At 39.6% G+C, this 144,179-nt stretch overlaps 7 protein-coding genes across 7 annotated transcripts; 1 reads left to right on the plus strand and 6 right to left on the minus strand.

The window, feature by feature from the left end:
• The first annotated feature begins 14,839 nt into the window (after nucleotides 1–14,839).
• wscd2 (WSC domain containing 2) lies at nucleotides 14,840–72,769 on the plus strand. The gene is made up of 11 exons (XM_036527049.1): nucleotides 14,840–15,503; nucleotides 33,965–34,064; nucleotides 44,944–44,996; nucleotides 45,575–46,543; nucleotides 55,230–55,344; nucleotides 57,114–57,298; nucleotides 59,790–59,911; nucleotides 60,950–61,124; nucleotides 63,732–63,896; nucleotides 64,376–64,576; nucleotides 72,100–72,769. The coding sequence occupies exons 4-11, from the start codon at nucleotides 46,174–46,176 to the stop codon at nucleotides 72,450–72,452; spliced, it is 1,686 nt and encodes a 561-aa protein (XP_036382942.1). The 5' UTR covers nucleotides 14,840–15,503; nucleotides 33,965–34,064; nucleotides 44,944–44,996; nucleotides 45,575–46,173; the 3' UTR covers nucleotides 72,453–72,769.
• An 8,425-nt stretch (nucleotides 72,770–81,194) lies between these two features.
• Nucleotides 81,195–82,409, minus strand: LOC118776126 (chemokine-like receptor 1). The gene has a single exon (XM_036526221.1). It carries the CDS (start codon nucleotides 82,407–82,409, stop codon nucleotides 81,405–81,407), a length of 1,005 nt encoding a protein of 334 aa, XP_036382114.1. The 3' UTR covers nucleotides 81,195–81,404.
• A 1,837-nt stretch (nucleotides 82,410–84,246) lies between these two features.
• Nucleotides 84,247–85,922, minus strand: LOC118776955 (chemokine-like receptor 1). Its single transcript, XM_036527612.1, has 2 exons — nucleotides 85,878–85,922; nucleotides 84,247–85,438 (listed from the first exon to the last, which is right to left on the minus strand). The coding sequence occupies exon 2, from the start codon at nucleotides 85,392–85,394 to the stop codon at nucleotides 84,354–84,356; it is 1,041 nt and encodes a 346-aa protein (XP_036383505.1). The 5' UTR covers nucleotides 85,395–85,438; nucleotides 85,878–85,922; the 3' UTR covers nucleotides 84,247–84,353.
• Nucleotides 85,923–88,821: 2,899 nt separating this feature from the next.
• LOC118776127 (chemokine-like receptor 1) lies at nucleotides 88,822–89,775 on the minus strand. The gene is made up of 2 exons (XM_036526223.1): nucleotides 89,290–89,775; nucleotides 88,822–89,229 (listed from the first exon to the last, which is right to left on the minus strand). The coding sequence occupies exons 1-2, from the start codon at nucleotides 89,773–89,775 to the stop codon at nucleotides 88,822–88,824; spliced, it is 894 nt and encodes a 297-aa protein (XP_036382116.1).
• An 8,717-nt stretch (nucleotides 89,776–98,492) lies between these two features.
• On the minus strand, nucleotides 98,493–99,754 carry LOC118776128 (chemokine-like receptor 1). The gene has a single exon (XM_036526224.1). The coding sequence runs from the start codon at nucleotides 99,752–99,754 to the stop codon at nucleotides 98,729–98,731; it is 1,026 nt and encodes a 341-aa protein (XP_036382117.1). The 3' UTR covers nucleotides 98,493–98,728.
• Nucleotides 99,755–103,501: 3,747 nt separating this feature from the next.
• Nucleotides 103,502–104,476, minus strand: LOC118777290 (chemokine-like receptor 1). Its single transcript, XM_036528114.1, has one exon. The coding sequence runs from the start codon at nucleotides 104,451–104,453 to the stop codon at nucleotides 103,539–103,541; it is 915 nt and encodes a 304-aa protein (XP_036384007.1). The 5' UTR covers nucleotides 104,454–104,476; the 3' UTR covers nucleotides 103,502–103,538.
• A 5,487-nt stretch (nucleotides 104,477–109,963) lies between these two features.
• Nucleotides 109,964–110,893, minus strand: LOC118777250 (chemokine-like receptor 1). Its single transcript, XM_036528047.1, has 2 exons — nucleotides 110,317–110,893; nucleotides 109,964–109,997 (listed from the first exon to the last, which is right to left on the minus strand). The coding sequence occupies exons 1-2, from the start codon at nucleotides 110,882–110,884 to the stop codon at nucleotides 109,984–109,986; spliced, it is 582 nt and encodes a 193-aa protein (XP_036383940.1). The 5' UTR covers nucleotides 110,885–110,893; the 3' UTR covers nucleotides 109,964–109,983.
• Nucleotides 110,894–144,179: the final 33,286 nt, after the last annotated feature.

Genomic DNA, 144,179 nt, shown 5'->3' on the forward strand with positions numbered 1-144,179 from the left:
TGAAGGAAATGCTCTCTTGTTTCTGTCCTCTTAAAGACCAGGAAAAACTGACAGTAGTCCAGAGCCTTGCTTTTACCTGTTCCTTCCTTTCAGAAATGATATTAAGTGTCAATCTTCTCTCCTGTTTGTCTTCATGTGAGTGTTTTTGATGCACCACCGGCCACACCCGCCTGGGAGAATATATCCTAGGAGATACACATCAAAGTGAGAGGGAGAGTGTGGTGGGTAAAGTGAAGGCTGTGCCACACATGAGAGTGTGCCCATGGCCCAATATACTGTTTAAGCTTTTAGGATGAAGGCACAGGGTTCTGGGTAAACTTAATGTGAGTTTGTCTGACCCCAAAGACACCAATGAAGTGCTGTAATTTATACAGTGGGCAAAGAGAGGTATTTACTGTTAGGTTGTGTAACTGCTTTGTTGGGGTCTACAAATAAAACCAAGACGACAGCCCATTGCAGGATGTTTTTCTGTAACAGCGAGTACCACATAGGCACAGAGGCAATTCCATTTTAAATGTCTTTGTATGAGCAGGTTAAGATGGAGCCCACAAACCACTAAAGTATTAAGATGTAAGTTATTGAAGTAAGTTGTTTAAATGTGTCTTTGTAGAGCATTTTGGTTGTTGTTGTATTGTTCATTAGCACATAATATTTCAGCGATAAGGCAGAATATTGTGCATTGATTTACATTTGCATTTATTCATTTGGCAGAGGCTTGTATCCAAAATGACTTACAAGTGAGGCAAAGTACAACACAAGCAAATGGCCATGTAAGGAGTGAACAGTATTAGAAGTGCTGCATGACCAGGGTTCCATAGTTGGCCAGCTAGCTGCTAGAGATATGAATGCATTAAACCATTAGATCTTTTTTTTTATAATAGAGGAAAACAAAGTTTAAGACATAAGAAATTGCTTTAGGTGGTAGTGTTTCAGGTGATCAAGTGAATGTGGAAGAGCTGTGTCTTCAGATGTTTCTTGAAGATAGTGAGGGACTCGGCAGAACAGATGAAGTGTGGAAGTTCATCCCACCATCAAGGGACAATGGCGGAGAAAGTTCTGGGTAGTGATTTTGTGCCATGATATGACGGGACCACCAGACGCTGTTTGGTAGTGGAGCGTAGTCATTGGGTGGGAACATAGGCTTGTAGTAGTGCATTCAGGTAGGTAGGTGCATATTATGTCTTCGATATTATATGTGTTTCCTTTAATTAGCAAAGGTTCTGTGCTAACACACCATCAAACATAGCAAGCTCCTCAGCATTTTCCAAGTCGGACTACCATATTGCTACGACAGTAAAAACCAATTTACTGTAATTATGAACATTTAGTTTTTGTTTTAAGAAGGTATAGCTTCAGGATTAACGTGAAAACAAAGTTAAACACAGTTAAACTCTGGCCTGTAGGGGAAATTCATTTCCCATTAAGATATCTGGAGACATCGTGTCTTGTGGGGGGGTATTTCCAACTCATATTATGGACAAATGGCGGTTCAGACATGCTGGAATGACATCTGACAGCGGCAAAGGGAGGTGCTCATTGATATTATCCTGCAGTAGAGGCACAGCAGCCACACTGCTGTGCAGGAGCCAGAGACCAGGCCTGGGGGCATAAATCAGGGGCCATGCACTGTATTCTCAAGAGGGAAATTTTATCTCTGTAGCAGTGAGCTCACCTGCACAGTGGTCAACTTTAGTTCAACCCTCAGACAAGGCTTAGCTTCCCTTGCCCCCCCCCCCCCCCCCCAACCTTTCACTTAAAATTGATTTCAGTTTATGAAAGTGAAATTAAAAGCGTTGATTTTGCCTTTCAACTGATGCTCTCCATAGATGATTATAAAATGTAATATATCCAATATAATATATATCATACATAATTTAATATGCTTAGAAATATGTGCTAGCTTAACAGGAAGAAAAATGGATGGTTAATGTGGCTGAAGGCTTTATGGTTCTTTAAAAATAAGGCTATTGGCAATACCACGAAGGAAAGGAAGGTAGGGAAATTTACTGATATTTTTTGAGGGAGTTAGTCAGTTTGAATGAAACAAGTTTACAGATGGCCTCACATTTAATGAACCAAAGACATGCAGGCCAATGGTTAATGTTACACAATCCCCTCAGTCTGATTAAAACATGCATTAAGAGACAATGGCTCAGTAATTCCCATCTCTCAGTTCTATTGTTGTGAGTTTGGGGGGTGGAGGTGGGGGGGGGGGTGCACAGCTTTCAAATCCGCGGACTCCTGGAATCCATTAGGAAATTGTGCCTCTCAGATCCCGGCTGTAAATAATCCCTGTCAGTCCGAAGGCACTGATAGCCAGGAGTCCCACGCTGAGATATCACCATGAGAGCCGTGTGATGGAATGTTTTCATTAGAGGCAAACAGCACAGATTAAATGAAAACATAACCTCAGAGCTCGGATGTCTGCTTGCCCCACCATTCACCACCTTCCCTCTCATTGTAATAGAACTGTTTATTATCTATTTGAAAAAATCAACCTATGAAATGTGTCTGTGCAAAAGGGAGGACAAGCAATTTGCTGTCTCCACTTATAATTGATTGCTGAGACAATGCACAGCCTACGTATATTGAGTATCAGCCTACGTGTTTCGATGTAAAAATGCACAGAAGCCAGCTGGGCCGTATGTACCAATGAAAGGACAGATCAAGCCACAAAGGCTGTATTTTAAACATCCCGTAGTCAAATTATTTCTTTGTCTTTGGTTTTTCCATTGTCCTCCTATGAGCTTAAACTTAAATGTGACAGATTTTCATTGGCTGTACTCTCATATCATCTCCTTGACATATCACTATGGAAGAATCCTCAATACAACAAATAACACAATGAATGCATATTCTAATAATTTTGATGACATGGAAAATGAATGATTTAATTTTACTATGGCTACACTTACTCCTGCACAGTACTCTAAGGTAGTACATTAGTACATTATGACACAGTATTAAAGACTATGGTCCCCTCCTGACCTATCACAAAGCAGATGAGAGCAAAAGAGATCAGGCAGAGTTATTGGCTCCTCTGCAGAAGGTCTTTAACTTTTGCCCATGTGGCAAGTGTTTGTTTTTTTTTACCTAAGAGATACATAAAATTCTACAACAGTAGTATCAGACATCACCAAACAAAGAGAAACTGTTTACAACAAATTGAAGAAACTTTAAAGGGCAAAATAAACCTTGGCAATCTCTGAACCTATACTGTATAACTGAGATAAAAACACATTGTAGTTCAGTATTACAGGACATAATAAGACACACCGCATGAAATTCAGCACAAAAACCTGCGTACATTATAATGATGAGAGCAGGCCATCCATCATCAGTCTTCATTTTGTAAGATAATTTATAAAAATGCATGACTACATGAATTAATATATGCCACCCACCTGAATATTAATTAATTGAATATTAATTGAATTTCTACCCATTTTTGTTGTTTTTTTTTTCCTGTTTTTTACTGCTTTCTCCCAACTGAATGTATTTACATGAGATAACAGATGGATTGGATGGTTTCTGTAATGAATGCAAAATTCAACAAGTAATTTAAAACAACCATCTTTATTCCAATAGCCCTATTAGATATCATGCAATTTCTGCATAATTTTGCACTGTAGTTAATGAATGGATGATAAACTTGTAATCACTCTCTCCTGGGCACAGACTTTCCTTGGTTTTTTGAGAGGTGGAGGTACAATATCTGCCGTTCCTACTCACAAGTTATCTGGCATTGGGATTACGAAAGTCAAGTGCATATTTGTGTGCATGACTATGTGAAACAACATGGAAATTTCATCCCTGCTCACTGACTCGAAGAGGGGTTATGCACCAAGCACTGTCGGCACAGACAGCTAATTAATTTATGCTTCCTGTGTAGTGCAGATAAAGGCAATCAATATGTATATCCCCCCTTTCGGTTAAAACGATTGAACAGTGCTTATGATTCAACTCTTACTATGCCGGTCGCCATGCAATAAATTATATAACCATCCAGATTAGCTGGCTTCCCTTTGAAATGTTCAACTCTGCTTTGAAATAGCTGAAATTTGGTTTTAAAAAGGTCAATTATGCAATTTGGTCAGATTCTGGTAACAGAAAAGACGGGACCTTACTCTCCTTTTTACTGAAATATTGGAAAAAGTGATTAAAGCATTTTTTTCATTCTGAGTGAATTACATTTCAAAAATATCCTTTGACAATACCAAAAAAAAAAAAACTGAACCACATTTTACAATGGGCTGGTTTATTGAGCCCCAAACTTTTTTTATACATGTTGTAAAGTTCCATTTTCCGTCTTGAGTGCTTGCATAAATTTCATTCATCCACTGTGGAGACCATTTGCACAACTTATTCCCCCTGAATTTTGCTGTGCGTATATTTGCACCACTCACAGTTCCAGTGTCTAAAAACTTTTCCCACTGTATACTACTACACTGCTATTCTCTCAACTTTTTAAAATCATTCTGCATAATTTTGAAATCCATCATGTGCCCAAAACTATACAAATGCCACTATATTGACAAATAATGACAATATTGACAAATAATTCACAAAATGACAATAAGTTAATGCATGTACTATTGCAGTCAGTTTAGCCTAAGGGCTTGTCCACAGCAGGTCTCTAAATTCTGTTTGGATTATAACAAAAAAAATTAAGTATTCTCATGACCTTTCCCTAGTAGAGGAACCCAAATATTTTTCCCTTGGTTAAAATAATCTTCTGGAGGTGCATAACCAGGCACTTTGGTGTGTATGACCAGCTCAGCCTGTGATTATATCTGTAGATGCATAGAGACTTTGCAGGTCTGGTGAGGGGTGAATGTAGAAGGGGGAGACATTGGAGATGGCCGCCTCATCCATCACCCGGACACCTCTAGCCTCTCCCTGTTAGCTTCCCTCTGCAGCGTGACGAGTGATGGAGGCCCTGGACGGAGCAGCTGACGCATCTCTGAAAAGCGAGCACTCTGGAAAAGGGGGCGAGAGGCCGAGGACCTCTGCAGAAACTCCTGTCATCTGGTAACAGGTGCCATCCCACGCCTTCCGACCATGCAGGCAGAGTAATGGAGGCATTCACCAGTGTGGCTGGGGCTCAGAGTCTGACTGCTTCACAGCTGCATTTTGCAGCAAAATGGAGGGAGGGTTAGGGTGCTGGACCTTTTTACCTGAAGTAGTATATGCCTAATCCTGGGTGGTGCAATTTAGTTGTACATTTGACTGAAACACACTAAGCAGAATACATTGTGTAAATCAACTTTTTACATCACAGAGAAGGAGAGGCAATGACAGGGTAGAACCATGGCAACTTCAGCGTTTTGTTTGGAGTCAATATGCTGAAAGGAATGGTGGAATCCCACTGGAGATTCTTCATAGCTGAACTGGGTGTCTGCATCTTAAGTCTAATTGATTCACTTGCCTGTTGTGCTGAAGTATGAAGCTTACAGTGTTTTCTGGAAATCCAAACATTATAGTAAGCTGGAAAAAATAAGAAGTAGGCATTAGGCATTTGTACATTGCATATTAAACCAGGAAGGTTAGGTTGCTGGCCTGTTTAAGGGCAATGGAATTTTATGTTCTAAGAAAAAAAGAAAAAATTCTGCAAGCACACATGGCCTTAACTGTGTGAGCCCTACCCCTTTTTTATTTATTTATTTTTCAAATGTTTGACTACCCTCAGTTCTATGCCATATATTATATTGTTCAGACCTAATTTATTTAATAGAAAATGTCAACAGGAGTCCTGACCATGACATGAGGAATTTGATGTACCCTTTTATATGAGGTAAAGTCATTTTCACTTGTTGAAAGAATGTTTACTTGAATGCCCTTTCAGAACAAAATGTGTCAGCTCAGATAGCATAGATTTTCTGGATTATATACATATTTCACCATGTCAGAGGAACATCTGAATCTTTGTAATTTGAAAAATGTGAATAGAGTTGCGTGGCAGGTGAGAGTATGCTCAGAAAGTTAGATGAAAGTGTTGTTTTTTATTTATTCTTAAAACGCCACAAACATAACTATTTACAAAAATAATCATATCAATCAATAACAATAATACATAACTACATACATTACAAGTGATTGCATTCAAATAGATGGAATAAGTTAGTTCATATTTAAGTAATATTACCAATATAAAAACTGCTATCAACAATTATTGAATTCGGACTTGTGTACATGATCAGCTGAACTGGGAGAGTGCATCTGAATACACTATAGCTATCACTAGGCAGACATTATGTCTTTGTTGTATACAACCCTGTTGTGTTCTGACATCTGACTGAACACCATGTAAAACCCACATTTCTGGGGCATAGCAAGAAAAAAAGAAAGTGTTCCTATGCCCTTAAATGGCCAAGATATTGAATAGAAATGAATTGGGAGTTCTTTTTGAAGTAAATGAGAGAACTGCTGATGGTGAAAAAATATATAGGCACATTTGCACTGTTATTGCAGAGTCATTTTTAAGTTTACCGATGATATACCGTATCTTACACACTGAAAGTGACAAGCCTGTACACAGCAAAATAAATGATAACTTTTCACTGGGAAAAATGATAGTTTCTCAAGGGAGAATGAAATACGTTCATATGGCCACAAGTTGCAGCTTTGGTTGTAGGGGTTAAAGAATCCAGAAGTAGGACAATGATTTAAAAGGCATTAAAACAAATAGATTGATTTGAGGAATGGCCAGCTGGAGAAGTACTCCCTCTGGGCCTCTTTGACTTTGACTAGATCAGTACAAGTGGAAGATTAAAAAAAACCGGTGGGGGTGGCGGGGTTTGAGGCATTGAGAAAATGTGCTCAAGAGACTTTGTTATTTGTAGAGAGTTCTGAGTTCAGTGCATGTGTGAAATTGAAGAGGGTGCTCATGTTCCCAGCATTCATTTCCGGAGGGTCATTTGTGAAGTCATCCTTTTAACCACACATCAGGTGTACTGCTATTACACGCAACTTGAATTACGGTACTTTTTTGTTAAAGAGGACCTGGAGGCAACAGTGGTTTAGAAGCTTTCATGATCCCTTTCCCCACCCATAATTTCATAATTACATTATGACAGAACCGGGTCTCACATGCAAAGGCTGTTTTCTCCAAAAGAGATCTCAAAGCTTTAAGGTGTGTGTAAAAAAGACACTGATGTGTCCAGCACAATAAAGAACACTGTGTTTGAAGACATCTATCACAAAGCAAGTTAACCTCTTCTTTCTTCCCTATACAGTGGGCTTGGGTTAGAGGTATCTGTGGTTCTCTCTCATCACTGTAACAAACAACCTTAAGAAAAATGAAACCATGTTATTTGCCAGGAGTAAAGCTCTTTTTACATTTCCATAGTTGTGGAGTGTCTTAAATGCACATTGCGTGACCACCTCTGAGATTCAGACCAGACGTGTGAGCCTAACATCAGGTGACAAGAACAGCACACTGGTGTTGAGTGACTATGATGCCAATTCTTTTACAAAGTCATACATTGACCCATTTGTATTCAATGAACATGGAGCTGCACTGTGGCTGTTCCATAAGATTTCCCAGGAGGACCATGCTGGAAGGAGAAAAATAAAACTTGATGCTTTGTGAGGACTTCACCCTGAATACAGATGCTGAAATGTATTTTGTGCTTAATGGTGTGCCCCATGATGATCTTTTGTGACAGTGTGTTTCCTGCGCACCTGCAGTCACTGAAATAAATATCTGGTATAATAGCAACAGGACTGCAAAGTTGATGCAGCATTACTTTATTATCCACTACGACACAATAATACTTATAATACACAATAATTTTTGAGAATGGAGCTGGAATTCTGATATACTTATTGGTGGTTATACACATAAGAAAGAAGTGAGATTAACAACATAAAACCAACTCTTAATGGATGTCGATTAAAAATACCCCTCTCCACTAACCTTGGATTTACTGAGTTAATTAACTGAGCTACTACCCCATCTGGGTAGTAAACCATTCAATAGGCTTCCAAACTAACCGATAGACCCATCCCCAAACAAGTTGTGGCCTGGGAGCACAATACAACAGCTGTGGCCATCATAATTGAATTATTGCCTACAAATTGGGTTAGGTTTGAGACACAAAATTGTAGTGCTAATTTCCACTTAAAAATCTGTGGCCCTGCTCAAACTGGAGGGGACAGTGAGGTATGCACTTTGTACATGAAGACTCAAATGAATTAAAGGATGTATTGTTCTTTATCAAATGACCAGTCTGCATATTTTTGTTGATTAAATGACATGTATTTTTATATGCTGCATGAGCTATTCTAAACCTTAGCACGCAGGTGTTGCAACCGGTGCAATAACAAAAACAAAGCCCATTTTTCTTAACCCTGGAAGACCCATGTGATCCTGTTAAATTTCTGTGGAATGTGGAAAGTTTATTTTCCCCTACTGGCCAACAATAAGGTTTTCATTCCTGAACACATTAGCAGTCCTTCCCTCTGAGAAGGAGGAACACAATATCCTGCACATCTGATTCTTGCTACTGATCAGCTTTACTAAGCCCACTTTTTAACCCCCATCAAATGCAGCAATAACAAAAGAGTGCAGGCTAATGAACATCAAACACTGACACTTCTCTCCCACTGACTAACCTCCCAAGTGAAAGGAAACAGCATCAGCCTCGTGAAGGGTGATACTATTTATAAGGGCAAACTGGGTATCAGCAACAGGCGCCCAACAGTACCCTTATCTGGAAAGTCAATGAAAGAGCATTTCTCCCTTATCTGTTAGAATCGCCTTCTAGACCAAAGTGGAGAACAGATGAATAAACAATGGGCAGTTTTCTCCCTGCCTGCTGTGGGCGTGGGTCACTCTCACGCAGGGCTCAGCTGACATAGCTTAAACTCCTGACCCCTCCAAGGGTGGGCCCAGCCTGCGTCCTCGCTGCACCCCCGTGCCCTCCGCCCAGCCCTTTCATGTCCTATCCGCAGACGGCGAGAGGCGTGGGATCAGACGGCTCCGTCTGTGGTGCTGGCCCAGATCAAAGACCCAAGAGGGCAGAGACGGCGAGGCTTGAGGTCTCTGGAGCTGTGCACGTGATGTCCCCAGACTCGCAGGGCTGTCTGCAGGAGGAAGCAGCCTCGATGTGCACAGACTCTGTGTAGCTGTTCATCTGTGCAGCCAAAGAGACACTGTCAAGAAACTTTGGGGAGATAAAAATGCACAGAACTGCTTCTATAGCTTTCTGTTTCTCTTCCTGTCACATTTTGATTTGTAAACCAATTTCCTTGTATTTTATGCTGAATGTGAATTGTCAATGTACATGGCCAGTACTCCTGAAAGAAATAATGCTTGCTCATGGCCATCGGTTGAGAACAGATACACAGACACACTCATTTTTATGTCATCCAGTGGTAGTAAAAGTGGTTCCAAGTGATTAGATAAAAGCATCTGAGCAGTATAAAGGTTAGCGTATCTGTCAACAAACTGCCCTTACATGAGACATGTGAACCAGCACAGCTTAAGAACAGGCAGTATGCAGACGCACTAAACTTTATATTGTTCGTGATAACTTAATTATCTGTGGCCACTATCTTTCCATCCTGACAATATAAAGACCAGATGATCTCTGCCATGCTTGCTCTGAAGTGATGGACATGAACATTTAGGAAGGCTTGCTTTTCCCAAAAAGTAGAATAAAAGAAACTACAGCTCTTATGAGGCAACAGTGAACAGGCAGCCACCTGAGACAATTCAGCACTAATCAGGGCCTGCTTGTTACCTATAAAAGGGAAGAAAACAGGCTGATTAAGGAGGAGCTCTTGAAAAGGGAAAATGAGGTGAGTGTCGCTTTCTGTTGAAGCTAATGCTCAATTGTGCTGTGTGGAAGAAGAACTATATGGAGTATCTATTCTTTTTGAGACATTTCATAGATTTTTTGGCTTTCAACCTGCCTTTATGTGTTTTCCTGCTTGCACCAGGTTTTGCTTTAGTAACAGGGGGCCTTAAAAAGTTCTAGCACAGCTTAAACTCATCTAGGTTTTGATTTTATGTTTTTATGTTCAGTTTCATACCTCACTCCTACCTCACAAACTATTTTTTTTTTTTAATGTGAGACTCCACTAGTTTCCTGTCAGTAGATGTAATCCACCCCTGGCTACACTACAGTCCACAATATTATACACATAGCAAAGACAACATGAGCAATGTGGACATGAGCATGTGGACATGGAGCTATGGGTTGGTTAGTTCAACTTGTGTCTTATGTAGGTTTTTGGAACTGTTTTTTGGATATGTTAGAATTATTCCTGGAGAACAATTCTATTTATAAGGGATAGACAACATGGTTTTACCACAAGGAGGTCATGCTTAATACATTGTCTGAATGGCTTAGGTGAAACTACCAAGTGTGTTGGATCAAATGGATCTTATTATATTACATTATATTATATTATATTATATTATATTATATTATATATCTGGATTTTCAGAAAGCCCTTAAAATATCACATGAATAACCTACTTTCAAGCTGAAATCAGCAGGAATGAATTGAGCTGTGTGAAAGTGGGATCTAAATTGGCTTCAGCACAGAATACAGAGAGTGATGATATGAGGTATTTAATCTGAGTGTGTAGCTATAGGAAGTTTCCAAACGGTGTTGGGACCTCTGCTGTTTCTTATTAATATAAATTACCTTTAAAAGGACGTTAGAAGCAAACTGGTTACATTGTACATGTGGCCAATGCAAAGGGAGATGCAAAACTAGAGTGTGTGCACCATGAAAAAGCCTTGGGTATAATAGCTGACACGAGTCTATATGGATCTGAACCAAGACCATAAAAGGATTCACCGGAAGCTGTGGTCCCCAGGAAAATATATTGATCATAAATTGAAGGAGGATATATTACTGCTGCATAGGGCCTTTGTCAGATCATCTTTGGAGTGCTGTGCCCAGTTTTGGGCAGCACACTGTAAGAAGGACAATTTGGAGAAGAGCAACAAGACTGGTTCCAAGAATTAAACATGTAATTTATGAAGAGAGACTCAATATACGATCATGTTAATCTAGAAAAAAAAGATAATCAGTAGAGATATAACTGCCGAAATTAAAATTTTAAAGAACAGCAGAAGCCATTTAAAATGATTTCTGTTAGCAGGAAGAGACGGCGTCTGTGGAAATTAGCTAAAGTGTATATTGTTTACCCACAGTAAGGAGGTTTTTTTTTTCCTCAGAGTTCATAGAATAGCTTTTTTATGATTTGTGGCATAAGCAGAGAGTATTACAGTAATTTCATTTTCAATAGCATTGGACAGCCACCAACACACATGGCTCACACTTCTTCACCTGACAGGAACCAAAGAACCAAATGTTTATGTACAATTTGATTAGATATTTGTTTCAGTGTGATACTATGCTCCTACAGTACAGGGAAGTAAATCGATTTATGGATAAACCCTCTGTATCTTTATCATTTATGCTACAATACCTGCAGTTTGGTATATCTGGTTTTTACTGCATTAAATCCAATGGGGCAGCCCTGTCTGATTTGGTATCTGCATTGTTGAGGCCGACGTGGTTCTTCTCACAGCCAGCAGCATCGTTCTGCATGATGAGCACATTTCAAAGGCAGGAAATGGGAAGATTGATCGGAGGTGACAGCTCTGGAGCCTCATTGCGGAGAGATACCACCCCCGTCTCCCGCTATGTTCCGTTTGGAATGTGCTTTCTTTCATGTCTCATGTTCAGTGTTGGACCGTCAGCAGATTCCACCAGCCTTCGCTCCTTTTGCACTGTCCAGCACACATCTTTACTGCAGTGCCAACATACATGCCTAGGCTCCCACTGGTCATCACAGAACACTCTCTTCCGAATCAGACACAGTTAGAAATTACTTTTTTCGCTGCAATATGAAACTATAGAAGATGGTTGAGAGATTTTATGTGGTGTATTAATATGCAGTTATGAAGGTTATATTATACTGTATGAGCGAACTGTAAGGGCAACTCTATTTTAAATGGTATGTTAGGAAAATGTACAGTAAATAGTAAATTTTCCTTATCATGCTTCCCCTTGCCTGGTGCACTACATCTGTTAATACTTGAATGCTGAGAACAGCCTTTCATGGTTCAATCATTTCTTGTTGACTCAAAGTACATTTAATTTCCTCAACAACAACAACAACAGACAATTTTGGAATCATTATTAAGCACTGTTTTCCTTCTGATGTTTTGTTCAACAAATGTTTGTGTAGAGATCAGATATTCACATGGATTAAAAAATGAAGTGGTTATGAAGTAGGATCAATATGATCAAAATGCTTTTAATTATGTATTAAATTGAACGCTAAAAATTTTCATATTCATTCTAAATCCCTTGGTTGAGATAAACAAACACACAAACTGGTCTGCTCACAAAAGCAATTATTTGCATATTCATTCAAGCAATGGTGCCTAATTTGTATGGAGAAGCTGTGGTGCTGTTTAGTTGGTATGGTAGACTCAGGGGATGGTTTTAACCCAACCAGTCAGAAACACATTCATATCAGTTTTCCTTCACTGTGACTTCAAAATAGATAAAACAATGATTCTCCCCTTTGTTGTACAAGGTAGCAGTCAGGGGAAAAGAGATGGGTTGAATAAATATTCTCTTCCTCTTTTTGGTATGTCTGTTGATGAAAAATGGCAGTGGTCTTACAGACATTGTTATCTGCTGTGAAATAAAGTAACCCTGCTTCCCCCAACAGTGAATGTTGACCAGGGTGCCTTTGCAAATAAATTCACTGTTAAGAGGTCTGTTTGATTTACATGCATTGCACAGGAAAGCTTTCCAAATGCATGTCATCACCATGTCTCCATGTCATGAAGGGTTTGGCAATCCACTCTGCAGTTAGAAAACCTCTTCCTGTTGGTTAAAGATATAGTGTCCTGATGGTCTTCAGAGGGCAACTACAGTTAGTCAGAGTGGGTCAGGCATTGAAGAACTGCCCATGAGTGGGTTTCTGTGTTCCATCCACAAGCTCATGCTGTGACACATTAGGTAGGCTCACCCAGATGACCTACATCACTTTTTTGTCCCTCTAGCTCAACCTTGGATATATGCTGCTGGACATCTGTTGCTAGGTGATGGTATGAAAGACCCCAAAAGACCATCATCATATGCATAATCATGATAAGGAGAAGACATGCTTCCAGAGAAACTACACCTCTCCTTCACTCCAAGTACTTCAAGTACAGTGAGGTCAGGGGATATTCATGGCTTATTCATTGTTTCAGTTTAAACTACCAACCTGTGGCTATGCCCATTTTCTTGCCACGCTTGTAAACCAAAGCCAATTAAGTCTTTTTTTAACTATGACAAGCGGATCCAGCACTGTGACAGAAAACAAAGGCCAGATGCATCTCCTCTGAAAGCTAAGCAGCTCACACTCTAGGGTAACCACATTTTTGATTTTGCCCCTGCTTCTCATAGCAGGAATGTTTAATACAACAAAAGTCCAATATTCTCTGACAGCAAAAAAAGTACATAAAAGAAAGTTAAACATATGAAAAATATGAATAATATGAAATATGAAAGTTTTCTGTTGAGTTGACATCCGTTGAGAAGAAAATTCCTTGTCACAACTGCCTTACATCAGGGGACAGACAGGACATAAACAGGCTCTTTGTGACTCTGTCATCTGTCTCTGTGCCAGAGAGTTTCAGGCAGCTCCTTGCCACTCACAGTGATGAAAGCAGTCTTATGTGGGGTGAGGTTAGACGATACGTTCCTCTCTGTACAGGAATGCAAGAGGGACACCTGCCCCACTGTGAGAATAACCTCAATGCGGAGGTCAGCGCCAACACACACGAGTAACATTAGACAACATCAGCCACTCAGGGAACTGGCCATCTAGTGTGTCGAGGTAAAGTGAAATGAGACATGAACCTGAGTGCAGATGTTCCTAAATAACACAATATTTCTTTAGGAGACAGCAACCAATAGACTGATCATCTTTGAGCAGAAGGAGGAAGTATTATTCCCCATGGTTAACATTTATAAACACAGGAAAAGGTGCAATATACACATGTATTTACAGTATACGTAGAACTGTGTATACAAAATCCTAATGTATAAACTGAAAGACTACACAGCAAAATAAAGTGTTCATTGAAGTCTGAAAAGTGTATGTCTAGTCCTACTTTCATGCTTGTAGTGTTGGTTGAATTAACACTATTGACTTTGTTGTGTACATTGTTTACTGTCTGTAAACGTCTGGATTAATCATACTGTAAATGTTTTGGGAAAACAGTTTTATATGAGGCAAAGGTTTTTATCTACTGCTTAACAGTGCCAATGTATTTGTATGGGCCAAACAACTGATTGCAATCTACTAAATGTTTTCAAGGTGAAACCTTGCTTGGTAAACTAGTCTGCACTGCATTCAAAAGAGGCTTTCAGGAAGAGGAACAGAGTAAATAACATTCTAAGCAATATATTCAAAAGTTTAATGATTCTGTCATTGAAGCTCACCTGAGTTTTAGATAGGAAGCACAATACATGGATAGTTGCTGATATCATTCTGGGTTGCCATTGAGATAATAATAATGTTAAAAATGTTACCAGTAAAGATGAAGTGAATTTCCAACAGGTATGGATTTTTTTTTCTTGCATGTCATTGATATCAATGCGACACTATCAGAACTCGAGTCAGCGAACATTCTATATGACACGCCTGAAGCGCTGTCTTTGAGTACTGATTAATTACTTAGAACTGAGAGGTAATATCGTTTTGGAAATGCTCTGTCACGGCACCTCTGTTTGTGCGTCTGGCTGATTCTCATGCTGTGTCTCTTTAAATACTGTGGGCAGTGCTGTAGGCCAGCGTGGAGTGCTCAGTTCCATCGTCTCCGTGCTGATTGCGATGTATACTGCGCGCTGCGGGGTTGTCTTTGACATGCGGTCTGGATACTGAGCAAATAGACAGGTCTTTCACTGCTACATATAATGACCTCATTAGATGCGGGATCTGCAGGCTCCAAAGACAACATTCCAGCCCCCTTTTTAAAAACCCAATTCTTCTCTTCTTCCAACGGACCATTCTAGCTTTGTTTTTAAATAAACGTGGGAGCATACTACGCATACAGACTGGCGCGATTCTGCAGCGTACAGGCAGCGTTGTACTGAGCTGGACCGAGAGTACAATCCAGCGGGATTGAGAGGCTCTGTGTCAACCGGCAAGCGCACGAGGAGAGGCACAGTGCCCGCTGTGAGATTGAAAAAGGGAAAATGTAAAATATGTGAGACTTCAAAATGGAAGTAGAGATTACGGAGTGGGGAAGATAGGGAGGGCGACATCCGTGGTGATTTTTTAAGAAAGACCAACATCATAAAGAAAGACTAGACCCGTTTTGGACAGCGTGCCGTTTCGGAGTTGCATCCGCACCAGCTACTTGACCGATTTTGTGTGGCTTCGAGGGAAACGTCTCGGGAGCAGCAGGAATATATAGTTTCAGTTCTTGTTTGTGGTGCGTGTGTGTGGGTTCCGTACGCACGCAAAGGTATGTATTCACGCGAAGATACTTACTTAGCGCGCAAACTGAAGGCGACATAATGTCCCAAATTTAAAACAATTGGCTGGCCACCATGGCAAAGGTAAATTCTACTACAGCTAACAGTACAAGTGCGCTACAGACCTTTTTCGTATATAGGAATGAACCATGAAACTGAAAGCAGTCTAATGGGTTAGGGGCATTGGTTAAGGAGAGCATTCATCTTTGTATTATGTGTGCGAGACCGTACACAACTGCAGTTTACAACAAAATACAACCCTTTTAAAATATAATTATTATCTATTATTGCATGCAATATATTTCACAGAAAAATATAAAGCGTTGTTGATGTAATACTGATTGTATGGATCTTACAAATGTGTCATTACTCAACACGCGGTGCTGAAATAGCTATCTGGAGGTAACTTGAAGCAAGACTACTTTAATTAGTAATGAGTATGTGAAAGCGAAAAACTACCTCTTTATCTCGAATGGCCAATTAGCCGAATACCACGTAACTTATTTCGCAATTTGCTCCTCAGTGCGCTCCGCTACATTATTTGAAAGGTTATCTCCAGACCTTAATTACGTTAGGTGTAGTCCCCTCTTTAAATGGAATTTCTCGTTCCGTTCATTAAAATTCAAGCCGGCATTTAAGAAAATGTCTATACTTGATTATTACAATTCACGTTACCATAATAGCTACAGCCTGTACTGATCGCCAAAAACTTAAGAGTCATTAGCATTAATGTGCTCTTACATGAGACAATTAGAAAATGGAGAGTTCATTTAAAAGCAGGTAGTGTGTAAATGGGATAAACCAGTCATAAACCACTAAATATCCATATATTCCTCTATATTTCTTGATCAGCCCCTGGTGATGTGTAAAAAAGAATTATTAGTTTTATGTTTTTTAATACCCATTTTCTGTTGAAATCAGCATTTTAATTTGGCTTTAAATTCAGTGTAATGCCTCCTGCTGCCAAACAACTGTAGTTACATAACCAAAGAGTTTCAGCATCAAATGAAATTGTGCTTTCAACCGAAGGTGTGATGCATTTTCTGTTCAATCGGGGCTGTTAAAGAGATCTTTTGAGACATATGGAGCAGTACAGTATATTACTAGAACAATAAATACTCTTACAGATGCATGTCAAAAATATGAATGTGTTCTGCAACATGCCTCTGACTCAGCATGTGTTCTTGGAGCTTTCTCTGCCAAAATATTTTTCAAGGAGGTCTTTGAACATCATGTGGGCTTGAGAATGTCAGTTTCTTGAGAGTGTGAATTGAGTATTCTTTAATTAGAACATCACTGTAAATGTACAGCCCGCCTGGTCGCTTGGAGAGTGCTCCTGTAAGCTTAAACAGCAAAAAATGTGCCTACTCGTCATCAGTGTGAATGCTGTTGATAGAATAGGTTGAGATCTGTAGGTGTTTCACCTTCTGGAAGAGATGTAACCTTTTGAAATGATCTAACAGCAAAGATACAGCAAGGTGAGGGTGGATATTGAACTAGAAACTCCACAATCTATGATAAACACAATTGATAAGAGTTTTCTGTGGGTAGCGTTAGCTGAAAGTACATTTGCTGCCTATTGAGTGTATGGCATGTGAATACAGAATTTTTATGAGAACTGGAAGACAGGTCTTGATTCTAACCCAGGGAAATGACACAAACTGTGACTTTATTCACGGACCGCATTATGTGAAAGTGCCTGAATAATGACTATAATGCTGGAGCAGAGGCCTCCTTAATATTGTGTGCAAATCTGAGTACAAACATATCCCATTTTAACTTTATTAATACATTTACCTTGTACATGTTGGCTCAATATGGTGACTTATTTTTCATATTTGATGGACTTTTAAATCTAAATTAGGCTTGATAACTAGATTGTCTTTTCAAAGTGTCTACTACTGTGCTTCACAGTAATAGGGTTTTGGGACATTGCAAAGTCTGTGACTTGAACCAGCTTAGTGACCAAGGAGTGTATCCTGTTCAGATTAACATTCCGTCACGTTAAAGCAGCTGTCAGGTTTCATGAAATTTGCTGAACATATGTGGAAGTTATGGCCATTTAAATTGGTACCTCCGTTATTGTGTTGATTTATGGGTTCATGCCACCCACATATTTTAAATAAGCTACTTTTCACTTTTCACTGTAGGGCATTATGTCCTTACGTTATTTCCTAGTATAATGTGCAAATACAAATTTGGGTTCAATTAACATGCCATAGTAATTTGAGTGTATTACACATTACTTCATATTTCCAGCAGAATACAGAATATTACACTGTTACATTTTCACACAATTATTTTTCCACATGATAAGAGGATATTATCTTAGCTTTATGGCTCTCCCACGTTTAGTTAAAAATTTTACAGACCATTTCAGGGATCATTTGGTAGCATATTTTCAGTGTTGTGATGGCGACCCATGAAGGGTTTAAGATCCATGAATGATCACTTTGGAGTCAGATAGGCAGATTTTAACACCATTACTTCCAAACATGCAACACACGCATCTGCCTTCAACACCCACCACTTGTGACTGGCTGTCCTACAGTGTAGACGTATCTTTTGTCAGTGGCAGTGAAAGAACAACAGTCCATGTGAGAACAATAGATCTGCAACAATCTATGATGCTTGACCCCTAATAATGATTATAGGAATCTCTGTTCTCTGATTGCTGCAGATGGTGACCACTGCATGTGTGGAACCATCATCAGACACAGGGGACAAGGGGATAAATCAGGCTCCTCTTAGGTTAATGACAGGTTTTATGTTTAAGCGTGAGGCCCCCATGGATGGGTTGCATGAATTAGCAGTCACTCACTTTGACAAATTAAATCATTACACAGCTGACTGTCTCACACAATGGCTATTCTGCCACAGACAAAGGCTACACATATCCACAGGCAAGGTGGGCCAGACAGCAGATAGCGAGCAGATAGCATTCAGGGTATTTTGGAGCTGACTGGAGGTGAGTCACACCTCCCCACATCTGAGAGAAGGTCACAAGGTTCATGTGTGTAAAGAGCTGACATGGAAGGTTTGGTTTTGAGGGCAAATTTATTTAAGATTCTGTACTGGTGTGCTGTATTTCAGATGTGATTTATCTTCCAGAACAGATGATTGTCAGATATCAAGAGCTGCTGTAACATCTGAAGCATCTGAAGAGTGATAGTCTACAGTGCCCTCCTTATTTATTCATACCCTTGACTAAATGGGATGATAAACATCCTATAGAGAAAAATGCTCATATGAAATAAGTATTCTGTTTAAAATTGTGTATTTTAATCTTACTAGCAGAGCAAAGGGCAATTCAGATCCCAAAATGGATTTTAGTCCATAAACATGGGGGTTTTATTTTATTCACACTTTAGTAATCTTTGGCGCAAAAACTGACATAACGAATCTTCACCAACAGTCTAATTACTGGAAAATCCATGGAAGGGTATAGAACTATATAGAGGCATCCAAAAGCTTCCTGTGTCTCTGTGATTAAAAGGAGTTAAGACACAGAAGAAGTCATTAGTAGCATTCATTATTAGCATTAGTAGCATTCATTATCATGATTAAACCCAGAGAAATCTCTGAAGATTGCAGGCAAGTGGTCATTGGCCTCTGTAAAGAAAAGCTAAATGTATTACTTCAGTTGTAATGCATATATGTTGTAGTATCCATTATTAAGAAATTTAAGGATGCTGGTGCAGTAGAAGTACTTCCAGGAAGAAGATGCATGGCTTTCTTGCCACCATGGGCAGTGAGGCAAGGGGCAACCGTAAAGACAAATGTAATGGTTGGAGAGCTCTTAGACAAACTGGCAAGTTCAGGTTACAGAGAGTACGGAGAGTGCATGAATGTTGCATTCAGGTTTATGTTTGGGGCCCTCTTTGCATAGAGGGAGTCATGAACTCCCAATATTTACCAGGACATTTTAGCTAAGAACATGGTCCCCTCTGCCAAGAACTCAGCTGCCATGAAACTTTGCTGAACATATTCCTGCATTGCAGTAATGGAAAGAATTCAGCCAAATCTACAAATAAAAGGTTAACTGAGTCCAAAAATGTGATCATCTGATCATCTCAAATCTATAAGTCTCAATCCAGTTGAACATACAGTATGTGGTTCAGTTGATTAGATGTGCACATACTGTGTGTTCACTTGGATTAAGAAGCAAGAAAGCAGTTCACAGACAGAAAGAAATATTGAAGACTAGAGATATTCTGCCAGAGAGAATGGTCAAAAATCTCACTCAGAAATGCTAGAACCCCATAAAACACCACAGGAAGTATCTTGTAAGTACAATATGTGCCAGAAGAGGATTTACAAAATACCAATTACAGGAGTAAATTAATGTAATTAAATGTGACTCATGTGTTTTCTGGAATGAACTTCTATTAACTAATTCTATAAACTTACATTATTTTTGAACAGTATGATCTTGCTCTGTCCAGTGCTACAAAGATTAAAGTCTAGCATAAAAAAATAACCAAAAACAAACTAACTGGTATATACATTCTTTTTATAGCATGTTTTTGTTCCTATATTTAGTCAGGGGTATAACAAAATCTGGAGAGAACTGTATTAAAAGCTGTAAAAAAAGTGTATTAAAAGTTACTTGGCAGAAAAACTGAGGTGCAGCTAGCGGCTGCGATGTAGGTTCAAAAGCCTACATCATTATGCAGTCACTTCAGATTATCATGATTTTTGGTAAGAGCTGTGAGCATTGTTCTTCAGGCTTTCCCTTCACTTAATTGAAAGTGACATAGCAAAAACATGGTGTGCACGGAATTCTTTTGATTTAATGTGCATCACAGCTGCCACAGTAAAAAAGAGTAATTATGGATGGCTGTCTTTATATACCTTATGAGATGTACATCTATATATGTACCTACTATATATATTATATATATATATGTGTATATATATGTAAATGCACACACACACCTACCCACACACATATGGTGTGTGTGGGTGGTAAAGTAATTCATTTTTAATTTTTAACACTATGTCTCCAGACTAAGACTAATTTAAGACAATGAGGCAGCCAGGTGGACTGATCATGGTACGAAGACCAGGCATGTAGCTGGTATAGTGCACACAAGGAGAGCAGGAGACAATGGGGTCTGGCTGCTTTATCTGGTTCAGGTTTGCTTACAGAGGCTGAAAAGTGGATTAGACGTCTGGTGTGAGCAGCATGGAAGAACAGACAGATAGATGATGAAGTGGTTTGGAACAGCTGAAGCCCATGACATGTCAGAGGGAATCTAAAACTGGAGGAAGAGAACAACTCCTACATTTTACTTTTTGACCTGGAAAAAAAAAAAGAAATCAGAAGACTCCTGGAACTTTTGAACTGTTCTAAGAAAACTGCCAGGAGAAATATATGTTATAATGAAGGCAAAATCCTATTTTTATAAAGGCAAAAAATGTTTTGCCTCTCATCAAGACATGGTAAAGGAATCTTTGTTTAAAGTGGGATTTTTTCCATATTTGTTGGTATTTCCTTTTATTTGGGCTTTCTCCAGTGGCAATAATCATTAGGATTGTTTAGTCAATCACAGGGTTTGCTGGCAGAAATGAGCAAACCTTGCTGCATGCACATCTCTGACAGATTTTCAGATTAGACTAGGATTATCTGCAACAGTGGTCTTTTGCAGTGAATAATACTGAAGTAATCGTTCTCTGGACAGGTGGCACTGCAGTGTCAAGAGACTGGAAATGGGCTGGGAGAACAGCGCACATATTGCTGCGACAATTCAACACAGTGTATATGAGCTTGAGAGCAAGTCATTATAGCACTCTGTGTGTTTACAGCTAAGTGATACTTGACATTGGAGTGTGTGAAAGTCATTCCTCTGCTTCTTCTGTGGTATTCTCCAAATGGCTCCATACCAGAGAACTAGGCCCTTTTCATATGTGCCAGGAATAGAAGATGGCTTTTGTTGTCAAGATTATATAAAAAAATAATTACTGCTTTACATAGGGATTGAGGATATCAGAGAAAGGCATATAGAAGTATTATGATGGAACGTTGTGTTTTGTTCCCATTGACACATTATGGGATGTATGTCCAAAACTCTGTGGTATCACAGTTTTTATTTTAGATCACTTTAAAAATATGTGAAGCAATACAGACTCCAAGGTCTTTCCATGATTTGTTGGTAGAGCAAAGTCAACTGTAAATGATGCAACCTTACTGACGATGCAGCTTAAAGAACTGGTTTCATTACTGATGTGCAGAAGAGGCTGTCTATGTGCCATTCTCTGCTACAGTGTTAACTGTAGCCATGATAGTCTGATGAGAAATGTGTGGAATTTTTTTAATGCAGAGTTCTCCATTTCAGATCCATAATTTATATTATGGCATAGGGTAATTCTAATGTAATTCCATGCTCAACAGAAACTCTTATTAAAAGCAATATTTTGTGAAGATTGCAGCCCAATCACAATTTTTTTTTCAGAGACTACCATTATCTTGACTGCACAGCAACATGGGTCAGAAGTTACTATTTGAAGTTATTTCTGTGTATTGTTTTTTCAAGTTATCTATTATCTTTAAAATCCATGATCAATAGCATACATATCACACTTTTGTACTCCAATTTTTTCAGTTTTCCTTAACGCTTCACCTTTGCAAGACTAGGTATGATCAGTTGTTAAATGTTAAGAGTAATGCCCTGTCATGTTAACAGAAATACCTTGACAATGCCCTTTATTGCATTACTTTAATGACAATCAAATCAGTGATGAAGTGTTTTTTATGTCGGTGTCTTTGATGATAAGAAAGCCTTCCGGTGTGCACAGTTTTGCATTGCTGAACAACAATATCTGCCTTTTTATCATAACAACATATAATTCAGTCAAATACATTCCATATTATGGTGCGTCAACACAAAAGCAAATGTTGTCTGCTTTTCAAAAATAGTCATAACCACCTCCCCATGTGCGTAGCTTATTCAGTCGAAAACTTGAAGGCTGCATCCGCACACCAGTCCCTGGGCATAAACCAAATGGGATGTGAATACACAAATATACAGGGAGGCCCAATACAGTAAAGCTATAGTGTGCTCATGTGGTCATTGTACAGTATCCTTGTCAATGCTTTCAAGGCTGTACATTTGTACAAATTCTGTCCCCCTAGATACTAAAAAAGTGGCTCCTGCTTCCATATAGATGCACCCGCTCCTCCTCATTGAGGATTTGAACAAGGGGCCCACCGCTCAGAGTGGCACTCACTCCACTGGAGGGGCTGCGCCCTTGCAATACAAATACAGTAAGTTCCCCACTGTGGAGGCAGACCTTGTGAAGTCTGCGCATACTGACACTGTGGAAGTGGACTGGGGTGGGGGGAGGGGGGGCGGAGCCGAGGACAGCAGCCGGGGGGGGGGGGGGGCGGGCCTGTCGAGCTTAGCCGGTGTGAATTATAAAGCGGTCTGTGCAGTGTCAAGGCTGTCTCTCCGCTTTGTCAGGATCCTGGGCAGCGCTAGCCCATTAGCTGCGTGCTGCTGCCAAGATGATGGATCAGCCAAGAGTGGCTGCTGACGGCAATTGATGACCACAGGAGGCTGTGGGAAAGGCCTAGGTACTGGTACTCTTAAGACCATTATCATGAGCAGGACGGTACTGAGGATAGCCTAATCATTATTATTATCATCACCTGTTGGGGTTGTATTATACTGTATCTTCAATGTCTTAATGGCGATATTATGTAACTGATGAAGATGGTGGTGGGTGTGTCACATTGTTGCTAGAGTGGTAGCTATAATGAAGGCTACGCGTTATGTACTATCATCATGTTCAGAATTGTGGTAATGATGGTGACATTTTAATTATTACTTCAAGTGATGGAGTTGACAGATATAGCTTAGTCTGTGGAAACAACCCTTGCCATTGTACCTTTCTGATCTTTTTAACTGGATATCATATCAAGAAAGGAGTTTTTCCTTGTCTTTTAAAGTAATTCTGATTGGTTTCATGGCAAGCCATGACCCGTAAAATCCAATATACATGGTTGTCGACTTTCCAAAGAATATGTCCGTTAGTCTTTGTGATAATGAGAACAACGCTCCCTAGTACATGTTAGCACACCAGTGGTTTACCCCTGTAATCAGCAAGGACACAAATGATTGGGAAAAAAACCTTCAGGGCTGCTGTGACTCGGTAGTCTTTGTAGCTGTGTCCTCCCACTGGTCCAATATGGTGCCAGAATGCATCTGATCTGCACAGATGTCACAGCTCTCACAGTCCATCTGCACGGGAAGACCAGCCATTGGGTTTGTGGCTGTGTGATTGTGTATGTGTGTGTGTGTGTGTGTGTGTGTGTGTGTGTGTGTGTGCGCGCATGCGTGTCTGAACGAGAAATTTCATGGTCATGAATAGCACGTAATCTGCACAGACCTATCAGCTCAGTGATATAGTTGCAGACAGCATTACGTAGCTGATCTGCATCTATGCATGGCTGTGATTAGGGACACCACTGTAGTCTCCTTCTGCAGCGGCATATGCAGTGAGACTTTGCGTTAGGACTCACAGGCCATGCAGAGTTTAGACAGCGTGACATTGAGCTGTGTGGAGTGAGAGAGGCAGCTAGGCTGAGTAATGTTGCTTCAAAGACTGCCCAAGATAAGGCCATTAATGGAGATTAACTTATCAGTGATGAAGGATTGGTAATCGTTTACTTAGAAAAGCGAGCCTCTTGTGTATATTCCTGGATGGGTGCTCGGAAGGTAAATGGGGAAAACTTCGTCATTGTGATAGGTCAGTCCTTACTTCTGATTGTTGTGGACCGATGGGAGATTTCTAAATCTGCAAAATCACTGCATGGATGGTTCCATTTATTCATGGGAGGGATGTAGTTACCATCAGCACAAAACACCATTTATCTTGAGCTCTGCTGAGCTGTGCAATACAAAGCCCTATTAATATTAAGCATACAACTTCAAGAAGCTCAATGGTTTTCATGGCATTATATTCAATTCCACAAATTAATTCCCGTATTGCTGAAATTAATGCCTTCTTAGACGATAAGCCACAGATCATTTTCAGGGAAAAAAGATAAACAGAGTCCATTTTTAGCCACAATTTGGCTCTGGAGTTCTGTTTCACCTCATAATGCAGTGCACAGATTATACATTTTTGTTCGCCCTGAGGTGATGGCCAGAAAAAAGTGATAGACTACCAGACTGAATGTTTATCCATAAATTGGCATCCACCCTTTCTGAGCTGTCTAGAGTTGCTAGAATTGTTTTTTAACTAAGGGAAGTAAAAACACACAAAAGTAGAATCAGTGTCATGAATAAATCCATTTATTTACAGCACAAGCCCAAGCCTCAAGAAAAGCTGAAAGCTCTCTGACGTTATACAACTTTGTGCTTGAGGGAGATGACACTGATGTCTGAAGGATGTGTTGGAGACCCACATTAAAACGGCTGAGGACAGCTTAGCGTTAGGGCTCAAGGGTTCATTTTTCACGAGGTTCCTCCTGGTCTGGAACTACAAGAGAAACAGACACACTATGAATATGGAGAACAGATGGTTGAGAGCACACCTCAGTTTGTACCTGATAATTCATCGATATTTGTATAGAAATATTGAGTATTATAGTATGGAACTAGCAATCAGATTATTTAAATTGCTGTTGTTTTTAATTACAGTAACAATTTCAATGTTGCTTCTGCCCATCCTGTTTGAGATTCTATTCAGTACTTTTATAGAGACAGAATGCCAGCACGCCAGCCAGAGGGTGTTGCATTGTGATATGAATTTAAATTATTTAAATTAGTAGTGTTTCCCAGCATCAGTGTTTTATGTCCAAGTGAACAGATGAGAAGTTCAAGGCAATGCAGTTTTGCATATTGTACCTCTGCTGCTGCAACTACTACTGCTAATCACAATAGTCATAATAATGACTAGGAACTGCACTTATTATTTTTAGTTGTTTTACAAAATGTTAGTACATGTTAGTATTGCTGGCCCATGTTAAGATGCTCTATGATCTTTACACATCCACTGAGGGCTTGGCATTCATGGAAGTCATGAAATTGATATTCCAGTAGGTTCAGATATTTGAAAATGAAGCCCATGGATATTATTTGATTGAATATACTAAGTGGGGCACCTTGTGTTCAGAAATAATAAGGTACACTGAACCAAACCAAACCAAACCACATCTCTGTGTTAAAATAACATGCATTCTTAACTTTGACAGATAAATAAATGAAAGCATTACTTTTTCCATATAAACATTTTAATCATTTTGATTAGCAGGCAAGGGAAACTGTTCCATCTGTTGTCAGTTGAAGTCATGGCCGAGAAACATATCTGTGGTTTTTATATTAGGATGCGATTCTCCCCTCAAACACATTGTGATTGCGCCTTATATATTCCGCAAAAGAGGAACTATTTACACATACAGTATCAACAAATGATCATTCCTATACTGAATTTACTCAGCCTAAGCAATTACCAACTGAAAGAAAAAACATCTAAATGCTGTCATGCCTATTACCTCCTCCATTTTGTAATAATTATTGTCCTTATTCCTTTCCTTTGTAAGTCAGTCAAGGAACAATCAGTAGTCTGCCTTTCTCTTTGCAAACAATACTTATCTTATTACTTACTTCCGTTGAATCTTATTGGCTCAAGAACGCTCTAGTTTACTCAGAGATGAGAAGTGACAGGATAGCATACACTGCATAAACTACCACAGTGATCAACTTGCTAGTTAGTAAAAAATTACTCAGAATTGGTACAAGGAAAGCTGCCATTTTTTCATGACTCATATGTTGACCTTTATATGGGTTGTTAGTAGTGCTGTTTGCTGACTGCTCTGGGGACCATTTGACAAAAGTAGCAGATTCTTTGTGGCTCCTATTGGAAAATCTCAGACAATCTGAAGCTGAAGCTGTGGACACCAGGTACCTGACAAATGTAAGCGCGAGAGCATAATGCAGAAAAATACAAAGCATTAGGCATGTTCTAATGTAGACATACCAGCAGTGGCAGGGGCCTCTTCTAAGTGGCCTCTTCCAATATCCCCTTTTCTAATTTCCCCTCACTGTTAGCCATTGGGTTATTTTTGTTTCAGCCTGGGCGAGGTGATCCCGGGGATAAGCCCCCTGTGTTTTCACTGGATTGCATAACGAGAGGCAAGAACATCTCTGCCAAACATTTCCTAATTGGGTCGTCTCACCCGAGATGGAGAGTTGTCATATTTCTCTGCACTCTGGGCCTAAGTGAGGTTCCTGGGAAAGGAAGTTACACAGCATGTCATACCATAACAGCAAATGTTCTAATACGGTGTGTATATAGAAACAAATGCTGCTTTGAGGTGCTGCGGTTGACTGGAAATCGCTAAAATAAGGACACGTCTGTTGTTGTTACACAGCGACTCAAAGCTTGGACTTGACTCCTGCCTTAGAAGCATCAAATCATCACGCGGCAAGTGAACTGGGGACCCCAGACTGTAAAAACGTCTCTCCCTCTGACTGTCTCCATATCACATCCATTCAAGCATGTTCTCAAGGCGTGCTCGGTCTCACATGGGCTAGACTGTTGGTCAACTACGCTGGGATTTCTGCCAAGTCATCTTTCATAAGGCCATCTGTGAATATGTGAAAGGCTTCTCAAGAGTGCTTGAAGGATGACTCAGCATCCTTTAATCCCCAGGGAACATTGAGCAGAAATGATCTGTTGCTGCTGCTGAGCCCACGAATAGCCTTCCAGTGAATGAATGAGAACTGAGGTGCATTGCTGACCAGTGCTTTGATGTCAGCATTTTAAGCAATTTGAAGTCGTGAAATCAATTTTTAAATTTATTTTTCATTTTCTTTTTTGGGGAGGTGGGGGGTGCGGGCTTAGGCTGACTGCACACAGCCCTCATATGTGTTTGTAAGCAGAAAGTGGAACTGATTGCTGTCTTACACAATCTAGAAGATGAAACCCAGCTCAACTCTTATTGAGTTCAGCGTTTGATTTAATACTGCATTACTGCACCTTCAATATTATATGCTGGGTGGTGGTCTCTCTTCTGGTGTATCTTTAGTATCCAAAGGTTTACATTGAGAAGGAAACTGCAGTGCATAGGCTATATATTTAATCATTTACATATCATGTTTAAATTAGAAAATATGTAAAGGGAAAAGATTAATACTAATTTTTGTCACACAGAAGTATGAACCTCTCACATGGCTGTTTGCATCTGCCAGTTCAAACCTCAGTTTTGAACGTGAGCAAGATGACTTCCTTCCTCCCTCAGCCCTGCAGAACTAGCGTGAGGGAGCGGGCATCAGCATGATTGCTTTCCGCGTTCATTGAGGCAGACTTATTGAGCCAGGACAAGAGTGCAATGTGCAATTCATATTTTATTCATTGCACAAGCCTGAGATGCAGACTTTTCCAGCTCTGTTAGTCAAAGAACTCTTGACAGGTGTCAAATGGTGTGCGTCCCACTTACACATTACTGAGTTTTTAAAAACCATCTATCTATCTATCTGTCTATCTGTCTATCTATCTATCTATCTATCTATCTATCTATCTATTTATCAGTTGTCCATGTGTCTGTATGTCCATGCAAAACGTCATGATTTTGTTGTATCACTTTTTAAAAAAAAATTTTTTAAAAGCAAATAAGTAGCTCATGAATGGCACTTGATCTGCAAGAAGCTGTTTTTCTGCTTTGGCTGAGCACACAGATAACAGGAAGTAGCTGTGCATTATTCATCTGCCCTGCTGCATTAACAATGGCCTCCTTGAATTTGTGAAACTGAAATGATATCTGGCTGCTTTAGGCGCCTGTCAAGAACATTGGCATGATGAGGAAGCCCATGGTTGAATGAATGTTGAACAAGGCAAGTCAAGCTTGCAGCCCTTTAGAAATTAACAATGGTCTGATGCATCCCGAGCTTGGCCTTGCCATGGACAGAACACATCATATTTCTGTTTCTTTTTAAAATGTACGTTTGGATAGGACTTTGTGTGTAGGGTAGGGATAAGAGGACATCCTTACCTTTGCAGTTTTCTAACGATCAATTACTATATCTAAGTCATAATAAGGTATCTCAAAAGTAGCCTCTGGCAGTCCAAGTGTAAGTGACATAAATATTCTCATGCATTATGAAAATAATTATGAAATATTAAGAAATACTCTTTTTTAATAAAAATTTGAAAAGTTCAAACAAGTTACATAAATCTTAAAGCAATGTATATACTCAAGGACAGATTATTTTTCCTGAAAATGAGTGGTGCCTGTCAAGACATCAGATGTGCTACCTTTGTGCTTGAAGAACAAGGCAAAGGATCATCACTGGTGCAGTTCACTTTTTGGATTTTTGTTTGGAGACATTTGTGAAAGGACAAGGTTACGAGTTTCTTCTCCTTTGCAAAACTTCTTTTTCTACAGTTTTACAGACCTGCAGGCCTGCGGAGGCACAATTACACATCAAAACTTTTCTGTGCAGAGGAAGGTGCCAATTTTACAGGAGATTCTGGTTACCAGGAAGAGCCCTGTCTCTGAAATGTACTTTCTTGTAAGTCAAAACTGTGGGCCATTGCTGCTTAGAAAAAGGAAGCTGGTATATGTAAGATATATGTAAGGTACATGGAGGGTTATTCTGAGTTTAGGGGGAAATTCCTTCATTTCATCGTCAAGGTTTTCCTTTAACACTTCCCTGTATGTCAGTATCTGTTTGCCGGCCCTGCGTCTGACCCTGGTTTATGTTCTCGAGCTCTGCCCTTGAAAATCATCCTCTCGACTCTCACCATCACTCACCACTCAATACCGTGGTGGGGGTAATATGGTACTTTCTTTGTGTCTCACGAGACGTTTTTGCAATTATTCTCTCGAAAGGTGACAAAGCCATGTGGCCCTGTTCAGCCTATTTCATTAAAGAAGGCTCCAGAGAGAAGCGACCGCCTTCATCCTCATCTAACAGATATGTGACAAAAGGAGCATGGGCAGTTAAATTTTTTTCTCAGATTTTCATCTGCCCTATTGAATTATATATGATGAGGTTCAAAACGTTAATGCTGGTAACATGAAGAATGGATCTAATTTGTGTTAACTCAGTTACTATGGTAGTGATTTACCTAGCTGCAGAACAGCATAATTAGCATAAATGTAAGTTATCACTTAATCACCTTAATTAATCATAGCTAATTAGCCACTAACTTCATCAACACATCCAATCCATAATAAATATGTTTTAGTATGCATAAAAACATAAAAATAACATAAAATATAAAATATAAACATAAAATAATTAACACCTAAATAACTTTTTGGCATTTTTATATATGTGCAACATTTCATGTGCAGTCCGGTGCATCTGTTCTGAGCAACTGGAAAAAGAAAGAGACAGGGAGAGTGAGAACCAACAAAGGCACAGGATGCAAGTTAAAAAAAAGGCCTAGCAGTAAATCCTCTGCAAAACCACTTACCACTTTCTCATTCTGGAGCTACTTCCTTTCCGTAATGTTGTTGGGCCACTTTTGACCCGTCTGGGTGGGGGCTTAGTTGGGCGGGAGGATTTCCTCTTCACTGGAAAGGTGAAGGCTTTCTCAGGCTCAAAGCGCATTGACTCCCTCTGTAATCCTGTGTAGAGCCCTCCTGAGTGCTCTGACCCTGCGTGGTCTCTGTGGTGTAGGTAGAGGAGGGGCATATGCACCAGCTGACCTCTCACCTTGTTACCGTGAACCTCTGGGCTTCCTATTGCTGTGCTCAGCTGGATTAATCTTGTTTCCCAGACTTGTTTTTTTAGTTCCATATTCACAAAGTTGTGACAGGAAATCTGACTGAACTTGGATGTGAAACTGCCCTTGTACCTGAATTTCATCATTATGGAAGTTTTGGGTTGAGTAATTGAATGAGCAAGCCTTCTCTGACATGTATAAAGTCAGGGACACGGGCGTCTACTGTCAAACATAGCGCACAGGCAACGCACGCAGGAATGCTGAGATGGTATATATTGTAAGTAAATGAAACAATCAAGCAGGTTTCATGTGGTAAGAAAAGCACATTTACCAGAACACAGGAGTGTTTCCTTTTTTCATGTCTGTGGAAGAACGTATTGTATTCTTCAGTCCCGCAGTGGCAGGGAGACTTGCAACTTCATGAATGAGGCCAAAGGAAAGCACAAATCCTATTTGTCTTACCTTTAATACACGGAGGTCAAAGGCCCACTGTGTAATGTGAATGGCATAATGATGCCCTGTGATTTGGGCCTGAAATTCCCCTGTCTATCAGTCAAAGGTAGTGGCTCTGATTGTTTTAAAGTTTTTTCCATCCTCTGATTTGAGCTGACTGTTTTCAAATGTATGTTGTGTTGTAGGGTGGGATTATCCTCTCTGAATGGTAAGAATTTATGCTGTGATTATCTAATCTTGAAAACAGAATAACCCCCCCAGAATTATTTTTTTGTAGCACTGTTAGCTGTTTTTGGTTGCTTCCTTTCGATCCAAGATGATCCACACATTTCCTTCCGTCCAAGTTGACTTTCATGAACCCAAATGGACCAAAGCAGCAGTTTGTTGATAGATGATGTTCTTTATTCTCCAGTATTTGCTCAGATCTTTGGTTGATAATCTTCCTTATACACAGCAATGATAAAAATAAACATGAACAAACCACAAAAAGGCATAGGACAGCTCGAAAGACTAATACTGTACCAATAAACCAGAAAAATAAGTAAAAAACAAGCATAAATAAATATTTAATAAGTAAATAAATAGGCAAGAATTTAGATATTATGACAAAGAGAATAAAGTATGAGAAAACAACTGTTTACAAAAAATACACATATAGGTTCTTGACAGTTGCAGGATAGCAGCCTACCGATGAATTAGCCTAACTCATCAATTTTTGTTTTAGATGTTAAAACTAGAATGCATACATTGCAAATTTTCATTTGTCAGCCAGGAATAGAGCTGATTGGGCCTAATATGGAAGGACTGACTTGAAAAACTGATGAATGATATTGTGTTATGCATATATGTAATGTATTCTTAAGGAACTGCACTGTTATTGTTGCCGATTGCTGTCTTGCTAAACTAACTTCCTTTCTTGTCAATACGGAAACACTGAAAGTTAATAAATGTCAATTTTATGGAAAGACACAGGAAGTATGAAATAGTGTTTTGATTCACATTGTCATATGGGTCACTTCCTTCCTTTTATTTGCTAGCTCATTCTCCTGAGAAGCAAAGGAGCAGCACCCATATTACCCCGTAGCTTTAGCATTATGAACAGCTAAGACAAAATGAGACTGGTTTTGGTCATTAGTTGGTCAATGTGAGACATCCAGAGAAAACTGGGTCATTGTTTGTGACCCAAGGGAGGACACGCTTCCTTCTAGACCAGATAAATGCAATGCTACTATGCAGTGATGGGAAGGCTGTGTTGTAGGAGGTGGGGTCCTGATTAAGTGTGGTCATGGCACTTAAGAACACAGAAAGAGCTCGCTTTGGTGTTCTGGTCAAATTCCTAGACTTACTGTCTCCAACTGGACAATTAATCATCCACCCTACAGTTAATTGGCTTGTAATCTCTTGCATGTCTTAGCCTCTTTCTCTCTCTGCATTGTCTGTGTAAAAGAGAGCTCTCTATTAATCTTCCTCATGAAGTAAATAAATATGTTAGATAAGGGAAATAAGGGCAAATAAGGGATGAACATTGAGTTAACATACTGGTTTTAATATTTATCCAGTTCCTCTTTACTTTTGCATGTTCAGTTCAGCATTGTGAAAAATCATTTGTCAAATTTTTGTCTATCTGTACAATCCTTATTTTATAGTTCTTTATTGTGTTAGAATTCTGCTCCCTCAGGCTAATGAATCCTTACATGGATACTTACATGTCTACATCTAATGGTACTAAGATAAGAATGCAATTGGTCATGGTGTGTCACAGTGGTTTGTTAGTGGCATGCTGAAATTTCACTGATAATTCAGAGTGTTAAATGCAATTCCATGCATATTTTCTGAGGTTCAAGGACATGTTGTACTAGGTTCTACAGTTAAGTAAGTGAGTGCGACACTTCTGTCTAAACATACTGATGCACTGCTGAGTGACAGGCAAGTGCATTTAGAATGGCTAATCTGTTATTTACAATTTCCTCTGTTTTCTGTTTTAGCATTTCTCTTAGCTTTTAACTGACATTTCCTTGGGATAGAGTTTTTAAATTTGTGCGAGTGTGCATTGTTTAAGGAGAGAGTTTAAACATGATTTAGTCAAACATAACTGTCAAATCTTGTAATAGTGTGGAAACTTTTTCAACACATTGACTCTCAGTGCATAAACCTTGGGGATAATTAAAGTTGAAAAGGCAGAATGGGAGTTTATTTTACACTGGAGTATTAAATATCTTCAGCCAGATCTATGCATAATGGCTGTGCTTTAGAAATGTAGTTATTTCATTTGGACATGAATAAGAGGCTTTGTATTTGCTGACGAGTGGCAGACATCATTTGATCTCCCATTGATGGAGCTTCCCCACTCGGAGTCTATGCAGATAATTACTTCTTTGAAGCAGCTATTAGACAAGGCCAATTCACTTGATTGTTTTAATTTTTTTCTGTTGATCGGGTGAGGGGGAAAAACTGGACATGAGAGGAATCTGACTTTATTTCCCAGAGTCAGAGAGCAAGAATGAATGACGCAATGTGTGGAGATGAAGAAAGGATGCTCTGTGGATATCAATGGGTCCTTTTTTCACCGATGGCCAGGGCAGATCTGGATGAATTAAATTGAAGGTGCAGTGGCCGCTTTCATTTATCCCCTTTGTTCTCACAGAGAGAACCAGGAACAAAGGCCTTGCAAAATGATTGTGATTTCAGAGTCTTTTTTTTCCCCCGAAAAGACTTATTCTGCTATTCTCAAAATGGGCTCTCAGACACCCTCAGCTAAGGTATGAGAGCGCGAACATTTTTGATTTGTTTAATTACGTTCCTCTGCTCTAGGGCACTTGTAATAATCAAAGGAAAACTATTATCATTTCATTTTTTTCTCCCACAGTTTGCAGTTTCCATGGTACCGCATGCTCAAAGGATATTCACAAGCGCCTATTGGTTTTACTCCACAGTGTACATTACACCGAGGGTCTAGATACAATGTATGAAGTAATTAAGTTATTTTTAGGCTCTTGTTTGTCCTTTTCATGCTCAGAAAATGGCTCACCAGTGGACTCAATGGACCATGGAGTAGTAGAAACATTGCAATGATGCTGGCAGAATTTTTCACCTTAAATATGTGTACAGTAAAATGATTAACATTTGAATAGACTGTACAATTTAAATCTGCTTTTTATTTTGAACATGCTCATTTTATTTATATCAATAACTAGTGCAAACAAAATTAATGTGCACCAGTTAAAGTAAAGTAACCATTTGGCAGCTCAACAGACATGTCAAGGACTGGTCTTTTCTACATAAAAATAATCCGCCATCTGATATCTTTTATTCACAGTCTGCTTTGGGGAAATCACGATCCCACAAGTTACTTTGACTGGATGTCATTCGGATGACAGACAACAGAACAGCTCCTTAAACAACCTGAACTTCTCTCTGTAAGTCTCCCCTTTCCTCCTGACAACACAAATGCAATGCAAGACACTCTATAGTAAGAATACAATATACCTAACAGAAAAGCTACAATTTACTCTTCAGTTTACTCTATGTGCTCTAAAACCGCACAAAAGGAGAGGACATGCTTGGGTAGGGCAGCCAAGGCACACTATGTAGAGGTCAGTCTTTAGTTTGTGACGAAAGATGGCCAGGGACTCCACTGTTCTGGCCGCTACCTGAAGCTTGTTCTACCACCACGCCAGAACAAACAGAGGACATGACTGGTGACTCTGGGGGCCCAAGGGGTGTTACCAGTGAAGGAGGATCAGGGAGAGTGAGTCACAGGGAGAATGTGGAGACATTTTGGGCAAACTGGACAGCAGCATTCAGGATGAGTTGCAGGGGTCTAACTGCACATGAAGGGGCCAGCCAGGAGGCAGCTGTAGTTGTCCAAGCAGGAGATGATCACTAGGTTGTGAGGAAGGGGAAGATTACTCTGATTTTGTATAAAAAGAATTTGCAGGCCCTACCAACCACCGATATATGGACTGCAAAGGTCAGTCCCCTGTTGAATGTTGAGAAGCTCTTGTTGGCCGGGTAGGCTGATGCCTTTGTGTTTTCCAGGGTGATGGTCAAGTCCTGGAAGGAAGAATACTAGGACTGGATGTTCAGAGGCTCAGTCTTGGCGAAGCTGACTCTGATTAGACATCCATAATGAGATGTTAGCTAGGCAAGCTGAGATGTGTAATGAAACCTGAGTGTCAGACAACGATAGTTAAATGTCATCAGCCTAAAAGATAAGAAGCAACGGGAAAAAGTAATGGACCCATGAGATCTTGTGTACAATGAGAACAGAAAGGTAGGATAGACAGAAGTTCATGGTTGTTCACTGTGTTGTAGGCTGCAGAAAAGTCTAAGAGAAACAGGGCAGAAGAGTGAGAGGCATCTTGCAGAGGGAAGTGCATCTGTGAGGCCAGCCTTAACTGGAGAAATGATGAAACGGTTTGAAAACTGTTTTTGAGTTGATTTTTGAGAAGATGACTCCTGAATTTTGTTATAGCACCTAGCGGAGACCCTAGCAGATAAGAGATAATGTTCATAATTTTGTTAGGTTCTCATATGCTGAAGTGAATAGCTGTTGATAGCTGGTAATATGTTTCTGAGCAATGGCCTTTTTGGCAAGGAGCACGGGATAATCATGTCTGAACAGCATATTGTTTCAATTACTCTTTGTGCCTGTCCCTCTGGGGTGAACTGATCCTGTCATAGTAAACAACAGCAAGCACACAGCGTTTTCTGCAGGCATCCAGAGCTGTGTAAATGTATGTCATGAATATGTCATGACTTTATTCTTTCTCTTTTCTTGCTCTGTCATTTCCTGGAACAAGAAAGGGCAATTCTGTATATGCACTGTCAGCGTAAAAGCCTTACTTCAAAAGAGTGAAAACATTGAAGGAGCATCAGAGAATTAAAAGGTCGCCACACCACTCAAGAGGCAACATGATATTGATGCTGAACATGCTCAATTCATTTATAGGAGTGTATGAAAATCAGCATAAGTAGAAATTACCTTCTGTCCACAGGATAGATCAAAACTATACCTGCTGCTTGGCTATAGGCCTGGCACTGGCTGTACCTCTGATGCTGTAAAGTTCCATGTCTGACTTTTGTCAATGCCATCAAAATACCTGTGTGTCTGGTTACTAATGTCATCGCAAGTCACATTTGGCCATGTCAGCATTTTGTTCCCCCGTTCTTTATTTGAGGGATGAAGGTCCGCTGTTAATTTCGTCTTCTTGGATGTGTACAGATGTGACAACATATTCTGAATTATATCTTTAATGGGTAATACACACAATGTGAAATGGATAGAATGTGGACAATTGACAGGCTAAAGTAGTAGTCATACATAGAATGTGCCCAATGCATAATGGGAAAGGTTATAGAGAAAACATGTTGACATGTGAGATCTATTGGTCAGTTGCCATGTGAGGGTATTTTTATGAAGTATTTTGTGAAAGAGATAAAGATCAGATGTACCAAGGTTATTAGTCAATCCAGCTGTAATTACTTCTCAACTCTTAATGTGGTGATGTGGTGATGCGCAGGCATGAGGATTTTTGTATGAGGCACCTGGGAGTTACCTCTGTATTTTTTCTTCACTAGGAAGGTAACTTGGCAAACTTCCAGATCACCCAAGAGCTGCATCTAACAACTAGCCAGCTGCATCCAATTGGTAACATCCAAATGAAAGTGTATAGACAAATGAATTAGTATTTTAGCGCACTGCGCTGTTGCTGATGATATCCAAGTAAAGCTATAGATGTAACCAACGGAAGCAGAGATACTTAGAAACACTTGTGCACATTAAGTAGAATGGTGACTAATATTGTCCTTCATGTATTTAATTACATCTAATTTCAAGCTATAATTGCAGTATTTTTGTAGAATAGGTTGGAGAATAGATAGAAAAATGGAGGAAAATTTCCCTGCTGGACATGTTTACCTCTGGGGATTCTCAGGGCTGGCACTGTAAACTTGAGCACATTGCCAAAGCATTTGAGTGGCCATCAGTAATTAATTGAACTTGGCAGCAGCCAGTCACCAGCACATGCTAGTTTCAGATATTTCTCTAATTAAAATGGCTGGCAGTATGATGCAAGCCCCACTGCTCAAAATGTTGTGTTGCCAGGTGCAGGGAAGAGTGGCTCTTTGACTTTCCAAAGTCCTGCAGGGTTTACTACAGAGACCTTTGTAAACTCATGCCTTCTTGGGTCGTGCCTGGCCATCTGTGGCAGTCTAATTATATTAAGTGCAGGGGGGGTGTGTGATAACTTGTTTTTGACTTCCTTTCAAACCGTATGACAGTGCTGTCGGGGGATGAACACAAACAAGAGAAGCAACTCACAAGCAAATGAACCATTCGCAGAGTAGTTCAGCTGAAACAACATGTCCATCTGCTGGTGTGTGTGACATTTTACTACATGATGTAATTACTGTATGATTCAAAACACTATGAAATGTAAATACACACACATGCACTACACACACACACACACACACACACACACACACACACACACACACACATGATGGGAACATATTGAGAGACGATTCTGTTTCCTGTCTGAAGAGAGGCAATTATGCTGTGACAGGACCTTGTGTCTTAAAACATGTAAAATCCCTCACATCAGCACTGCTGCGATCTGCCTGGGCACAATTATATGGAATATTTACTGAGCTCTCAAACGATTCAAAGCTACAATTTGGACCAGGGGAAAGCCAAGAGGGCAACAATCATTGCCACTGGGTGCATGGTAATGTAAACATCATTGTTGTGATCACTGTTAAAGCAGTGCAGTTGAAAGGCTGTGATTTTTACTTGATGGTTACGGTGTGTGTCAGCTCGCAAGCTGAATACCAGATGAGACCGGAAAGGGCTTCTCAGTGAAAAATTAGTCATTACAGAGGGAGAGGGACACATCCAGCATTTCCAGCCCCAGATGACATGTCGTCCAATTAAGAGGAATTCACTGAGGCAAAACTATTTGTGTTCTGCTCACATAGTAGCAGTATAGTTTGCACTCCACGGCAGCCTTTTTGATTGACATGATATGCAAAAAATGACACTGTCAAGGACAGGGAAGGTTTTCACTTGTTCTCTTCCCACTGATCATTTGCTAGCTTCACCTGGCACATCCACATTTAGCTAAATGTGTGCCTGAGGTTGAAAAGCATTTCAGCTAGACCTGTGTAATATGTGTAAGGTCAATTTGTACAACCTGGAATTGGAAACTTTTCACATTGAATGTGTTTTTGATATATTCCACTGACATTTTATTTTATTTTGCAGATCAGCAACAGAAAGAATAATTGTTAAAAAAAAAAGACTTTGGTGTAATAAAGCTCAGCATATTAGCTGTTTTTTTGGCCACTACGTGTGCACACAGTGGCAAGTACTAATGTAGTGATTATATTTACAGCATGCCTGTTACTGTGGTCAACCCGTTAACTCACCCTTTTTCTCTTCATCCTTTGAATCATTCTGTATTAGTCAGGAAAATTTTGCATGTGTTTGCCATGCTCTGCTCCATGATTTTCCCTCCACATTCACCTCACATACTGATGCACTGCTAAGCGCTGATGACAGATAATTACAGAGGGACTGCAGCGGTGGAATCTAATGCAGCACAAGATTTATGAAGCAGGTTACACAGCGTGTATACTGAGGACACATAGATTACCAGGATGCAGCAGCTCTCTTGCTCTGTGAGTAGGTGGGAACAAGTGAGGATGTGGATAGAGCTGAGCTTATTCATTCTGAGGAGAGGAACCACTGAAATTACCCTACTTAACCATACAGCTGCACATTGGTATGATGCCTGTGAAGCCTATCATGATATGGTGCATATCGTGATGCACGTGCATGTTCTTCATTAGCCAACAGTAAGCATGTAAAACCACACACATGCAGTTTTCACTTATAATGTACACACTGCCTTACATGTGCAGTTTTTCCTGCAACCAAAGTTTCAGAAGTTAAGGCTAACTGATTAGTTAAAAATGCAAATGTGGTATCAACTTAGCTGGATACTACTTAGCTGGTAGTATTAGTATGGTAATTATATTTGACACATAGACACTAATACTGTTAAAGAGAGAATGGAAATGCTCAACTGGTATGGTTGTATGAGTATGATGCATGAGTAACGGTAATAAAAATCCAAAATGTGTAAAATAGATCACACAACACAGGAAAGCATTAGATAAACACAGCATCTGACCCTGTACAGTATTTTGTCCGAGAGGAGGAAATATCTAAAACCCTCTGGTCAAAGGACCCCTTCTTCCAGCCTTCCATTAGCATTCATGACTGTTTTTGTTCATAGGGTGAATCTGAAACCAGAACCTGGTAATAAAGTGTCAGGGAACGGCCAATATTTTGATGGCCCCTCCTTGTGTCTGTCTTCAACTGTTTGTGTTGATGCGGTCAGTTAGCACAGAATGTACTGCAGTGGCCTTGTGAAAGACAAAAAAAAAACAACAAAAAAACAAAACAAAACAATCAGATATAACCCTGTGGCAGGAGGAAATGAAGGGAGGAAGAAATCAATTAAACAGGATAAATGCAGTGCTACTGAAATTGCCTGAGAGCTCCACTGCTTTTCATATTTTCCCCAGTCAGAAGCCAGAAAACCTCTTTTTGGTTGTAAGAACACACAGAATCAGAAACTGGTTTCAGACAACGAAAAAGCAAATTGCACAATGATTCCTTGACCTTGTGAGCCTTGTTCTGGAAGTCTTAGATTTAATGAATGCTGGCACTTTGTATTGGAATTGAGACTTTTTTGTCTTCTTACCCTTTGATAATTTGTCTGTCATCAGTAATAGACAAATACATAATTGTTGATATGCCCAATAAAACAAATTTCTGGTTTTGACTTGATTAAGCCAACACAATCACTGCGCATGTTTTGTGAATTATACTTATAAGAATTACCTCTGCCCAGGATGTAATAAGGGTAATAATCATTCTTATAAGGCTTTGACTCAGAAACAGAGTGTCTAATAAGTAGATTAAATTGAGTTTTGTATAATGTTTTCTCCAATTTAACTGAGAAATGCCCTTTGGCTAAATTCTTCAAATATGAAAGAAAATGTTTTGATTGTGTATAATTTATACAATCTTTTATTAAATGAAGTAAAATATGACTCCTTAATTATGAGTGTCACCATGTGAATTGTCAGCGCTGTCTAGGCAACAATTCCATTTAGCAGTCAATGTCCTTAACTAAATTCTTTCAATCATAAAATAATACTTTAACTCATGTTAATTATTTGTGAGTGTCTCCATAGTATTTTGTCCTATATAGTCTACAATGCCGTAAGGTCACTGATTACGAATTTGGCCAGTGTGTTAAGCACCACCTCAGTTGTAAGTGATTTGATTATGTTTCTGTGTCTATCGTTCTTCATGATTGTCCTATACTAAGACTCAATAAGGTTGTGTTTTTCAAAAACAGTAATGATGCTGTTCCTTTTTCTGCCATTCAGAGTAGTGTACAAGGCCTTAGCTGAACTGCAAATCTTTCCTTCAAAATATTTAATGTGGTAGCTGCTAAGGAGCATAATGCCAGATATAGATTGACATTCAAATTTCAAATGTAATGACTAATTTAGTTTTTGCCTAATAGGTGCCATTGTACTCGACTGAGTGTCATAGTACATGTAAGAACATGTGGGTTACACGTGAGTCATGCATATTTCTTGATTCTTACAAATCAATTATATTAATAGCATCAATAAGATTGACTGTCTGAGAGTTTTAGATCATACAGGGGATTGGACTGCGCTGTATTTTAGGAAATACCATACTGCACGTAATCACATGTGGGATTATAATTCTTAGTAAAGGAATGGTTTATAGCATTATTCTCCTAAACTCCAAAGCACCAAACTTGCAAATGCTGCCGGCTGCTGTGGTAGGCGGTCCAGCAAGGCTAACCTCTAATCGGGGGTGTCATGGAGATGCTCCAGACCGCTGTGCGGAGTGGCCTGCTGCCCAGCTCAAGTGTCCTGTGACAGATAAAGTATATTTATGGACTTCCTGTCACCATCTCATGTGAGATATTCCAGAGTGGGCCGCTGTGCAATGATTAGCTCTGACATTTTCCCCTGGAATCCGCTGTGATTAAATATTTGCTGGCTCATTTAATATGAATGTGAATTAATGGCCAATCAGAGAGTTCTGCCCGTTGTGTCAGACTGATGGCCCTGCCGTGACTTGGCTGCTGATTCACCCCTCCCCTTTTTCAGTGCCCTCGAACTTTAATCACGCTCCCTCTTTAATTAGTCATATTGGAGCAATTCTTGAGGAGCACAGGGAGGGGGAATCACACTTGTGGCCTTTCAGGAGGTTTGCTGCCCTGCCCAAAGAGGTATACAGCTGTGCTGAGACCATTTCAGTGCCCGTCATTGAATATTGTGCTTATCATTGGAACAAGGTGTCACTTTCTATCCCTTGGTCATGGGTTGGTAAGGTTTTTTTTTTTCTCACTGTATTAAACCTGTGAATTGGAAGCATGTCAAAGCAACCACCTGCAGAGGAGGTTTGGAGTGTTCTGTTCTTTTCTCTTTGTGGGATTTGCTGCAATGATTACAAGAGGGAGGGCCTCTGTGTCTTACCTTGCAACACTGTGGTGTCCTGGGGTTAGTTTGTGCGTGTGCACTCTGTACGTGCCCCGGGCCCTCACGCTTCTCCTCTGCAGAGACACAGGCCAATGAGTCACAGCCAACGACGCTTCTGATTGCCCCTGCCATCTGCCACCAGATGTGCTCCCACAATGCCCCCCAACGCTCCCCATTATTTGTCTGGAATGTGAATATTTCCCAGCAGAGCAGGGGCCTGCAGCACCATCTGCCAGTCTGGGGGAATTGGTGGGGGGATGGGGGGGGGTGTAGAAAACTGCACACTTCACGTATGTAGTGTGCCCCAAGAAATACCTTCTTCCTCTGTTTACATGTCTTCGAGGGTGTGCGCTGAGGGTAGTCAGATAGCATCAGCCCTGCCCGCAGTGGGTCTTTTCTGCGTGTGTTCCGCCATACTGTGGCTGATGCAGTAAAAAGGCAATTTCAGAAATGACAGACCTCCTATCCATCATAGCAGATGTGCCCAGAGCCTCAAGGTGAATCTCTGCACCCCTTCCATGGCCCTTGGACCCTAAATCTTTGTGAGCATCTGGGTTGTGCATGGACCCAAAGGCTATAAACCAAACTTGGAGAATGTGCTGAGGATTTGTTTTCCCGATTGTAAAGGACAAATCAAGGGGCAGCCTCCTGAAAGCTTGGGAAAAAATATGCTCTGTCATTTATTGCATCCAGTCAATATGAAATGGGGCTCAGTTGTTGAGAGGATACTGTAGGGGCCTTTTGTTTTTGTTTTGGACCAAACCTCAACAGCCAGCACATCTCATTTTCACTGTCTAAAAAATCTGTTTCCTCAAAGTCACCCATCTTACACAATTACACAATACTTCTTGCACCACAAATTGAGTTCGAGAAAGAGAAGGAGAGAGGTGTATGAAAGGGGAAAAGTAGAGGGAGAAAGGATAAGGATCGATGGGTAAAGAATACTCCATTAATAGATAATGAAAAAGCTTTCTGTCGCATGGTATTGTCTCCCAGGTGTTTGTCAATGCCCTTGTGACATTGCAGATCACTTGATCCAGCAATGGAAAGTGACCTTTTCAAGGAGCCCTAGGAGCAGGTACAGTAGTATGCTTTCTCCTGTACACACATTTGGCACTGTTTCCATGGAGTACTCATTTCTGGGATTGGATAACAGTAGCATCAGCATAACACTGGCATGAGCCCAGGCTACATTAAATGAGTTTGACCTGTATAAGTTACATTTTGTTGATGAGAGTCTGACTCACCCTCTCTGGGTTGTGACACGAGGCACAGAGTTATGTTCCTTGGTGCATTGTCAATACACAGTGAATTACATGGGCCTTATGCATGCTAGGGCAGGGCTTGCTTTGGACACTGCAGTGCTGTGTTTTCATTGCATTTTCATTTACAGTGCATCAGAGGGGACACTGCTAGTATACAGTGTCCATTCTCACTGCCCCCTCTCCGATAACTAACAACATATTATTATTGTTATTGTTAAATTATTGTTATTGTTCTATATATTGTTATTGAACAGCTCTTGTGTAAGTGCGTAATGTACAGAATTCATGTGGTTCCAGCCAGGTGGGCTGAGATGGCAGTGAGATGGATCATGATGGCGGTGAACTTCTGTCTCAAGATGTGCCTTGCATTCAACACATTAAAAATATACTTTACTCTCTGTTTCTGCAATCAAAGAGGAGCTACAATTTAGCTTTAATGTCAGCATGGTTATGATTTATTCATGATTTATTCAAAAATGGTTTATTCCGCCTCAACGGATATCCTCGTGTTGCTTGTGAAGCTGTGTCCACTCGATGATGCCAAGGATAGTCACGGTGAATCATTGTTTGAGTTTCGTGGCCCTGAGTTAAACATCAGCTTAGAGAAATATATCAATTAACCTACTGCGTACCTCTGTCGAAACCCATAAGATGTAGCGCCGTTTGATTTTGTTTAAAAGAGCAAAATAATCTGCAAGACAGTCAGGTTTCCCATGGGCGCCAGAGAACAAAGCATGAAGGCAGAGGGATGTGGAGTCCAGCTGGTGGGGCGGCTGGGGTCAGCAGCACCCAGGGTGATCCGGCCTACCATGGGCACTGGCCCTGACCAGTTCTGTGGTCTGGCAGGAATGGAAACAAGACAGGGGAGGAGAGGAGGGATCAAGTGACTCGGGCGCTTTGTTGAGCTTCCTAGAGCACACAGGCGGTGTCAGGGGGCCAGCGGTGCTGAACATGCTGGAAAATTCCACTGCCACCGGAAAGGACTCCATTATGCATTTCAATTGAGATGCTCTGAAACGGTGCCTCTCCCCTGGACAGAGGCTCTTTTAGATAAGACTGAGATGAAGAGGTGGGGTAAACTCTCCCTCTGTCTCTCTCTCTCACTTTTTCCTCTCCCTTTCTCTTACTCTCACTTTCTTTTTTTTTTTCTTTGATTTACAGCCTCACGGTTCCATGCGTTGGTATGTAAAATAAAAACCATGCGTGGTTTTACAACAAAATGAGTGGTTTCAGCATGCCTGAGATAAAATGGATCAGTGGCACCAAGTGCAGGAAAGAGTGCCAGCCCATTAGTGCGGTTGGAGTGTCTTCCAAGTGATTTCAAGGGGTGCCTGTTAGAAAAAGGGATAGCCGAATCGTACTAAAATCATCCAGCAATAAACCTGCCTCAGATCTGCCATCAGGGGAGCATTACAAACTACCCATGTTGAGAAGCACCTGAAACAGATGGCCCAGGTGACACAGGACAGACCCATTAGGGTATGGCTCATTGATGTGTTGGCTGACCACCATCCCCATCCCCAGTCCCACCCCCTCTCCACTCCCCCAACTATCCCACTCTGGAAACGGAACAAAGAAAGTACAGGATTCCTGGGGTCTTTGTTAAGGATGTGCACAGCTGCATCACTCCAAGAGCTGGCTAAGGGGGACAGGGCCTCTGCTCTGTCAGATCTTGGATAACGAGCAGTTCACTTGCATTAGATTCAGGCTATAAATGTTTGCAGTGATTCTGTGACCTTATAAAGTCTCTCGTATGTCCCTTTTATGATTAGAATTTATTTATTTATTTACAAATTTCAAATATTTGGTGGCTGTTACCTTGTTGTATAGAATATGAGAGAAAACAAAGTTTGTGGTAAAGCTTTAAATGGGGCTAAAAATAGAACTGTAAGGGAAAGGTTGCGAAGAGGGAGGTATAGAGAGGAAGGGTAGGGAAAGGCCTGTCCTTGTTTACTGGGCATACTGTCTGTATTTCTGCTGGAGACACATGGCTGAAATGCAAGGCTACCAAAGACAAAATGCAATCATAAATGCTGATACTGAACAGCAACAGTGTTGATGAGATTAAAAAGTGCTTAAGATGAGACATTGATTCAAACTGGATTATTAGCCTTTCATAGCTAATCAGGGTGTTTGTGAATGAATAGTCCAAGATACAATTAGATCAACAAAAGTCACTGTAAACCCTGTGTGCTGATTGACAGCATTGAACAGGATCATAGGATTATGTGCCTAAGTTTTTAAATTTTATGCTGTCTTTTGTGTACAACAGAAAAGGTATTTAAGTATGGGGGGTGGGATATTAATTTACGCCTACCAAATTGTTAAAGTAGTATGTCGGTCTTATTTATTACTTTGGGCGCAGGTTATGTAGCTTAATTAAAAGATTGACGTTTTTGTTTTGCTGTCTCGTTTGTGTCGTCCACAGTGAATTGCAGTGGCAGGTTGCCGGGAGACGAAGTCTGGAATTTTCAGACTGAGGTAAATGTCCTAGAGTATGGATGCTTTTTTCATTTTGACCCAAGAAATCTGATTTACAGAAACTGGAAGTGAACAAATTGCCCTCCTTTTCGTGTATCAGAAAGAGAAAAGCCTCATTATAACAACCTAATGTGGAAATGTGGGACTGACTGTGAGTCAAAGAGAAAGGGCACAGTCAAATCAGTTTTTCCATTTCAGCCCATTATACCTTCTGGGATGCTGATGTCGTTAATTAGAGTATTGCTGGGCTTTTCTAATTACCACCTGAGACACCTTGATTAACAATGAGTTCCAGTGAATGCTACAGGGTAAGGCTCCTCACTATCCCTTCATTGTTTCTTTTACTGTTATTTCTGTGCCAACCTAATTTACCTTGTAAAACTGAAAGAAGTTTGGAAGGAAGTGAGCACTTACTGCAGCAATAATGAATTAGCAAACAGTGCATTCCTATTTGTCTTGATCTGCTCTTTTTGTATTGCTTTTTTGTTCATTTGTTTTCTTGTTCTCAGAGTGTGACAGCATCTGAATTTGAACTAAGGGTAAACACACACAATCTAATGGGTCTCTTTTGCTTTCAGGTGTTGAAGCTCTACCCCATACATGGTCTTAGCATTTTGAGAATGACTTTTTCATAAAGAGAAGAGGATTTCAGACAGACTAAATGGGTATCCAGTGGGCTGACACGGCAGCATAGACAAAGGCTCAGCTATTAGCCATTAGCCACAAAAATGTCCTGGCGATCTGGCATCCAGTGGCTGATAACTGGGGAGAAGCTGTGGTAAGCGATCATCTTTCACGCCACCACCGAGCGCTCAACTTTCACGGCATGGCCCCTCCATCAGCTCCGTCTCCTGGGCTTGCAGTGGGGACTTAAATAGGTAGGGGGGAGCACTGGTGCGGTCAGACACTGGATACGCTCACCACAGGGGAGAGCCAGGCTGCTTGTACTGTGCTCTCTGGCAGGGAGAAGACCTCATCGCTTTTCCCATCGAACCCGTTTCCCCAACTGGCATTTTCTCTGCTAAGATTAAAAAAGACTATATTATCTTTTTTTACTCTTTTTTTTTTTCTTTTTTGAAGTGAGCATCTCAACAAGCCCCCGGGTGACCGGTGCTCGCCTCTGTTGCTTTATGTTTGTCCGGCGCCGCTGTGTGTCCGAGGGGCAGTGGAACACGGAATGGCGAGGCCACTGCTGAAGCTCCAGAGATACTTCCGCAGGAAGCCCGTGCGCTTCTTCTCCTTCATCATCCTCTACCTGACGGCGGGCAGCCTGGTCTTCTTGCATGCAGGATTCACGGGCCAGACCACCGGGAGCGGCCGGGATCCCCTGGCGCCCGAGACGTCGAACGGGGCCTCCGATGGGCGTGGCTTCAGCCTCATCGGGAGGGTTTTCCGGGAGACCCGCAGGCCAATGCGGAGGTACGGCCCGCCGTGGTTGAAGTCGACCACCCAGGACGCCGCCGAGCGGGGGAGAGGCGGGGACTACACCAGCGGCTGGAACCGCGCCCTCAAGGGCCGGAACACTAAAGACCCGGAGGAAGGAAGAGGTGAGTCACGTTGCACTCAAGATCCCCTCCGAAAGGATGAGTTGATGCATGGGGGGAACTGTACAAAAAGTAACCACTGAAAAGTATTGCTGCCCATTATGTGTGCTCAGATTTGAAGGCATCCTCTGAGATAAGGACTGATGTTGCTGTGGCAATCCTGCCAGGGAGATATTTATAGAGCTGTGCAGTGCCAGGGTGAGGGGTTGCTGTCGGTCCTTGCACTACAGATAAAAGCACAAATCCAGAGCGAAGAGGACAGGTTGTTCTAACTCTGTCCTCAAGGAACACTAAATCAGGCAATGCTGCCGCATTTAATGCATTTGTCCCTGAACAAAACTTTCAAGCTACCTCTAACCTCAGCTATTATAGATGTTCTGGACTCCAACCCACAGAGGTGTCGTTGATGCTGTCACACTGTAAAATGTGACCAGAACTGTTGTTCACCTCACGTATACCCATGGAACCTACGCTGTATGTGACGCAAAGCCTGAAAAGGGTCAGATCTATGCAGTAGCAATAGTTAAACATGTCTCCGCTCGGCTTTGTAAAACAGCAGGAGGAGAAAGCCTCAGAGCGCCTGTCCGTGATCAGCTGCACTGCTGTCTCATGCCATACGGAGATGCAGTGTGACTGTGCAGCGTGACCCGGCCTGACCCCTCGTTATTCTAAATCGAGTCCTCCCCCCGCGGGAAGCATCACGCTCAGCCTTCTGTAGGGTCCTCCAGCGGGCCTGACATTTCTCCTCACACGCATTTCTAGAGGGCTGGAGATTAATACAGGGGGATGAATGAGCCAGGAGTCCGTCGCGGCCTCAATTCCCTCGGACGGCTAGAGTATTTAAATAACTCTATATAGAAGCAATAATTGCCCCTCGTGGTGATATAGCTCCAGACCGAAAGACTCTTCCACAGAGTTAATTCAAAGAGCTAATTTATGCTTCATTCTCCCTTCCCAAGGAGCGCCTGCATTAGTGGGGGATTCATTTGCAACACACAAACGCTGAGGTCTGGCCGCAGATTAGAATTGGTTGATGATGCCCTGCAGGTGTGTAAAACACTCCAGTTCGTTTGCTATAATTCTAAAAAGGCCAAAGCCAGCCCTGGTCTTTACGTTGTGAGGGTAAAAGTGACTGCATTGCTCTGAAGATGTTCAGGAGGGGCTGATCCCCAGTTAGCCTGACTTTCATAGTCTTTCGTCAGTGTGAGTGAGATCTACTAATACTGACAGCAGACTGCATCAGTGCCGAGCTCCTGGAACAGCTTGTCCTGCTCCACACCCCAGACCGGACACCATACATGTCTGGAATATGGCTATTCAGTAGTCCAATGACAGGAGGCAGAGTGGCATAATGGACAAATTGAGTTAGATAGTGCTCTTGTTTTTAAGGAAAAGTTACTGTGAATTAGTGAAGAGTGAGCAGCAACATACTTGATTTCATCAGAACCGTAGTGGCAAACACTTAGAAATTGGGTTAACAGGGGTGCTTCAGTGCCCTGTGGTGTTTCTCTTGTAGTTTAAATCATATGGCATTCTCTGTAGAGTTTGGGGATTACTGGGCACTGCCTGAAATCTCATTTACACACATCTGCCTGAAAATTGTAAACAATCTGTGCTTAAGTTTACATATCCATAGAAAAAGACATTCATACATAGATATTTCCTCCATTGAAATTCTAGTGATGCGCAGACACTTTTATTGTTGTTCTGTAGCCTTTGATCTAATACTGACTGAGAGGCAGCAAACTGTCTTGGTCTCTTTTCACCCTGCATAAACAAAGTTTGTTCTGATTTTTTAAATAAAAAAATTAATTCCAGCAGACAATGACAATGGAGTTCACCTAGAATTAGTTCATTACAATTTAGGTGGGCATGCATGTGTGTATGTGCCTACATTTTTGTGTGGGAGCACTTCATTCAAATTGTATTCATTGTGCAGTACATTGAATTGAGTCATACTGAATCTTTCTCAATTGAAAGGGATTTTCCCACGCATTGTAGTATGGGCCATGCACATACAGCATCACTGTTAACACTGCCCTGCTCCGTTGTGTGGGATTTTCCAGTACCTGACTTTCACAATAACCTCATAGACAGCAATACTTATATCCAATGGAACATCTTCTCCCAGCTGCTGCTAATGTGGCACTGGGGCTGTCTGGTAGCGATGACTGGGGTATTGATGTAGCTGACAGGCCATGTAATCACTGCCCCCCCCCCCCCCCCCCCCCCCCCCCGGTTGCTTTTCTGCTAATGATGTAATTAAATGATGATGAAATGAACCTGCTAATGGAAAGATCTTTCTGGTGTCCATCCTTCAAGGAGTTGTATTGCCTCTGATGTAACGGATTTCAATATAGAACCATCTGAATTCAATTGCTGATACAACATTGCATTCATAATTGGCAAGGATTTGGTACCTATTGTGTAGTACAAATTAGGAGATATGCATCAGCTGTCTTCAGCTACCTGAAATTAAGCACATGGCATTCACATTAGATCTGAATACCATGCAGTTGTCTCAACATATGCATTTCTTCCCCTTTTGTTTTCCCTATTATTTATATTGTGAGATTACTTGTAGTAATATGTAGTAAGTAATAATAGTAGCAGTAGCTGAGTCTTAATACTATTCATTTTAGTACTTGAATTAGTATCATTATTACTTACTTGCTTAACAGATGCCCTTATGGAATGGTAGGGTGACTGCCAGGATGACAGATCATTTTACCATACTCTATGACTTACCAACACAGATGGATTTTTAATGGAGCAATTAACTGGAGGTAATGTATCTTGCTCATGGCCACAACAGTAGTGTGCCACCTACCATCTGAATTCATGGCTCTCAGTTCCACTATGGTTTCACGCATGACACCACATGCTACCCATAACAGTATCAAAGTTGTTTTTTTTTTTTTAAACACATTTAATATGAGTGGAGCTGTAGGCAGCCACTAAAAAGGAAAAAAAAAGCTAATTTGAAGATTGTATCAGTCTCTGCTCATTAAGCTAATCCAAACTGACATTTTAAGGGTTGCAAGCAGATGGTTTCTAAGCTCAAATCTCCTGTCTCCGTAAAACTGCACAGCATTCTCTTTTCCGGACCATATGTAATGTGTCCACAGCAATTAACCTCTGACAAAACAGCCCTGTCCTCTAAGTGACAGGAATTCATTTTGTCCCGGCAAGATCGTCTTACGGTTGCCATCCGCAAGTGAGCAGCTGGTACCAGACGGTGATTGTCAAGTGCGGGTATCGGAAGCAACGTAACACAACCTCGGCCAGCTTCAGTCAAGCCAGATCCCTAATGGAAGATGAGGATCGATTCCCCCCTCATTCATTAAGCTTTTTCATGTGCACCTTATCTGATGAGAGCTGGATGAACTGGAGCTGAAGATTCAAACAATTAGGATGTTGTTCCAATCATCAGGAATACCAGCGGAATGCACGCCGCATGAAGGGTGGTAGATTTCATAGGAGTTTCTGAAGAGTAAGATTTCATGTCTCCCCCTTGCAGGGACACTGATATTTTCTCACTCTTTTCTTTTAAGTTCCAACTTAAAAGGCGACTGTTGTTTTACTAATGAGTGTGAATATTTCACAGGACTGTGATCATTTGAAACTGTGATCGTTAAAAATGTATATCAAACCACAGGCCTCGCACCCAAACTCAGGCTGACGTTTATTTGGAGTGCTTTGGAAAGTGCGTTTTGACACTTGAAAGTCACAGCCCGGTAAAACTCTCAGCTTTTTTCTAAGCTGACTGAAACAGTGTTTTTCAGAAGATAACAGCACTAGCTTTTGAATTGATGAGTTTGACAGCTTTCATCACCTTGTCTGCCTTTCACACCTTTTGTCAGAATAAACCAAAAGAAAAAAAAATCTTGAAAGATTTCTGTATGCTTTTAGCTGCTATTCTTATAGCGTTTCTTAATGTCTCCTTGGTGGCTGGAGCATAAGAGCAGGAAGCTGCTCTTATGCTCCAGCGAGATTCAAAATCCTCGAGTGTGTTAAAGTTACTGCTTGATGAATAAACAAGGATGGCGTTATTCAATACTTGAAACGTTTTTATTAGTGCAACTCATCAGATAGACAGCTCGACAGCTCGCAACCAACTGCCCATATCCCGCGTAACAATCACTGTGTATGTAGACGTACACATAAAACGTCCCTGGAGTAGCTCATTTAAAAAATGGAAGAAATGAAATGGGATTCAAAATTCAAAATTGTGAACTATGAACATGAACTTGTTCATTTTAATCTGTGTGAACTGAACTTTGAGCTAGCTCTTGTGAAGTGTAAACTTGTACAACAATGCCAAAGTCACTCTGATGTGACATGTCTAACAGCTTGTTATAGTCCATGTGTACTGCTAAAACTGATTTCGGAACTGAGATGACACAAGGGTCCTGCAAAGTTCACAATCTTAGCTGTCGGTCATCTCCTGGGTCTCAAAGGCACTTTTTGTGATTCGGTTAGAGGCCCTGGTGACACTGGAAGGCATGCACCAGTGTAGCTGCGGTCCCATCTGTGAAGCGCCACTGTGCACCACAGGCTCACCCGAGGATGTTTGAGAACATTCACAGTGTGATGGAAGTGAGGGAGGGGGAGCGAATGATCTGTCAAGCACTTGATGCAAATGGTTGTGTAAGTGTGTTTGAGCCACTCCCCCCTCCCCCTCTCCCACACACTTATTGCTCTCCTGACACTCATATAAAGCATGTCAGATGAACTGGCAAGTCTCGAGCGTGACATAGCTTCACATTTTTTTCCTCCCTATGCATTGGCGGCATGCTCTTCCCTGGTTTTTATCAGTGCATTCATTTCCCTATTTGCATTTGCCATCCCCAGGCAGAGATGTCAGACGCTGATGTTCAGTGAACTCATCTCTAGTGAACGTCTTGTTCCCCAATGTCTCCCTCTCTCCCCCTCTCTTCTCCCCCCAACCTGCTCTCCCTTCCCTTGTAGTCTCTACCGTCTCAAGTGTTAGTCCCACAGCATCCAGGCAGGGATCTGAAAGAGTAATTAGTGCTTTCAAAGTGCCGCCGCTCCCCATAACCTAGGACTGTCTCATCCCACTTTGCACTGTTGCACCCCATCGTCAAACTTGGGGGCCACCCTGGAATTGTCTTTCCTCACATGCCTCCACCACCCCTCCCACACAGCTTGCCACCCACTCTCCCCCTAGATAGAAATCTGTGAGCGGTGCTGAAAAATCTGCAAATTTCATGGAAATTCACAGCATGGTTCTCATGGTAGTGATGTTGCACGTTTGAATGCTGGAAGGCGCATCGTTAATTCGCCTTAGAGTAAAGAATTTCATCTGGGTGAGCACAGAGAGGAGGAAAAAAGGGGATGTCTGTCCAAGTGGATCTTTGGGCTGCTTTTCATCCGTCACTTCAGTTTCTTGGAAACTCTTTAGCTATTTGTGGGCCTGGGGGGTATGAGCCTTGGGGGTGTATTCTAAACACCCTCAAGGGAGTATGGAGGAGAGTTCTGGTAATAGGTGATAATGGTCCACAGCAGGCTTACACACAGTGAGTAGATGGGCAAGGATCTGTAAATGATGTCAAATCTACAGTAATATCAAGAGAGCATTGATTGTGGTTAAGATAGGAGTGTAGTAATCATAGATAATGAGTTACCAGACTAGTAAAAGTCTTTTATTGATGTGCTGAAAACTGTCTCGGTCAAAGTGGTGCTCAAAAGGGACTGCACCCAGGGAGCAGCTGCCCAGTGCTGTGGGTATAAAATGTAAATTAAATTTGATAAGATATTCTCCTTTGGACATACGCCATCGGTCCATCACAGTATGTGCATTCATCTGAAATATTTTCTACTCTGGGATATGACTTACAGTACTTACACAGCAATAGAATTTGCATATAAATTCAGGAGAAATCTTAAAGGGGCTGCATATTTTATTTCTTTTTTTTTTTTTTTTTTTGGATGGCAGTGGACGGGTAGCAGCCCTGAGCATGCAGCCCATTAAAAACAGTCCCTAGAACAGAGCAGCTGCTTAGTGCTAATCTGACCAGAGAACCTCTTGTGACTTAGGATAGGAGTGATGGCTAGTGGCCCAGCCATGGAATCTCTTTGCAGGCACCTGTCTCTGTGGTGCTGGGGGATATGCTGGAGGGGGCTGGTACCCCCGAGGGCAGCGTTTTAGCGTTCTGCTGTGCGGCTCCTTCCTGCTCTCTGAGCACTTTCGGTTTGGTTCGTTTGGAGCTACTGTGTATTCAAAACCTCTCACAGTAACGTGTTGCTCCAGGATGCAATTTAAAACAATTTAATATGTGCATTTATGATTGCGGTCCGCCAAAAAGAAATTGCCTTGCGAACACATTCGCATTCCATTGGAAATGCACTTGAGTTTATTGTGTGAAAGTGCCCCCTGTGTCTAGTAGATCCAACACTACACCTCCATCTATATACCACAGACATCTATACTTATTCTTTGCACTATGCATCATCAAAGTCCTCAGTTTATTTAACAAACAAAAATTTTATTGTCATATTTCTAGCATGAACACGCATCTCTGTAACATCAGGTTACTGTTATAAAACTGATGAACTGCTTTTGTGCCTGTGGAATAATTGCAGTTTCACATCAACGCCCCTTTGTAAGCAATTCTTTTGGTCATATTTATTAACTGCCACAACTCGTGACATTTTAATAAACTGTTCCTTTTGGTTCGATTCTTGTATTTTTCCATGCACAGCAGCACAGAACAAGAACTTCCTGGCAGTTCAGCAGTATTATATTCAATGTACCCTGCTCTTCTCCCCCCTTAGCTCTTGATCCTCACTGCTCAGATGAATGCCGAAGTGGGTTGTTTTTAAACCTGCCCCGCACTTTGTGTCAAATCAGATTACCACCAACGTCTGAGAGTAAGATTACTGCCCAGGTCCTACAATAGACTGCAAGCCCCGATTGCTTTTAGACAATTACAATTACAATAATGACCAGTGGGTTAACATGCATCCCCTTCAGCTCTTAATGGAGGTATTAAGGAATAATGGGACAGCCCGAAATGGCAACGGACAGATGGCCTTCAAATACAGGCATAAGATGGGGTGTAGCAATGTACCACAGAGCACACTGGTGAAAGAGGAAATGTAGAATGTCTAACGTCAGTGCTCATAAAAAAGGGGGAAGGCTAATGGGCCAAGCGGAACACAGTGGCTATTTATGGAAGGGCATTAGAGTTGTGCCTCTTCCTTTCTGAAGCCAAGCATGATGAAGAAGCTGCACTTTCAGCAGTAGACCACTAGTAGGAGACGTGAACTAAATAAATAAATGAAAGCTAGTGTTGCACAGTAAGTTTTGTTCTGGGGCTAAAATGATATTTTGGGGGGATTGGCTTATTCGTATACTGAAGCTGTGTGGTCTTTTGGAGCAGATATGCGATAAGGCGGTGTTGCATAAATAAACATTCCAAAGGAATATTTTATATCCACTCTTGCTCATAGAACAAATAAACAAATAAAGGCTGCCATTGTTTTTCTTGGCTGAATAAATTTGAAAATTAATTTACTCCTGTGGGAGCCTCGGTTGGCAAAAAAAACTTTGGATTTCATTTCCTAAATCTTTTCTCGGACCATTAATCTCTCTCCTTTTGTGAGGAAACGAAATTCTGATGTGAGGAGAATATCAACCTCAGACTGTAATGGGAGGCAGAGTTAAGAATGAGCAGAAGCTTTTTGATATGCAAATCTAAATTTCTCTTCACTTCAGTTCCAGTGTAAATTACCTTAAAATCAACGTCAATGTACGTCATTGGAATTTTTGTCCTCAAGTTAATTATTCCTAAAGGAGAAGTTAATTTTACAGGACACATTATGAGACAATAATTACAAAGCTGTTTTCATTGTCAGGTATAGGAAAGTAATCATTTTCTTTTGCTTCCTTATGGGACAAAGTCATCACTTGAGTTAGAATCTCCTGCCTCTCACCAGCAGAGACAGATAGTACCCCACTGGTCCACAAGAACACTTCACCTGTCAATCATGGCAATTAGCAGCTGCTCCTCATCATGACCAGAGAACAGATGCAGGTGCGCACTTCCCAAAGTTGCTGAATGTCACTTGTTAAGACAAGTGACTGGATTAAGACTGTTAGGCACTCAGGATGCAGTCCACTTGAGCTGATGATCTAATGTGTTTTATGAGAGAGATGCATTAATATACGCTCATGGGATTCAGCATCCATTTACTCACACTGCAATGAGTGGTGTGACAGAGGAGTTTGCCGAGCACATCCATAATACATTATGTTATTTAGATGTACTTTATTACACTTTAATCGGGAATTCTGATATATTTAAGCTCTGGATGCTGCAGGTGCCTGGCAATACTGTACCTTGTCAATATTAAAAGTGTTTAACTATTTGTCATGCTGGTACACATACTGTACATATCCATAAAGCTTCCTGTTTGCAGTCAAGAATTTTTTTTTTTCAGCTCGATCATTGGAAATAATTATTAGGACTCATAATTATAACTCAGGGTGTCTGATATCTGTTCATATAGAATGTGCTCTATAGAGTTTTATATGTCATTTTGTGTCTTTTCTGGATTTAGTGCTGAAGGTGATGTTAGCACATGCCACATCATGATGAAGTAGTTTTGACCAAAATGCTGTCGGTTCCTATATTGAACGGGGACATTACCTCTCCCTTTTCAGCGAAGTACATCGGCTGCTACATCGATGACACACAAAAGAGAGCACTCAGGGGAGCGTCCTTTTTTGACTACAGGAAAATGACTGTCTTCCGTTGCCAGGACAACTGTGCTGAAAGGTAGGTCTGTTCTGAGAAGTCTCTCCCCAGTGTTAAATTAGTACTGTTTATCTTTTTTTTTCTATTTCCTTCACAGTTGTGAAACTGCAAGTGATGCATCTACAGACAGTAGGGTTGTATGTTGGCTCATACCACAATTTGCTAAAATGTTCAATGAAAAAATAAAACAAGCCCATGCAAAGTGATGTCATATCATTGTCACTCATTAGTGTGGCCAATGTCATCGGTTCTGTTGTTTCATCATGCTCTACTGCCATAGTTGACACCGAGGCTTTGATTTGCATCATATGATTGCATTGTATGATTTCCTGAGCTGACTGCCCAATCATGAACCATTCAAAGCATATCCTCCTCACTCAATAGGCAGCAGAAGAGGTCACACAACATGCATGCATGCGCACATACATGTACCTGTATACACTGATATGCACACACATGTACACAAACACATGCACACATGCACATAATGTAGACACACTCATGCCCAAACATTTCAAGCTATTGTGGGTAAACAGCCCTGACAGGACTGGATTAAATGCAGCTGATAATGTTCTTCTAACTTCTAAGCACATCCACTCTCATAAATTTAGGCTTCTGTTAGCACTTTATCTCTCTCCTTGTCAGCCCCCCTCCCCCCCTCTGTCTCTCTCTCTCTCTCTCTCTCTCTCTCTCTCTCTCTCTCTCTCTCTCTTTCTCAGCATATCACAGACCGTTGACCAGAGTGCCTTCCATTACACCCACCACTGAATCATGGAGAGCAAAATACATTTTTATCTTTCTCTTGCTGTTCCCCGTCCACCCACTCAGTGCAGAGGAAGACAGATAATAAATAAATAAGTGAGAGCAAATATACTGAACCATTAAGGATTGAGATGATTGACAGTCCTTTGGTTTTCCAGGGGGTAGCGGCATGTTCGGCTTTTAATTGTACTAGGGCACCTCAGGGTCTAATATACATGCTTCAAACATACTTGTCAACAAACTGAAAGTATAGAGGAAAATGATTGAGTGAGTGTTCCCATACATATAAATTTATAATCCCTGATACTGTGTGCTGGGATGTCATTGTAAAATGGTAATTTTACATGGTAATGGTAATATGCATGCTCATAGTCTGAACTATTCTGACAGTGCCTAAGACCACAAATGTGTGTTCTTTGAAAAATGATTAGTAGTTTATCTTACCGTTACCAACTATATCTAATTGGATTTATCTATATCTAATAATTTTAGCTTCCTGGAAGATGTAAATAAATGAATGCACCAATGCAAGTGTGCACCAAGCAAATGATCCCTGTAAGGCATACTAATAAATGGCTGGCATGTTGAACTGTGCTTTTATTCTGGGGTTTTATTTCCTTATAGAACAACCTGAAGTGGAGCATGATGGAATGAGGAATTGTTTGAATGCTATGAAATCTCTTATGCCTATTTTGTACAAACATTGTGCATGTTGTGGAAACTCTGTGAAGTGGGCTTCCTTGCACTCATGACTTATGACACAGGAGGGACAGTGGTTTATAAGACAGGCTGTTCCTAAAGTGGTAGTCATCTGTTTTTTTCCTCTCAATGAAACTGTGGCCACAAACAGGGCACAAGCAGGAAGACTCTAAGGTCTAAGGGTTTATGTTCCTTAATCTTACTGAAGATAACAAAGGAGCTAACCGTTGCAGAATATCAACAGTTAGACATAAAACAGAATGAGGAAGAATATATTTTGACAGGAGTGCTGATGTGAAAAACTGACCCCTGACATCTTCTGTCCCAAGGGGCTACCTGTATGCAGGTCTGGAGTTTGGAGCAGAGTGTTACTGTGGTCACAAGATCCAGGCAGCCAACTCGAGCGAGAGCGAGTGCAACATGGAGTGCAAGGGGGAGAAGACCAACCTCTGTGGGGGAGCCAATCGGCTGTCCATCTACCGGCTGGAGCTGAGCCAGGAGTCAGCAAGGCGCTGTGAGTTCCCTCTGCAAGCTTGCCCACATGTGCAAAACATTTCAGAGAAAAAACCACAGATAATATCAGCAACATATTACTGATATTTCTGCAGTGCATGTAACACTTCCTTAACAGATGACCAAAGATTGTTTACAGTAGACACAGCTATGACATCGTAAACCCAAACTGTCAACGCAAAGCTGCCTCCACTGGAATAAATGCATTGATCAGTCGATGCATCAAATTTAAAGAACCATCAAAGGACAAAAATTAATAGATGTAAATAAGTCTCAGAAAGATAGCTCCATTTAAAATTAATCTGCTAATTATATGCAATTTTTGCTAATTGTTTTCCTACAGTTTAATAACTCATGAACTGCAGATCAAAATAAAAATGTACAATTTAAGCTTGTTAAAATAGATTAGGTTACAATAAAATAGATAGGATTGGATTGATTAATTTTCTTTTGCATCCAAAATGGCCAAATGTGTCACAGCAGACAAAAGTGAAGTACACTGGGCACTGAATGGATTAGCTCCATGGTCAGGTTTCTTAGCGGGCACGAAGCTGTCATCCCGACATGCTTATAATAGAACGCTGCGTTTAACACTTCTATGCCATGTCTTTATTGTGATCAGCCCATTGGTAAGCCTGGGGCCTGCTTATCCTCGTGTGAACTCTCTGGGAGCTTGTAGCCGCGTTCATGCTGCAGGCATCTGCACTGTGAAAAACGTGTGAAGGGAGCCACATGCGGCCGCCGCCGTGTCTCCCAGGGGTCTCAGATGGAGCCTCCACCACCTTGGCTGAGGATGTGACACCCCTCTGAATCCGGGGGGGGGGTCATGCTTTTAAATTGTGCCCCCAGGTGTGGGAGCAAAGCCTCCCCATCTGTCTGTGCCACGAGAGCAGATGAACTGGGGGGCTGCGGGAAGGGAGCAGTCTTTCACGGACTGACCCAGTTCTGTGGTTTTAAAGGAGAAAGGGAATGAGTGTGAGAGTTCAGATGGACCCAGCTGACGTTTACCGGCTAGCAGTAGCAGACAATCCTGATCCTCATCCAAAAAACCAGTGTAAGAATTATTAGAGCCTCTCCTCTATGCAAGCACTCAGCTCTACAGAAGCCAGCAACTCATGTGCATAAATGACCCTTGTTTGATATGTGAATGATGCATACTTTTCTATGAGTTTGTGCGAGCTAAAAAAATAAATAAATGGCCGGGTCATAAGGACTTTTTTGAGATTTTTTAAAAAAATATATATATTTTTCAGTACTTGGAAATGTGTTGTTTTTGCCAATCAGTAATCATTGGCCTTTGACCCTGATTCTGGGGGAAGTTAGCTGCTTGCACAAGGGCTCAAGAAAGGGAACTGGAGGCCTGCTGTTTCCTGTTCTTTTCCTCAGCTGACACTGTGGTCAAAAGTATGACAAACCACGATCACTTCGATGTCACCCACTCTGAGGCGAGGTCTGAGCCCCAGACTGAAGACCCCTTGCTCAGGCTCCTCCTTATCTCTCTTCAGTTCTAGAGGCTTTGATCAAGTACTTGTACCTCTGTAGGGTTTCATTTTTTGTGAAAAAAATGGCTCAAGCAGATGTCAAGTTTCCGTAAGCGATAGTGTTTTCTTGCCATTAAGTTTCCTGTACTTATATGTCAGAATGCAGTTACATTGGCTAGTCCATCTCATATATTCAAGGGCTCAATGTCCTGCCTGACACTGTGGACATAAATGACTGTGCATTACAGTTGTCCTTTAAGACAACTAGTTGTCTCTACTCCGAATGCACTGAAACATATCAGTTTTGGGTGATTTAAGCACATTGAGCAGGATCTTAAACAGTTAAATACTATATTTACACCGTAGAACATGCAGTGCTGCAGATATGAAGACAGCTTCATGTTCTTTCATTTTCTGATGTACACAGTTGTGGCCTGCTTAAAACAGAGAGAGATGTTAAGCTGATGAATCAGACCAGAGGGGAAAAGAAAGTGCAGGAATGGCCGAGTGCTGCTGAAGGAGTGCTTTTCCTCTTGTGTAGCTCAATTAGGGAACGCTACGGCAGTGGCCTTTGTCGCTTTGAAATTCCATTTCTTCTGTTCCGTAGAAGATGACTAACTTTCCCCAGTCTCTCCCAGTTTTGCCACCTGTGTTGCAACTCTAATTACAGCAGCACGGAATGTTTGTGCGGGGGTGTTTCCTGTCTGATCACAACCCTCTCAGAGAGCTATAACGCACCACTCCCCTCCTCCTCCTCCTATTTGTGAACACAGTGATGGTCAGTAAGACTGTAGGAGTAAAAAACAATCCAGTAGCAGGTTCCCTGCAGATTCTAATAATAGGACTCCTATTATCGGTTTCCAAGACGAATGCCTTGTGTTTGCATGTCATTAAATTCCACCAGTTATGTCTCTGTGTACAGTGAGAATCATGAAAGCTGTTTGTAAAGCAAATGACCTGAATTGGACCTGATTTTTTTCTTCCCTGTTTGTGTTGCCCTTGTGCTCTCAGACGGCAGCGCCATCTTTAAAGGATGCTTCAGGAAACCCGACAACATCACCCTGGCTCTCCCCGTCAGCACCATCATCGCGAACATGTCTGTGGACAAGTGTGTGGACTTCTGCACAGAAAAGGTAAAGCGTGTGTGAGCGATCCCTCAAATACAAAAGCACTTTGCCTGCCCTGGCAAGAATAGACTGCATAATGACCATGTAAAAGGCTGATCACCTGCCACTTGTGAGATGGAGCATCACCTGAAGTATTATGGGTTAAACATCAGCTCAGCTCAAGACATTTTACACTGCTTCAGCACAATTCTACCAACTGTACCCTCAAATGAGCTGCTTTGGGGCTGGGTCTACCAGCTGCCAAATATAAGAATTGGAATCTTCAGTGACTGCTTTCAATCTGGGGCATCTTCAATGAATCTGCCAAGGGGTAGATCCACAGGCACAGTCGTGTAGGGGGAAGCTGGCTCTGACTCAGCCAGCTGCCCGGGGTGACTCATTTGTGTGGCCTTTGTTTTGAAATGTGCTGAAGTGCGCTGCAACAGATGTCTCAGCAGGCTCTATCTTCTCCCTCCACTCCGGGATTTGGTTCGAGTTGGCTTGGACATGCATGCATCCTGCATCTCTCCTTATTCCAGCAGTAAGAGTGGCTGGCACTGTGTCCTCAGCAGCACACTGCAGGTGGTGCCTGTGTCAGACCCATACCTGTTTCCCAGTTTTGGCTCAGAAATTTTGATTGAAGTTGCTGGAGACTGTAGTTTCTATGGAAACCGTCTCTAAACTGTGGAAAAGCTTCAGATACATATAGACTGAAAGTTTCTTATTGCTGCTAACTTTCTGTCTTAACTCTGTTCTTACACTTGCTTCTGCACCATTGCATGCTATGTCCATACTGTATATCTCAACACATTGGTTACTCCAGTCATCTGGAATTATGTTTAAATTATGTTTCTAACATCATCCTAAACCTTGGACAGTTTCATTATCTTAGTATTCATAAAAGTATGAAACAGCAGGGTCTATGATCTGTAAGTGTGGCATGATGAACTGAAGGAAAAGTATATTCAAGTAGGAACATTTTATTGGGTGAAATCTGTCACCCAGCATAGCCCTGGACATGAACGGTAAGAAAACATTTTGAATGCTTGGTTTTGTGTCCCTCAGGAGCTTTCTTTGGCAGTGTTGGCGGGCGATTACTGTCGCTGTGGCTTCCCCACGCCCCGCTTCACTCTACATGAGCGCGAGGATGAGGAGCTTTGCCTGAGGCGCTGTCCTGGGGAAGAGTTTGAGAGCTGTGGCACAGAAGAATACTTTCTGGTGTACCAGACACAGGTGCAAGGTAATGCCACCAGAAGCAATATCGATACCAAAACCACTTTTAGTCCCATGACAGTCAGAATGCATAGCAACACTGGAGTAAACCTGGTGTTGTGTACATCGCAGTGGAAATGCCTTTGGCTTGGATACGTTGTGCAATGGCTCTCCATAATGACAAAATGTGGTTAGCAGTGCATGTGACTGTGAGGTTTTGGCAAGGTTGGAGGTTTTATGAAAGGCTGTCCTCTCCTAGGGCTCTGTAAGCTCCACGACTCAGGTCTTTCACTTCCCAACAAGCACCTCAGCACTGGTTCATGAAGACAACAGTCATATGGGAAAACGAAGTGACAGAGATGGAATGAGGCTTATTCGTGGACTTCCTTCTTTTATGTCATTTGGAGAAGCCACCTGCCCCAAAGTGGATTAACTTAGTCATCTGCTAGCTTACGCCATACGCCAGTCCAGTATTGGCATATGCACACCAACCCGTCTCCAACTTGCAAGGGCTTTTGGAGACTTGTCCCCATTCTCTATAGTACAAATGGAAGAATCTGCTTTGGGTCTGGGGAATACACTCTGGAAGGAAGTAAAGCAGCTCTTTTGCCCTTATCTCCTCATACCAGGGTAGATAAATAATTTTCGGTCACACATAGCTCATACTTCATGCTCTGCAAACAACAGATGAAATGGCGATAGCAGGGTTGGCAAGGAACAAGTGGTGTGGTGATTTTTTTTAAAAGCAGCTTGAATAAATTTCAACATCAGTTTCATTATATAACTTAATATGCTTATGTTTGTATTTGAGCATGTAGAAGACCTGCAAATTTACAGTCGCTTCAGTACATTTTGTCAGTTTACTTAATTTCTGATTTAGTTGAGTACATTGAGTACAGAAAACCCTTGAAATGCCATTGCTGCTAAAATGTTTATATCCCCTGGTTAAGCTGTACTGTCCTTTTCTTCTTGGTAATTAAGGCCTGTTTGTGGAAAACTGATGAAGACTCAACATGTATAGCATCCATTCACAAATGACATGTGTAGCAGAGCTGAAGTGAGTAGCTTGTGTGAGCCCTGCGTAAAGCCTGTAGGGTTGTAGGTAGCAGGTAGCCGAGCAGTTACCACAGTTACGTCACTGCCTGAGACTTGGTTGTTTCCGATAGAGCTAGGGCCAGATTGCCTTTAGCTCAACTGGCTGGCCGTAAGGGTTGAGCGTGAGCAGCGAGAACCTTGGGTCGAAACTTGCTTGCTCACTGACCCACATAACATCTAGTAAAAAGACAATGCAGACTGTCCCTGCTACACATGCATGGCTGACTGCATGGCAGGGCTGCATGTCCAGTCAACAGTAATTAACTGCAGTAGTTTTCTGCTGGCCTTGAAATATTGTGGGCCCCATTTTATAAAAAGAGATAGGATAATGATGAAATTGAGGCTCAATCTGGTTGCAGGTATTGTGAGGTTAGCAAGCAATTAACTAAGACTAGTAATGCAAAACAGGTTGTTGGTGTTTATGTAGACAACTACACACCATCATATGTAAAGCACAATGGACACAATCTTAAATCGCACAAGGAGGAAGGAAACATGAAACGTGCTTACATTAGTGGTGCAATGTAGTCACAAAGACAAAATTATACACCCAAAGTGAAATGTGTGACTAAAAAGGATGAAACTATTAAAAACTGCCACCTATGGCTTCCTGGAGGAGATTTAAAAGAGAAAGAGTTTGTGTATAGCAGACCATAATTTGAACAAGAGTAGGATGATCTGGTGCAGCAGGTGCACAGTCTCAAACTAATTATCATAGGGTGTCACTCTGTTGCAAAGCTGGTACAGAAGAATATACCAAAAGGTAAAACAATTTTTATATTTTCCCAATGTGTAGTATGGCTCATTTGATTCCTGTATATAATAACAACAAATAAATCCATATAAAACATTCCAAATAAAAAAATTACTGTGTTTGTCGAACTTGACACAAGAATATATTTCTCTGAAAAAGCCAGCCTTAACACCTTATATTCAGAGGACCTAATCATTCTGCACAAGTGTTTGGCATGTGCTTATCCTAAGCTTTAACAGATTCAGTGGAATATTTAATGGACCTCATTTACCAAATCTCCTCCAAATTTTGGACTGTTTGTCCTAGTAATGCATATGGATGTGAAACATTACATGTGATGTGTATTAAGGACAAAAGTGCACAATTATACAATCCCCCAAAAAACAGTTAAGTACAAGATTGACCCATTGTGACTGCTTTGTAAATCCCTGATCTTTCTTAGTCCATTTTTTTTGGCATTCTATAGCAATACACAGTGAATTTTTTGTATACTATTTGTATACTAATATCTTAAAAAGAGAGCCTAAGAGTGTATATATTCTGATTGCCCAGTCATAGCTATGTTCAGCTCCTTGCTCTTCATAAACAGTGGAGAGAGGAGAGGCAATCTGAGTGCATTTATCGAGTTTGGTTGTCTCGTGGGAAATAGATCTAAGTGTTTTTTAAGCAGAGAGATTACAAGGCAGCTCAGATGTGAAGAATGCATTTTGCTCTAGACTGGTCACATTGTTTCTGTCAGCGCACGCATCCTGTTCTTTCTCTCTCCCTGTTTTCTGTCTGTCCCAGACAATCGCTGTATGGACCGCCGTTTCCTGCCAGCACGCTCCAAGCAGCTGATGGCTCTGGCTAGCTTCCCTGGCGCAGGGAACACCTGGGCCCGGCACCTCATTGAGCTGGCAACTGGTTTCTACACTGGCAGCTACTACTTTGATGGCTCCCTTTACAACAAAGGTTACCTTTTCCTAGAGTTCTCATCTCAGTACAGTAGCAGCACTTCTTGTTGTGTATGGCCTCTGAGCTTTTGCTGAGTATTGAGCCTTTTTTTAAAATCCATCCAGAATCTAATTCTGTCTAATTAACTCTAATTAGCAGTACTAATAGGCCAATCTGACATAAAGGATGATAAATATTTACACTGTAATTTGGAGATTAGCTCTGTGAAGCATAGCTTTTAAATTGCTACCTTTTTAATGAGAATACAAAGTACACCATGGGTGTGATTTCAGATGTAAGTAGAAGCTTTCTTTATGGTTTTTATGCATACAAATTATGTGTGAAACCGAAGTTCGAAAGGAGCATATATGTATACTGGAGCAGGTTGGGTAAAGAGCATGCTCAGTGCGCTCCTCCATGGTTTGGATTATACATGACTAATAGGAATTTGTGAGTATGAAACAGCTGATGCGGTCTGTTCTTCCCTCTCCTGAAAGGTTTTAAAGGGGAGCGTGATCACTGGAGGAGTGGGAGAACTATCTGCATCAAGACTCATGAGAGTGGCAAAAAGGAAATTGAAGCATTTGATTCCAGTATCCTGATGATCCGCAACCCCTACAAAGCCCTTATGGCTGAGTTCAACCGCAAATATGGCGGCCATATTGGCTTTGCCTCACAGGCTCACTGGAGGGGAAAAGGTAAGGATTCTGTTTTTTTTGCCATTACTTTATTGGCAGTTTGATTTGTCTGGTTCCTTCACTCACAGGAATAGCTATGACATGTTGGCTGTCTGTAATTTAAATATGAATCAAGTCGAATTTGATTCAATAACAGTTGGAAGCCAAATTTATTATATTGGTCTGAAAAAAAGCCTTACAGAATTCATGCAGAACAGGCTGACGCCAACTGTGTATGGTAGCATGGATGAAAAAGGTGGGCCAAATGGACTAATTAATTACAACTTCAGTTTGTCACAATATATTCTTGCAATTCAAGGCCTCTTGAAAGCCCTTTGTATAGTAGCTAACAGTTCATTTTGTGCACTATGCCAATATGGATTTTGCATCCAATACCTGCAAGATATCAGGTAGCATTACATATTCTTTATGTGAATTTAAATGCCAATAAAACTCTATTTATAAAATTAATAAACAAACCTGAGTAAGAGTAAAATATAAATGTAAGAGTAACAACCTAAAATAATCTAATAATCTAAGTGTGAATTTAAAAGTAGTTTCCTCATGAAAACTTTCTATTTATTGCAAAGAATGATTCCAAAAGGAATTATAAGAGTTATCGTCCAAAACGAAGCATTTCATTTATCCAAAAAATGGATGATACATATGAATCATGAATAATGCTTACATACAAACTAAAAAAAATAATTAAAATATTCTTTTTAAAAGAATTACAAATTGCACATTGCCAGCCATCAATACTAAGATGTGGCAGTGCCATTAGCCTTCTTTACAGTAAATGCAGCTTTATTGCAGATAGTCTACCACACAGCAGCAAGCCCCACCTTCTGTGAAAGCAGTTGCTTTCTTTTTGTTCAGTTATGAGAATAAACACAGAGTGGAAGTATACAGGCAGCTTGTGGCTGGACCATGTGCAGACAAATGAAAATGTGATATGGTTTTGATTTCTGGCAAAGAAGTTTATGATTTGCTGCACTAATGGGAACTGATTCTACTGCTTCTGCACTCCCTACCAATGATGTCACATTTTGTTAAATTACAAATAATATATGCATGTTTAAACATATGAATAAACATATACATATGTTTAAACATACACATAAACATATGCATATATTATGCACATGCAAACGTATTGTTACGTCCCAGATGTGTAATGGCGTCCAGGGGTTTGGGTGAGGGACGCAACACAAAAGAAAGCACTAACCACTGCTGGCTTGGACGGTGCAGAGACGGAAAAAGCACAGACACGGGAGCAGTGTACAAGGGTGTGCGATATATTTACAGTAGCTATTTACAATATGTACAATAACAAATATACACGGGAAAAGGGGAGAGGACAACAGACGGTGCCAATGAAAAGAACATAACAAAACATAATGAACCCTAAACACTCTCATCCAAAACATACAACTGACTGCAAAAATAAAAAGGGTGGCAGGGCCAAACAAAAACCTAACTACACTACCTAGAAACAAAAAATACAAAGGTGGCACCTGCCTCTAACCTGACTCTACACAACGTGAACACTAACACAGGGATCCCCCACCTTACCTGCCCTCCTCCCACGATGCAACAAAACCGAGACACAGTCCACAATCAAAGTCACAAACGAAACAAAGTCTAACATGGTACAGCAAGTTTGTAAATAGTGAATCACACAAAGGATCGAAATAGCGAGAACTCCACTCCAAGAAACCGGCATCTTTAAATTGTGGCACTCCGTCTCTGGTTGGCGGGGCTGGAACGAGGAGGCGGGACACAAGGCAGCGGGATACCTGCGTAGGAGAGTAGCGAGTGAGGAGAGCGGGAGGAAAACCAAGACGCAGACGGCTCAGACCCCACACGCACAATGCGTCGCACGTGACAATATGCATAACATATGAATTTTTGAACATGTTTTACATTGAATATTTGTAATAAAACCTGGAATGCTCAAACTGAACACTTACGGGTGAGATTTCTTAATGTCAGCAAAAATTCCAAGGAAAAACGGAAATGTTCATTGCATAAGCATTACCCCCCTGAGTAGCACCTTTGGCAGCAGTTACAGCTGTGAATCTTTATATAATTTTTACCATACTTGACCATGATTGACAGCAATTTTTAAGTTTTGCCAGAGATAATTGGATTCACATCCAGACTTTGACTGGGACAGGACATTAATTTTCTAGTCATTTGTCATTCCAGTGTAGCTTTGGCCTTGTGCTTTGGGTCGTTGTTCTGATGAAGGGTAAATTTTTGTCCCAGATTAGGGCTTTAGAAGACAAGTAGTTTTTCTTCTAGGATGTGCCCCTCCTTTGATCCATCCATTCTCCCCTACACCATGGCAGGCTTCCCATTCCCTACCGAGGAGAAGCCTCCCCATAATATGAAACTGCCACCACCATGATTGAGAGATTGGGTGACGTGCTGTGTTGGGTGCAGATGAATGCACTGTGTTGAATTTAGAAGTTTGTGTTTGTGTTGTCTAAGGAAGAACCATTTGCAGTATGTTTGCAGTTTCACTTAAATGATTCATTGAAAATTTTGTGCAGGATTTGAATTTTTTTTCAGTAATGGCTTCCTCCTTGCCATTCTGCCAAACAGATCAGCTTTATGCAGTAACTGGGATATTGCTGACTGATGAACATTTTCTCCCATCTCAACCATTGAACTTGTAGGTCTCTCAAAGTCCTTGTTGGCGTCCCTATCCAGTTTCATTCTTGCCCGACATCTCAATTCGGAGGGACAGCCTGATATAGGAAGTATCTGGGTGGTACAATACACCTCACACTTCCTACTGCTCAGTGTACCTGCTCTCAGAGGGATATTCAGTGACTTTGAATTTTGTATGCCCTTCGCCTGATTAGTGCATTTGTAAAACTTTATTCCTGTATTGTTTTGAAAGCTCTTTGAATTTCAAGGATTCAACCATGTGGACCAGTTACAGATTCTTAATTACAATTCTTAAATTCATGTGAAAGGCTTGTGACTATCATTGCACACGGAGAGAGGCCATTTGACTAATTGTGTGAATTGTCAGTGCATGTTTTTTTGCAGTTCACCTAATTTAGGTTTGCCATAAGGGGTTGAATGCAATCAAAACTGCTCTGTTTGTGTTTTTAATTTATTTACCCATTATAATTTTTTGAATGTGTGGTGTTGGTTATGTAGATCAGAAGAACTCTGATTGTGACAACTGAACAAGGGGTTGGATGCTTTTGCAAGGCACTGAATGTTTTGTAAATTAAAAATACATTTTTTCCTATATAAGCCATATTATATATTATATTCAATATAAGTCATTGAATGTTGCCTGTTATGTGTGAAGTAGTTTGTGCAGTGGGTATGCATATAAAGGGGACAGTGGCAGCTGTCACATGCAGTCAGTTTCATGTGTAGAGCACGCTGGACGGAGGGCGAGGGAGGAAACTGTGGTTTTGAAGCTGCTCTCTCACTCTCCCCCCCCCAAGATGTTCTCAGTATTAGTTCATAATGCATTTGTAAAACTTTATTCCTGTATTGTTTTGAAAACTCTTTGAATTTCAAGGATTCAACCATGTGGACCAGTTACAGATTCTTAATTACAATTCTTAAATTCATGTGAAAGGCTTGTGACTATCATTGCACACGGAGAGAGGCCATTTGACTAATTGTGTGAATTGTCAGTGGAGGAAACTGTGGTTTTGAAGCTGCTCTCTCACTTTCCCCCCCCCAAGATGTTCTCAGTATTAGTTCATAATTCAGCTGAAACGAGAACTCAAAAGCTCTCTGACACTATTGTGCCATCAAGGACTTGGCTGAAGCTTGTACCATTGTGCAAAGTCCCAGGAAATTGCTGCTCATACCACAGGATTTGCATGCATGTGTTTGTGAGTAGGTGTCTGACTGAATCAGAGAGCCTGTCTGCCTCTCTGAACGAATACGTGATATTAAAAATCTGCAAAATTGCAATGTTGATGTCACTTTTGCCAAAGTGCTTTTGCCAAGGCCTCTTCTGTGTGCATAGTACTTTCAGAAAGATGTAAGGTATAGAAAGATGCCTTTCATGAAATCCTGAGAGGAACGATGCACATTGTGCCACAGAATAATAGAGTTTAATGTAAGGCCACAACTTTTTGAGAGTATATGGTGTCAGGTCTCGATGCTTCCAACAGATTTGAGGGCCATGAAAAGTGATTTTGTTCCCTGCTTGAATTCAGCCCTCTCCATTTTATTCCTGAAGAGGAAAATACTCTAATGTAGTAATGGAGGGAATAAGGGGCTGTTTTCAGATCATAGGCCTTCATACTGAAGGTCTATGAACTGGATTTAATATGGCTCACTGTGTGTGTAGGTATATTACAGAGAGTCACATGAATTCCATTGGAATGAGGGAATTTAATTGGATGCTGCTGTCTTATCATGTCTCAGTAGAAGTTGAATGTCATGTGGTTAAGGTGGTCACAGCTTCACTGGCTACATTGTTATTATCATATGATAAATATTTATAAATCCTTCAAATTAATTAACATTTATCCTTAAGTTTCAATATTTCACAAGGGAAGCATTATTTTCATTCATTTTTGTTATTTGTTAACTATCCAAACTTGATTGAATTCAGGGATAAGACTCTTACTGTCAGGGTTGTCAGGGAAAGGACCCAGGCGTAGACAAAACAGGCATTAAAAGAGATCCTTTAATTACAGGTCCAAGCGCACAGGCAAAACGTAATTAAAAAACCAGTCCGAAGTCAGTAACCAAAAAATCCACAGGGAAAACATAGTATCAAAAACAGCAGGCAAAAAGGGAGAATTAGGAACAGGCAGAGTCAAAAAGCCAAACAGATCAAACCCAACAAACAGCAAGAACAACACAGGAATAAAGCTGAGACGATCAGGCAAAGGAAACAGCAGGGTATAAATACATGGGCTGGTGATGAGAGAACAGGGAACAGGTATGCAGGGTGGGCTTCAGGTGGTGGGCGTGGCAGCAGGGCAGCTAGGCAGGACAGGAGGTGGGGCGATGGCTGAAAACAAAACAAAAGCACATGCACGGGAAAAAAAAAAAACAAAAGACACACCCACACTGACAGACAGGGAGAAACCAGCCGCTCAGGCTGGAGTACTGACAGTTTCCACCATGTAAGCATTATCCAATGACAGCCTGAACAACATAGAACTTGGGACATAATAGACCATAGAGTATCACAGGGTAATACAGTACATCCAGGACAGACTAACATAAAGTACCAATAGAGAAAGAACAAAAGGGATCAAATGACATCCAACTGTAAACGATAGAAAGTGTAGTCATAGAGATTGATTGATTCTCCAGTATCTCTTTTCCCCTGTCTTTTATTTTATTTTAAGTCCTGCTTGGCTGGGAAACCTTTTTCAGTTATCAGACTAAAGCGGAAATATATTTCCCCATGTTGCTCTCTATATATTTGTTAACTGGAAACATTATTATGCCCTCATCAGAAACAGTGTGTTTTCCATTTGGTACCTCCTGACTTTTTGAGAGATAATTCTCTATAGCTACACTTTTTCCATCTACTTCTGTAGCTATGGCAACATCCTCTAATGTCAGATGTCCTGTGACTCTGTAGCTTGTTAGATTGATTTTCCTCTGAGACTGATGAAGACATGCAGACCCTAGTACTTTTCTAAGTGTGCAACTGCCTTTACAGGCCAATAAACCCAAAAATTGTGGGTCAGGGAAGGGAGAGAGACGACACATTTTTCTTTCCATCACTAATGATTCTTTTTCAGGGCAGAGAGGACATGGGCTCAGTGTAAAAAAATGGTTTTGACAGCTGCCAGTTGTCTCTGAAGGTCTGCTTTTTAAGTCAAAGTGACATTGTGCTGAGTTGAGCACGGGGGCAGCTGTGAATTCTCACAAGATTTGGCTCAAGGACTGGAGTCTGAAGTACAGATAACATCATGATTATTGCAGTGACACTGTGTTCCTTGAAGAAATCCAAGACCACTAGAAAAAAAAACAGCTCCTATACAAAACCATAAGCGCAGATAGTTGACATATCCATGGGATTATGTGTTCGATTCAATCCAATAGCACCCGCAAATGGATTGAAGGGACTGCGCAAACTTACAATGCAGTTAGTCTGTTATGTCAACAGGAATGGGTTCAACCTCAGGATTTTAAGAGGTTTGCGGTTGCTATGTGCAGCTTGCTCATTTAAATTCTTTTCACCACACTGCTAACTCAGAAGAATTTCATTTTAAACTTTTCTCCCCTGAGAACTGAGATACACATTTCCCAGCAGCATCTTGCCTGGCTGAAAAAAATGGATTCAGAAATGATTTTAAAGGTAGAAGGTGAACAGATGAGACATGGCTCTATAAATGGTGACCGACCTTCTCTCTGAATCCATTGCCTAACAGTCGCACATTACCCTTGTAGATTCCTGTCAAGACTGTTACATTGCCCTGCCCCTTCCACCCCTGCAGTAAATATTCAGCCACCTAGAGTCCAGGTATGGCCATAAAAGACTAAAACTTGCTTTGTTCCATGTCGTTAATTTAATATCTGGAGGGTGGCATCCCAGGAAAAGGTTTACGAGGAGCGACAACACTGGTGAATTACACCAGTTCTGCTAAATGAAATAACTTCAGCGTTTGATGATTCGCGCGCAGGGGAGAAAGGGGGAACATTTTCTTGGCTTAATTAGATGGCAATGCTGGTGTGTCTTCTACACAGGGATCCCTGTGGGGTAATCAGATGGGGAGATGTGGCATTTCTTTGAATTTGAATTTTGTCACTTATTGCTTTCTGCTCGCTGCTGCTCCTGTGCTCACTCGGCTCCTCTGGCTCTTTTTTCCCTCCTTTTTCTGTAATTACCTCACAGTCTCCTGTGATAAAATCTCACGCAATGCAATGTGTTTTATATGCAAACATCATAATCATTCCTCTGCACTTAATTAGCCAACTCAGCTTCAAATAATTTACAGTCAAAAGCCTTTTTTTTTTTTGCTTCGAGATCTCAGATTAATCTGTGAGATGAGATTGTCACTTAGGTCCAGTGCTAAAATGTCTGCTTTGGTACTTGTGACATTTAGGCATCAAGCTGGTCTGCAGACAGCCTTGTCTCATCTCACTCCATATAACAAATCCCAGTGATTTTGTGTTCCAGAGGAAGTTGCACAAAGTGGTAAATGGAAAGACTATTGCTGTTTGGTAAAAGTCACGGACATGTATCAAACTCTAAATATAAACCACATGAAGTGCTACAGAAGGTGCCCCCTGCTATTGCTTAAAAAAGAGTATGAACCCCATTATGCATATAGCAAGTGTAAGTCTTTGACATAGGATCAAACTGTATTTCTGGAATAACATTTAATAGTGACCACCTCAGTCCCGTGCTCTGCCAGTTGATTCTTTTCATTGCTGGACAAGATTACTTTCTTTTGTAGTGTGCATATTTTCTTTTTATATTGTATATGGAAAAACGAATTACTGTGGTAATTAATGCTTTCTGAAACTGGTCATTAGTTCTTGGTGTGTAAAACCCTTTGCATGTTTTTTTTACCCTGCTGCAGAGTGGCCGGAGTTTGTGAAGAACTACGCTCCGTGGTGGGCTTCCCACACGCTGGACTGGCTGAAGTACGGCAAGAACGTGCATGTGGTCCACTTCGAGGAGCTGAAGAGGGACCTCTTCACCCACCTGAAGAACATGGTACTTTTCCTGGGACTGGAGGTGTCTGAGGACCGCCTGCTGTGCGTGGAGGGCCAGAAAGACGGCAACTTCAAGCGTTCTGGCCTGCGCAAGCTGGAGTACGACCCCTACACCCCCGAGATGCGGACCGCCATCGACAACCTCATCAAGACGGTGGACAGCGAGTTGAAGAGGAGGAAGCTGTCGGGAGTGCCAGAGGAATATCGTCCGAGATGATACACCCTCCTCCCCCCCCTCCAACTCACGTTATGTCTCTCTTTTCCACCCTCCCAATCCCTTCTTCCTTAGAAAGAATGTTAGAAAAAAAAAAAAGAGCAATCGGCACACTTCATGATATCAGTGCCGTCTAAGGATGGCAGTTTGCAATAGTGATGAGCACGCAGTTAGCACAGCACTCTTGGGTGGGAGCAGGGTTGTAATTGCAGGCATTTGATGCTTTGGATGCTGCTGAGAAGTGTGAGTGTTCCTTCTGATGCACAGGTGTGTGTGAAGTTCATGCCTTAAATTGAGTTGTTGCTTGTTAAATGACGATATTTGGGGGTACATCCAAATACATTCTGGCTGTTTTATTTTGCAGCCAATTCCTTCTCACCTTTCACCTATTGACTGGAAAGCAGAAAAAGCTATATGAATATATTTATGTATGTACATTGTGGACTCACATGAGGAGGGTGCTGCTATTACCCATTCAGAAAACAAATGTGCTCTTTTTACGAATGCATTTGAGATCTTCACAATGAAATCCACATATTTTTTAGGATGATGTTTTAATTGCTACCTGGATGGAGAAGTTATGACATGCTGTATGTCCAATATTGGGTGTTGACAATCCTGTTCCTTGACTATGTACTCTTCTGGCAGTTAAAATGCACAAACATTCTGTTTTCAGTACTGGCATCCCACATTTCAAAGTGCTGAAGCAGAACAGCTAAAGTTGACAGAAATCCAAGGCAGTGCTGTTACTGCACTGAATGGGAGTTGAAGGAAAGACAAGGGCCTACTGACCCCTCCTTCTGCTGGTGTCATCCCCAGGGGGGGGTGAGGGTGGGGGAATGAGCAGGGAAAGTACCAGACTTCTAGTGTTTTCTTCTGCTTCTCAGACTTTGCAAGAAAAGTCCCTTCCCCCCAAAGTGTCATCATAACTATATACAGTATATAAAGCACTGGGTAACTAACTGACTATGTACAGACTTTACTCTCTAACACGCTGCTGCAGTTCCCAACCTTGAGTCATTTTTAAAAGTCTTTTCAGGGCACCAAATGAAACCATTGTTGGACAGTTATAAATGGTACATAAAAAACTCAACTCACAGAGACTCTCTGAAAGGGACTGCCTGGTTTTTTGTGACTGGCAGTTTTACAATAAATGAATGACAATCCCACCAAGGGAACAAAAGAAATACTGATCTGCATAATTACAGCCCTTATAAAATTTTGAAATATTATTTAGCCTGTCCAAAAACAGACAGCATTGATTACAAGAGAACTGAGATAGCTGGCAGCTTGGAAGAACCAGAGTCATATTTTACTCTGCCGTATAAATGAGCTTCTTGCTAATTGATCAATCCCATGCTCTGTTGACTGATTCTGTCTAGCAGATAGAGATAGAGCAATTATACCCAGACCGTCAAACACATTGACCTGCACAGTGCATGTTGAATAGATTGTGCAATTATTTCACGACTATACACAAAAATGAACAATTATCAGACCTTGTTCTCTCCTGAATGGCACCTCATGATATTCACGTTCTCTCAGCACATGGTTGGCGTAATGGTTTTGAGGTGCCTTCCTGTAATGCCAGAGTTGTGATTCGCTTAAGACCCTTAGTCAGAGGGTGAGAGGTTATTGACTTAATAATTGTTAACAGGTTACCATGGTTTATCTATATATAATGATATATTGGTACAGTAAACAATAACAGGTATAGCTGTACACATTATAGGCTGGAAAATTGATAACCTTGTTGTCTTCATCACTGGCACAGCGTCCCTGAAAGTTTTTGTATTGCTATTAAATCAATATATTGAATATACCTTAATTTTCTCACAGAGCTATGGCCTCAGATACGGTGACTAAAATACCCCTTTGATATTGTTCCACTTCTAGGGGCGTTAGAAAGAAATGGGTTTTTGTATGTGAGGATCTGATCATTGCAAAGTTAGTGTACGGCACAGTATACTGGTGTCCATTTGCCTGAAAGATTGGATCTTGATAGTGTTTTGAAAGTACCATAAATGATACGCACACATTTTTGAGATGTTATATTTCTTTTGACTGTTGACTGGAGTCCAGACAGGTATCCTCCCCCCTCACAAGGTTTACTATTAACCCTGTAACACAGCACTCACGGCTTTGAAACTTTGGCTGGAATTGTTCCGGGTGAATAGGGGCTAAGCAAACAGTATAGTGTTATTTATTTCCTGTTTATTCACTTTTCATTCCACTTTGTGATCAAACTCCAAAATATGCTCCCTGTTGATGTCAAGAAAGAGGAACAATAACATGCATTACTCATTTTTTCTGCTGAAGATGTTTGATAGCATCTAAAATAACTATTTTTTCACTGAACTTCCAAAAACTTGCTGGCAGTTTCCAGTTAAACTGGCCTTCTGGTTAGCATTTATTTTAACACCATAAAAAATTGATTTTTTATTTTTTTGAGATACCTATGGTAGCAGAGATTATTTTTTACTGCTTAGTAGCACTGAAGTAGATTTGTCCTGTTTCCTTTTAATGATTATAGGTATAGATATATCAGATTATACTTTATACATCACAGTAGCATAATATGCAGATGTTAAGTGTGAAACTGTCACAGTACATTCTGATGAAACACAGATTCCATACAAACCCTCTGTGAAGTGGGAAGCTATGTTCAAATCCCTCCAAAAAAGAGGAGACAAAAATATTCTCTGGATCATAAAATAGAAAAATGTATTTCAGTATGTTTCATATATTTTTATTTTTATATTGCATACATGAAATCGATTAAAACACTATTTGTAATGCGAGGAAATGAGAGGGAGGATTGCTACTAATTTTTTGGCCTAGGATACTATCAGGTGGAGGTGTGGCTTTGAATGTATTTTGTATGGAATGAATGTAATGTGTTTGTACCAAAAACAGATAAATAAATGGATGGAAATGTTTAAAGAACATGTGCAATTTTAGACATAATGTTTCTGGTATGCTTGACCAAATGCTCATGTATATTTCCAGAAGATGGAAATCAATGGTGTATTCCCTTTTTAAAGATAACAATGACATCATAAGGTATTGCACTTGCCTGAATTATATTCAGGATGTACCTGTTATTAAATGTTTCCTAATATTCTGATGAAGTGTAGTGTTTTCTTTTTTGTATGTGCGGGTTGGTGTTTCTTTGAACAGCCTTAAAATTTTGCTCTCATGCCACACGATATCTGTGTTTTATTAAGGAAAAGCCACCCCCCTTTAGATCTTCCCAGCCTCTAAAATCTCTTGGAAAGAAACAACGCCCTGTTCTGTATGCAAAAGGATTTTCAATCATCAGCAATAATGCAGTCATCTGTCGTAGGTAACCATGTGTACTATTCATTACACATCAAGAGACACTTGGCCAAAGGTTTGACCTCTACATAGAACACACTCATGATGTTTGGTATATGCCCAAGGTGATTTGAGTCATGTGAACAGCTGATTCTTTGAAGAGCAGCATTTCTCATGATATTGCATGGCTTCACACAAACAATTTTACTCTTTGTAAGGAACAGACTCTTGCACCAGTGATTCTTGTACATTGAGTTCACTGTCATGATGATAATGATCTTAGCTTTGACGTAGCAAGAGAATTATGATGTACAAATTATTAAACAGTTACACTGCAGTAAAAGCTTAATGTATTTTAGATCATTTTAAGGTATGCTTACCCCCCCCTTTTCTCACTGATCCCTCACGTGGTCGTCTTCATCAATGATATCACCAGAAAGGTATATCCCTGGTGTAATTTACAGCCATAAATGCCATCCACATTCCCTTAAAAGCAGTGAGTGGAATTATACTAAGAGAAAAATGGATTGGACAGAGGCAGTGGGTCAGTTCAGTCCCAGGTAATGCCCTCTCAGGATATGATTTTTCACTATGTAACATAGTAAACATGTTTTATAATAATGATAATCATAACAATAGCCACAACCAATAATAACCTCTGTGTTATGTGAAAATGTAAGTAGCGCCTAAACTGGTCTGGGGATGTCATTAATCTTACACTGTTTGTGTCTAATGGTAATGTAACAGATCTTTGCAATTCCTTTTAGACTGTTGCAAAGAATTTGCTTTGCGAACTTAGACTGTTTCGTTTCCATGTGGCCAGAGAGTACTACATTTCTGGCTTTGTTGGACTGACTCATTCGGTGTGCTGAAAATGCCATTTTCATAACATCTGCCTACTCAGAAATATCATTTGCAAAAGTATGCAGCCCCAAACATGTCAATTGTTTTTCACTTGACCCTCTGATATTTTCTTTGCAGTTGGCATGCAGACATACAGCACATTGGAAATTGTGGAAGCAAAATCATAGGAGTGTATTCCCTGACCAAAAATGCTTTGGTTTCGTACTGTCAGAAAAATAAAACAGAACTCATGCTTGCATTTTTATGCTTGTGTTTGGACATTTGCTATCAAGTCTGTATCTGGTGAGTATCAGCCATTTTATGCAAACTCCATTGGATTCAAATTCTTACTGGGGAGAAAGATGGTTTATTAAGTAAAGCAATGCCTCTGCATAATGGTTACTATGATAACCGACTCAAACCCATGAACTGTAATAGTATAGGAAATCAAAAACTTTACTGGCTCAAAATAGCATTATGAGATTTAGATCAGATCAAGACAAATAGCGCAGCTTTGATGTGGCACACTGAAAGAATGTGGGATAAGTTGAAAACTGCATGAAATGAAGGGCATTCCACTGATTTTAATGATTTTGTCTGCCTTCAAATAAAATAAGTTTAAATTTAGACTCTGTGGGCCTTTGATTGATTGGGCCCTCATGACATAATGCATAATGTAGCTATACTGCCAAGATTTTGATAAGCAATCTCCATCTATCCATATTTTATTATTTATTCCATTTGCTGAATGACTGAGCTTGACCTTTTCACTGTAGAACAAGTGCTTTAGAATTTTAGAAATTACAATTTCCTGACATGAGATTATCATCCTAGAGAATGCTGATGTGATTTACTACTGTAAGTGCTGTTGTGTCTATGCCAACAAACTCTTTGGTGCACCCCTGTGTGCCTGCGCTTGCTGTTTAACCCTGCAATGACTTTATCGCTGTATGTCGCCAAATCGCTGTGTCGCTGTCGGCTAGCTGTCGCTTGCAGCCAGCTTGTGGGCGTTGCTAATGTAGTTTTGAGGAAGTGGGCTACAAATGTATTGACAGGAGATGCATCAATTTTCTAAATGTATATACTAATAAATATTATAAATATATATTATATTTTATATTTATCTATATGTTATATTTACATCATCTTTGCTATATTCATCGTGGAGTTGTATGTTTGTATTCTCGTAAAGGTGGCACCTCAGATTGGCAGGATGGATACAAATTACCGGCAACCCATTTCTCCAGCTGAATGGCTCACCATTTGCCTACGGTGAGTGTAAACTATTTTACCGGAGGTGTAATTCAATGCAGCTATTCCGTAGAATAAAAAGCCAACAAAACTAATACATTTATCTATTAAAACATTTTTTCAAATAAAACAGCTGATTATTTTAAGTGAGCATTACTATCAAACTTTTAACTTAAGAAGTAACATAATTTATATTCCAACATACTCTTATACAACTTAATATTCAAATAGTTTCCTGGCAACTGGGGACTCCTTCCATACCATAGCCCACAGCTATCGTCTGGGACACAGCATGTGGCTGATGTCTCTAGGGAAATTTGGGACTCTTTGGTGGAGGAGTACATGCCTGTTCTGACCAAAGAAGACTCGATGAGCGCTGGAACTTCCCAAATTGTGTGGGGTCTATTGATGGGAAGCATGTGGTGATCCAGGCTCCTGGGAATTCTGGATCACTTTCCTACAACTACAAGGGGTCTTTTTCTATAGTCCTCTTAGCTGTTGTGGATGCCGGGTACTGCTTCCGTGTGGTGGACATATGCAGTTAGAGAAAACCAGCAACAGGGGTACTCTGGCCAATTCCCCCTTTGGTCAGGCTCTGAGAGATGGCACCCTCAATCTCCCTGAAGACACTCTGCCGCCAGGAGCATGGGACCCCTGCCCCATGTCTTCGTGGGAGATGAGGCCTTTCCCCTCCAGAGAGACCTCATGAGACCCTTCCCTGGGTCCAACCTCTCCAGCGGGAACAGGGTCTTCAATTACAGGCTTTCACGTACCTTTGGTATTCCCTCATCTCAGTGGTGGATGTACAGACGCATCATCGGCATCAGCCCTGCAAACGTGGAAGCCTGTGTGAAAGCCACCCGTGTACTGCACAACTACATGCAGAGGACCACAAGGACAAGGATGGAAGCAGTACAGAGGGAGCTTCAGCACTTCAGGAGGCCAGAAGAGTAGGGACCAACAATGCCACACGGGAAACAATTTGTGTGAGGGAGACCTTTGTTACCTACTTCTCTGCTGAGGGTGCAGTCCCCTGGCAACCGATGTTATAAGCATCCTACAAAAAGGCCCTTTTGAGGGCCACCCACAGTAGATAAAAAAGAGTATTGTTTCCACCTGTCAAATCTCAAAAAAAACGAAAAGTCAATATTACAAAACAATAATTTACCTTAATTTACACTAAATTAACACAGTTATATGTAGTCTATCCCTAATATGACTTTGTCAGGCAACCTCTTTATGGTGATGTAAATTGTCCTTTTTTATCCCTTTGTAGCTGCACTGGAGATATGAATAATTTGTTGTCTTGCAAAACACAGAATCACATGCATCATTTTTTTTTATTTTTATTAACATCCTTGGAAATGGACAGGGATGCATTGTACAGGACAGGAACGCTAGCCACAGCTGCAATCAGTTTCTCCTCCATGTCGACTATGGGAACTAAAATGCTAATATAGGAATTAAAGTTTAAGAAAACGTTTCACAGCGAAAGAATATAAGAGGAACACATCTGCCCTCTGATTGGCTGTCGCTCGACTCTGTTGCATAAAGTTGCATAAAGTTTGCATGAATTTGAACTTTGCTCAACTTTTTTTGTCGCCAAATCGCAGTGATTTTGTCGCCAGGCGACTCGCCGCACCATGTCGCTCAGTGTAGCCTAGCAACCATTGGAAATGAATGACTTCCGGCTGCTTTGTCGCTTGTTGTCGCTGCTGGTGTGAGCGCAGGGTAAAGGTATATGAATAATATGTGATTAAAATAATATAAATAAAGGTAGCAAGTAATGAGTAACAGAAATGTTAACACCCATATTTTGCAAATATTTCTTTATTGATTGCTATTTTAACTAACGTGGTATTGTGCCAAAGCTTGGTCAATCATCAACTTGGTCAATCATCACCTGGCCAGTCACAGCAACAAACCATCTCAGATTTTTTATTTTTATAAGGGTATCACTAGAAATGTAAAAAATACTTCACTTTTGCTGAAGCAGACAAATGCAATCTTACAATACACTCAGATGCAGTGACTCTTTTGCACTAAATGTCCCACAGTGCACTGCAAGAGGGCAAAGGAAATACAGATGATCAGTGCAAACCCCATTGATGTCATCTGAGAAACACATAGGAAGCTGATGAGTGAATGGAAGGTGCTATTGGGCATTGTTGCCAAAGGGAACCTGGCCAACAGAATCCTCCCAACCCTGACGAAAAGAACCTGATTAATTTCAGCTGCTATGGTTTCATGATCGCGGTCAACTGCTGACACAGTTGAAGTTGCTGACATTTTCATAGACGAGCAAATTTTTCCACATTAATCGCCTAAAAGTGACCCCTTATTTTCCTCCATTAACTTAACAACAATAATTAACATTTTGCTCACACTGATGTCACAATCCATTTTGAAAAAATGTTGATCTTGACCATAACAATGAGTAATCATTTAAAAAAAATATTGACAGATCTGCAGGATTATATAGTTACATAGTCATATAGTATTTAATATCTCACATAGTAGAGTTATATAGTATATAAGTGGATTTTAAGTACAGTTAGGCGCAGTTAAGTACAGTTACTACAGTAAGTACAGTTGCTACAATCAGAAAGAGTAATGTAGTTAGTTTATTAAATTACACATTAAAACAAAATATTACTTTTTAACTTCGTAGTTATGTATGTAAAAAATCTGACTGGGACTTAAGCCAAAATTACTATTAGCTAACTGTCTAGTAAGCAAGCCATCACACATCTTTGCCATATATCCATAAAAATATTAAACTGCTCAATCAAGTTAATTGTAAAATTAGACATCAAAATGCTGTTTCAGTTGGTGCATAATGTTCAATAGTGCCTTCATTCTTAATGTTATTATTTCAATAATGTTTTCGATATGTTTCAACCCTGATGTTGTTAAAACTGGCGATTATTTGAAGTGGTTTTCAAGTGAATATTATTTTATCATTGAAGAAAAGCTTTAAAAAGGTGAAGATTAATGAAGATTCATTATAAGTGCAAGTATGATGTAATAAAGCCACCCTCTGTCTCCTTTTGTGTATTAATGTGTATCAGCCATGCTATTGATAGATGTTAATATACTCTTACATACTCATAAGCAATACGAACCGGGTATATCCTTTGGTGCACTGGCAATATTTAATTTGTATTTTGAAATTTATACACTATGTTCTTGGCTAATGTTTATACATGTTTTGTGTAACCCAGGAGAATGGCATTTGTCATTCAATAATATTAATAGTAAAGTAAAATAAAAGTAAAAGTAAAAGGTACTGTTATAGGCCTTAAATATGTATACACTACACAGCTGGCAGGCTACCTCCATTGTGTTTTGCAACATTTGAGACACATTCTTAATTATTGCATTCTGTTTTATCACAAGCTGTCCCAAATATTCATGAATACTTATATATTTTGCAGATACATATCATGGAGACATTATGTTGGCATTTAAGTGGCATTTTATGAGCTACGAATGCTTAATGACAATACTTCACTTTACTTATTATAAACAGGACACTTCACCTCAAATCTCAGTTGAAACTTTACTGTCCTGAGTAAATGATTGCTTTTTGGCTGAGGTGTCAACATCATCATCCATTGCATTTTCAATTTTGGACAAAACAGAACTCCAGCATGTTTTCTTGAAGTCTTTCCCCATAAATGCATACAAAAAGGGATTCATGCAGCTGTTTGCATTGGCCAGAGTGACACAAATCTTGACCCCTTTAGAGATAATATCTATATGAGATTCAGGGTGAATTTCAAGCAGGACAAAGATGTGGTAAGGCAACCAACATACAAAGAAGGTCACAATGAGTGCAGACATGACTTTAAATGGTTTAGAGGATTTGGTCATTCGATTGTTCTTCAGCTTCAGAATAATGATGGTGTAACAGAGGGTGATGATCACAAAAGGGATTAAAAACCCACAGATAAACCGACTGAAAGCAACAGTCTCATGACTATGCATTACCTCCTTATAGTTGTTGTAACAAATAGTTTGGTCTCCCTGAACCATTGTGTCACGGAAAACCAATGAAGGTACACTGAGAGCAACAGAGACGATCCAGGCGAGAGCGACCAGTACAGAGGCTGCTTTCACGGTGCGGTGGTTCTGTGCCCAGACGGGGAACACGACAGACACACAGCGGTCCACACTGATGATGACCAGGAGGAAGATGCTGCTGAACATGTTCAGGACCATGATGAAGGAGGTGAACTTGCACATGAACAGCCCAAACGGCCAGGCAGAAGTAAGCATGTTCACAATGCTGAAGGGGAGACAGGCGCAGAAAATGAAGTCTGAGCATGCCAGGCTCAGATACCAGGTTTTGTTGACAGACTTTTTCAGCTTGAGACTGGAGATCCAGATGACAATTCCATTTCCAGAAACCCCCAGCAAGAAGATGATGATGTTCACAATCACAAGAATCACAGAGTCTGCTCCTATAGTGCTGGTTGGGGACTTTGAGGGATGAGCTGTAGTTATATGAGCATATGTAATGTCGTAATCATCAATAAAATCCATAATCCCTTTGCCTTTCTCTCTAAATAAATGACAAAGAACATAAAGAAAGAAGGTACAGTTTTGAGAGATTATGAATTCACAGATGACATGCACAGATAACATAGATAACATAGACAGACAGCATAATCTGTTTGTCCAGGAAAGGGTAAGAAAGCCCCAAATCATCCTTTGTGGCAGTTATTGCATGTTTGCTACAATAAATTATTTAATTAATACACTGATTTTAATGAGTGGAGTCTCAGGGCAAGGTTACGATTAGAAGTTATACTCATTGCTGTGTTTGATCTCACATACTGTAGCACCAATTTTCATCATTTCACCCCACTTCCTCTGTTTATTAAGTGAATTATGGTTGCTCACATACAGTTTCCCACAAAGCTTGAAGACATGAAACCAATATAAGTTCCCTTCAAGCAAACATGCACACTGTATGTGAGCCTCTGCTTTCAATGAAATACTTGAGGTGAGGAAATTCAAATATTGTTTGCCATGTAAAAAAAAAATTGACAGAACCTGTTAGTGCATGACTGGTCCTAAACCAAACGGAGTGCCTATTGATATTGGATTATCTACAACAAACTACAGCGAAACTAAAACGGATCTCTACTATCATATGGCATGTAATTTTAAGAAGTTGGTGATGATTATAAGTGGTTTGCAATCAACTATTATTTTACAATTAAAGAAGAATATTAATAAAAAGAAAACATAAACTCACCTCACTAACAGCAATTGGATGACTTATTGTGAGCAGTCTGTGTGATCTGATAAAGCATGTTTCCACCCTCTGGGTATATACAGCGCTGACTGTCTTGTCACATTTCCTTTTTATGCACTGCCCCTTCTGTTCACAGGACATGAAGTTACATGTGTCATAGACTTTACATCTGTGTTTTGCAAGTTCACATGCCACAAGTTGTCAGACTCCCGTGAGTGATGGTTGTCAACCAAAAGCATGCATCAGTTTGCTCAATGAAGGAACTGATTTCACCTATTTATGAGACATGACACTTTTGCAAACTCCCCCCCCCCCCCCCCCCCCCCCATATGTATCTGTTTGGACTTATGAATTGCACATAAGGCTTACCTCAATGCAACAACCCCTGAAGTCATACAGAGTGCTGAAGTCAGAGGAACCCAATGCTCCAATACACTTGCATGCAGCTAATGTTTCTTTTTCTCACGACAGCTTACACAATGCACCACAAGCTAATGAGTCTGAAGTTGCAGTGCAAGCGTTACTCCCTTTACATCATCTGAAACTGTTGCAGGCACCTGGCAAATCACTGGCTGTCAGAGTAAGATAAGGAATCCCTGGCTGACCCACCAACACCAATCCTTGGTGGAACGAGGCCAGTTTATTGCCACTCTGTGAGCCCCTGGTCATTGTCAGCATATGACTCAGCTCTGAACTCAGGCTACAGGACTCTGCCTGCACTGAAATACGGGCTCCTTGTCAACTGAGCCACCTGGGGGCCTATGACACTTGTTTTTCTGTTACGTGACTCCAAAAAGCTGTCATTGTTGTTTACTTAATTCTCCTTGGTCAAGCCATACAATTGACAAGTTGCTATAAATACATTAACCTGACACATGAACTCTGAAAAAGGATGGCATTATTACAAAAGTATACCCATTTGTGTCTCTTTGCACATGATGAGAAGCAGTATAACATTCAATCAGTTCACATCAGTATTTTTATCTTTAATGAATTAAGAACAGGGAAAAAACAGGAAACATTTGACAATATATCTGTGAAAAAGCAGGCAAAATATGTCACACAACAACTGATAAGCTATGAGTTTATACGCTTTAAAACAAGCAAGAAAAATGCTGTGTCAGTTAACAATTTCAGTCATAAATAATTTTTTGTTACTCTTTCACACCACTAGGTGATATTCATACAATTTGCCTTTACTCTATGGAGAGATATCAATAACCTCCTCAGATGTGGGTGGAAGCTTTGCGTTCCACCGAGCTTGACCGTGATAGATAGCGACTGGTTGTGCGGCCATCCTCACCAATGGCATTCTCAATTTTCGAGAACAAACAGTTCTTGAATTTCTGTTTGAAATCATTGCCCATAAACACATAAAGAATTGGATTCAAAAAGCTGTTGGCAGAGGCAAGAGTACCACTCACCATCAACCCAGCCGTTAAAATTTTAATGCTGTGGTTGTGGTGGTTTAGTTCTAGCAGGATAAAGATGTGGTAAGGCAACCAGCATACAAAAAAAGTCACAATGAGGGCAGACATGACTTTAAAAGGTTTGGAGGATTTGGTCATTCGGCTGCTCTTCAGCTTCAGAACAATGATGGTGTAACAGAGGGTGATGATCACAAAAGGGATTAAAAACCCACAGACGAACCGACTGAAAGCAATAGTCTGATGACTAAGCATTACCTTCCCAAAGTTGTTGTGACAAATGGTTTTGTCTCCATGAACCTTTATGTCACGTGTAATAGCTGAGGGTACACTGAGAGCAACAGAGACGATCCAGGCGAGAGCGACCAGTACAGAGGCTGCTTTCACTGTGCGGTGGTTCTGTGCCCAGACGGGGAACACGACAGACACACAGCGGTCCACACTGATGATGACCAGGAGGAAGATGCTGCTGAACATGTTCAGGAACATGATGAAGGAGGTGAACTTGCACATGACCAGCCCAAATGGCCAGGCAGAAGTAGCCATGTTCACAATGTTGAAGGGGAGACAGGTACAGAAAATGAAGTCCGAGATTGCCAGGCTGAGATACCAGCAGGTGTTAACGGACCTTTTCATCTTGAGACCTGATATCCAGATAACTATTCCATTCCCAGAAACCCCCAGCAAGAAAATGACAACATTCACGACCACGACAGTCACACAAGACACATCATTGAAACACGATTTGCTGCTGTTGTCAATAACTTCTTCCGCTGTAAAATTTTCGTACGAGTAATTTTCATAATCACCATTATAATCATTGAACTCAAAGTTCTCCATTGTGTCAATTATGGCTGTTAATGAGGTTGTCGTACTTGTGTACTCTGTGAAAAAAACAAAACATATTGTTGGAAAATTATTTTTCTTCTTGTAACAATGAAATGATAAGGAAGAAACATATGCGCTTGATCCAACAGCAGCTTATGCTCAGTTCATAGAATGACTTGTAAAAACAGGTCAAATAGTGAATTATCATTTTCACAAGCCCCATTAGAGCAAGCAATCTTCCTTTTGTTCAGGGTTTTAGTGCTGAATCTATTGAATCATGGGTAAAGTAAATACAATCACAAGATCTCAACTGGAATTTCCACATGTCTAATATCAATAATGTAAATTGGTTTCAAACAGGCAATATGATGATTCAAAATATCGTTTTATGTGATTGTCAAAAATTGCTTCAAGTTATCCATTCATTTATATTCAACACTTAACAAAACACATGTTCTAAAGAAATGTATTAATAATAAAACCCACAAAACATACCTCAATGACAAAGCAGAGATGACATTCTCCTGTATGAGTCAAAAGAGAAACTGCCATTATTCCTATATATACACACATATAAGTAAAGACATACTTCCGTCTGACCAAATGTCACCACTCAACCAATCATCTTCCCAATCATTTGAATGACCACTGTCACATTTGTGATGGTGGTTTGACTCCCCCCTGTGTCTTACATGAGTTATGGCTGTTGAACATGTTTAAATTTATTATTTAACAAACCCATTGGGGGCTTTTACACTCTTTCCCATTGTATGTCAGATTAGATTATACCACACTTTTTGACCATTTCCTTGTAGGCCATTTTGAAACTGCTTTGCACACTCAGTATTAGATGTTTCAGGATTGGCTCATCCAGTGTGAACCTTATATATATACTGGGTTACTGGGTTGTGCAGATGTGTGTGGGAGAGTAACATAGTGGTCAGCTTGTACTGTGTGGTGCATTGCTAAATTCAGTTGTCAGCTCGCCCAAATTTCTTTCTGTCTCCAATATTGTTTATGTTTATGCCCAGCTCTGTTTCCTGATAACACACTGGTGATCCCCTCGACAGAGCGGAGTAGGAGAAAACCTTTCCTGCCCAAAAGGTTAGAGTCCCAGCCCAGCACAAGTGGCCACAATGTGCATCTTGTTTCTATCAACTGCACAACTTTTGCTGTCTAAAAATTTGAGAATTATCTGAAAATATGAAATATTTAACTAAATATTTTAATTATTTTACCTGCATAATATTTACACAAATATGTGAATTGCTTTTAATGAGATGTTTATTGAGGATTAGCCATTTCAGAAGTATACAGCCCCAAACATAGCAATGACTATCTGCTTTTTAAATCTCTTCATTGTAGTTAGAGACATTTCATTAAAAGCAGACGTGCAGTGCATTAGAAATTGTGGAAGTAAAATCATGGTGGTGCATCTCCTGACAAGAAAAGCGTTGTTGCCTTGCACTGTCAGTAAAAAATAACTCGTTTGCATGTTTGTGATTGTGTTTGAACAGCCTCTATCAAATCTGTATCGCGTGAGTATCAGCTATTTTTTCCAAAGCCCAATAAAGATACCCTTTGATATAATATGTGATGTTATCTGGAGCAAAATTAAAAAGAACAGTCTCATTACCTCAGATGTGAGACAACTCAGTGTGTATGTTCCAAATGAGCAACTAATGGATTTAATTTTTTACTGGATAAGAATATGGTTTTTAGGAAAAACAATACCACTGTACAATGTTAGCACTGTCAAAGACTCATACCCACTGGCTGCAATACTACTGGATATAGAAAACATCATTGGCTCATAGGTCCTGAAATAGCTTTAACAAAGTTTTAAGACATAAGGACAAATAGCACAACTTTGATGTGGCACATTGAAATCACATTACACATCTTTCCTGAGAGGGGACACTTACAATGATTTTAGTAAATTTATCGTTTTATACAAAATGTCCATTTTACACTGTGGCTGCTCAGTTTAAACTCCATTGGCTTTTAAGTAATTGGGAGTTTTATGACAAAATGCACTGCAGCAATAAAGAGAGGATTTTTACAAGCTACCCCCATCTCCTCAGATTGTAATATAATTTATTCCATTGTCTGAATGACTGAGCTTGACCTTTTCACAGCAGAAAAGATTACATGTGAAATCATATCAGTAATAATGACTAGAAATATCACCACCTACTTTTTGCACTCTTCTTTATTGATTGATATGTTAGCTAACATTGTATTGTGTCAAAGGCTGAGCAATTATTTAATCAGCAAGCCAGATTTTGGTGGAATTCAACAGTGGGTCAACAAGGAATATGGTAAGGGGCATAAGCATAATTGGCAAAACTTTAAAACAGGAGCTGTTGAGAATGACATGATTTAGATGATTTGTCCTTATATTCTTGAATACAAAACAACAATAACAAAAAATAACCTTTGCAAAACAATAACACCAAAAATCAAAATATTTTCCCCCTGCTTAACATTTTTTGCACAGACAGGAGTTTTTTGCAGTCAACTATTTTATTATTTTTTTAATTTTTAAGTCCCACAGTGCACCACAGAAGGGAAAACACAATAGGCAGAGAGGAGGGCCGTAAATCCCATTGACCTCATCCGAGGAGCTCATAGGAAGCTGAGGAGTCACTAGAGGATGCTACTGAGTGGTAAGAAAAAGGGATCCACTTACTGTATGTTCCTGGTCAGCATGCATGAGCATTGTAACTGATGGAACCACTTGGGAAAGACCCCATTGAAGTGTCTAATTCTGCATTTTCACAGAAGAGCAAATCGATCCCACACCAAACAGCTGATCCCAGTCCCAGTCAGAGTGGCATCTTAAATCTAGACCACAAGACCAGCAGGATTACATAGCTCCATTTCAAAGTTGACTTTTGTATAAAGTTGCTACATTACATTACAGGCATTCAGCTGATGCTTGTGTCCAAGGCAACTTACATTGGTTACAATTTGTATAATGTTATTCATTTATACAGCTGGACAGTGAGAGGGACATTTGTTACTCAATGACATGATTATAACGTAAGGCATTGTATTCATTTTATTTTTGACACAAATAACTCAGACATTACACCTCAGATCTTGCTTCAAGCTTAGCTGTCTTGTCTTGCGGCACAGACGTCATCTCTCATTGCATTTTCAGTTTTGGACAAAACGGAACACTTGCATGTTTTCCTAAAGTCTTTGCCCATAAATGCATACAAAAAGGGATTTATCAAGGATTATCACAAGCTGTCCCAAATATTCATGAATGCTTAAATATTTTGCAGATACATATCAAGGAGACATTATGTTGACATTTAAGTGGCATTTTATGAGCTACGAATGCTTAATGACAATACTTCACTTATTATAAATTGGACACTTCACCTCAAATCTCAGTTGAACCTTTACTGTCCTGAATAAATGACTGCTTTTAAGTTGAGGTGCCAACATCATCATCCATTGCATTTTCAATTTTGGACAAAACAGAACTCCAGCATGTTTTCTTGAAGTCTTTCCCCATAAATGCATACAAAAAGGGATTCATGCAGCTGTTTGCACTGGCCAGAGTGGCACTTACCATGAGCCCAGTTCTGACAATGTTGCTTTTATTTGGTTTATCATAAACTTCCAGCAGGACAAAGATGTGGTAAGGCAACCAACATACAAAGAAAGTCACAATGAGGGCAGACATGACTTTAAATGGTTTGGAGGATTTGGTCATTTGGTTGTTCTTCAGCTTCAGAACAATGATGGCGTAACAGAGGGTGATGATCACAAAAGGGATTAAAAACCCACAGACAAACCGACTGAAAGAAACAGTCTCATGACTGTGCGCTACCTTTGTATAGTTATTGTAACAAATGGATTTGTCCCCATGAACTTTTATGTCATGAAAAACAGCTGAGGGTACACTGAGAGCAACAGAGACGATCCAGGCGAGAGCGACCAGTACAGAGGCTGCTTTCACTGTGCGGTGGTTCTGTGCCCAGACGGGGAACACGACAGACGCACATCGGTCCACACTGATGATGACCAGGAGGAAGATGCTGCTGAACATGTTCAGGAACATGATGAAGGAGGTGAACTTGCACATGAACAGCCCAAACGGCCAGGCAGAAGTAGCCATGTACACAATGCTGAATAGGATAAAGGAGCAAAAAATGAAGTCCGAGACTGCTAGGCTCAGATACCAGATTGTGTTGACAGACCTTTTCAGCTTGAGACTGGAGATCCAGATGACAATTCCATTCCCAGAAACCCCCAGCAAGAAGATGATGATGTTCACAAGCACAAGAATCACAGAGTCTGCTCCTATAGTGCTGGTTTGGGACTTTGAGGGATGAGCTGTAGTTATATGAGCATATGTAAAGTCGTAATCAGCCATAATCCCTTTGCCTTTCTCTCTAAATAAATGACAAAGAACATAAAGAAAGAAGGTACAGTTTTGAGAGATTATGAATTTACAGATAACATGCACAGATAACATAGATAACATAGACAGACAGCATAATCTGTTTGTCCAGGAAAGGGTAAGAAAGCCCCAAATCATCCTTTGTGGCAGTTATTGCATGTTTGCTACAATAAATTATTTAATTAATACATTGATTTTAATGAGTGAACTCTCAGGGCAAGGTTACGATTAGAAGTTATACTCTTTGCTGTGTTTGATCTCACATACTGTAGCACCAATTTTCATCATTTCACCCCACTTCCTCTGTTTATTAAGTGAATTATGGTTGCTCACATACAGTTTCCCACAAAGCTTGAAGACATGAAACCAATATAAGTTCCCTTCAAGCAAACATGCACACTGTATGTGAGCCTCTGTTTTCAATGAAGTACTTGAGGTGAGGAAATTCAAATATTGTTTGCCATGTAAAAAAAAATTGACAGAACTTGTTAGTGCATGACTGGTCCTAAACCAAACGGAGTGCCTATTGATATTGGATTATCTACAACAAACTACAACGAAAGTAAAACGGATCTCTACTATCATATGGCATGTAATTTTAAGAAGTTGGTGATGATTATAAGTGGTTTGCAATCAACTATTATTTTACAATTAAAGAAGAACATTAATAAAAGAAAACATAAACTCACCTCACTAACAGCAATTGGATGACTTATTGTGAGCAGTCTGTGTGATCTGATAAAGCATGTTTCCACCCTCTGGGTATATACAGCGCTGACTGTCTTGTCACATTTCCTTTTTACGCACTGCCCCTTCTGTTTCATGGAACATCACATTGTATGTGTCACAAAGTGTGAATCAGTGGCACAGTTAATAATGGCAGAATTATGAGGACTTTCATGCATATATGTACACATATATGTACATGTATGTATGGTTTCAGTGAAGAACAGGATATGCATAAATATCTGCATAAGACTGTGATCAGAAAAGATTTTGCAATATTACAGTGTATGTAGGAGCCTTCGATGACATATAATAATAACAGTATGCTACAATAACAGAATTTTAGCAATCATTACAAACAGCAATAGTTTATAATGTAACCTAACAAAATGACAGTTAAACTGAAGAATTAGCAAACAGATTTGAAGTTTCTTCGAAAAGTTACTCAGTACGATGTAATTAGAAACTAAATACAAATGCTGTAATATTTGTCATATATTAGAAAAACAATGAAAGCATCTAATGACTAAAGAAACATTATCATTGACACATAGTGTTGGTAACTGAACAAATGGTAACTGAATTTCATGGAACAAAGACGTCAGAGGTGCCTCTTCTGGCCTTTTCCCAGAACCCGTCCCATGCTAGATTAGCAACACAATTTGCATAGCTGGCTGAGTGGAGTATCTTGAAGAATTCGCATAATTTGGCAAGTTCAAATGCCACAAGTTTTCACACTCATGAGGGTCTTGATTGTTAACCAAAGGTGTACATATGCTTACCTTAATTAAGGACTCGGTTTCATCTGTTTATGAGGCGTGACACTTGAATTTCTTTTTTGTATGCTTTTTCCCTCAGTACATCCCTGTTTGGAATGGTGACTTGTCCATAAGGCTTATCTCAACACAACAACCTCTGAAGTCATGCAGGAGTACTGAAACAAGATGAATTCATTCTCCAATCCACTTGCATGCAGCTAATGGTGATTTTTCTCACTCTAACGCACACAGTGCACTACAGTCAAATGGGCACACACAATAATTTCATCACAGCAACTTGTGGGCACCTGAAAATTCACTAGGTGTCTGAGAATAGAGAGGCAAGGAATCCCTGACTTACCTACCCTCACCCATCCCTGGTGGAATGAAGCCAAGGTATTACCCCTCTGTGGGCATTTGATTATTGTTGGTTCTGAGCTATAGGCCTCAGCCTGCACTCAGTCACGGGCTCTTTGCTGACTCGGCGGCCATGACACTTTCTTTCTCTGCTAAAAATCCTACATTGCTGGGGCAGCAGTGTAGGTTAGTGGTTAAGGAGCAGGACTCGTAACCGAAAGGTTGCCGGTTCAATCCCCGCTGGGACACTGCTGCTGTACCCTTGGGCAAGGTACTTCACCCACAGTTGCCTCAGTAAATATCCAGCTGTATAAATGGATAACATTGAAAAGAACTGTAACCTATGTAAGTCGCTTTGGATAAAAGCGTCTGCCAAATGAATAAATGTAAATGAATAAATGTAAAAAAAATTCAAAAACAGCTTCATGGCTGTGTTCAGTGGAAGAGTTTCTACCCTGGTGTATAGTGAGGAAAATTTCACTGTCTTCTGTAATTCTTTTTTGAATATCTCGCAGTATAATCATGTTGTTTGCCATGTCCACCATTGAAGTCTCCTGCTGTGCAATGGAAGGACTGTCACTAGTAGAGAGTCTGCGGCTGCAAATTAGACTGCACCTGCTGCCCAGCCTCCCTCACACTGAACGCATGGTTGATGAAATGATCAACCATTGTTGCACAATTGTCCTTGGAAATGTATTGTCATTTTCTTGGGTGAACTCCTCCTCTTCTTCTACCTCTTCCAGTCCTCTTCTCTGCCCAATTTCCTACATGACACAGGAAATTTCATCATGCAAGCATTAATGTAGGGGTGTGTTTGAAGTGTTTTGCAAAACAATGAACTGGAATTTCAATGAGTGAATACAAGTGAAAAGTGCTTGAAGTTTTGTAGTCATGGTTTAGGACTTTTTTTTTTTTTTTTTTACATATTTTTACATATTTTTAAAGGTTTTGAAAGGAGTGTTTCCTTTTATACAGGATTTGTGAAGTATCACCAGTTCAGCATGCTCTTTTGAGCATTGTGTCAATATCTTTGAGAACATGAGATATTGTTTCAAGATATGTATGCAAACAATTGAGGAAAAAGAAAATGTATTACATACAGACTCATGCACACAGAGGGATCTGACCTCTAATCCTTGTTGAGAAAAGGAAACAATAACTTACATGTGGGTGGAAGCTTCTTCAGGATTTTCGTGTTGAGTCCGGTGATTCAAGGGTGAATTATATGCAATTATAATGATTATAATGTCCCAAGTAAAGCAAAACAACTGATATTGACAGTGTAGATTTTTATTGGTTTCAAATAAGCAATGTTATGCCAATTTCAAAACCTCTTTTCAGATACTCTCAAATACAGTTTTTTGGTTGTTGCACATCAATACTAGTAAAGCCACATTCCCTCTGACAAGATGAGATTACAATCATCTGAACCACCACTGTCACCACTGTGATGGTGGCTTGACTCCCCCCTGTGTCTAACAAGAGTTATGGCTGTTGAACATGTTTAAAATTAATATTTAACAGACCCATGGGAGGCTTTAACCACTCTTTCCCATTGCTATGTTTTCATATTAGATTATAAATCAGAGTACATGTTGGTAGATATCAACTTCACATACTGTACAATATTTACATGGCTTCTGTAAAAATGAAAGGGTGAAAGTCCTACATGGTTCACACAATGGTCATATTATGGTCCTTCCTATAATGCACATTGACAGATATTACACTGTGCACCTAGGCTGCAGGAAAAACTATTGCATTTTAGAGTTTTACGTGATGGCACATTTTCTGTTCATTTGGATCACAGATATAGAACTGAAATTTATATTCCTGTATTTCAAACAAGTCTGATGTGTATTTCTTTTCTGAAAACACAAGCGGTTTGTCAACACGTTTGCTGGCAGTGACAGTAACGATTTGCGTTGTTTCTCTGCTCTCGTCCCCTGTCGTAAAAGCTGCCGTTTACAGGCTGTTTGTTTTCATCTCCCCTCTTTCATTCAGATCTGCCAGGTGGTTTTCTCTGTCCATGATGTCACCAGAATGGTGCCAATAAAGTCAAGTAGAGCACAGAGTCAGGCCCCATGGGCGACACTGACCTGCTGCTGGAGTCTTAAGTCTGCTTCACAAATGAGAGCAAAACATGCTTCTCTCTGTTTGTGGTGGTTGCAGTCAACGGTGTCATTTGGAGAAGTAAATCTCCATGCCACCCACATTCTGCTAAGAATTTATTTTACTATCACATTATCTTTGTTTACTATTGAAATAGTGAACATCTTTTATAGTAGTAATAATAATGTCTAGTTCTGTGTTACTTTCATTGAGGAATAGTGAAATTTTGTGATAAAAACCATTATGCCTTATAGAATGGAGAGTATCTCTGAGTGCACGGTAACATTGGTTACTTAGGGAGATTTGCTTTGGGGCCATTGTTAGGAGGGGTGTATCAGCACAGGGAAGGCAGACTGGGTAACACTTTATTTTAGGGGTCCTTAATAAGACATTAGTAAACTGCCAGTAAACCAGTACCTAATCCTCATAATAATTCATAAATCATAATATATTGCATAAAGGATGCACATGCAGAGCTGCATATAGCCATTATATCAGTAATGTCTTTTCATGCCATTTTTACAAATTGGTCACTAATTAGACAGTATTATTATAAATATCATACCATCAATGAGAATATTTTGACCCCCTTTTCTAAAGTGACTTTTTTTTTCATTTACTTATAACTTATTCAGGGTCACCTCATCCCACTTGCATTGCAATCAGTTTTAACTTTATTAAGTTTTTTTTAGGTTATTAATGGTGCATGAACATACCTATTGTATTGATAAACATAAAAAAGATTCAATGCTTGTGTGGCATATTGGAGGTTTGTAGAAAGGTTACTGTGGTTAAAACAGTCAGTAGGTAATTACAGTCAGTTAGTAATGAATGTAAAGCTAACATCCTGCCAGGAGGTGGCAGTCAGAAAGTTCTGCAGTTCACGCGAGGTACCATTGAGCCAGCAGAATGGCTCATCGACCTGAAGCATCTAACAGTGTACAGTAGCATGAGTGCAGTGATTTTCAATTTTACTATTATTTTGTTGGCAGAGTCTCACAAGGGCTGTGTATTGAAACATGTTAGAAGTTACAATCAGACAAGTAGATGAAAAGGGGGAGTTAATTGGAATTATTTAGCTAAAATAGCAGCTAAACTGAAATAAACAGCATGGAGTAAACATGGTAATTTCATTCTTCCCCTCAATAAACAGCACACTGACAATATTGTGCCGTCCCAATGTTACATTCACAATCCAGGTGACTAATTGTCACTGTAGCCTAATTGCCTTCAGTTTATTGAAAGCAACTGTTACATGTAGTTTTGGGCTTTATTGTTATTTTGCGGGCAACACTCTAGATGACAAAATGGTTGTCTTCCCTTTGGATTGAAATCCATTGTCCATCTCATGTGTGCAACATTTGGAAACTCTTGAAGCTTTTTTTTTTTTTTTTCAATTTTATGATGACACGTTCAATGTTATTTATTTGGCCATTTTTCAATGTCCATCTACTTGCCTTGAATGACATGGTCAGTTGTGATTTTCAATGTTTATTTCTGTTGGAGGATTGGAGTAAGGCAGAAAAAGTGTACTGGAGGTTCACGTCTTGAGCTTATTTTAAGATGTGTGGTAAGGTCCCTTAAGGGTCCCCATATGTCCCTTATGAGTTATCATCAAATGAAAATAAAACCCCTCTTTAAAATAGGGGGGTAATTAATCCTTACTAAGAGCCCTTTACTGTCTAACTAGTGGCCTATTGGTAAGAAACGGTATTATGATGATCAATACGTTCCTTATAAGTTATAAGCAATATATGGAAATATGGAAACTGTGCAGTAAGAAACCAGTTCTGTGCAAAATATAGTACAAAAAGAAAGAATACCTGCACCACATGACCTCTATGTTGTGTGAAAAGTTAAGCAGTGCTTCAAATGTGCTGAGGAAGTGTCTATTTTTATACTGTATGTGACTAAAGATAACATCACAGATATTTTTAATTTCCATTTAGGCTGTTTTGAAACTGCTTTGCAAACTCAGAATTGTATGTTTCCATGCGACTTTAGACTACTGTATTACTGTAATCCTGTTTGCAGGATTGGCTCATTCACTGTGATGGAAATGCCTTTTTTCATATCAACTACCTATCCAGCTGAGTGAAATGCAATTCAAGATAGAGCACGAAAGGCCTAGGCACTAAGTGCATGTGCATATTTTTTCTATCAATTGCATAACTTTTGCTAAGTCTAAAAATCTAAGTACAGTCTGAGGACATAGAATATGTATACAAATATTTTAATTACTTTCCTTGCAAAAGTATTCACCAAAATTTAACTAGGGTGTTTTATTCAAATGTTTATTGAGGAATATCAATTTCAGAAGTGCACAGCCCTGAACACAGTGGTGAGTATTCAGTTGTTATCCAGTTTTTAATATGATCCTCTGATGATCTCCTCATTGCAGCTAGAAATGTGTCATTAAAAACAGACATGCAGCGCAATAGAAATTGTCAAAGTAAAATCACAGGGATGCATTTCCTCACCAAAACAACTGTGGACTTGCACAGTCATAAAAATGAAACAGACGTCATATTTGTATTTTTGAGATTGTGTTTGGACAGTTGCTACAGCCTCATTACCTCATAAACTGTGAGAGGACTCAGTGTGAACATTTCAAATGCAGAACTAATGGATTCAAACATGGTTTTAAGTGAAGGAATGCACAGTTTTTACACTGTTAAAAGCTCATACCTACTTGCAGCAAAACTACTGGAAATGGAAAAATATACTGAGTCATAGGCCCTTATGTAACTTTAAAAGATGAAGACAAACAGCACAACTGTGATGTGGCACGTTGAAAGACTGTATTGGACAAGATTGGACAAGAATTACCAAGTGCATTATACCGCTTTCCTGAAATGGGACACTTACAGTGATTTTAATATATTTGTCTTGTTTTAACTCAAATGTCTCTTTAACACTGTGGTTGTTCAATTTAAACTCCCAGGGCAATTGATTAGGCCTTCATGCCACGTTACACTGTGGCAATGATGAGATTTCAGTAAGCCAAACCCATCTCCTCAGATTAATTTAATTCATTCCATTGGCTGAATGACTGAGCTTGACCTTTTCACAGCAGAAAAGATGATATGTGAAATTGTAATGGCATCAATAATGGCAGCATGTAATGATAACTGGAAATCATACCGCCTGTGTTTTGCACATTCCACTTTATTGATTGATATTTTGTCTAACATTGTATTGTGCCAAAGCCTGGACAATCATTTCAGCAGCAAGCAAGATTTCAGTGGATATTTGCTGTGGTTTAACAACGAAATACGTAATAATGTGGTGAGGTACATTAAGAATACGTAAAACTGTAAAACATGAGAATTTAAAAATGACAAAATTTAGTTTGTTTTCATAGAACTGAATGTATTATATTTTAACATAACAGCAATAAAAATGATATTTTTAAGACAATAACCCCAAAAAACAAAATAGTGCCTCAGCATGAATATTTTTTCACAAATACAATTGTGGAGCTTTTTTTTTTAATGCTTTTTAACCTTAACTTTGGAATCACCAACTGTACACAGATTAAGCTTGCCTCACTGCAAAATCTTCTGCACTTCCACAGGAGCACTGAAGATAACAGATGCAATCTTTTAATATCCTCAAATGTTGGCAGCTTTTTCTGCACTACAAGTCCCACAGTGCACCACAGGAGGGCAAACAGAGGATATGTGCAAACTCCATTGACATCACCTGAATAGCTCATAGGAATCTGATAAGTCAATAGAGGGTGCTATTGACTGGTGTTAAAAAGGGACCCTGTCCAGCATACCTCACCCAGCCCGAGTGGAACAGCCAGTTCTGCTGATGTGGATTCACGGTCAGCTTGTATGAGCATCTATAATTGTTCTAATTGTTATAATTAATCATGTTCAATGTTCAATTTCAAAATGGACTTTTAAATAGTTACTACACCAATTACAGTTGCTACAGTCAGACAGAGCAAAGTAGCTAGGTTTTTATATTACACATTATAACAAGATGTTAGCTTTTTAATTGGCAAGTCATGTCTGTAAGAAACAAACAAAAAAAATTACTTGGACTTCAGCAAACATCACTATTAGCTAGCTGTCTGGTAAGCAAGCATAAAACATAACACATAAAACAAGCAACTGCTAAATTTCCATATGAATGTAAAACTTCATAATCACTTCAATTGTGAAATGAGACATCAAAAGATACGGCTTTTAATGGAGGAGGGTGTTCAGTAGTATCATTAATCTTAAAGGTATTATTTGAGTAAATAACACCTCACTGTGAAATTTAGAATTGTGATTGTGAATTGATTTCTAACCATAATCAGGCCTCATTGACTGGAACTATCCTTGTGCAATATGTTTCATCCATTATGTTGTTAGAAAACATTGGTGATGGTTCAAATTGGTTTGCAAGTGAATATTATTTCATGATTAAAGAAAGGCATTGCAAAAAATGTTACCATCATCTGAATGAAGATTTATTGAAGAAATTTGCAATGATTCAAAGTTGTTGTCAAATGAATATTATTGCATTATTGAATATGTGTTGGCAAAAAAAGTTAATGAAGATTTATAGTGCGTGCTTAATGTTAAAGCATGTATCCACTAACAGTTTTCTGCCATGATGTTGTTAGAAGATAACATACACCCTCTTAGCCAATACAAATCTGGTGTAGTTATAGTAGTATGGCAAGTAAAATAATGTAACTTCTTAAGGAATGTTGAAAATATGATTATAATAATCACATCAGGTATTGTTATAATCCCTTATGTTGCCTTTACTTATATACTGTAATGCCTGCACAATAGCTCCATTCTATTTGTAACATTTAAGATGCATTTATAGTTATTGCATTCATTTTTATCACAAGCTGTCCCAAATATTCATGAATTCTTACATTTCACAAAGACATGTCATAGGGGCATTATGTGGGCATTCAACTGGCATTGTATCAGCTACTAATGATTCATAATGCTATTCACTTATACAGCAGACATCTCACCTTGGGGGTCGGTCGAAACTTTACTGTCCTGAGTACATGACTGCCTTTTACTTGCAGTACGTGCATCATCACTCATTGCATTTTCAATTTTGGACAAAATGGAGCATGTTTTCTTAAAGTCTTTGCCCATAAATGCATACAAAAAGGGATTCATGGTGCTGTTTGCACTCACCAGAGTGGCACTTACCATGAGCCCCGTGACAATATTGTGGTTATGTAGTTCATTGTAAACTTCCAGCAGGACAAAGATGTGGTAGGGCAACCAACATACAAAGAAAGTCACAATGAGGGCAGACATGACTTTAAATGGTTTAGAGGATTTGGTCATTCGGTTGTTCTTCAGCTTCAGAATAATGATGGTGTAACAGAGGGTGATGATCACAAAAGGGATTAAAAACCCACAGACAAACCGACTGAAAACAACGTTCCAGTGTGTAGGCACTCCCTTCCCAAAGTTGTTGTAACAAATGGTTTTGTGTCCTTCAACCTTTGTGTCACGGAAAACCAGTGAAGGTACACTGAGAGCAACAGAGACAATCCAGGCAAGAGTGACCAGTACAGAGGCTGCTTTCACTGTGCGGTGGTTCTGTACCCAGACGGGGAACACGACAGACGCACATCGGTCCACACTGATGATGACCAGGAGGAAGATGCTGCTGAACATGTTCAGGAACATGATGAGGGGGATGAACTTGCACATGACCAGCCCAAATGGCCAGGCAGAAGTAGCCATGTTCACAATGCTGAAGGGGAGACAGGCACAGAAAATGAAGTCTGAGCATGCCAGGCTCAGATACCAGGTTGTGTTGACAGACCTTTTCATCTTGACACCAGAGATCCAGATGACAATTCCATTTCCAGAAATCCCCAGCAGGAAGATGATGATGTTCACAATCACAAGAATCACAGAACCTGCCCCTATAGTGCTGGTCTGGGGCTCTGGTGCTGTTGGCAGTATATCAGTAGGATACTCCATTGAATAATACACGTTCAAATCAGGTTCCATAATCCCTTTGCTTTTCCCTATAAATAAAATGATAATGTTTTTGAAATTCATCACAACTCACAAGCTATATACAGGTAACTGCCAAAATGGAGGAAACACCAACATAAAGTGTGTTAATATGTCATTGGGCCACCATGAGCCACTAGAATAGCTTCAGTGCACCTTCACATAGATGTATCAATGGTCTGGAACTTGATTAGAGGGAAACAACACCATTCGTCCATGAGAAATTCCATCATCTGATGCTTTAGTGATGGTGGTGGAAAACACTTTCTGACACCACTCCAGAATCTCCCACATGTGTTCAACTGGGTTGAGATCTGGTGACCGAGATGGCCAAGGCATATGGTTTACATTGTTTTATGCTCATCAAACCATTTAGTGACCTGTGCATGGGGGAAAGTGTCATCCTGGAAGAGAGCATCCCCATGAGGACAGAAATGCAGTTTTTTATTTATGAATTTATCTGTATTATATTATATTGTTGCAACATTGCAATATTGTTGTTTTTCTAAATCTAAAGCAACTTGCGCAGCACATCTAATAGTGTGGCATGAAAAGTTGCACAAATAGGGCACCATTGACCATACATGACTGAGTTTCAGTTTCAAGCATAGTGCTGATACACTATGTGCTATAAACACAGTGTTCATGCCTGTTTGCATGATTGTTGTGTCTGTGCTGCAAACCCTTAAAACATCCTTTGTGTCAGGTATTCTATATTTGTCACAATATATTATTTAATCAATACATTAAGTTTTACAAGTTAAAGTCTCAGGGTGTGGTAACACTTAGAAGTTACATTCACTGTTGTCTTTGATCTCATAAACAGAAGCACCAACTTGCATCATTTCTCCTTACTTCCTCCCAAGCCACAGAGCTTGAAAATAAAAGACCAGTTTAAGGTGCCTTCAAAGCAAACATGCATACTGTATGTGAAACTCTGTTTTCAATGAAATATTTGAAATAAGGAAATTCAATCCTCATAATCCTGTAATAGAGGATTGATTTTCCAAAGAGGGACTGCAAAGGAGGCAGCTACTGGGAAAAAGTCGTATCTGAAAAATTGAAAGGTTTCAAGAGCAGCCAAAAACAACTGGTTCTAATGCATGATGCTAGCATTTTCCTCAGGTGGACAGCTATGACACATTGACAGGAGCAATGATGGATAATAAATACGTTTGGAAAAATGTCTACACACCAACAATAATTTGATTCACTCGTCAGGTGTCATCGTGCATCCATTTTAATACCCCCAAGGCTTAGATATAACATACATTGCATACACTAATCAAAACAAACAAAGCTTACACATTTAGCGCTCTTGATAGAGACTGCCAGCAAATGACTGGTCCTAAGTAGATACCTATTGATATTTATTTTTTAACTACAACAAAACTAAAACCTCTGCTATCATTATAAAACATGTAGCTTTTTGCAAATGTCCAGCCATTTTAACTTTAACATTTTCTGAAAGAATATACATAAAACTTACCACAAAATGTTAACAGCAAATGAATGAAGAATTATCGTGAGCACGCTGTGTGATCTGATAAAGAATGTTTCCACCCTCCATTTATATATAGTGCTGTCATGTCACATTTCCCTTTTATGCACTGCCTTTTCTGTTCCACAAAACACAAAGTTGCATGTCACATATGTTACGTCTGTGTTTTTCAAGTCCAAATACCACAAGTTTTCAGACTTGTGGAAGTGTAGACATGCACACAGAAAAAGCATACATAAGTTTACTTAATAAAGGACATGGTTTCATCTGTTTATGAGACAGGATACTTTTATTTTTTATACTTTCCCCCTCTATACATACCCATTTGGACTCGTGTTTGTAGGCTTATCATGACACAATAACCTCTGCACCCATGCAGGAGTGCTGAAGCAAGACAAATGCAATCCTCAAATACACTTGCATCTAGCTAATGATTTTGATTGTATCATAATGATTGAATCAATAAATATAGACTTGTGCACAGAGAGATCTGACCTCTGATCATTTTGTCAGGAATGCGGCTTCTTAGCCGGGTTTGTTTTTGTTTCCCCTGTCCATGTGCTTTTGTTTTTCCCTGTGGTCCTGCCCTGCCCTGTTCTCCACCCTGTCTCCATCCACCTGATTACCTGACCGTCTCCACCTGCCTGCCTGCACACCTGCATCCCATCTCCTCATTAGCCTTGCCCTATATATTCCCCGTTTGTTTCATGTCTCGTCGCTAGTTTGTCTGTGTTGCTGCAAGTCTGTTTTGCTGAATTTTTGCTTGTTTTTTCTTGACCACGTTTTTGGTTTTTTGATTTTTGGTATTGTTCGCTGTGCTTTCCTGGTTTTCTGACATCGCCTGTTTTGACCACGTTTTTCGGATTCCCAAATTAATGGCTTAATAAACATGCATTGTGCACCCTGTTTTGCTGTCTGTGCCTGAGTCCCTGCCTGAGCCCTGACACATTTCCACAGATGAGGGTGGAAGCTTTACCCTCTCTGAATCTAGACCACAACACATAAATATTGTTGGAACATTATTTCCTTTCCTTTTTTTTTTTTTAACAATGCAACTACATGGAAAAACATGCACATACAATCCATTATCAGCATATGCTTAATTAACAGAATGAGTTGTACAAATTGATCCAATGGTGAATTGCCATTTTCACAAGCAGTCTTCATTTTGTTCAGCATTTTGATGCTGAATCTGGTGAATGGTAAAGTAAATGTAGATACAATGTCTCAAACATTTGAAACTGCCTAATGTCAATAATGTAGCTTACTTTTGGTTTCAAACAGGCAATGTAATGACTATTTCAAAACCTCTCTGTCAAATTCTCTGACCTGATCCTTGTTTTGTACCGATATCAAAACCGCTTCAGGTTATCTATATATTTACACTCAACATTTAAAAACACAAGACACAGTTTTTATATACAAGTTCTAAAGAAATGGATGAACCGTAACACCCACAAAAGGTACTTGATAATATAATTTGTTTTATATTTTAATACATTTTGCATTCATAATGGATAAACCTGGACAATATAATACCCTCCATATGATGTAATAAATCAGATAACATAACAGTTATTGCATTTTCAGATAAGTACTTTTTTTGAAAATTAGTTAATAGCTTAAATGAATAAAGCAATATACATACATATATACATACATATACATTTTTCACATTAAGTAAACTAAAAGCACACTTCCTTTTTCATTCCTTCTGACAAACTGATATATCACCACTTTACACATTAGATTAGGTCAACCAATTACCTCCCCCAATCATCTGAACTAGTATTGTTACATTTGTGATGATGGCGTGACTCTCCTCTGTGTCTTATAAGGATTATAAGGTTGTTGAGGATGCTTAAAATCATTATGTAACATACCCATTGAGAGCTTTCAACTCTCTTTCCCCTTGCTATTGTCATATTACATTGTAAAATGGATTACAGATTATTCTATTTCAATTTCAGATTGTATAATATTTACTTGGCTTCTCTATGAATGAAAGTGTGATGGTCAGGCATAGTTGAAGCAGTGGTTCTGTTATAGTGTATCCCATAATGTGGGTTGTCAAACAGAAGAATTGTTGATTGGACCATTAAACCATGTTTCCTGAAATAATGTTATGTACAAGGGGGAAAACATAATGACCTTGAATTAAATTATTACTTTGGCCACATTTGTAAGAAGAAAGAAAACATCAGGGAAAATTTTCACATCAATTTTACACAAGTGTCAATGAGTATTCAACAGTTCTTAAAAAAATGGAATGACTTGTTATAAGTCTTTCTGCTCGTGGTGTGTCTTTATTTCTGTAAGATTCTCTGCCGATTGGTCCTGCTCTCCAGTCGTCTCAGGTGCTGCCTCCATCCAGGTCATGCTAATGCTCCTGCCCATGAGAATGCAGATAATAGGGTTGACACAGCTGTTTAAGCCTGCCAGAATGGTGCTAATGGGCAACCCCACGGTGAAGAGCTCTCGGGGTGATTGCACAACAAGTGCCATGACCATGAAGGTATGATAGGGTATCCAGCACAGAAAGTATGCAATGATTATGGCCCTAATGATTCGATAGGACTTGGAGGCCTTGATTTGGATACTGCTCCTTTTCATGGACACAAAGCAGGAGCCGATGGTTATCACAAATAAGGGCAGAAGCAATCCAAAAAACAAACGGGTAAACGTCACCAAGTGTAATGTCCTCTCACCCTCCGCTGTAGTTTTGTAGTCATCAATGCAGCTCTGTCCGTTGTCTGTATCTTTAACACTCCTGAATAAAAAGGACGGAATGCTCAAAAGGGTGCCAATGGTCCAAGAGAGCAAGACCATACTTTTGGACACAAAGCTCTTGCAGCAAGCGCGAGAGACCAATGCAGAGAGGCAGCGGTCCGTGCTCATGAATGATAGCATCAAAGCGGTAGAGTGCATGTTCACAAACATCACAAAAGAGCAGAACTTGCACAGGCCCCGTCCAAACCTCCAGTTGAAGTCATCAAGGGCAGAGACGATTTGAAATGGCAGGAAGAGACAGACAGTGAGATCAGTTACAGCCAGGCCAAGGAACCAGATGACTCTTCCTGTCCTTTTCATTTTGCAGAAGATCGTGTAGATAACAAGGGTGTTGAGTGGGAGCCCCAGCAGTATAATTATGCTGTACATTCCCATGTACATGTATTTAAGGGCTTCTCTCATGTCATATTCACTGGCAAACTGAATAGTCATATATGGTCCAGGGGATTCATAATCATAATTGGTAGTTGTGTTATTTTGCAACATTTTGTTTCTTTTCCTGAAAAACAAGAGCAGGAGCATCATTGAAACCTATATTCAAAAGAACACTTGGGCACCTTTTAAGGCTGTGATATTCACTCAGTGAATTTCTAGAAGTGATACATTGTACAACACTTATTAACAGCAGGTTAATAACAGCTTCTTCAAGGCTTCAGGGTGACACACTGTCTTCATGATGACTGAAAATCCATAAAATTGTTTGTTATTCCTTAAGAAGATGTCTTGATGTGACATTTTAGTGCAAAGTGTTGTATCATCAAGTGTTGTATCAATCTAAGTAAATGTAGTCCTTTTACATGCTGTCTTTGCTACAGTTATTTCCTCATCTTTCAGGATGATTAGGAAGTGTAGTAAGCTGTAGATGCTTACCATTAGGAGTAGCCTATGTATATTGTATATGTTTCAGGAATTATGTGTAACCAGTGTGTGTGATTGTGCAGTCTTGTGCATATCATGTTGTGTAATGCTGTAGTTTGTTTAGATGTGTGTCCCTTTGTAAGTGTGCCTGTCCTAGAGTAGTGAAACTAAAATGTATAGTTCAGGAGAAACTTTTTGCAAGTGAATGTACATTTTGTAATAGAGTACTGGAACGTTTGTCAGGTACTTGCATTTTGCTGGGTATTGTGCAGTAAACTGCACAGAGGGTTTATCCTATACAGAGAAGCAGATGTGTGGCAGAGTAGCATGCGTATGCACTGTATGGTGAAGCTGCACAGGTTAGGCAGGCAGGCTAAGAGTTTATAGCATTAGCATACTCCATGGCATGGATAAATAGGGTAAGTAAGGTAAAAGTTAAGTGTCTGGTGCATTTTTTGTATCTGAGGGTCTGTTTTCATCACAGATGAATATTCATCCCTCCATTGTTTCAGTGTGTGTATATGCTTGTGTGTGTACAATATCAGTCAAAAAGTTTGGACACAACTTTTATTCTTTGTTTTAGCTATCTTCCATTTTAGAATAATAGTAAAGACTATTGTAGTATTCTATTATTTCAAAACTATGAAATAACAGAAATGGAATTATGCAGTGACCAAAAAAGTGTTGAACAAATGAAAACAATCTTATAGTTTAGATTATTCAAAGTAGCCAAAAATATTTATTTATTTATTTGTTTTTGGAAAGAAATCCATACATAGGAATTCATACAGCTTTATTATATCTGTGTAAGAAACAAATGTCAAGCACTTAAGCATAAGCATTTAGATCAAAATGTCTTTGAATGCATGTTTCCCATTAAACTAATCAGGTATGGCCAAACTTTTGACTGGTACTGTACATGTTGGTGTGGTGTGTGCACTTGGTTAGCAGAGGAATATGTACACATGCACATTTGATTCTACATTAAAAAAAAAATTCAGCTCTCCATTTTCAGTCTCCACTCTCTGAATGGAATGTTTGGATTCTGCATGCATTTTAATTACAGAGCATTTCAAAAGCCAGAACAAACCACACTCAGGAATTAAAAACACTTTGAATAACATATTCTGCACATAGATTAGAATAATATGGCCTATATTTGTGGGGGGTAACATAAAAACCAATAGGGCTAGATAATTTTTACATTGTGGCCAGAAAGAGAAAAAAATAAAATAAAAACAAAGATCCTGAAATGAACAGTACTTTACATGTATGGCATGTATTCACAAGCTTGATGTGAGGGACTTTCCATAGTGGAAATCCACAGTCAACAGTTTGTTGTTGTCTTCATATCCTGCGCATAATTTTATACAGTATTATTGGTTTGTTCAGGATAATTCTGAACGAACATTAAAACATCTGTAAGAAGAATTTATAACAAGATATTTTCATTAATGCATTCTGTATCAATTTTTTTTACTAACCACAGAAAGGACAAAACTTCTTCACTTTGGCACACAGTTTAATAGCTTAGATATAACACAACGAAACCATATTATCCTATTGTATTTTAAAGAAATAGCGTTTGGCACACATGCACAATGCGGCAAACAAGATATTATCATTTTAGATATTTCACATGCAATGCTGGTAAAGGAGAAGAAAAACTATAAATTTGAATCATAAAGTATAGTAGTTGAGATAGTTATCCAGGGTAAACAATGAACACTGAATGCAAAATTTGAGGATCCAAAATTTTGAGGATCTAACCACATCAAATTACAAATTACGACAAATCAAATATGTAATATATTTGCATTTAGTCGAATTAAAACTTAATCTTCAGATAAACAGAAAAAAAAGAGAAAAATCCACTCCGGAAAACATAAGACTCGACAAAAAACAAAGCACACATTGTATTTTACCAGATGTTTAAAAGATATGAGAAGTCCAAAGTACAGATATTACCATGTTTGTTTTACAGAACAAGGGTCAACCTTCTTCCGTAAAAATGCTACAAGTGAAAACCACAACCCACATTGCACTTCTCATTTCAATGAGAGGTTAAAAGGAAACAGATGTCTAAAATACAGCTCTGAATAATACTATCTTTGTTTCCCAGAACAAGGCTCAACCACAAGTTATGACAAAAGAGTATCCTGCAATTAATATATTAGCATCATATAAATTAATTACATGAAGTGATTAATGAAAACTTGGCTAGTTCTGGAATTATTACATATTATTATTACAAATTATTACATACCTAGGACATGAATGAAACAACTATGAAACAATGCACCACATGAGGCAAAGTAAAGTACTGCTGAGAGGCCACACTTCAAGCAAAAGTCACCATTCTGTGCTGCAACAGTATGCCCAATCAAATTAAAATAAAGAGATGCAGCTATTTACCCTGCATATAGCATGAATGGAAATGAGACCTACCTTCAATTTTTTAAAAAAAAACTTAAAAAGAACCAAGCAAACCAACAAAAATACAAAATTTCAACGTCAAAGATAAAAATCCACTCCTGCAAAAACCCCCCAACTTAACATGAACAGCTGCTCGTAGACTGAATTCCGATTACCGATGCTGTGAGAACTCTTGCCACCAAAAGCACACAAAAATCTGGGCTTGATCCAACTTGCTCTCGTGGATTCCCGTAAACGTTAAACGTGGTTAAAAGGAAATCATGTGAATCTGGAAGAGGGGGATTGCAGGGAGCAATGCACTGTATCACACAATACAAAGTGATATTTGCACAGTGTAGATATCTGACATTAACCATTAAATTGCTACTGTGCCTGCTGTTAACTCATTTGTAGGCAGAAGCTGCTTCAGAAGTAACAGTGATAAAACCTGTGTGAATAATAGCCCAATAAACCACAAAGCACTCACACATACTAACAAGCACATGCAAGCATACACAAACAAAACACAAACACTCACACACACACACACACACACACACACACACACACACATACACACACGAACACACACACAAGATCCTATTCATGTCACCCTATTGGCATCAGAAAGGGCAAAGACTGGGTATCCAGCCAGTAATTGAACAACAACAATTCACTTTCTTTAGCCAGGATTTCCTCCTTACGGAAGACGGGTTGTGGCTTGTACACTTTCCTCTGGCCTTTACCAAGACCTACAGTCATTTTTATATCCTCAGTGACAGCACTTCCTTCAGGTCAATTCACACAAGACTGCTAGGAATCAGCTCAGTTCACGTCAGTGTAAGTGGATTGGCTGGTGCCAAGTGTCAGTCTCAGTGAAATGCACCACATTGAATGCCATGTTAGAAAGTCAGGGTGAAAACCATGCCTGTAACTTGGCCCATCTCCTGGGTGGCAGCTGTGCTGGCTGGTGTTTCTCACAGCTGTGCCTTACCAGTCCTGCCCCAAGTCCAAAGGGGATTTCCTGTGATATCGACCTTGATAAGCCATGCCCTTTTAAAAATTTGTTTCTCTGCCCACTGCACACTGCCCTGAATTTCTCTAATTGTCAAAAATGGAATCCCTTTACAGGTTCAGTGGAAAATGGAATACAACCGTATTTCTCAAGAACCTCTTGATCCTATTTACTGTAAAAAAAAAAAAAAATCCTCATTGCTTCAGATATTTTCTTTATTATGTCAAAAACCTTTCTGCTAGAATCCTAAACATTTAATTTACAGAATACTATGTGACCCACCAGTGGTCTCTAGTGACACTCCTTTAGTGGAAAACACGTTGAAGTTGTCATATGTTTCACCTGTCACATTTCCTCTGCTGCAAAATTTGCAGTGTGTACTACTACAACACAAATGAGCAGGCAGGGCCTTGAAATTCAGCTGGTGTGAACTTCAAGGTCAAGACTGGCCAGACCTTTTTGGTGTGCACTGAATGATTGTTTCATTGCTATATATTGACAGGTGGGACATTCTAAAACAAAAATAATGTAGCTTACTTTTGGTTTCAAACAGGCAATGTAATGACTATTTCAAAACCTCTCTGTCAAATTCTCTGACCTGATCCTTGTTTTGTACCGATATCAAAACCGCTTCAGGTTATCTATATATTTACACTCAACATTTAACAACACAAGACACAGTTTTTATATACAAGTTCTAAAGAAATGGATGAACCGTAACACCCACAAAAGGTACTTGATAATATAATTTGTTTTATATTTTAATACATTTTGCATTCATAATGGATAAACCTGGACAATATAATACCCTCCATATGATGTAATAAATCAGATAACATAACAGTTATTGCATTTTCAGATAAGTACTTTTTTTGAAAATTAGTTAATAGCTTAAATGAATAAAGCAATATACATACATATATACATACATATACATTTTTCACATTAAGTAAACTAAAAGCACACTTCCTTTTTCATTCCTTCTGACAAACTGATATATCACCACTTTACACATTAGATTAGGTCAACCAATTACCTCCCCCAATCATCTGAACTAGTATTGTTACATTTGTGATGATGGCATGACTCTCCTCTGTGTCTTATAAGGATTATAAGGTTGTTGAGGATGCTTAAAATCATTATGTAACATACCCATTGAGAGCTTTCAACTCTCTTTCCCCTTGCTATTGTCATATTACATTGTAAAATGGATTACAGATTATTCTATTTCAATTTCAGATTGTATAATATTTACTTGGCTTCTCTATGAATGAAAGTGTGATGGTCAGGCATAGTTGAAGCAGTGGTTCTGTTATAGTGTATCCCATAATGTGGGTTGTCAAACAGAAGAATTGTTGATTGGACCATTAAACCATGTTTCCTGAAATAATGTTATGTACAAGGGGGAAAACATAATGACCTTGAATTATATTATTACTTTGGCCACATTTGTAAGAAGAAAGAAAACATCAGGGAAAATTTTCACATCAATTTTACACAAGTGTCAATGAGTATTCAACAGTTCTTAAAAAAATGGAATGACTTGTTATAAGTCTTTCTGCTCGTGGTGTGTCTTTATTTCTGTAAGATTCTCTGCCGATTGGTCCTGCTCTCCAGTCGGCTCAGGTGCTGCCTCCATCCAGGTCATGCTAATGCTCCTGCCCATGAGAATGCAGATAATAGGGTTGACACAGCTGTTTAAGCCTGCCAGAATGGTGCTAATGGGCAACCCCACGGTGAAGAGCTCTCGGGGTGATTGCACAACAAGTGCCATGACCATGAAGGTATGATAGGGTATCCAGCACAGAAAGTATGCAATGATTATGGCCCTAATGATTCGATAGGACTTGGAGGCCTTGATTTGGATACTGCTCCTTTTCATGGACACAAAGCAGGAGCCGATGGTTATCACAAATAAGGGCAGAAGCAATCCAAAAAACAAACGGGTAAACGTCACCAAGTGTAATGTCCTCTCACCCTCCGCTGTAGTTTTGTAGTCATCAATGCAGCTCTGTCCGTTGTCTGTATCTTTAACACTCCTGAATAAAAAGGACGGAATGCTCAAAAGGGTGCCAATGGTCCAAGAGAGCAAGACCATACTTTTGGACACAAAGCTCTTGCAGCAAGCGCGAGAGACCAATGCAGAGAGGCAGCGGTCCGTGCTCATGAATGATAGCATCAAAGCGGTAGAGTGCATGTTCACAAACATCACAAAAGAGCAGAACTTGCACAGGCCCCGTCCAAACCTCCAGTTGAAGTCATCAAGGGCAGAGACGATTTGAAATGGCAGGAAGAGACAGACAGTGAGATCAGTTACAGCCAGGCCAAGGAACCAGATGACTCTTCCTGTCCTTTTCATTTTGCAGAAGATCGTGTAGATAACAAGGGTGTTGAGTGGGAGCCCCAGCAGTATAATTATGCTGTACATTCCCATGTACATGTATTTAAGGGCTTCTCTCATGTCATATTCACTGGCAAACTGAATAGTCATATATGGTCCAGGGGATTCATAATCATAATCGGTAGTTGTGTTATTTTGCAACATTTTGTTTCTTTTCCTGAAAAACAAGAGCAGGAGCATCATTGAAACCTATATTCAAAAGAACACTTGGGCACCTTTTAAGGCTGTGATATTCACTCAGTGAATTTCTAGAAGTGATACATTGTACAACACTTATTAACAGCAGGTTAATAACAGCTTCTTCAAGGCTTCAGGGTGACACACTGTCTTCATGATGACTGAAAATCCATAAAATTGTTTGTTATTCCTTAAGAATATGTCTTGATGTGACATTTTAGTGCAAAGTGTTGTATCATCAAGTGTTGTATCAATCTAAGTAAATGTAGTCCTTTTACATGCTGTCTTTGCTACAGTTATTTCCTCATCTTTCAGGATGATTAGGAAGTGTAGTAAGCTGTAGATGCTTACCATTAGGAGTAGCCTATGTATATTGTATATGTTTCAGGAATTATGTGTAACCAGTGTGTGTGATTGTGCAGTCTTGTGCATATCATGTTGTGTAATGCTGTAGTTTGTTTAGATGTGTGTCCCTTTGTAAGTGTGCCTGTCCTAGAGTAGTGAAACTAAAATGTATAGTTCAGGAGAAACTTTTTGCAAGTGAATGTACATTTCGTAATAGAGTACTGGAACATTTGTCAGGTACTTGCATTTTGCTGTGTATTGTGCAGTAAACTGCACAGAGGGTTTATCCTATACAGAGAAGCAGATGTGTGGCAGAGTAGCATGCGTATGCACTGTATGGTGAAGCTGCACAGGTTAGGCAGGCAGGCTAAGAGTTTATAGCATTAGCATACTCCATGGCATGGATAAATAGGGTAAGTAAGGTAAAAGTTAAGTGTCTGGTGCATTTTTTGTATCTGAGGGTCTGTTTTCATCACAGATGAATATTCATCCCTCCATTGTTTCAGTGTGTGTATATGCTTGTGTGTGTACAATATCAGTCAAAAAGTTTGGACACAACTTTTATTCTTTGTTCTAGCTATCTTCCATTTTAGAATAATAGTAAAGACTATTGTAGTATTCTATTATTTCAAAACTATGAAATAACAGAAATGGAATTATGCAGTGACCAAAAAAGTGTTGAACAAATGAAAACAATCTTATAGTTTAGATTATTCAAAGTAGCCAAAAATATTTATTTATTTATTTGTTTTTGGAAAGAAATCCATACATAGGAATTCATACAGCTTTACTATATCTGTGTAAGAAACAAATGTCAAGCACTTAAGCATAAGCATTTAGATCAAAATGTCTTTGAATGCATGTTTCCCATTAAACTAATCAGGTATGGCCAAACTTTTGACTGGTACTGTACATGTTGGTGTGGTGTGTGCACTTGGTTAGCAGAGGAATATGTACACATGCACATTTGATTCTACATTAAAAAAAAAATTCAGCTCTCCATTTTCAGTCTCCACTCTCTGAATGGAATGTTTGGATTCTGCATGCATTTTAATTACAGAGCATTTCAAAAGCCAGAACAAACCACACTCAGGAATTAAAAACACTTTGAATAACATATTCTGCACATAGATTAGAATAATATGGCCTATATTTGTGGGGGGTAACATAAAAACCAATAGGGCTAGATAATTTTTACATTGTGGCCAGAAAGAGAAAAAAATAAAATAAAAACAAAGATCCTGAAATGAACAGTACTTTACATGTATGGCATGTATTCACAAGCTTGATGTGAGGGACTTTCCATAGTGGAAATCCACAGTCAACAGTTTGTTGTTGTCTTCATATCCTGCGCATAATTTTATACAGTATTATTGGTTTGTTCAGGATAATTCTGAACGAACATTAAAACATCTGTAAGAAGAATTTATAACAAGATATTTTCATTAATGCATTCTGTATCAATTTTTTTTACTAACCACAGAAAGGACAAAACTTCTTCACTTTGGCACACAGTTTAATAGCTTAGATATAACACAACGAAACCATATTATCCTATTGTATTTTAAAGAAATAGCGTTTGGCACACATGCACTATGCGGCAAACAAGATATTATCATTTTAGATATTTCACATGCAATGCTGGTAAAGGAGAAGAAAAACTATACATTTGAATCATAAAGTATAGTAGTTGAGATAGTTATCCAGGGTAAACAATGAACACTGAATGCAAAATTTGAGGATCCAAAATTTTGAGGATCTAACCACATCAAATTACAAATTACGACAAATCAAATATGTAATATATTTGCATTTAGTAGAATTAAAACTGAATCTTCAGATAAACAGAAAAAAAAGAGAAAAATCCACTCCAGAAAACATAAGACTCGACAAAAAACAAAGCACACATTGTATTTTACCAGATGTTTAAAAGATATGAGAAGTCCAAAGTACAGATATTACCATGTTTGTTTTACAGAACAAGGGTCAACCTTCTTCCGTAAAAATGCTACAAGTGAAAACCACAACCCACATTGCACTTCTCATTTCAATGAGAGGTTAAAAGGAAACAGATGTCTAAAATACAGCTCTGAATAATACTATCTTTGTTTCCCAGAACAAGGCTCAACCACAAGTTATGACAAAAGAGTATCCTGCAATTAATATATTAGCATCATATAAATTAATTACATGAAGTGATTAATGAAAACTTGGCTAGTTCTGGAATTATTACATATTATTATTACAAATTATTACATACCTAGGACATGAATGAAACAACTATGAAACAATGCACCACATGAGGCAAAGTAAAGTACTGCTGAGAGGCCACACTTCAAGCAAAAGTCACCATTCTGTGCTGCAACAGTATGCCCAATCAAATTAAAATAAAGAGATGCAGCTATTTACCCTGCATATAGCATGAATGGAAATGAGACCTACCTTCAATTTTTTAAAAAAAAACTTAAAAAGAACCAAGCAAACCAACAAAAATACAAAATTTCAACGTCAAAGATAAAAATCCACTCCTGCAAAAACTCCCCAACTTAACATGAACAGCTGCTCGTAGACTGAATTCCGATTACCGATGCTGTGAGAACTCTTGCCACCAAAAGCACACAAAAATCTGGGCTTGACCCAACTTGCTCTCGTGGATTCCCGTAAACGTTAAACGTGGTTAAAAGGAAATCATGTGAATCTGGAAGAGGGGGATTGCAAGGAGCAATGCACTGTATCACACAATACAAAGTGATGTTTGCACAGTGTAGATATCTGACATTAACCATTAAATTGCTACTGTGCCTGCTGTTAACTCATTTGTAGGCAGAAGCTGCTTCAGAAGTAACAGTGATAAAACCTGTGTGAATAATAGCCCAATAAACCACAAAGCACTCACACATACTCACAAGCACATGCAAGCATACACAAACAAAACACAAACACTCACACACACACACACACACACACACACACACACACACACATACACACATGAACACACACACAAAATCCTATTCATGTCACCCTATTGGCATCAGAAAGGGCAAAGACTGGGCATCCAGCCAGTAATTGAACAACAACAATTCACTTTCTTTAGCCAGGATTTCCTCCTTACGGAAGACGGGTTGTGGCTTGTACACTTTCCTCTTGCCTTTACCAAGACCTACAGTCATTTTTATATCCTCAGTGACAGCACTTCCTTCAGGTCAATTCACACAAGACTGCTAGGTATCAGCTCAGTTCACGTCAGTGTAAGTGGATTGGCTGGTGCCAAGTGTCAGTCTCAGTGAAATGCACCACATTGAATGCCATGTTAGAAAGTCAGGGTGAAAACCATGCCTGTAACTTGGCCCATCTCCTGGGTGGCAGCTGTGCTGGCTGGTGTTTCTCACAGCTGTGCCTTACCAGTCCTGCCCCAAGTCCAAAGGGGATTTCCTGTGATATCGACCTTGATAAGCCATGCCCTTTTAAAATTTTTTTTCTCTGCCCACTGCACACTGCCCTGAATTTCTCTAATTGTCAAAACTGGAATCCCTTTACAGGTTCAGTGGAAAATGGAATACAACAGTATTTCTCAAGAACCTCCTGAACCTATTTACTGTAAAAAAAAAAAAAATCCTCATTGCTTCAGATATTTTCTTTATTATGTCAAAAACCTTTCTGCTAGAATCCTAAACATTTAATTTACAGAATACTATGTGACCCACCAGTGGTCTCTAGTGACACTCCTTTAGTGGAAAACACGTTGAAGTTGTCATATGTTTCACATGTCACATTTCCTCTGCTGAAAAATTTGCAGTGTGTACTACTACAACACAAATGAGCAGGCAGGGCCTTGAAATTCAGCTGGTGTGAACTTCAAGGTCAAGACTGGCCAGACCTTTTTGGTGTGCACTGAATGATTGTTTCATTGCTATATATTGACAGGTGGGACATTCTAAAACAGCAAACATGTTGGAAAGTGCCTGATTCAACTGTATGGAAGATGGGAAAATGGTTTCAGGTTCGATCTCTGATCTGTGACCAATTAATAGGGGACATACAATATTGAAAATTTGCTGTGAAGACATGAACTCTACTGTTACTACTGTACCTGATGATGTGTATGGAGAGAGAAAGTGAGCTCTCTTAAATTATTGTACATGAATGATGTACAGTTCCACTTTGCCATAATAATAAACAACATGGATTTTAATATATCTGTTGTGTTTTAATACCTGTGTTTAATGCCTTTTAATACCTGTGTTAATGTCTTTAAAGCCTTTTAATACCTGTGTTTAATGTCTAGAAAGCATATTCATGCATATTTATGAAGTATGAAATGGTCTCAAATTCAGTTGCAAACATTAGTGATTTTCAAACATTAGACAGAAATGGTTGGAGATGAAAACCAACTGGTAGCTACTTAAATATCTATCTTGGACCTAACATAAATCACTTTTTATGCTATTTATGATTTTTGGAAAAAAAAACAAGAAGGAAGAAGGCTATGCAGTGATCCACACTATGATGACACAGGAGTACATTTCTGTCATATATGCTAAGCAGCATGAAGCATGCATTGCTCCTTCTGAAAACCCTTGCAGCAGTCTCTACATCGGTAGGAAGGCACAGTGAAGAAAATCCACCAAGGACAAGCTGGGGAACCATGTAGTGTGTCATTTTTACACAGGTGACAGAGCCATTCCCCAAAGCCCCAGGTTAGAGATTATGGAGTTCTGAAAGACTGCTGTCGGGCCTCTAGGCACTTGGGGGAATTTGCTGGAAGTGTCATGTTGTCATATTATCAACTTACTTGTAATCAGCCATTCACCACGAGGAAAGTGTAATAAGAAATGTTAAGATGGGAAGAAATGGTTGTTAGGAGCCCCTGCCATAACCATACATATATGTTTTTTAAGACACAACAAAAATAATGGTTTATTTTTTTTATTTTATGCTGGGCGGCTAAAGATAACACGTGATGCTACAGCAATGGCATACCATTTACATAACTGCGCTGTAAGCTACACATAACTCCCTTGGCCTTATCTCGCAGCATCTTTGTTTATACGTCGAGCTAATGTGAAATTTCCCCCTTGTGATTTGTCTGTCATGGTAACAAAGGCAATGATACATCACATACCGCATTTTCATCGAAGGCACTTTTCCAGTAGCTAGCTAACATTGAGAAAACAAATGTAAAGTCAGCAACCAAAAATCACAAAGTGAGGGATCATTAAAAGACATCACGTTTTTGTTCCCTTGGGCTATTTTTTTTCACAAGCCCCAGAATCCCAGGGGGTGACTGTGAATGCACCAGCTGACAACAGGCATGCCCACAGCAACATCTCCCAAGGCCCTACCCTGCCTGACACTCAACAGTCACCCTGAAGTGCCTTTGACAAGAGTAAAGGAACCTGTAGTTCAAATTAAATTCATGATCATTACTTGCTTACTGCATATAATTTAAGTCTGGTTGTCGTTGATTCACAACCACTTCTACTCTTTTATCATTTCTCTTTAAATGTGGCTGTTAGGCTGTTTAAGTGTGGCAAGTTAGAACATATTGGTGAAGGTCAACAGAGGACTTGTCTTCTCTATTTTACTACAAAGACATTTGGTTGACAGATGTTTTTCTACAAAATAGGCTTCAGACTACAACGGCAGCGCTGCTGAGTATGGAAGCAATTAGACATGGCAGGATCTGTGTACTGCTCAGGAATCTCTGGAAGTCATTGCGGAACAATCCTGGAAAAGACATTTATGCTTTTGCCGGTCTTTCACCAATATAAATTCAATAGCCGTGCATGAAAGAAATACTGCTTGAAGAGGAACCAGCCACAGAGAACAGAACCTGCTCTATGACGTAATTTGAAGAAAGCTGTGCTGAAAATTGGTGGTTTTCAACTAAAGGCATTTTTTAGTCTAAATCAGAAGTGCCTTGTGCAGGGGTTCTGTGACTGTTTTTGTTGACATGCCTGCTTCTCGGACAATGCCAGTAAAACTTACTAAACGAGTTTTGTGTGAGGGGAGATAAAATCACTTTTAGTATAGTCACAGGATATCACAGGATAATACTATTCTGATGATTCGGCAACTGACATTATGACTGATGAAATGAACTCTTTGAATAATTTATAAGAGCAGTTCTTAGAAAAGATGAAATTTGCACAGATAAGAATATCCTTTTCTTAATTGTAAAAGAAATGGATTGCCCTTGTCAAGTTATGAATACCTTGCATTGCATTTATTTGACCATACCAAGAAGCAGTCTGAAAGAGGAGTCATAATTTAGGACTGCGAGATGACATCACAGACGTGCCTGTTGTCAAATATTACAACCACACTGGGTCTACACAACCAGGGTGGGCCCGATCATTCAGGAGCATGGCTCCTCCTACCACTACCACAAAGAGGGTTCATTTACACCTCCTTTTGTCTTGCTCCACTGGCTCCCTGTAGCTGCCTGCATCATGTTCAAGACCTTGATGGTTGCATTCAGTATGACCAACAAAACTGCACGTGCCTACCTGAGCTCACTACTACAAGCCTATGTTCCCTCCCAACCACTGCACTCTGCTACCAAGCAGCATCTGGTGGTCCCATTGCACAGTGGCACAAAATCACTACCCAGAGCTTTCTCTGCCATTGTCCCCCGATGGTGGAATGATCTTCTACACTTCATCCGTTCTGTTGAATCCTTATCTGACTTCAAGAAACATCTGAAGACACAGCTCTTCCACTCTCACATGAGAACCTGAAAGACTACCACCTAAAGGAATTTCTCATGTCTGAAACTGTGTCCTATCAAACTATTTAAAAGAAAAAAGTAATCTAATTGTTTAATGCACTCATTATCTCTACCAGCTAGCTTGTACCTTGTCTGGCCAACCATTGAAACCTGCTCATGCAGCACTTCTAATATTGTTGACTGCTTGAGGTTTTTTGCTTGTGTTTTGATCGCTTTGGATATAAGTGTCTGCCAAATTAATAAATGTAAATGTAAATGTAAATAGTCAGTCCCAAATGACATGTGCCTCCCTTAAGTCAGACATGCTGTCTGTTTTCAGGTGGAATGTTAAGACAATGCATCATTTTGGTCTATGTTCTGAAGGGCCACCTCAAGGTTTAAAATCCAAAAAGTAATTTGATTGGTTGACTGGAAGGGAGTCAGGGCCTTGACAGACATAACTCCTGGTGTTTAATTTGTTACTGGTACTTTTTGTTTTCATTAAGTGGGGACACTGTGTTTCTCGGCGATTGTACTCTAAACAGGCACCCTCTGGGTTTTGAGACTGTCCTTTCTTTTACCATAGAGTGATTTTGCCTGATTTTGTTTATACCCTGTTATTTTCCCATTCTTTACGCTTTTCTCTCAGCTCTTTGCTTTTTATTTTACCACTGTTGTCCAAAGTGCCTGTTGTCCAAATGTGAAAAGGCTCTTGTTGAATGGAATTATGTTTAATTGAGCAATATTACATTGCTGTCCAGATTGAGCAATATTACACTGTTGTCCAGAAGACCATTTGTTTACACCTGAAATTATCTTGCAAGCCCTCTGAAGCAGAGCAAAGCTTCAGTCATCTAAGATTTAAAATAAAAATATTTTCTGCTGTTGACGGAAGTGTAATAAATGCCTAGTTTTTCCACTTCATTGGAAGGGCAAAAGCTGCAGGCACTGACTTCACTCAGATTGCCAGTTTAAAGGTGCTTAGTAACAAACTGGTAAAATGTAAGAGATATATATTTGACCCCTTTTAATATGGAAACATAGAATCTGATTACTTTGTTCAGAACTGAAATTATGCTAGATTTAATGGGAGAAGAATGGAGTTATTGAAGAAGAGAAGAATGGGTTATTGGCTGCTCTGTGCTGTTTCAGACACCCTGTCTGATTTTAGCCCTGTATGGCCACTGCAAAGGTGACATATACTATTCAGTGTTGTGTACAGAGTCCACTTCCATTTGACAGTGATAGAAGGTACCAGGCTAGTATTAATATCCATATAAACCACTTCCACAACAACTTATTGCCAGTCATGGTACTGGAAATTGCTATGGCAATTTTGTTTAGAGTTAGGGCTCAGATTGAAGTCACACCTCCTGATGCCCGTGGGTAGTTTCACCCCTTGTTGTAAGCCAAGTGTTAAGAAAATTCCTTTAATTCATTTAATTAAATTGCTAATTAGCAGTAAAATTTTTGTTCTTCCAGCAGTGAAATTTCACTCTCACTGGATGTGAGAGGTGCTCCTGAACTGAACAACTGAAGACAAATTTTTAGGTATAGTGTTGCCTAAGCTGTTCAAAATAAAGACCAAAGGCAAAGAGGAAGGTGGCTGAATCTCACATCAGATGCACATGGTCAATGCAAAGAAACATACATTACATATACATTTTGCCATTTAGCAAATGGTACTTATCCAGATTGACTGTCACAGAATAAGTGCGAAGGTCATTTAATAAAGTGGCATGAAAGATGGTACATAAAGGACATAAACATTTCTGCTCTTGTATGATGCATGTCAAGATTTCAGTTCAGTGGAAATATACTGCATCCCTGCTCTTCTTCAGCCATTATCCTCAGAATCATTTATGGTTTTGGGGGGCAAGGCAGATTATGTATTTAATGTGTAATGGAGATTCAGAGGATGGAAATGGCTGTGAGAGCATATCATTGCTACTTGCAGTTGTACAGTGTAAGCTCAGTGTTAAGGTACTACTCACACTCGACATAACTTTCTGTGGTGGCTCACCCCTCGATTTGATAATGTTAATGTCAGCATTTTATGGGGTATTTTAAATTCACATTTCACCTAAGAACTTGCAATGTAGCTGAATCTTCTCCAAACATCTGGCAGCATTTCAGAGTAGTAAAGACAGTACTCTGACCTTGAGTGGAAATCTTGACATACCCCAGACATGAGCAGAAAGCACTGAAAAAAAATCACTGACCATCTTGTAATTTATCAATTAATTCATGCCCTTTTTTCATTTATCTTCTCATAACAACAGCTGAAGACAGGGGAACCACCTACAAGAAACAGTCTCCATTCTGATGTATGAGAAACGATATGGTCTTGTTTTGTTATTTTAGGTCCTCAGAAGAGACAGAGGGGAAAAAGACAATCTGAAGAAAGACGTTAAATTTGATGCAAAAATATGTTGTCGTGGAGACAGCATGCTAATAATAAACTTATCGTGGGGATCATGGTGATGTAAACTTTTAAGATGGATGCAAGTCAGTATACACTCAACCATCTCATACTACAAACCATCTCATTGCTGCTACACAATAATCAAAAATTATATTTGCATTTATGCACTGTCAGATAATGTTCTCATAATCAGATAATGTAGACTCACATGTGAAGTATTAAAATAGCTTTAAGAAACTCTCTAATACATTCTTTCAACCTGCAATGCAAATGCAACCTAGAGATAATAGTATTAGAATTAACTATATTAACTATATATATTAACTATATTAACTATATATTAACTATAGCCATTTGTAAAGTTACCTTTATCTCATCACAAACCTAACTGTTATTAACTGTTATTATATTGTTTGGGGACCTGCATCATGCACAACACCTACACAATACAAATCACACAACTGCTGGTAATATTAAATGTCTACAGGCACCACAGTCAGCTAATGGGCTCTGTATGCTTTCTGGCTTCAGCTAAAAGGGCAGCGGAAGGTACTCTGCAGCCAGCAATTAGCCTGCTACTAGTCAGTTTTGCAAGGGCCTTAGAAATTTTCTTTCTGATGCTGGGCACTGTGAAAGGTGAGGTGAAAAAGGCCAAGATTAAATGTAACTTGGTATGTGCATATTTGACATAAGTGTACAATAAAGTGCTTTCAGAATTCTCAGGTCCTCTGGCTGACAGGTTATTTGTTTCCTCTTGGGAATAAATTTGTGAATGCTGGATTTTTGACCCTAGGAATGTTCTAATCTCTCTGGCTCTCTGAAATTCTTGACATGCTTTTGTCGAAGCGCATCAGAGGTGGGTCTTAAAAGCACAGAGAGCTTGCACCTTAGAGGTGCAGTGTCAGAGTTCTTTTTTTCCCTAGACAAGAGTAGATGTCTGGTTGTACAGTTGGCAGGAATGGTCCTGCGGGAATCATCAAATTCAGAGATTATTTCATTAAGCAGATACAACATGATTCACCTTGTGTAATCACAGCACATAAAGCTTTACTTGGAACTGGCCCAGGGGAGAGTGTAAAATTAATGTCATGGAACAAAGTGCACATGAAAAAATGTTACCTCATGCCTGGCTTAATGAAAGTTTTCCTCACTGGCTAAAAGTGTCTTGTGTATGTAGTTCATTGGGTGGGTGTTACTTTTTGTCTGCATGTGCTAACATATGATATGTAATGTATACAAAAATGTAGCTGTAATTAATTGCCACCCCTAAAAGGAAAATTAAATGCATGTTTGGACCTATAAAGTGTCAGTTACCATTTAGGTCAATTACAATGACCAGGGCCAGCTGGTTATCTTATAAGGCTCCTACGAGAAATAAATCACAGAATAGAGGAATAGATTACACGGTTCTTCCTATGCATCAGTGTGTCACAAAATCAAGCTTGTTCTTCTTGAATATGCAATGACTGCTGAAGGATGAGGTTATGATTGCACAAAAATAGCTAAAATCATAGCTAAATGTATGCTTATTTTTGGAACTGTACTTATATTTGCCAACTCAACAGGATCACAAATAGAGATAGCCGCCTTTAGCTGCCAGCCATGATAGCACAGGGCAAAGGGCAAATTGCCTGCAGGCAAGTAGGTTTCACTATTTTTGCTGTCAGAGATGCACTGAAATTTACCACCAATTACCAACTGACATCATAATTAGCCTCCAGTCTCCACCCACTTGAAGTGATTCTTTTTCAAAATTTGTTTTGAGGTTATTTAAGAATTTACAATGTGTGTTTACTACCCTGAATTAAGCTAGACAGCTGTATTTAAAGAGATGATGTCACACCTCAATAGAAATAACTGATCTATGCTGCAAAAAATGATTTTTTTTTATTTTATCAAGACTCACTTGGGCTTGTGTCAAGGATTGAGAATTGTACTGTCTTGCAAAAAATGCACATAAAACAATGATGTGCCCAAATAATGGTCTGATTTATGTTTTGTTATTGTTTTGGATAACAGTCTCATTAAAACTGATTTAGCAATCAAGAAATACTAAACAAGTCAGGTCATGATATGATCTTAAAAGAATGCCAAGTAAGCTGTTGCAGCAGAACACAAGATATCACTTGGAGTGATAGTAATAGAATATATAAGACAGGATTGGTCTTGGTTTGAGACAACTTTAAAGATGTTGTAAAGAAACCCCTTAGAGCTACTGTTGGGAGTGGACAGAATGCCCAGCCCCGCCCCAACTGGTTCGTTCGCTCCTAGGGGTCTGCCCGCCACAAGGACGCCAGGACAAGGTGAGTAAGGTAAGCACACTTTATTTTACCACTAATCAAAAAAATGTACACACCAAATTACACACCACAGAGACGCAATTACGTTTCCCGCCCACAGCTGTTCCTCCCCCGCCCTCTTCCATCTCCACCTCTTGCCAGGCACACAGTTGGCACAGATTCGTGGTGTCACCTCCCTCACAACCAGGGGATCGACCTCCCGAGCACGCACTTTCGCAGGGTGGGGGCCTTCCTCGGTCCCGGCTGCGTCCTGAAAGTGCTGATCATTTCCCTTCTCCCTCAGGGACTCGCTGCATACACTCTTCCGGTCGCCGCCTTTCCTGGACCCAAAACAAGCTTCAATATCAGCCCTGGGTTGCAACTCCTGGGGCTCAAACCAAAAGCAAAAAAAAGAAACAAACTGAAAATAACCAAATCAATTGCAGCCATGCCGGCACATTCAACGAAAAATAAACCAAACGATAATTCCCACACTAAAACCCTGTGCACTCGGCCTCCATCAGCGTCTCTCTCGTGCTGTTCCCACTCACCTACCTAAATAGCCCTGGTATCCCCTTAACCAGATAGGCAGCAGGTGTGGAGCATGCACCAGGCAGCGAACCCCGTCAAAAACCCAATAATTCAATCATTGAATTACACCCGAGCCCCCTCATGTAGAAATAAAACGGTTGCCGTACTTTACGAGTATGAAAATGAATGCAGGCTTCAGACTTTGTTCCACTGATTCACAAATAGGTTCTTCAGTTAGAGTTAGAGGAACTAGTGGATCTTCTCCCCAAGTACAGTGATAAAAGAACCCTGATGGTATGGTAATGCTGATTTTTAAAGGAATTCTTTCCCACCCCCTCCAACACTCTGGGTACCCATCCTGGCTGGTGACCTGTGGGGGCTGGATGTTCCAGCAGTCTCCCCCAGGAAGGAATCATTTACATTCTGTAAGGTGGGCTGAAGCAACACCCTCCCTTGACTTCCTAGGGTTAGACTGGCCTAGCAAATGGTCAAGCAAAAGATTGTCCCCACATTGGCATTGATGTTAACCCCCATTCTGAATACCCATCTGAGCTATTGTCCTGTGGAGAGCAGACAGTCCCACTGTCATCTCAGGAAGGAGTTGTTTGCATATGAAACTGTGGGCTCAAGCAACACCTTTCCTCATCTTCCTGGGATGAAGCTGATCTGCCAGATGCTCAACCATAACATGCTACATAACCCAACATTCGTTCTCCCGGGAAGTACAGCGTGTCCGATTACCGCTGTCAGGAGAAACTCCTGACACTACATTCAATAAGATATCATGTAAGTGAAAATATGCTATTGAGAAGGTAACAATAGCAACAAACTGAAACGTTGCCAAGGAAAACAGTGGAAAATTCCCCTGATGGAAACCAAAGAGGAACTTGTGTGCTGTATCTATGTTTTTCAATAAAAATTGCTTTCCAGTGTTTTTCTTGAGAAATTAAACTGAGCTGCAGCAGATGTAGAAGTATTATTAATGACTAACAAATGTGGTACAGTTTCCAGGGAAGAACAATGCCTCTGCTCATACAAGGTTGGCAAAGAAACTAGAGTATTTTAGAAATAGTCATTGAAATGATGGAAAGATGATAAATAGAAGTTAACACAGAGGATCCTCAATTAATCACACAAATATTTAACAGTTTAAAATATGACAAACACAGATTGCTGTAAAATATTCAACTTCAGCAGTCTTTGGGGACAGGTAAAGGCCCTCACAACCTTGTACTATTTGTACAGGTACTATTCCAAAGCAGTGATATCCAGTGTTTCATAAATAATGTGTAAAGTGGCCCTGTGTTTTTTTTAACATCTGAAAAGAGTATGGTCTTTTAAACTTTACATGCTTGTGTCATACACAGGAATGAACAGAGATGATTAGATGAACACGTCCATGTAATTTACAGTACACTGTTTGTTTATGGGCACCAGTCCATCTTAGGCACTCCACCAAAACAATAATCTCTCTACTGTCTGGTATGGAGATGATTACTGTAATGTAATATTGGGTCTGTGCAGCACCTAATCTTAACTTATTTACATAAACAAAAAGATCAGCATACCAAGCAAGCATGCAAAGCCTTGCTTCAGTGATTTCCACATTAAACAACACTGTTGCCTAACACACACAACATGACAGGACAATAGTATGGTTTCTAACATGGTATTAAGGAACAGGTGAGAAGCAACATGTTTAAAGAAGGAGAACCACCATCTGATGTGTCAGGACATGCAGCAGCTGAGTACAGAGGAGGCATCTCCCTGCATCAGTGAGCTGTGATTCTGAGCCAATGAGGGGCTCTTTCTCACCCAGTCTCATCTATCAATCTGTCTGCAGCACTTTCTGCTGGTGAGCAGCTTCAAGACAAAAAAGGAACAAAGAAAAGAGAGAAAGTGTGCAGTGAATAAATCAGCAGTCTTTCCTGCCCTTAGGATTTCAGGAAAAAAAATCCTGACTTTTTGGCCCGCTGCAATCATTTGAAGAAAAAAAAATCCATGACTTTTCATGAGCTTTCCAAGTCTTTTTTTCTGTGCTTTATGTATTATTAAAGCACATCTCAAACTCAATTTTTGATAACCAAGATTTCAACTGTGCATGCTGTAGTCCTGAAAAAAAAACACAGTTTGGAAGAATATGCTGAGTTGTGAAAACGTATTTAATGGAGCTGATACATCACAAAGTGCTGTGTTCACAGTAAAACAAGCTGAAACAGTGGCACTGGACTGTTTTAAATCAAGGCTTTCAAAGACTCCCTAATTAAAAAGCAGATACATTTACATTTTGTGCTAGTGTTTTCCCCTTCTAATCTTTTTTTTAAGCCTGTAAGAGAATTCCAAGAGTTTTGTAATTAGAGTTTTAACTTTTTTATGTTTTTGTGTTTGGTTCTCATAAATGTATGTTTCGGTAATCAGAAAACATAGCCTAAGATTAATAATGTGCTGAATGCCTTACCTATGCACGTTAAGGTAAAGTCAACTCTGCTCTAATGCCCTCAGGTACCTGTGTCACTGTAGCAAAGCCCTACCCGGCCTCGAACCCAGGTCTACGGAGTACCAAACATGCAACGTTGACCGCAACGCCAAAGAGCCAGGCTCACTGGTATGGCAGTCAGAGCGCATACTCAGCCGTAGTGACGGCACTCCGTCACAGTCACCCATTTACAACACTAGGGTTCACCGGGAACAATTTACTCATGATGGGCCAATGATGTTGGTCACCAAGGCTACTTAATAAACAAGGGTGGAAATGACTACAAAACAGATATTGTAACATGCTGTGGTAGGGAAGTGCAGAAATCCCCTCTGACAACAGTGGAATGTTACGATTTTTGAACCTTGCAAAAATCACCCTAAGATGTTGAAAAAAAAATTATACAGAGTACTGAAAAAATATTCACTGTCTAAGGGTATGACAGGAAAGTAAAATAGAAAAATGGAATCTCCAAATTCAAGATATTTCAGAACTGTTTAACACTCATTTATGGCTGTGACCCGGCATGCAACAAAACAAGACCTCAAAACACTGTCCACACTCCACGTGATTATGGAGTGTAATTAATGTGATGGTTTTGTTCACATATCCACATGTCCTTCAAGAGGAACTTTTAATGGTCCCTCATCTTTGGAGACAGCGGCATATGAGGTCCACAAGCATGGTTTGCTTCAAAGTGTGAGGACAAAGGTGGATTACATTTTAAACAAAAGCATGCTATATCTCTCTCCCTTTTCCTGCCAGGGAAACAGATTAATGGCATGTGAGAGGGCTGTGTATCACCGCGCCCAAAACAACTCCAAATAAGCCACAAAGTAAGTACAATCATGCACAAAAAATCGCATCGTGATGACATAAGCGTGCCCGGGGGTCGGAACATTAAGCGCAATGTGAGCGCAGACCAGCGGGGGAGTGGGGAGGGGGGACAATCGTGCTCAGGAATGGTACAAGGCAAGCTAGCACAAGCCAGAGCCAGTACCAGCCACTTTCTAAGCACTTAGAAAGCCTTAATAATATGAAATGCATGGTAAACCTTGAATACACCGAACAAATTCTCAGAGCTTTTCTGATTTTTATTCGAGTAATGGTAAACTTTTTTTTTTTATTGCACAGGGTATATTATAGATATACAAACTCAGCTCAGAGAGTATCTAAAACAAATGCCTAGCTTCTCCAGCAAATGCAGTACTCCAGCAGCAATGGTGAGGCGAGCTCAAGGTATGCGTAAATATTTCAGTACTTTCCTCTTCGCATTGCAACACTGACTGACCCAGTTTGATGTTCCACAGCAATGGCAGCGAAAAGTCACTTTCTTCATCACTGTCAGGCAATGCCTCTAGACTCTCGGGTACAATGAGGACCAGCTCCTGTATACAGCAGATTAAATTTCTTAATGAGGTATACATCATGAATTAGTAAGATAGTGACACGCAGCGCTGAAAGCTTGGGTTCCTCAAGGAGAGACATGAGTGTAAGGTGATCATCAGGCAATATTTCCAGAAGAAAGTTGTGTGTGTGGGGCGGGGGGGTGGGGGGGGGCCGGTGGATAATAGTTCAGCTAGTGTTGTGTGTAAAATAAGAGGGATTGCTGAACTCTCTGGGAAATTCTCCAGACAGGGAAATGGCGGATGCACTATCGATCATGTCTGCCTGGATTTTCCTTTACCTCAAGGATAAAAAAAGGTTCTCTAAGGGTTTGCTGAGGGTTGCAGTGACACAAGGCAATTCTTTAAGCTTGGCTTGGTTTGGCAGAGCTCCAGCCCTGCCTTTTCTAAATGCTCCACGAGATGAAAAGAGCATTAAAAATGAGTGCCCCCAAAAAATGAGCTTCATTTCATGTGTTGTTCATCCCCTGTTGCATTTTCATCACCTCAGTATCTACTTCTAGTCGATTTCATACTCATAGATGAGAGAGAGGCAAATGAATGTGCAGTTTTTATTAGTCCACTAAAAATAATAAATGTTTATAATCTTTTACAACTGCAACTTGAAATAAGCAAACTGTTAGTCTGAAATACAGAAAGAGAGAAGACCACACTCACTGCTCTGTGTGCAAATGAGGACAAGCTAATTGGAGAAGACAGCTCAGGTTTCCTGTAAATCTCTTTCTAAATTGGAATGTGTCTTCCAATTGGATGTGGGAGCTCTGAATTAGCCAAGGGAGAAGCCATGAGTAATTACAACAGAAGGTATCTGCAGATTGTAAGGTTAAGCTAAGGTTAAAATTGATATGGTAATTGTACAATGTATGCTATGGTTCTAATGTTCTCCTCCAATATTCTGTCCTCTCTTGCTCTTGTTTGCCAGCTTACCTATTTTGTCCTCTGTCCTGTTGGACATTTTAAGGTTGTTTCTCAAGCTGATGTTACATAACGGACTGGTTCTTCCTCTACTGACTTGGGTTGAATAAGGGCTAAAATGATGCCCTTAAGGGATGTATTCCAGGCTGTTGACAACAAGGGATCAATTTCTTGTCTCTGACAGTTAATAATCCTTACAGAGGAGATTCCTCCTGTACTACAACAATATAGTATGACGAAGAAATACTGGGCAGGTGCTCCCGAATGGCTCAGTCAACAAGGTCAGTCATCTACATTCTGAGTTTGAAACCACTCATATCATCTGCTGACATTGACTATAAATGCACAGCAACAAAAGAAATCGGTGCTCTGTCGAACAAATTAGTCACCAGGGTTCCCTCATCTCGTTGCTCTCAGGCACACTTTGATTCGTCAGCCAATGTTAGTGGAGTTGCATTTGTGCTTGAATTTGTGCATTGTGGTACGCCATGTGACCAGTGCAAGAAACAGCTATTGTCTTAGAACATTGCATTCATCGTGCTTCAATGCCCCTCCATGAGAGGAACTATATAACTGGCAATTCCAAACAGAGTGCATATAGGGACAAAAGCGTAAAAATACTTGCAGAGTGCCATTTCGGACTAGGAGCAACATGAAGTCACTTGACGCTACATAAATGTGCAAGACTGTGATAAAAGATACAGATTAAGCCCAAAGATGTGCAAAACTGGGCTTAAAAATGAAATTTACTTTTAAATTAAATTATTTACTTTTTAAAAATTTACTTTTAAATTAAATTATAACTTGGCCCAGTGAGATCTACTGTATCTGATGAGCTACTAAGTGTTCTGTAGAATTGTGGTTTTTATCTGGGAGGATATTTTATCTTTGCAAATTTACAGGATGCCTTTTAGCATAACTGCTAGAATTTCTAACCAAATCAATATTTTATTTTTTGTTTGGAAATATAAATTGAGCGTATTAGTCTGACACTGGAATAAAATAAAAAAAGGCTGAAGTTAATATATTAAGACCTGTTTACAATGCACATTAAAAGTCCATCATGGTAATTAAAGTGATATTTCATTTATATTGCTATCATTGTTTATACATACTCACAATCTCTCTAACAATTAAATAAATAATTTGGTATTTGAGAAGCTTACTAGTGTGTCCAACCCTGCAAAGCACCAGAGATGTTTAGACTTCTCATATTAGGATGTCTTTTCTATTTCTAGCCTCTTGCAACTCACTTGATATCAAGAAGCGGATGCCTGATGGATGAGATTATTTTCTGTGTGCATCTACTGCAAACTTAGAAGCCTGCCCTTACTAACAATGACTCAGGAACGTAACATTTGCCCTATTGCAACATTACATTCAAATGCATTTCATCATATGCATTAAGCAATATTAATATATTCCCCATGTGTGCAGTACGACACGTGACAATATACGTAAACTGCAACACTGGCAATCCACATGTCAAAAACAGTATTAGCCAGCTTTGTAATACTAATGGAGCACAATGCTATATATTTCAGTGCAGGTTCTATGCCCTACCAGCATATGTCCTTGTGCACTTTGGCATTTTGCCACCCTACACATAACAGTAGAGCCCCCTCAATGCAGAAAAATGCAGACATTTTTCAAGTACAATAAACCACTGTGGCCTGTATTACCCTAAATCAAATCTTATGACCAGCTGGTCTCAGGTTTGTCTTGTCTCAATGATTGTTTAAAGAAACATTGCATTTCTGTGTATATTTTTAATCAGAGGTTAGTCAGTTATTGAAACTGTTTTCCTCACTTCATGAGCACTGCATAACTGTTGATAGCTGTTGCTTTGTATTTTTTTGGTTTGTGTGTGGTATATGTTACAAGTTTTTGGTGTGTATGTGTGTGTAGAATAAAAATCACCAGCGCAAGCATCTCCCCATGCACAAGCATCTCACAAGCACAAAGACTGTGTGTTGAATTTCTGTCGCCTCCAATTTGGTTCTGTGGATTTGCTTTATTTGCTATGTATCTACTGCTTGAGTAAAACCCTGAAAGTAATAACAGTCTCTTTGGCGCAAAGAGTATATTACATATACACCAAGGTTAACTTCTTAGGCAAATGACCATGTTATGAAACCAAAGTGTGGCTGAGTGAGGCAAATATAAAAACAGCAGCGTACATCACAGGTATATTTTTAGGACAAAGTCTCTGAACCGTGAGGCAATTTATCAGCAGTCAGCAGAGGATTCCAGAGTGACTCTCCATGTCAGAACAAATTGCTATTAATTTGTTATACATGGCAGACCCTTTAATTGCAAAACGCCCTGCAGTTCTGCAGTGATAAATATGAGTATAAAAATGTGCAGGTCTTTCCCAGCATATGTGGGGTGAAAGGTTGTCCGTTTGCCATGGATACCCAGTTTCACATGGTGTTGAATGAAATCTTGCCCTAAATTGGAAATCTTCTCACTGTCAAGCTCCCAGCCACACTGACCTCTCCTTTGCCTAAGGCATACATCACATGGATAATAATATCCAATGAGCTGCTGGTTTCTCAGGGAAGGCACTGATTCTTTCTTCTCCTCCAGGCCTAAGAGACCCCATAGGGTTTTTATCTAATTATTTCTATGACCAGACTTTCTAGGTTTTTATGTAAGGCTTTCTGTTATACTTTTTGGCTGCCTAGGAGGCATTATTAAGGCAGAATTAAAAGGTCACATATTTTTTATGTAATTCATACATTTCCTTGAGCACTGAGGTAAAGTTGTTCAATGCACAATGTATTTCACCTCACAAAAACAGCCTGTTCCTGGCTCAGGGGTGGGCATCAATTGCAAGCTTACAAAGGCCAGTGGAATTTCCTTTTTTCATTTTATTCACATCAATCACTCAGTTTCCTCTCTTGATTCATAGGAGAGTGGATGGTAGATGACCAAGGACAGGGTTCTGGACATATAATTATAAACTACTCAAAAGAGTAAAGAATAGTACTTCAGTATGAAAAAGAATATTGGGCCATCCTAGGGGTAAATGTAAGAATTGTAAGCATGGTCATTTATAAAGACATTTCTGGGATTGCTAAAATCACACTGATGTGGACTTATTACCAGAGGCTCAAGGTTTGAAGAGAATTAATGCTGCAGATCATAAACAATTGCAACAAGCTTGCATTTTTCATCCATGTTGGAATGTCTTTGAGGTCAGCAATAACAATGTATTAATAAGAAGAAACATTGTAGCCATAAATTAGACAGTGATGCTGTCTGTGGCAGATTGGTCACAAATTATTCAGTTACATCACGGACACAACAACATCAGCAACAAGAAAAAAATCTCTAACAAATTATGAGAGGCATCGATGGCTCTGAAATTTGGATTTTTAAAAATATTTCTTATATACATTAATATTCAGTAGTTATTTCCATTAAAAAGCATATTTCCATACAAGGGTGCAGATTGTGTTTGATGTGGTTGTAGCAGTAATTGGTTTTGTTGTTTTGTTGAGTCCAACAAAGGAATCACACCTGGCCAAGGGCCAGAGGTTGTTGAACCACAAAAAGAATCCCCTAAGCCAGAGATGCATGTGCTTCATTAATTCAACCTTGCCTATAAAGAAATGCCTACACCCCAATTTGGAATGTAATGTCAGTACAGGTATACACCCTGTTCATGAGCATTACATGGCTTCCTAACTTTCCTTGTCTTCTGTCTGACAGTTTGCCACAGTGCAAAGTTTCTTTACATTACATGATACCTTTAGGAGTACAAGACTCAGTGCCACCTTTGGCTGAGAATGAATTTCAAGGCTTAAGGACATTTTGTATGCTTGCACTTGCATTTTTATGCAGTAAAACAAGAAAAACTAGGAATGCTAAACTTAAACAGAAAGTAAAAAGAGTATTAGCTGCCTACTGAGGTAATACAGCTATTTATACCTTGTTTAGCAGTCTTCCAAATACAAAATTACCATTATGTGGCATTAGTTATTGGAGTGAAACAAATCGCAACCAGCAAACACTTCACTGGCCAGCATGGGCTGCTGGGCCTGGCAGACACAAAAAAATCAAGAGTCCTAGTGGTTGTGTGGCAGACTTCCAACATTGGACTAATGTTAACATATATTATAAAAAAAAAGTAAAATTATATATTATAAATCAAAATGCACAACAAGCTGATATAAAGCAATCTAAGCTAGATACAGTGCTAAATGTGTCAATATCTGGGGATGTAGCCCAAAAGCAGTAACAGGAAATAAATGAAGATCCTAACAAAAAAAAAAAATAAAAACAGTGGAGTGTAAGCAGTTACAGCTTCTTGACCTGCCTCTTCCCTACTCACCAGTTATCTTATTTTCCCAGGTGATTAGATGTACCCTGAGTTTTTTTTCCTATTGCAGGGAAATTTTAGATTTGATATCTGCACCAGAGTCAGCACCCACAGTGTGGACTGTTAGCAAACATTAATTAAGGAGGCTGGATAGAGTAAACTCTGTGATATTCAGCCATTCTCTGAGGGTCTACACATCCACAGCATCTCATCAGCTGAATCAGGAAGAAATCAGTACAAATTAAGAAAGAGAGGCTGTCTGTCAATGAAACGAGTGACAATCCATTACCCAAACACTTTACACACAAATCCCTCATTCTACGACAATAGGACTGTAAGTAACTAACGTCGGAGTATTGTCCTACCATGTACCCAAAGAGGATGTAGGCTATTCTGAGTTCCACTTGAAGAATAACTGTGGTAGAACTGTGAATCAGTAAATGCAAGAGTAACTATGCTGGTTGAATCACAGGTGAATGCATACCAGTACCGCAGGGAGGCTAGTGTCTTCATCGCATATTGTTAAATAATGGATTTGAACAAAAAATATTATGACAACATACATTTGACAAATGACATTTTGACAGAAAAGAGGACTACTCTTTGTTGGCTGAACATGTTTCACAATATTTTTGGGAAGCATTTTTGGAATGTATTTTCTGTGTTGATGAATTTTCAAAGAATTGATTGTGTGGACTACTTCAAACATGCAGTGTTTCCTGTTTTTATTTATTTATTTATTTTTTAAGTTGGACTATGTAATTACAGTCAACTCTGAGACAACTCTAACATAGTCTTTTTATGTTGGCCTGGATTTGTGCCTATGTATTTCTGAATATGTGCCTGTAAGCAGAAAATGACGACATTTTTTTTTTCAGTATGAGCTCTTCATCTATTCATACCACCCTGTTTTGAAGACAGGGAATTATTTGCATTCCAAGACTGTGATTGACTTCTGTGCCATGCAGCTGAAACTGTCACTTTGTGTAAAACAATATCTGTCCAATCCAGCCAATCCATCAAAATAACTGTATTAGGAAACAAATTGAATCTATGATACTGATTATGAATGCTATCAAACATTTCGGCACTATGATTGATATTTCAGCCGATAGCAATATTATTAACAACAGCACCCGGCAGGTCAGTTACAATGCGCCAATCTTGAATCTTAATCTAATTCGATGGGGAGGCAGAGATAAGACCCTATTGTGACAAATAATCACACTTTGAGTGATTCTGACAATTATCTGAGATCCAACCAAAATTTGAGGGCTTTTTTTTACCATAGCAACTGATGTGGGCTACAGTGTGGTGTAGTGGTAAGGAGCAGGGCTTGTAAAGCCCTATCTCATCAAAGTATATTAGTGATATTTACTCAAATGTGTGATATCTTTATTCATATGTACACTAAATTATGTGTATAGGCCTTATATGTTCTTATTATTCTTACTAAAGGGTAAATCCATAAAAACTGACTTTTGCAGAAAGGGGATGTTTGTCCTTGGCACACATACAATTGTAACATAAAACTAAAGTAAACTAGTAACTGTGTTTATTTGTGTAATAACCACATGCAATACATAAAATAAATATGAGATCATAGGTGTGCACAGCTCAGAAGCTGTGCTGCCTGGTGTGAAAGCTCAGAACCACAAATAGCAAATCTGCAACTGGGGGAAAGGCCCGCAGAATGCATAAGGGTGAGGTCCCATAATCCAGACCACATTCTGTAAAAAGCAGGGTCTACAGTCACCAAGGGCTGCCCTGAGATGAAGCTGTTTATTCAGTGCAGTCCCAACACCAGAGCCTTTAAAACCAGCTAGCCATTCATCAGCTTTGACCATAATGTCAATAGTCCCCTCCTTTTTCCTACCTGTGATTTATTAGGGCTGTTTAGGAAGTGACTCGCCTGCCTATGCACCAGTCTCAACACAGCAGTGGGGAAAGAAACAAATGGATACACACCACACGAGCACTTTGGTGGAAACAGAGACCCACAGGATTGATAATCTTCCACACAGAGAGTATTTACAGAGCAGGAAAAGGAGAGTTTTGAATGAATTTTGAACAAAGTATTCTGTGTTTATTTCTAAATGTGCTGAGACAGTTATACTGTAGCAATGAGGTCTTGTAATGAGCTACTGTAGTAATGAGAGAAAGAAATGCTTTTGGTGAATTGCACCCTTTTTAAGTTTTGAGAATCAATATAAATTTCCAAAGATTTACCATCTGCTGCTAATATATGAATGAACAGTTTCTGCTTCTTTTTGTTTATTCAGCATGATGGCAGTTATTATATCAAGTCCTTAACTTAAAGGGTCGGGGTGTCTATCCAAGGCTAATGTCTCCATGAGTCTATGTGGTGCACACAAATAGGACTTTTGAATATATTTTCATTTTATTTTCTATTTTTCTTCATTTATTTTCTTTTTTTCTTTTTTGCTACACAAAGCCATATCCTCAATGGTGACACACCAGGATAAAGCTAACCTCATATACATTGGGCCTGTATGGTCGAAGTCAAGCATGCATTTCAGCACAAATGTGATTTAATCAGATGTGAAAATCTTTGTTTGCTTTCCCCATGCAATCTGCATATGTCTGAGTGTAATGAGGGTATGTTGGGATATGTTTAATTGAACTGTCAGACTAATCTAATAATTCAGTTTAGAATAACAGCATGTGAATATTAACTCTGCTTTTATCATCAGAGGGCTCATGGAAATGGCATTTATTTTTTTACAGCCCTTATTGGAGAAAGATGATAAAATAATTATGAAATAATGGATAATAAACTCAGATTTTTTCACCCCTCTGCATGATTGTTTTCAGTAACTGAACAGCTGCATTGCAAAAAAAGGCATTCTGGGTTTGATTATGAAGCCTCAAGAATGCAGCCCTGTTGGCACTACATCTCAATTTTGTACATGGTTGTTGTTTTGTACTGGATGTTGAAAAAAATCATCAATAAAAAAAACCAAGAATTTAAAAATCTATTCAAAGTGCTGAAAAAATACTGAAGTGAGTGATTTTTCATGGTCCATTGTACTGTCTAATTAATTCTGTCTACTGTATGAATGTCAATAAGCAAGAAAACAAATAGCCATCCACCAAGTTATGGGTTGGCAGGACATATTGGGATGGCAGGTACATGACCCAGCAAGTTACAGTTTGGTTATGGACCTGTCCTGTCTTTTTTTCACAAATATTATTTGGAGGGTACTGAATCAATATTGTGTGAGGTCAATGTTGAATCCTTATGCTACAATGAAGAAGTTTTTATGTCTCTCTGATAGCTTCCCATATGACATTCTGCACAAGGGTTCTCCTAAATCGATTTCTGTTAAATTAATTTAGCTCCTCAAAGCCTCTCAATCAGTGCCTTGACTGCTTTTCCAGTTAGATTAAAATTTTAGGAAATGGCATGAGGCCATGCAGTTAATGTCTACTCTTCATTTCTAATGCAGTTATACTGTATGCTGTTAGTCCTGCATCTGGCCTTGTTATACAGAATGTTTCTAAGTATGAAGAGTGATGGTAGTGTACACAGGCAATGCCGTGTTTTGGATTTGTCAACATTTGTGATGGTCTGTAAGGCAGGGAAGTGTGTTTACATTGCTGAGATGAAATCATGTAAGGTGGGGCCACGTTTCCTCTGAACGAGATGAAAATCTCAAATATTGTTGTTGATCATCTCTCTCACCAAGCACTCAGAAATAAGGTTGAGGACATGGACACGAAAAGAGACTAATGTAAAGTCTGCAAATTCCTAATCCCTGAACTAACACCCTGCAAATGAATTGATCTTAAGCATTGTCTCTGTTTTAGAACTGTATTACAAATGGATCATAAACATAATTGTAACATGATAAAAAAAAACATTAGTTTGTAGCTGCTGAATGGCTCAATAAAAGTGGAGTGGACAGTAAAAGAGGTTTTTCCAACTGCGGACGGATATCATTTGTTGTTCATAACTGGTTTTCCTACATAATTTGAAGGCCCACTGGATCCTGTCACTAAGACTAAAAATGCACAGCCCAAGCTTCTACTCATTGCTCTCATGCTTCATTCCTCATTATGCATGAAAACAACTACCACCACCAACTCTATAATAATTATCTTATTTTCACAATATAGATGTTACAGTAAGTTAACTTAAACACACAACTTCAACGTAGGTATGCTAGGCAAAATATTAAGCTTTTTCTTGGATTTTCCGCTGAGCTCAGGTCATAGCCACATCAAAGTCTCATATCAGCTGTCTAAGCCAGTCTTCTGATCACTCCATTAATTAAATACCACAAACCAGCAACATCAAAGAGTATGGCAATGACACACGGCAGTGTGCAACTTCATTTCCCGATGTATTTTCTAACAGACCTTTCTGGCTCATTACTTGCTAATCTGAGGCCTACGTGCTCAGTGGCAGCCCTACTGCGCAGAGCCACAGCGGCTGCTTCTTGCCGTAAACATGATAGTGCGTGTCATGCTGCGTTTCTAAGGGAAAGATAATCAAAAAATGGCAGGCTTGTTACAGCCACGTTAGTTCCCCAAAATGCACAGTGGGAGGGGAAGGTGACTGCTGCTGAAAACGAAGAATTAAACATGTAAATTGCCGAATGCAATGCAGAATACGTTATGAATCAAAGCTGCCAGTGCCTCCTCTAAGAACATGTTTAAAATGAGTTCAGTTTAATAACAGACATTGTTTGGACATCAATGCAATGAAATCAGACAATGTCAGTATACACATTCTTTTTTTACTTTTGAAGTGGCTACTGTGTGTAGCATCAACATTGTTTGCAATTAGCCAGGCTACATGCAAATATAATAAAAATAGAAATTTGAGGGACAAGTTCACTAATTATTGTGTGGCTTCTGAGCCTGTACATTTAGCACAAGAGCCAGAAAAAAAATACACATGTATGATTCACAAACCAATTGCACTTAACTGCATTACCAAGAACATACCAATTCTCTGGCAGTATACTATTCATATTCATGAATAACTAAGTTGTGTTATGCATATGCATTTATGTGCTAAAATGATTTATTGGCACACAAATAAAGCACATCACATGCTGCGTCCAATTGACAAAGATCATTGCTAATTATGATCCACAAATAAAATTATTATTTTTAAGAACTTAGAGGGTATTCTCAGTGGCGGAGCCAGAGGGGTGTACGGGGTAGCACTGGACACCCCTGATATTGGCCATCCCGGGTGCCACCCTAAAATTTCATTCGCTATCACTGGCAGTTTGATGCTGATTGACATCTCATTTCACCTGTGAGCTGTGGAAATATTCTCTCTTCCTCGTCCTTGATTTGAAAAAGGCGCCGCTGGATGTAAAAAAAAAATGAGGTGAAATGGGATGTCAATCAGCATCAAACTGCCAGTAATAGCGAATGAAATTTTAGAGTGGCAGTCAGACCTGCGGCAAAAGCACTATTTTTTTAAGTTTTAAGGTTTAGTATCGGGTTTAGGTTTCCTGAGCAACTTTTAAGAAAGTTGAGTCGCTGTGTAGATGCATATTGGCAATTTGGCTCCATAATAGACAGTTAATCAGATAAGAGAGATCGGTCCCAATTTAGCCTAACATTATGTTTACATCCGTGCTAGTAATACACACCACGCATACAGTGCAGTGTCGTAAGTTACAGTATACGAGTGTTTGGCTAATGTGGGGTAACTAGTACAGCTGTGTTCAGCAACATTTAGCAATTTGAAATCCATTAACTCAGTTAGATTTTCGTACTTGAACTCAAAACGAACAATTGTTATTATCAGTCTGTTAACGAATAAAAACAACCTTGCAATAATTGCAGGGAACATTAAGTCTGTAATATTGGTGGGCACCAAAATTATTTTTCTTTTTCAAGTCCATTTCTGCTTGATAATAGGCCTATTTTGTGCAGGCATATCTTGTGTTTTCAGTCAGACAGAAAAAAACATATTGTTTGACTTGGGTGGATCAGAGAGGTCTGGTACAAGTGGGTACAAGTTGCTCATACCTGGCATGTCAAATTTCAGTGTTTTTTTGTTTTTTTTTTTGTAAATTTACTTAAATAAGTAAATAAACTATGCAAATTATGTCACACACAAATGCTATTTTATCTCCTTGGTGCTTGAGCTTTATTTTCTGAAAATACTTTGGATGTTCAACACTTATAGACCCAGATTATATATTCATGAAAACAGAGTGACCCAAGTCTCTCCAGTATGTGAGTACAGTACAGTGTGTGTGTGTGTGTGTGTGTGAAAAAGAAATTGAGCTGCAGTTCCGAGGTAGAGATGCTGTTTGTTCATAGAATTCTAGTGAAGTAACCCTAGTGGACCACACTATCTACCACATTGAAGAACTCCGGGTTAAGTGAATTATCACTTCTACCTCTTGTCAGCAATCATAGGATTCATTCATGCTCCTTAGATGCCAGGTTAGGGTGACACACTAATTTTCTGTCTTGGTCTATGGACCCCCTAAAGTAGCCTTGGCCACCCCCTGGCCACCCCATGTATAAAACTCTAGTTCCGCCACTGGGTATTCTGCACAAGGGTATCTTCATTCCAGCAAATGGAGACAAAAATAATTAGTTGGTACAGGCAGGCAGTCAATAATTGAATTGAATTGAATTGCTTGAGGAGGCAGATGATGTTGGGTCTTAAATTGTTGTCAAAGGTCTTGCACCTGTCTCTTTTCAAACAACTGTTGCCAGTGCATTTGCCATTTCTCAGTTGTCTTAAAGCAAGGCAGTGTTAGATGCTTTGAGAGACACTGTTCTGAGAAGAGGGAGACACATCCAATTACCAATCAGCAGACAGGAAATGGACATGGGGGGGAGAGTATGGTTGCCTTCTGTAATATTCCTTGACGTAATTGACAGCATACATTTTGTACTGAAACTGCACAACCATAAGTGAATGAAAACATCTTCGGGAATGACTATGGTACCTGATTTGCATAACTGCTTCAATAAACTGGTCATAAAGACGCCACGGATAACATATCCGTAACTGTTTCATAACTATAATCTGTATTCATTCTTAATTAATTTGCCCCTGAGTTTCTCTTTGAAAAAAATCATTTTGTCTGATATAATAGCCCCACACAGTTCTCTTTACTGTCTTTGAACATGAGGTCACATGTCCTCTGAAATCTGAAATGTGTAGGCACAGATGAAACGCAGTTGAAATAAATCAACGTGACACACCCCCTTCATTTCCATGAATGTACCAAAAATACCTCAACCCTAGTTGTCAACTACACCATTCCCATTGAATATAAAATACACAAATTTATCTAAAATATAGATTGTATTTTTTTTATCATGGACTGTGTCATGTTTGTGAACTTTTATTTCCTGTGTTTTTCTGGCATGTGCAAAACACACATCTTTAATGCATGAATCAATCTATCTTCATGTGAATCTTCCAATGAAATACAGATAGTCTTTAAATAGATGGGGTGACAAGTGAGTAATACTTCTCCTGCCATTCTTTGTTTCCTGTTTTCTCTCTTACAGAGAGTGAGCGCATTGACGCTACCCATTGTATCAAATTTACCATTTCAATTACAATTTATAAAGACCATTTGTAATGTTAATTAAACAAAGTATTTAAAGGTAAAGTTATTGGAAGCTAGAAGGAGTGTTATGTTTCTTCGTTATTTTTTAAGCCTATCAAGATTCAGGTCTTGCCAGAGAATGCCAGTTGGGCATGATTTGCTAAAAAATGTAAATAGGGGAATGGGATGGAATTTTCAGAATTTTCTTGTACATCACTGCTCTGTAAAAAAAATGCACCCTCAGTATGGAATGTAGCACATTGGAAACACTACACTCACGTGACATATGCGGTCTGAAGTCAGGGTTACTCAGGGTAAATGAAACAGGCATGGAAAAGGGTATATTACATTACATGCTTGTAGTGTAATGTAATGTGCGTCCAAATAAATTTTTTAAGTAAGATGTGCCTCCCACTCATCTTTCATCCTGCTTCGAGCAGGCATCCATTTTGTCACAGCAAGTCAAAAAATCTTGGAAATTCATAGTCTGGGTGAATTTTACTCCCAGCCCTATTACTATTTTGGCAAGTTTCTTTCAGATGTCCCTGAAACGGTTTTGCCGCAGCAAAGCACAGCTTAAGTGCGCTAAAGCTCATCTTACTGTACATGAGAGCAAGGGGCAGGGGACCCCTGCTGTGAAAGGAGAACAAGAGGACTGCAATAATAGCAGGGGGCTGTACTGCTCTGTTTGTTGAAAAAGTGCTTTGCTTCTAAAACACTCAGATGCAGCTTCACCCCTTAAAAACAAGCAGTGGGAGTGTGAGGTCTGAAGCAGTTGCCCCATAAACCTCCTGCAGCGGAATCACGCCCACATTCACCATGCAGCACCAGAAACTCAAGTCCTGGCACTGGAGTCACATAGAGCTTAAATTGTTTAGCAGGAGGCACACAACAGAACAAACTGCGTGATTGTGTGAGCCGCCCTGGTGAATGGAGTCTGAGAAGACACGCTGAGGAGATGGAGACATAACACAGCGATCCTGATATATAGGTCATGCCCAAAATAGCAGGAGCACATTGGCTATTCATCAACTCCTTATTTTTAAGGCACATCTTGTTAAGTGCTATAATGGAGGTAGATCACAATCTGATCCCTGGAAGGACTTTTTTTTTTTTTCATAGTGGGTGTGTATGTACTGAGCATGGGAAAGTGATGAGCATGTCTTGCCTGCTAACCTCACCACACTATTGGTTAACAGGCTGTGGTACAGCAGATTGAAATGATTAGTGTCAACATTATTGATAGTTGTTCTTGAATTGCAGCATGCGAAAATGCATCCCAAGAGACTGAGAGCTTTTTTAGTTATAGAACTCTCTAATCTGCCTATCTCCTATTTCCTGAGTTCTCTGAAATTAACACTTGATGAGATGCACATACACTACATACATATAGTGGTCTTGCTACGATCAATGTGTTCAGGCCCAGAGGGCTTTGCTATGAACACCTCCAACAATTAAAGTGATTCAATAAATCAATATCTCTTTCAGTGTTGAAAATTGTTTGTTTTTCAGAGCACAGCAGAATTAGTAGGCTATTATTATGTGCTAGTCTGTATTAGTTTCATTTTCAGCTATCATTAATATTTATTCTGTAAGATAGCATTGTGTTGTTCATTAATGCATTCCTAATGAAGAGCTTTTTAGTTATAAACAACATGTACTAATATACGTGTCAAATTACTAGTAAACACATTTGTAAGTTATAGAATCTATATGCAGCTTGCACAATACACAATGTGCAGTATTTACGCAAAACAACCAGCAGTCTCATCCTCATTTTACTGGTGTTTCATGATGTGATTTGCACCTGCTTAGCCTAAGTTTGGGGAGCTGCCAGTTTCAAAAGGATATGAAGTCATTTCGCTTTAATTAATATCTCAGTCCATCCATCAGAGCCTACCAGCATTGCCACAGTTTCATTTCCTTTGAATATTCTTTTGTGCTTTTTAGCCGTGTATTAAGCAATCTGTTGCAGGGCAGGAAGGCGTGGTTGATGTGATTACTGAGGATCAGCATTGTTTCACTCCTGTCTGAACAAGTGCTTCCTTCCCGTGTCCCATTTCTGTGTCTGAGATCCACATCGGGATCCTGCACTGCAGCTCATGTTATTATGTGTCCATTAGTCTAAGTGTTTCTTCCCACCAGACAAGCCTGCGAAAGGCACGTCTCAGGCCCATCACTGGATTTTAACCGAGTGCAAATGCATTCAGTGCAGCTCACTTTCACTCTGTCTTCAAAACCTGCTCTAATATCAAAATGCTGACCAAATATAGAACACTACCCTGAAAAATGGAGCGACAACAGAGCGCTAATCTTTCTTTGTGGTAATGCTGAAGCCAGACAATAGCAAAGTGTCCTTCCCATCTTACAGACTACATGGTTTGTCCACGACATTCTGTTTTCTGCTCTTTGCTTTGGCTGTATAACTCTTACACCTGAATTTATCTGAATATATTTAAAGTTGTGATGTATGTGTTGTAAATGGAATATTGTATTCTGCGATTCTTACCAAAAGTAACAATACATTACATTTCACTTTCATTATGTATCTGATGCTTATCCAGAGCCCTCAGTCTTATAAAGTGGCATGAGAATTTGTACAACACCACTAACCACCTTAGGGGAAGTATCAGTGGCAAACAGTGCTGACGTTACTAGTGAGTGGCTAGATCAACATGTAAGTGCAAAGCAATATACAAAGCAATATACGTGACAGAGGGACTGCACCATTCCAAACACAATGAGTAGACCTTCCACATATGTAATTACAAACAGAGAGAGCAAAGGACCACACTTAAATATGGGGACTGAGGTGTAGCCTTCTGTCTGTAACAGAAGATGACTAGAGTCTCCACTGTTCTGTTACTAATAGGAAGTTATTTAGCGGGTGGGGGAGGGGGCAGCACAGAGTCCTGAAGAAACTCAGAGCAGTGGTTTGGACAGTGTGTAGGGTCTGATGATCGAATGAAGATAAGGTATTAATATATGAAGATAACACATTTAGTATGCAAGTATAGAATATATTTGAATATACTATACTCACATATATGAGTATAGTATGTACTGTACAAGTATATACAATACTTGTATACTGTATGTGTATGTAGACAGTTGTGTATGCATAAAATTGAATGTACATATACTGATATTTCCCTTGCCCTTAATTCTCCTCTCTTCCCTCCTATGTCCAATCTAAGGTCCTAATCATTGACAGCCATACCAATGGGGCAAGATGATTGTATTTACAGCTACAGTGAGTAGGCTTTTCACTAAACATAGAGTCAGACTAAAGATTAAAAGTAAACCACACCACTCTAGCCATCAGTCATATTTCTGTGAAAATGTTTTGCTTTGTTATTCAACTGATATGTACTGAGTCGTTTAAAATGGTCTCTTCCCCTGGGAATAATAATAGCAGTAATCCTTTCTGTCTTTTCTGATATAGCAACCACTGGAGGCCATTCTCAACAAAGCCTATTTGCATGGACCACAGTCATTCTCTGAGGTTTCCATTACTCAGAAAACAATTTTTAAAGATAAATGTTTCTTTAATGTTGCCCACTCTCTAGCAACATTTAAAGACTCTTTATTCTGAATGTAACAACTGGTGATAAAAAAACATTTGGTAGTAAATATTCTTTATAGAATAATGTAAAACTGCAATAATACAACAAGGTCTTTTACTGTTTGAATAGAATCACATTACTGTCTCTAACCCATTTTCTTAAATGGGATGAAACATTTTAAACTCATCATTTTAATATCTCCTATGAATCTGTTCTGATGACCATTTCGACTTCAGAAAGAGTTTCTTCTACATGGAGTTTATATCCTTAAAGAATCTTTTCTATGTTGTGTGTGTGTTTCCGGGTACATTTTGTTTCCCTGTCAAGTCTCAATCTCAACTAAAAAGCTTTAAACTGTCAAATTAACCAATCCATTATTTTCACCTTTTACTTTAAATTGCATATTTTATTAGATCTTGACTTCCTCATCCTCTGTAAAAGGAATTATGAACATCAGAGATGTCAACAGGTATGATATGATACTGTTCAACGTAGGGGCATGGGAGTGGGCATGCAGACGTGAGGGTTTTCAGCTGTTTGTTCACATGGGCTTTACAGGGCATGAAGGCTGCTGAGGACTGCCAGTAGAGACAGGTGGGGAAAGGGCCCATAGAGTAACTACTGAGGGAGAAGACAAATCATGCACCAGATTTATGGGGTTTTAAAAAGGTATGGTAGGTAGAGTTGACTATTTTCCTTAAATTATGTTTTG

Source organism: Megalops cyprinoides, chromosome 4 (assembly GCF_013368585.1).
Source record: "Megalops cyprinoides isolate fMegCyp1 chromosome 4, fMegCyp1.pri, whole genome shotgun sequence".
Taxonomy (NCBI): domain Eukaryota; kingdom Metazoa; phylum Chordata; class Actinopteri; order Elopiformes; family Megalopidae; genus Megalops; species Megalops cyprinoides.

What these genes read in the sequence shown, in the direction of transcription:
- LOC118776128 (XM_036526224.1), bottom strand. Translation starts at nt 99,754, where the DNA reads ATGGAACCTGATTTGAACGTGTATTATTCAATGGAGTATCCTACTGAT.
- wscd2 (XM_036527049.1), top strand. Translation starts at nt 46,174, where the DNA reads ATGGCGAGGCCACTGCTGAAGCTCCAGAGATACTTCCGCAGGAAGCCC. An exon ending in AGACCCGGAGGAAGGAAGAG is followed by an intron (nt 46,544 to 55,229) that starts GTGAGTCACGTT and finishes CTCCCTTTTCAG; the next exon opens with CGAAGTACATCGGCTGCTAC. An exon ending in TGGCTCCCTTTACAACAAAG is followed by an intron (nt 63,897 to 64,375) that starts GTTACCTTTTCC and finishes CTCTCCTGAAAG; the next exon opens with GTTTTAAAGGGGAGCGTGAT.
- LOC118777290 (XM_036528114.1), bottom strand. Translation starts at nt 104,453, where the DNA reads ATGAGAGAAGCCCTTAAATACATGTACATGGGAATGTACAGCATAATT.
- LOC118776955 (XM_036527612.1), bottom strand. Translation starts at nt 85,394, where the DNA reads ATGGAGAACTTTGAGTTCAATGATTATAATGGTGATTATGAAAATTAC.
- LOC118777250 (XM_036528047.1), bottom strand. Translation starts at nt 110,884, where the DNA reads ATGTTGCAAAATAACACAACTACCGATTATGATTATGAATCCCCTGGA.
- LOC118776126 (XM_036526221.1), bottom strand. Translation starts at nt 82,409, where the DNA reads ATGGATTTTATTGATGATTACGACATTACATATGCTCATATAACTACA.
- LOC118776127 (XM_036526223.1), bottom strand. Translation starts at nt 89,775, where the DNA reads ATGGCTGATTACGACTTTACATATGCTCATATAACTACAGCTCATCCC. An exon ending in CTCTCAGTGTACCCTCAGCT is followed by an intron (nt 89,230 to 89,289) that starts GTTTTTCATGAC and finishes AACTATACAAAG; the next exon opens with GTAGCGCACAGTCATGAGAC.